At 38.7% G+C, this 144179-nt stretch overlaps 7 protein-coding genes across 9 annotated transcripts in view; 4 read left to right on the top strand and 3 right to left on the bottom strand.

Moving 5' to 3' along the window:
* prdm13 (PR domain containing 13) overlaps positions 1-5872 on the bottom strand; it is a 6488-nt gene extending 616 nt beyond the window's left edge. Inside the window, exons 1-4 of the mRNA XM_041794389.1 lie at positions 5705-5872; positions 3668-3799; positions 3451-3571; positions 1-874 (exon numbers count right to left, since the gene is read on the bottom strand). The exon at positions 1-874 is cut by the window's left edge and continues 616 nt beyond it. Coding sequence (XP_041650323.1) covers positions 1-874; positions 3451-3571; positions 3668-3799; positions 5705-5872 — 1295 coding nt within the window. The remainder of the gene's footprint in view (positions 875-3450; positions 3572-3667; positions 3800-5704) is intronic.
* Positions 5873-13870: 7998 nt separating this feature from the next.
* zgc:172323 (uncharacterized protein LOC564165 homolog) lies at positions 13871-19377 on the bottom strand. Its single transcript, XM_041794236.1, has 13 exons — positions 19154-19377; positions 18810-18969; positions 18002-18151; positions 17421-17540; positions 17232-17327; positions 17024-17158; positions 16826-16936; positions 16634-16744; positions 16145-16269; positions 15667-16058; positions 15511-15597; positions 14865-15315; positions 13871-13964 (listed from the first exon to the last, which is right to left on the bottom strand). Exons 1-13 carry the CDS (start codon positions 19375-19377, stop codon positions 13871-13873), a joined length of 2256 nt encoding a protein of 751 aa, XP_041650170.1.
* Positions 19378-23754: 4377 nt separating this feature from the next.
* Positions 23755-27411, bottom strand: tstd3 (thiosulfate sulfurtransferase like domain containing 3). The gene is made up of 4 exons (XM_041793873.1): positions 27144-27411; positions 26854-27021; positions 24620-24779; positions 23755-24339 (listed from the first exon to the last, which is right to left on the bottom strand). The coding sequence occupies exons 1-4, from the start codon at positions 27280-27282 to the stop codon at positions 24282-24284; spliced, it is 525 nt and encodes a 174-aa protein (XP_041649807.1). The 5' UTR covers positions 27283-27411; the 3' UTR covers positions 23755-24281.
* Positions 27412-27670: 259 nt separating this feature from the next.
* On the top strand, positions 27671-80891 carry usp45 (ubiquitin specific peptidase 45). The gene is made up of 18 exons (XM_041793947.1): positions 27671-27963; positions 30050-30160; positions 30507-30676; positions 32598-32698; positions 32941-33041; positions 46236-46387; positions 50720-50815; positions 51324-51454; positions 68084-68171; positions 70508-70589; positions 70748-70839; positions 73806-73862; positions 74088-74219; positions 74410-75073; positions 77529-77626; positions 77806-77892; positions 78151-78295; positions 78966-80891. The coding sequence occupies exons 2-18, from the start codon at positions 30058-30060 to the stop codon at positions 79094-79096; spliced, it is 2430 nt and encodes an 809-aa protein (XP_041649881.1). The 5' UTR covers positions 27671-27963; positions 30050-30057; the 3' UTR covers positions 79097-80891.
* Positions 80892-83539: 2648 nt separating this feature from the next.
* On the top strand, positions 83540-92337 carry pnisr (PNN-interacting serine/arginine-rich protein). Its single transcript, XM_041793430.1, has 12 exons — positions 83540-83633; positions 84177-84285; positions 85863-86039; positions 86917-87152; positions 87528-87690; positions 87805-87995; positions 88170-88310; positions 88400-88499; positions 89054-89107; positions 89513-89707; positions 90361-91483; positions 91993-92337. Exons 2-12 carry the CDS (start codon positions 84198-84200, stop codon positions 92024-92026), a joined length of 2502 nt encoding a protein of 833 aa, XP_041649364.1. The 5' UTR covers positions 83540-83633; positions 84177-84197; the 3' UTR covers positions 92027-92337.
* Positions 92338-95256: 2919 nt separating this feature from the next.
* Positions 95257-107079, top strand: coq3 (coenzyme Q3 methyltransferase). 2 transcript variants are annotated; one of them, XM_041792687.1, is made up of 6 exons: positions 95257-95528; positions 97642-97779; positions 101439-101538; positions 104441-104707; positions 105854-105943; positions 106539-107079. In XM_041792687.1, exons 1-6 carry the CDS (start codon positions 95332-95334, stop codon positions 106647-106649), a joined length of 903 nt encoding a protein of 300 aa, XP_041648621.1. In that variant the 5' UTR covers positions 95257-95331; the 3' UTR covers positions 106650-107079. The 2 variants fall into 2 exon arrangements, with proteins under 2 accessions (XP_041648621.1, XP_041648620.1); XM_041792686.1 differs by having other exon boundaries at positions 105784-105943.
* Positions 107080-109606: 2527 nt separating this feature from the next.
* faxcb (failed axon connections homolog, metaxin like GST domain containing b) lies at positions 109607-143779 on the top strand. 2 transcript variants are annotated; one of them, XM_041792849.1, is made up of 7 exons: positions 109607-109741; positions 112212-112333; positions 117073-117208; positions 119904-120100; positions 129438-129655; positions 135354-135470; positions 138787-143779. In XM_041792849.1, exons 1-7 carry the CDS (start codon positions 109706-109708, stop codon positions 139104-139106), a joined length of 1146 nt encoding a protein of 381 aa, XP_041648783.1. In that variant the 5' UTR covers positions 109607-109705; the 3' UTR covers positions 139107-143779. The 2 variants fall into 2 exon arrangements, with proteins under 2 accessions (XP_041648783.1, XP_041648782.1); XM_041792848.1 differs by lacking the exon at positions 109607-109741 and having other exon boundaries at positions 111897-112333.
* The last annotated feature ends 400 nt before the right edge of the window (positions 143780-144179 follow it).

Raw genomic sequence — 144179 nt, 5'->3', positions numbered from 1 at the left:
TAGTAGGGAGAGCTGTAGAGCAGCTCCCCGTTATAAACAGTGAAGGGCATGATCGGGATGTTACAGTCTCCTCCGTACGTCTTGACTCCATCGAAGTGAGGCAGAGAGAACCTCTCAAAGTGGAGTCCAGGGGGCATCTGAGGGTAACGGGATGGGGACAGGCCGGAGTGCATCCTGCTCTCCACGTGCTTAAAGGCTGAAGTCTCCTCCATGTGCGGCAACAACGGGAAACTCCGGAGGTTGTTTGCGCATGGCACCATTGGAGATGTGGAGTCCATAAGCGCAGGTGCGCACTTAGAGGGATGGTTCCCTCCTCCATTGAGAGTCTCGCCCACATTGCGGATTGGTTTCATGTTCCCAATGAGTTTGCTGAACCCCAGGCCGCTCAGCTTCCCATTCGTGTCATCCCTGGACACGTCTGCGCCCGGGACTTTGGAGACCCCGGTAGGTTTGAAAGCAGAGCGCACGCCCGGGTGGAAGCCCATGCTGCTCAGCACTGAGGATGTGGCCCCGAGGCCGAGGATGTGTCCTTGGTTTCTGGCCGAGGTGACGCTCATGTCGAGCGCCCTGTCCTGCTCCTCTGAGCTGCTTTTCTTTGACAGTCCGACTTTGTTTAGAAAAGGGGAGGAGGACACAGCCCGCCTGTTAGAGTCTGAGATGGAGGTGTTGGTGTGACCGCTCCTCGGAGATGTGGAGGTGTTGGGGATGTCTCCTGACTTTGGAGACCTGCTGAATGTCTCTGTGCCTCTGACCTGCTCGCTGCTCACAAACCCCCGCCCGTTGCTCAGGGCGCAGTGGAAGTGAATGTGGGCCTTGAGTGTGTTCGGGTATTTAAATATTCTCCAGCAGTACCAGCAGATGTAACGCTCCTCACCTGAAGAAAAAAAAGAAGAACATTAAAATTATGATTCCTTTTATTAGGGTTAATAATCTCACAACACATAATAAAGACAAATATTAGAATATCATGAAGATTTACAGAATATGAGCGTGCGTAAAAGCCCGAGCCTGTGCGTAAAATCTCACTACAGGTACTACAGTGCAACCTGTGGCCTGCATACAAGCCCGCCTTCTCTAATAATCACCCCAGCCACACTCAAGGCTCGTGCATGAAGTAAATTAGAATAAAAATGGATAAAAAAATGCAACATAGAATCGATTTTCCCCTTTTGAAAAATAATTCCTAAAACACATTTTTCATTATCCCTCCAGGATTTACTGCTAAAGTTTAGATGAAGGCCCTAATGGGTTTGATCTGATTTCTAAGATGTGGTGCCAAGTGGTAATGGACACAGGAGGCCTTTTAAATGACCCCCCAGTTGAGCACTCGGGGGTTAATATAGATGTAATGATTTTGTAATCCTTATAGGGGCCATTGTTTATGATCACCATCAAAAGAGCAAACGCCCAGCCCAATCTGGCGCTCAGAAAACGATGCTTTTGAATGAGCTACTTTCTCTCTCCCTGCGCTCTTTCCCGTGGAAGTGACAGCAGCTGTTGCTTGAAATCGCAAGTCTCCAGAAACAATGGCGAAGGCCCATCTGTTGACGCCTAATAATGGGAGCGAGCGTATGTCCAGGAGCGCACACGGTGTGTTGGGCCGGAGAATCAGGGCAATATACACCCCACATAAAAGTTAGCATTCATTAGGCCACAATACCTTGACGCACCCACCTAATTTACCGTGAAGCACTTGTTTTTGAATTTATTTGCTTTTGAATACATGAATATTAATGACGCGATGACATTTGTTAACCTCCGTCTCGCGAGTGAATCACCAGCCTCTTTTTTTTTTTTCTTCCTCCACGGTCGTCGACGCACGTCTATTACTGCTTCTAATTGCTTTTTTATGCCTTTTCTGTCGAGCACCGTTATTAATTTATCACTTTTATTTTTCATGACGCAAGTGTGAGATCATTTCATGTTGCGCCACTTTGCTTCTTCATTTATTCTGAGTGAAGAGGCCCCTCCACATCCAAAAGAGTTTATCATCCAAATTTATCTTTACTTAATGATTTCACTGCTGTTAAAGATTATCTTTCCTCCTTTTAATTAAACGGATTAGTTCCTGGTGAGCTGGTGTTTCACAAAGATTAGAGGATAATCCTCACACGCAGACGCAAATTATCAACGTAGACCCAAACAAGATTAAAAGATTAAAACATAAGGAAAATAATCTGTTATCTGATAAAATGCTGAATTTGATCCAAATGAGCATTTCCATGTTTTTATTTTAACCCTCCTTAGTCCCTAAGGGTGTTTTTTTTTTTTTTTTTTTACCCCTTTGGACTTTATTTTGTGGAGAACTTTGGTTTTGTTGATGCATATGGTATACATTTTCCTGAGGGTGTGTATTTTGGGATGAATTTTGGTATTTCAGGGAAAAATATTTTTAAAGTCTTTAATTCATTGTGTAAAAAAATAGTCCCACCTGAGTCCCTAAGGGTATTTTTGACCCCATCTACTCCCATTATAAACACTTTTTTTAAAAATACACTGCCATTGCAGTTTGATTTATTTTTATTTTTATTTATTTTTCATTCATTGGTGTTGAAATCCCTTCAATTTTATATTTTCATTGTTTTTTTCTAGGTGGTGATGTTTTCTCATATGCTGTAGCCACTATCGAGAGGCCATGTCAGCATTTTTACATTATCATATTATATCAAGCACTGCAGGCTAAAAAATAAATAAATATTTATAACAAAACTTATTTGGGTGTGTTCTAGGGATGTCATAGTGTGGTGTGAAAGTGTGCATTGAGGAATTGATATATGTGTGTGTATGTGTGTGAAGCCAAAACACAGCCACTAAAATCATGGTCAGTGCAATGTGAAATGATGAACCCAAAAAAAAAAAAAAAAAATCTATTTTGCATCTATGTGATGGAAAATAATTCACTTTTTGTGTTTTTTGTTTTAACAAAAAAATCAAGTTCTCGTCACAAAAATTGGCATTTAAGGAGTTAAAGTTTTAAAACACCAATATTTTTCATTATATTAAGTGAGGACTGAAGTTACTTTACCTATTTATGAAAAAAAAAATGGAATGATACATTAATACATAATTTTTTATGGCAGTTTTTATTGGAGGGTATTTTTTACCCTTAGGGACTTGGGTGTCGCACTTTTTTAGGGACCTAGGAGGGTTAAAGGAAAAAAGAGCTTGTTCCCCCAGTCTTCGTTAGAAAATGATTTTTAAAAGTGAAATAGCCTGCCTGAGGTAAGAACATCCAATCAATTTCCATGTGAGCGGTAAAGGAGAAACATCAGGAGTATTGTCATCCATTTAAATGTGCTCTCAACATGTCGATGATGTGTCAGTGTGAGTCTGACACCAGAATAAACTCTCCATGTTAGTGCCAAATTTACAAAAATCCAATAAAGAAATGTAAACTGGAGAAGACCACACATTATTATTATCATTTCTTTTATCATTGTTATTAGTTACCTTTCTCGTCGTGCGTGGGAGTGGCCGTGGTTGGGATGTCGTACCACTGCGCCAGAGCGTTGGAGTACCAAACACTGAGCTCCTCTCCGGCCGGGATTTCCCTCAGGACGCGGTAGAAAATCTTTTAACAAATAAAGAAGATGAGCGGAGATGATGAAGGTTACTGACATGAAAAGAAAAAGAAAATGAGAAGTGGTTTGAAGGGGTGGGGATTCACCTGTCCACCAGGTAGGTCTGACACTGCTTCCAGGTTTTGCTCCTGACTGTTCCTGGCTGCGCGGATGAACCCGATCCAGTCTGGCACGGGACAGCCCGATTCATCCACGAACTCTCCCCTTACTAAGCGAACCTACCAGGGAGGAAAGTACCAGTCAGCACAATCTCAAAACATTCTGATAAACTTTCAGCTCCATTTAAGCGCCTCCTCTTCTTTACACAGGCCAACATCTTCATCAGAATGGCCTGCTCCAAAATACAGTCAAAACCTGCATTATTTATTAATAGTCTTGTTCTGAATTAACTCATTTCAACTCCTTATTCTTGCCGTTTCCCGGCTGCTCTACCTGGAGGTGCAGGGTTACGCATGAGCAAAATGCGCGTAATGCGCCTTTATCCGCTCCGCTGATGATTCCCTAAAGAGAATGACACTCGGGCCTAATTGAGTTGATATGGGAAACGAATTTGAGGAGTGTCAGAGCGTTTCTAAACTGTTCAAGGACATTAAAGATCGAAGCGCGACATTTGACACAGAGAGTGCACCTGATGATCGCGGGCAGCCCGGGGGCCACGCATTTAGACGCATCAATCACGAGCGCTGACAGCTGCAACAATAACAGGCAGAGATCAGAGATGCTCTTATGACTGCGAATTATGGGCGCATAAATGCGTAAAAATACATTTTTAAAAGTTAGATTAAAAATAAAGATTTGTAGTCCTTTTTTTATTTTGTTGTAAATTTTATTTTGAATTCTTTGCTGGTTGTCTTTGAGATTATAATCACTAACTACATTTCCCCCTCTTCTTTCATCATGCAGGCCTAAAAGCATGAATCAGCTTGTTTAGCTTTATCTTTAATGTTACTTTTTAATGTTGTTGTTTTTTCTCTCTGCCCCAGGCTGAGCCCGCGACCTCAGTGGCATCTTTCTGTGGCCGGATTACATTAAAATTAAACGGCTCATCGGGATAACAGGCCCGGCAGGCAGTGAAATGTGAGGCGGCTGAGGGCATGAAATCCCACACAGCGGAGCCGGGCCGCCCATTAGGCCGGTTAAGTAGAAGCACAGACTGACAAGTCGGCCACTAATGGAGCTCAATTATTTCCATCCTGACAGGCCAAAGCAATTAATGAGTGAAAGCTCGATGGAGTTTGACAGTGCAGCTTTAAAATACAAATTCAGCCTGCTTGTTTTTTTTTTTAACCATACGATGGCCAACTTTGGATTCCAAGAGGGCCACAATAATTTAATCCCTGCTGCCAGAAGGCCAGATATAAATTATTGGATAATTTAAATTAACAATGAAAAGTAGAAGTATAAAGCTTTGATCAGGATTTAATAAAACTTTTTTTTTATTTTTAAACCTAAATGCAAACAGTAATTGTGGATTTTATGAGCTACAGAGAGGAGGAAAGCCGGATTAAGCTCTTTTTTCATGGTTTAAAAGTCTCTTATTTGTACTTTTTTCTTATAATCCTTAATTAAAGAGTAAATTATATGTTCCAATCTTTTGCCAAGAACGAAATTTAAAGAAATTAAACAAACATTATAATAGAAATATTTCTATTTCTCACGTTCTGGTGCGTTTGGTTTCGTGCGTAATGGCGTTGCTCTGGAAACGGTGCAATCCACCATGGTAGATCCTGTCAGATTTTTGTTTCCTCGTGTTTACAGTTGAATAATATTTAATTTTTAAAACTGACTGGCCAGATTGACTGAGGATGGGGGGCCTCATGTGGCTCCCGGGCCTCCACTTGCCCACCTTTTTCATACCAGAGAAAATAAAGCATGCGTAAAATGTCAAGGTGTTTATTTTTCTATTTGCAAAAAAGTTTTTAAAAAGTTAGAAAGAATAAAGATTAAATTGGAAATAAGCTGAAATGCCTCAATTGTTTTCACTGATCTCCTGATTAATAAAGATATTTTGGATTATTGGAATATTGATGCGCATTTTTTCAGCTGCACGTGAGAAAAAGGCCATTTAAACCTGTGAAGATAAAAGCAAACTTCCTTCTAAAGTTGTCCTGTGTTCCTCTTACCTTCTTTTTGGGTCCTGCCTCCTTTCTGTCTGACACGTACTTCCCGAGCTTGAAGATGCCCGGTACTGGTCCTATCCGAAGCCCGGCGGGGATGCTGCAGTCCGCGAACACACTGACGGTGGTGGACGCCCGGGTGGGTTGCATGGCGTGGGGTGAGATCAGAACCATGAAGACTGATGGAGACAGATTGGAGGAGTGCGGGGAAGGAAGGAAGAGGATGAGGAAGAGAGGATGAGGACCGGCCGATATCCGCCCTCAAAGTGACGCGGTGGCGTTATGCTCTCCGGCTTTTCTAGTCATGGTGCAGGCAAGGTAGCCCCCCCCCCCCAACTCAGCGCCCCCCACCCTCTCCGACCTCCACAGCTTAGGATGCAAGTGTGTGTGGGAAGAGGAGGGGGGGGGGAGGCAGAGAGGTGATGCTGTGCTGTAAGGTACTTTAAAGGGGGGGGGGGGGGCTGGGCTCCTGAGTTTGCAGCGTGGAGCAGTGTGCGTGTTTGTGTGAGTGAGTGTGAGAGAGTTGGGCTCTCCCAGCAGCTGTGAGGAGAGGGGAAACGGGCCTGCCTGCTCACATGGAGACTTTCCCTCACCCCTCCGCATAATGAATTGCTCCAAAACGGTCAAGAGACACAAAGAGCCAGGCGACCTTCCCATCCCCAAAATCCAATTTGTCAAGGGCAGAGAAAAGAGGGAGCAGAATCAAAGGTCCAGAGCGACCATTAATCCTCAGCATGTGGCTTTGTCCTCCAGACAGTTCCGATATTTTAACTGACAAATCCAATGTATAATTTATCCATAAATCGTCACCCTTTCCTATTCAAAGCTTTCAAGCCAGGTTTTGGAAATCAGTGGCTACTTTAAATCTACTTGGCTGGCATTCTTTGGCTTTTCTACACTTCAAAGCGCTTTATTCTGCCTCCTCCTTTGTGTCCTTAGTGCAACAAAGGGAGCAGGAAAGTTTAGAGGACTTGTTAACTTCTATTGACTCTCGGCGTGTGCCGGGTGGAGATCAGGCAGGTACTGAAAAGGGAGAACCACCAGCAGGAAGAGAGAGAGAGAGAGAGAGAGAGAGACGGAGGGGAAAGAAAACAACCATCAAGATCTCAGAGATGCACATGTGGATTTCTGGTCATTTCTAACTCCTTAAAACACATCTGCACTCTGCTGCACGTGGAGAGTTCACCTGGATAAAGAACCATTTTAATTACATAAGAATAAATAGTTTTACCTTTGCTGAATTCAGCTTTATGTGTCTGAATTTCAAAATAAAAGTAGCTCACCATAAAATGATACATCAGAAAAACTGGAGAGGATCATGTAGATAAATAAATAAATGATGACGTGTTAGTGGAAGATAATACTTTGGAGAATAAATTTGACTTTTTAATTGTTGGAATTTCAAGACTGAAGTCTGACAGAAAGGACTAAATGATTGAAAGACTGACTTATTGGCAGTGCAACTGATTCATTTTTCAAAATAAAATACTCCTAAATTGTTGATGCCCTGCAAAAACATGTCAGAAGCAGCCCTGGACCGCTGCCTTCTGACTCTGCATTTCATGCAACTGATTTTCTTTTTAATATCTTTTATAAAATTTGAAATAATTTATAGATATTCAGTGCTTAACAAATTTATTAGACCACCTGTCATATTTGTCTCAGAGACCATCCAGCATCATGAAGTGCTTTAATGCAGACTCTTACATTTTCAGTCAGCTCTCCATGTTTTACCATTTTAAACAGGAATGAGGAATTTCAAACTGAATTCACTCAAATTTGAGCCGGCTCACTGGGCTTCTCTGAGAAATCAGAAATGAAAGTGAGTAACTATATTTTGACATATTAATCAAGAAATAATAATGTGCTTTACTATTTTTTCAGTTTTTTGTAAATCAGTACATTTGAAAATTCATGGATAACAATAATAATTGTATTCTAGCATTAAAAATATCATTTCGGGTAAAGAGCTTCTACATATTGGTGTATTAACCATTGCAGAAACATAAAAAATGATTTTGGTAATTACCAATGCTGTTAATTTAGGGCAGCTGTGGCATAAACCTTACTTTGGGTGGTGGTCTTATAAATTTGTTAAGCACTGTATATCACCTTAAGAATAATTTCATCCTTCCTAAAGAATTCAAAACCTCGATATGTGGAGTGGCATGCAGTCTGAACCAGTACTACTTGATTGGTCCAACCCCAGGACTCACCACAGACTCCTTACTGAGAAATCTTGACTCAAATATTTGATATTTATACATTTATTTTTTTCCACCAATCAGATTTATTTGATGCAAAACAGTGCAGTTTGGAGAAACGTGACAGAATAAATCAAAGTTGTTTCATGGATCATTTTTGCCAGGCATACATGTGCAACCAGCTGTTAAATCACTGCGACCCACTCTGGGTCCCGACCCACCAGTTTAGAACCATGTGCAAAATAAAAGCAAAATCTTTCAGTGAGCATTTTGATTTAAAATAACACCAATCAGACTGAAGACAGCTGTTTAAACCCCTGATGTCGGTGCATCACTCTGACACCAGCATCCCTAGGTTATGGATCACCCTGATGATGGAGTCTGCAGACTTTTATGGGTAAATCTGCTCTGTGGATGGTCCTCCCGCGCGCGTCTCTGTGCAGCAGCTCATTTAAAGAGGCTGCTGGAGTCTTTTGGTTCCCTGCTGATGCGTCTGAGCAGAAAAGGAGAACAAGAACCTGTGGGCGATCAAGTCAGACCATGACCATGCTGACCTCTGACCTCTGCACTGTGGACTCCATCTCTGAATCACGGTGAGTACAAGTCACATGTAGAAGCTCCTGGACATGTGTTCAGGCCAGAAATAAGAGGATAATAAATGTTAAAAATCAAGAAGTGAAGTTTATCACCTGGATGCAAAATGAGACGATTTAGAAACTGACTGCTTTACGCGTCATTCTCAGCAGCCATCGTTCCAATAATTTTAAAGCTGTGGACACGCGGACCTCTCTCTCTCTCTCTCTCTCTCTCTCTCTCTCCCTGTTGCTCCACCCTGCGCCTCTCCACTAAAAGCCTAAAAGAGCCTGAACGACACGCGAACAATCTCATCAATGGGCGCAATGTTTGCGCCTGGCTGTGCGAAGGGTTATTTATTAACCCCTCACCATTTGCGGCTGGTTCCCATCCACCCCTGCGACGCTTTAAAGCCTCACACATCTCCACAGTGAAATGAATTATTCGTGGTGGAGGGAGAGAGGCGGGGGCTGCAAAAATAAAAAAAGGAGAAGACGTTTCCTTTCTGTTTGCGGAGAAGTCGCGGTGGTGAATTCGCGCTCCGCTGTGCGCTCTGACGCAGTCAAAAGAGTCTGTGTCAGAGGGAGAACAGGCCTGGAGGCAAATGGGATGGAGAATTAAATGAAATTAAATGGCCTGACCGGCGGTTTTTGTTCCTTCCCCCTTTATTAAATAAAAAACACATTAATTACATCTTCTTTTCAGTGATCGGAGGCGATATTGCGGCATTCCGCAAGTGCGCATCTCTTAAATCCTCTCCAAACTTTAAAAAACGACCTGAGAAGAATCAGAGCAGCGAGAGGAGGGAGAAGTTTTTATGGGCGGCCCTGCCTGGCTATTGCCAGCCTTTCTTGGGTTTTAACTGTCTAAACGGTGGGGCTCTGATTTAACTGGTTGGCCATTAATGAGCCATGAATATAGAGGAACAACCTGCCTGCAAAGCAACGCGGTAAATAGTGAGAGCAATGCCCCACCAGGGATCTCCATTCATGCGCCCTGACTATACTTCAGGGGTGCCAAGGGTTCACCACCACCTCTCCTGGGCTGGTTTCAATGGCCTACCATTTAGACCCCTCAGAGCTCAGAAGAAAACACATTTTTTATGTCGACCCATAAACTTTGTTTGCCTCCATTCAGCAGAGCCCAATCATTGTCCCACTTAGCAAAGAGGCCTATTTCTCACAGATTCCCACGTCTCAGAAGTGACTCTGTCCATTTATTTCTCCACATGTAAGCCCACACCTTTGGCACCTCTCACATTTATTTAGTCACACTTGTTTGCGCTAAAAGGGAAAGTTAAATTCTCATAGGTTTGCTTTTTTTTGGACAGGATGGACTCTGTTCAGTTGAAGAATTAAAACTTCTTTATGCTCCTTTCACATCTGAAACAGAAAAGGAGAGCTTTGGACAGGCCTGCCTTTTCTCCATCGTGGTAGATCGTTCTTTATTTCAAAGCTCTGCCATTTTGGGGGACTTTGACTTTCTGAGAAACCTGGGGAAATACGCAAGCTGCACCGAGGGCAGACCAGCTGCCTTGATGCGGGTGGGACATTAGCGACGCGTTTGAATAGTAATGATGCTTGTATGGGACTCCCACCAGATGACATGATTGGGTTTTAACCCAGACTAATATTCAAAATCGCATTAGAGAGGAGCCGAATAAACGGCACCAGATTCAACGCTGTTCATGCGTGATTTCATTCAGAATGCCTCCTCTCTTTTTCTCCAAGAAGTGGGCTGAACCATTTGGGTATTCAAAGTCACCACAAAGTTTCTTCTTTTTTTTTTTTTCAAGGCACATTTCCCTGACTTAAAATCACTTTGTCTCGCATGAGGAGGCGAGGATAAAAGCGCGTGAAGTTGCCTGAATTGATATGTTTCGGTGTACCTTATAAATTCATACCTTTTCTCACTCGAGCGCCTCAGAAAGAACGTGTCAGTCAGGCCGATTCTCTCTGCTGTCCGACGCATTTAGCAGGAGATCTATTTGAGGAGTTCATTCCTAGGCAAATGTATGCGCAACGGGCCCTGCGTGAATAGAGCAGCGTGTCAGCCGGCCCTAATTGGGATTTAGCCACCAAAAGCATATGCACAAAGTGACAGAAAAGCGCAGGTTTCAAAGAAAGTCGCAACTTTGCCCTTCTTGATGAATATGAGGAGCGCTCTCACTGAGCTCGGAGTTTAAGCGCGTTTTTCTCATAAAACGGAGGTTAGTGACCCAGCTGGCTCTGCGGTGTGTTCCTGCAGCTAAAAATGGGAGCAACAAGACTAAAATGGCAAAGAGCATGTTTAAGGACATGTAACCTTGACTGGCCTGTATGTGGGAATTAGGACGGAGGTTTGAGTCGAAGTCATGGTGATTATATGAAAGAAAAAGGATCATGTTAAGGCTTTGCCCCATGTTTCTTGGATTAAAAAACTAAATAAATAAAAAATAATAATAACAGCTTTATCATAAAAGTCTCACTTAAGTTAATTTTATTCATACCTAATGCTGCAATAGTCGTTTTTCCCTCTGCGTCATTTTTCCCAGCACCATGGAGAGCTCCACACGCACACACTCCCCTCTTCCCTTTAATTATGATCATAATAATAAATTCCTTCGCATCATCACATTTGCATTCATTCCCCCTGAACTTGAGTCTGAATATGAAGCCTGATTTCTATTTTTCGGCTCGGGTGCACACTCATGTAATCTAATGGCAGGACGGTCTCGAGGCTCCTCATTAGAGCTCCGACTGACAGTTCGAGGCTCAGACTAATTGTGTCGTGCATGCTCGGGTGGGATGAGCTTGTGGAAATGATGTCCGGGAGAAATATTGATTATTCTAACCTGGGGTCTGAGTGTGTATAACCCCTTTTATAGTGATTAAGATGAAGGAGTGGAATGGCTTGAAATAACTGAGGAGAGATGCAGGGCTTTGAGAAGAGTCATCTTTGTTTTAGTTTGATTTTCATGGCTTTATTTTCTTATTCCTGTATGACCACAGGTCTGTTTAGGAGAGAAAAGATGGATGCATTTTGGATATTTCTGCTTCAGTATACACAGTTCTTTATAGAACTTTTGCTTTATGTTTTGTGTGGTTTCTTTGAAAAAAGGATGTTGTTATTATTTATAATCTGATAGCTTTCCTTCATGAAATTAGTTTCTTTCTTGCAAGTTTATTGGAGGCACACTGTTTGGATTTGGTCTGAGGTCTGTGATGTGCTTTGTTATGGATGAACCAGAAATAATTTATCATGGCTATAAATGTATTAAAAGTTTTGATTGCGATTAATCTCTGAGTTTCTGTCATCATGCTGTTCTTTCAGTTGAATTTTGAAATTTCCCTGCTTTGAATTTTAAATCTTTTTCTTATATATTTGGATTTTTTTAGTCTTAAACTAAAGGTAATAGACTTCCTGTTTGGATAAGAGCTGCTCTAATTTTGAGAGGAAATTAAACCAATGTGGATTAAAGATTATCATATTAACCATGGATCAAACTTATTTTATGTTGCTGCAGGAAAACAAACAAAAAAAAGTAATGAAAAAATAAAATTAATTAATTAATAATAATAAAAAAATTAAAATAGTAAAAAAAAAAAATAATGCATGCATGATGACAGGAACATTAAAACACATGAATAATGAAATTGTAACAAAACTTCGATGCACTACTTATGGATCTTTATATAAATACTGCAATTGGGGCTGCTGAGATTAATCATATTATTCACAGTTCACTACGATCCACAATTATTGCACTAATAATTTTTTATCTTAATCGCATGCTTTATTGTCCCTTTCAGCACCCTTTGGTGAGCCACTGCAGCCTCTACCTGCAGCCACACTGATGTAAAATAAACCCACCACTGCTCCTTAATCTGAACCTTTACCTTTATTTCTGTCCCCATATTTCCTTTTCAGTCCATAACAAGTTCCTTTTTTCTGTGGTTACATTCATAATCTTCAGTCATAATCTTGGATCTACCTGTAAAAGCAGCTCTGTGTCCACACAGGAAGTCAATTATCCATAGTTAAATAAACTGACACAAGAGCCATTCAAAGTGAAAAATAGTGGCATTAAAAATGCCTTTAAAAGGTTGTGATTAATCACAACTAACTACAGAAATACAGAAACTGATCACTATTAATATTTTTAATCTTAGCAACCCTAATTTAAATCAAATCAAGCTCAATTCATTGAATTTTACTGGCATGAAAACATGTGCTGACACTGCAAAAGCAGTGGACAGATACATTTATAAATAATTCAATAAAAAATATGCTTTTAAATTATTGTTTGAATTGAATTAAGATATAAACATATGCTTTTGTAGATAAAATAGATATAACAGGGATTCCCTGTATTTTAAAAATATTCCACATTGTTTAGTGTGTGGTCAGTAAGCATACTGTCAGTTTTTGCTGACCATTAGACCAGGATTTCCTTTGTTTTTCAAATCAACATCAAAATAAACTATGTCTTTATTATTAAAAACAATATGTTTTTCCCCTTATCCTATTTGAATGTATTCAATAGTATTTTTAAAAACTAAATATCTCCCAGCCCTAAAGGCTATGTAACCTTAAAATAAAATATATATAAAGTACCATTTTTGCGTCATCTGTGTCCTATTATAATAATAATGGCATAGTAGTGTTATTGCTGCCATAACAACACTGGTCCTGTTCCCATCCTTTGTTGCCGTTTCTGTCAGAGGATTGGTGCGTTGCATGTTTCTGCTCTCAGGCCCTGAGCAGGACGCTGAGCGTGTTTGGCATCTGCTGGCCAGATCCAATCGCTCCCAATCAGCAGCAGGAGGAAAAGGTGTGGATGTGGATGGAATGAGGACAGAAAACGGCTGTGTGCCGTCACTCTGCTGCAGGACAAAATTTGACTGATGGATTCCTCAGCCCTGCAGAGAGTGTCAGGAAGAACGCCTCGACCCTCAGGTGACTCAATCTTTCTCTCTGCTTCTCTGTTCCCTCACTTCCTCTATTTTTCACTTCTTATTATTCAAGCAAAAGCTATGAAAATACACAACATCCTTGCTATTCATCAGTACTTTAAAACAACCTTTAAAGGGCCACCAAACATTGAAAAGGACATCAAATAATTAAAAAGGACAAGGTAATTGAATGCTGATAGCTTTATTGTGGCATTAGAGGGGAAAAGGTGGAAGAGGTGGTTATAAGGCATACAAAAGTTTGGAAACCATGTTGTTCAGGGTGTGGCATATTTAACCCTTTGGAGTGAGGGTTTCACTTAGTGGCTAAGGGTCAGTCATGGTCTCCTTGTCCAGGGCAAAGGGCGAAGGTCAGTGTCCAGACACAGGGTTTGGTAAGTGCAAAGCTCAGAGGGGCGTGGAAGTTTAAAGGCGAGGGGAGGTCAGTAGGGAATTTGTGCTGCTCACTCCTCATCAGAGTCATCGGCTGCACCAGTAATGGTGTAGGTTTGTTCCTGGTGGTCCATTTCAAGCACGTCGTCCTCATTTTTGACCGTTCTGTAGAGAAGAGAAGAAAATGGAGATTAATGAAGTGGCTGAAAAAGGCTATTTAACATGAAGGAAACAGGCTGCACCTCATTAGGCATCATTAAATATTCTAAGGCTTTCTCTCCAAATTAAGGGCTTATTTATTCAATTTTGGGGGGCCTGTGTACACCTTGCATCAACATTCATGCTGGATAATCAAATAGCAAGGGGTAATAATAGATGTGAATGCACTTTGGTGTGCACAGTTCAATATCCATTAGCTCAGACTGCATACAGAGGGGGGTATGGGATGTCTTGCAGACACTCTCGTGGACTAGCACAATGTAAGGCAACCCTGTAAATGTCTTATTAACATCTTTAACTGATTGAGCATTTTGATATAACTTTTTTTACTACATAGAATCATCTTTTCCCTTTAAAGGGCCATTTATGACAAAATAGGGGAGAAAAGCTGTTAAAGAGGCACAGCTAGCCTCTTAGCCTCTAAACTTTAAGGGCACTGGTTGAATTGAAATCATTTCATTTTAAAGTAAAATGTGACCAGCTTGGGCACCACTAGTCTATTGGCTTTTCACAAATTTGTCTCCGTTCATTTGTATTTCAAAGCCCCTTCACTGAAAAAGCATAGTTGGATACTTAAAGCAAAAAGCTAAGAGCTAAGTGCTAAGAAACAATTTTTGACTGTTATTTGCATAAGAGGCAAACGTGTGAGTTTGAATCAGGGGTTGTCACTGGAGATGTTTTTTCATGCAAAGTGTGAGTGCATGTACTACAGAGCAGTCAAAGTAATGCCTGATTACCCAGCAGGGATGGTAATGCAAAATGTAAATGGGGCCAGAGATTTAGTGCTGTACAATAAATTTAAACAACACTAAGGAGAGATACAAAGATACCCTTTGGTACCTTTACCTAATGAGCACTGTCCTTCTCTCCGTCAGCTCCACAGCCTGCCCCGTGTAGGCCTCATGGTTGCCATCAAATCCATCAGTTCCACATCCCATCCCAGAACCGGTGCTGCCACCCATCCCTCCTGCAGTCTTTCCCATTCCACTAACGCTTGACAGTGCAGTTCCTACATCACCTCCACCTGCACCCCCACTTCCTCCAGTTCTGCCACCCATTCCAGGATCTCTACCTCCTTCCCTGTCCATGCCTCCACTAATTGCATCACCCTTTCCTCCACCAACACCTGTACCAGTGCCGTCCATGCCGACCAAACCTGCAGTGCCACCGCCTGTACCGGCTTCAACACCACTCATATAACTGTCACCTGTGACTCCACCACCAGCAGCAGAGCCGACACCTCCAGCGCCGATGCCTCCTGTGCCTGCACCCAAACCTCCAGCACCAGTGCCAAGACCTCCAACACCACCAACAGCACTACCCTTGCCTCCAACACCAGCAGCAGAGCCTACACCTCCAGCACCGATACCTCCTGCCCCTACACCCAAACCGCCAGCACCCACACCAGAACCAGCGCCAAGGCCTCCAGCACCCACACCTCCGACATCAGCGCCCAAGCCCCTAGCACCCACTCCAGAACCAGTGGCAAGACCTCCAACACCTACACCTCCATCCCCAGTGCCCAAACCCCTAGTGCCCACACCTCCAACACCAGTGCCAAGACCTCCAGCACCAGCCCCTCTACCACCAGCATCCAGCCCAGCTGCAGAGCCGAGACCACCCCTTCCTCCTGCATCTATTCCTCGACTGCCTCCACTAATGCCCACCCCACCTGCTCCAACACCTAGACTCCCACTTCCCAACCCATGGCCAGCACCCACATCAGCCCCACCTACCCGACCAGCAGGACCCATCTTGTCGCCTGGACCTCCAGCACCCACTCTTCCAGCTATTCCTCCTGCACCACTGCCTGAAACTGTACCCATGCCTCCTGCACCCACGCCCCCACCAATTCCTACCCCACTCCCCACGGTTCCAACACTACTACTGCCAATCATCCCGCCACTCATTCCCCCACCACCACCCGTGCCTCCTGCACTAAAGCTCACCCCAGCACTGATGGCGCTCATGCCACAGCTGGTGAGAGACAAGGTTTGCATCATGCCAGAGAGCCGCAGGTCCTCTCCCTCAATAAGTTTCCTGTAAAACAAAAAGAAGGCTTTTAAAGGTCAGTCTTTTGGTAAACATAAATCTTTATCAGGCTACTTTATTCATTTTCCCTTTACCTGTATGTGGTGATCTCAATCTCCAGAGACATCTTGACATTCAGAAGGTCCTGGTACTCACGCAGGTGCAGCGCAATTTTCTCCTTGGTAGATTTCAGCTCAAGCTGCAGGGTTTCAATCCGAGCCTGCATGAACAGAATAGAAAATTACTGTCTGAATGAACTGGTCTGGCTTTGTGTTTCTATGCAAAAAAGATGTTTGACATGTTCTTGATTTGCTCGACTGCAACTAGGGCTGTGCCATGTGCAAGCTAGGGATGGACAATACATGTTGAGTTTATTAGATATCAATTCAAACAATATACCAGGTAAGGCTCATATTTATGTCATTAGAGTGTTAGTTCATAAAAAAAGAATATATGTCACACCTAATGCTTCTTAAAATGTTTTTTTTACAGAAAATAAACCCACAAAACTTTTTTTAGCCATTCACCTATGAAATATTGAGACATGTTTTTGGTCCCTAATTCTAATTCAAGCATAAATTTACCTGCAGTTCTTCCTGTTCCTTCCTGTACTTCTCCTGCATCTCTCGTATTTGAGCCTCAAGGGCTTCATTCCTGGTCCTCAGGGAGTCCAAGTCCCGCTCTTTGCTTTGGATCTGAGGAAATATTTATATGTATGTAGTCCTGATTGCCATCCAAGTCAATTACATGATTTTATCTCACCTTTTGATACTCACATCTTTCTTTGCCCCGGCTATTTCCTCTCTGAAGCCTCGAACCCTATCCACATGCTTTGATGTCTTACTGGTTAGATCATCAAACTTGGTTTTATACCATGAATCCATCTCCTACAAGAGATTAAAAATCAACATGACTTTAACTCAAATTACACAGAGTACTGAAGCTCAGAAAGAGCAAATGTGTGGTGATTTTACCTGGAGGTTTTTGGCTGCGATGTCGTCATACTGGTTTTGGATCTGCTTCATAGCAGCTGCCAGGTCAGGCAGGGCGAATGCACTCTGAGCCGAGGCGTGAGCTGCATAGATCTGTTTCATGAGCTCATCTATTTCCTGGAATAAAATACACTTTCAGTAATAATACAAATAAGGCAGTCTAAATGTTTTGTTTGAATATGTTAATTACCTGTTGGTGGACACGCTTCAGGAATTCAATTTCAACTTCCAGCTGCTCCAGCTTCTTCTCCAAGGCAATGCGTGAGGAGGTGGCTTTGTCAACATCCTGAACAACAAAAAAAAAGTCAGTTATTTATCCATGTTGGATTGCAATGACTATGAAGATGAGGAAGATATTGGCTAATTAAGTGTAACCTACTGGACGGAAGGTTTCAATGTCTAACTCTGCTTTCCTCCGCAGCTCCACTGCCTCCTCATATTTGATTTTGATCGCCTCAAGTTGAGCAGCTGTGGATTCTTTAGCCGCCAAGGAGATGTCCTGAAAACCAAGAAACCAGAAGTAATAATATAGGTCATCCATATACGTTGGTCATCTGTTAGATGTGAAGGTGTGATGTTTGAGCAATATGTAGATCATCCTTTTTTGCATTTGTGAGTTGTTTGTGTGTGTATGTGTGTGTGTGTGTGTGTGGGTGCACAAATGCATAATATATCCGTCTCATCAGTGCATAAAAGATAGCTGAAGACAGCTGTACTCCATGACACCTCAACACGCTCAGGCGCCTCTCCATTTGCCCGCCAGGAGTGAGTCTGTTACCAGGTGAGGAACCTTGAAAACACCAAGTTGACGTCTTGTATCGTGGCTTGGATGAATCCTCTGCAGCTCAGCGAGGTGTAAACCTCGCCAGGAAAAAAATAATTCTCTCTTTCTGCTCTGTTGTGTGTCTGAAATGGAGAAGAAGAAACAGCTGATGTGTGGCTTTAGGAATTCTGACTTACCCGCTGAACTCTCATCTGGTCAGCAATCTTTTTCAGCTCCCTGAGCTGTTCCTCGTACAAAAGCCGGAGACCAGTTGGCTTCTCAAAGCGGTTTTGGTAGGCCTCAATCTCTGCTTCCAGCAGCTTGTTTTGCTGCTCAAGTGATCGAACCTGTAAAGACAAAAAAGAATCCTCAGTGTAGGGATGAGAATCATAATCCAACACCTACCAGACTGAAAAACAACACAGATCTTGATGCTCATTTTGGTACCCCACCACCCTAATGTGACCCCCCCTGCCTCTCTAAATGAAAGTCAAAAAAATGTTTTGGACTGTGTGCAATTTATGTGCACTTGCTTTATTTCCGCAGAGCATGAATGTCTTTTAAACACTCTGGAGCAAAGTCTGTGCTCTGCAGAGGACATAGTCACACTGACAAATTTACTCTAATGCAATGCCAGTATATTTATTTTGCTTGGGTTCCTTAAGAAGCTATGCCAATTTCCTTTCCTTATCTTTTGTTGTTTTGACATTTTTTAAAGATATTCTCTGAATCAATTACATTACTGAGACAGCTTTCATTCACCTACCAGCTTTAACACCCTTTTTTTGACTGAAAGTATCAACTCAGGCACCATTTAGGAACTGGGACTGTTCAAAAAGTACTGATTTTGCACCAGTATCGGAAAAAGGCATATGATATCAAGCCCTACCTCAATGACCCCTAAACTACAATGTTTTTGCAGTCTAAGTGGGATGATCATACTCTTTATATCTTAAAGAAAAGCTTTAAAGCTAATGAACTAATCAGTGGTGCAGTTTGTTTTACCTTGTCAATGTAGACAGCCAGTCTGTCATTGAGGACGATCATCTCCTGTCTTTCACTTGTTCGGGTGCTGAGGAACTCCTGGTTCTCAGCTGCAGCTGCATCCAGATCCATAGCAGGTTCTCCACTTGGCCCAACACACACCATGGCTCCTGCACTAACACTGAAAAGGAAGGGAGGAAGGCATGTCAGAAAAACATGTGCATGTTTCATTAAATTAAGAAAAAAAAATCTTTCAAGATCTTAAAGGACAGCTCAAGAAAAATGTACTGCTTTTCTGACAGGTGAAACCAATGTATGAAAAAACCCTAAATAAAACTGTCCTTCTATGTTGTCACAGAGCTTACCCTGCTCCAACCATGCGAGTCCTGCGTGCAGCCGAGATGTTCCTCCGTCCCACTGACTCCACACGCACTTTGCTGGCCCCAGCTTTGCAGGCATAGCCAGCAGAGACATGACGGGCTTCTCTCCTGGTGGGGGATGGGCTGGACACTCGGACTTGGTAGGATGAGCTACTAGTGTCCTCAAAGTGACGGCGGTAGGACGAGATCCTCTCTGGGCTTAGGCTCATGGTGGCGGCAAACTGTGTTTGCTCTGGTTCTCTGCCGAAGGATGTGAGAAGTACCCACTAGTGGTCTGTGGTCTTCTCAGTTGTTCAGCTGTATCTGCACTCCTTGATGCCCAGTCCAGTTTCAGGTTTTATACTTCCCATAGCTCACCATGCCCCAGGTCTGCCAAAGACAGCCCAGTTCATGAACCAACACCTGTGGAATCTCGAACCTCTGCATCAACTCAAGCCTGACCTGCTGCTCAGATATCTGCCAGTAGCTTGTGAGAAGCAGAGATGAGCTGGGATAGTGAATGATGGCATCAGTGGAGGCTTCACCCATTAGTCTCTCTACAAAATACAGTGATCATGAATCTTTGCCCCTTAAATAGTAACCGTAGAGTGTTTTCCAAGGATAATGGAACATCCACCCCCTAAGTGTTCACCAGAGCACCGAGCAGTAGCTCGGCCAGCTAAGGGGCAAGCAGGCAGGGGCCACTCAGTCATAGCAGCCAGTAGGTGCAGCACTGATGTGATCTGCTCTGATGGGACGAGGGACTTTAATTGAATGCTGAGCAGAAGCTTGAGGGTGACCTGATGAGGCCACGGCTGCAGAGGAACAAAGAGCCCTGGCAAGATTTGACATAAATTAGTACTTATTAGTCTGGTCTGTTTTGAACGTATTAAACCGGGAGTAGGAAAAAAAAAAAGGAATTAACTCTTTCTGAGGGAAAATAAGGAGGCAGAGGAAAGGGAGGGGGTGCAAGTCTGGAGTTTACGGTTGACACAGCACAGTGATATGAGAAGAGAGAGCAGTGGTCAGGTCATTTCAGGGCAGCTCTTCATAGACACCTACAGGGTCAATTGATCAGGGGTTGGTTAATGCTGCTGTCTTTGAAATTTACTATGAACAAACCTGCAAGGTTTAACAGAAAAAAAGGTAACCAAAACATAAAAAATAGCCTGCCTGTAAATGTCTTCTTTTAAGCTGATTTAAAACACAAAATGCAGCTTTTGAAATGTTTTATCCGTGCGCTGTACCTCTGCTGATTTAAGCAAGTGTCTGTTTCTTCTCATTGACCTCACATCTTGCAGTGGTGTGGGACTTTTTGGAAGAGGTGGAATTGCATGTGAGCAATTTATAACAGCTTAGCAGGGTTTCTTTTTTTTTTGCAACCAAATAACATCCCTCATCATTGTGGTATTTTCTATGACAGTGTTCCTAGAGCCTTGCACCAATGCCAGCACAAACTCACCTACCAATGTTAATTACTCACTCCGATAAAAATGGCTGAGGAAATCAAAAGTTGGACAGGGCATGGATATGATTCATTGTATTTTATGTTTTCCTTATACAGTGGGTGCATCTAAAAAAAACTAGAACATTTATTTCCATAATACAACAGTGAAACTTTCATATATTATAGACTGACTCCACTTAAAATGAAATTTTTCAACTCTGTTGGCTTTAATTTTGACAACTTTGGGTTAAAGCTCATGTAGATACAAATATATACAGTGTTTTAAAAACATGATTAATATTCTGGATTTCTGTTGTTAATTCTGATCAATGTATCCATTCTGAAGTTTTGCTGTTTTACATTTAAAGTGGCTTTTGCTAAATTTTGGATTTTTGTACTTTCTGAATGTAAGTGTAAATGACTTCCTGTTTGAATATGGACCTGCTTTTATTCTGAAAGAAAGTAGGAAATTTAGGGTTCATTGAGGATTATGGCTTGAACCTAATTGTGAAAAAGGAGCGTGGAATGGACTGAAAGGGATAAAAAGGACAGTTAAGTAAAATGCTGATAGCTCATGGCGCAGATGACTTTTGACCTGTCCACTGAGCCGTCTGTGAGTTTATTTAAAGTGAAATGAGTCATGAAAGCAAATCCATGTCCTTATTTTATACCACTGTGGCTGCTGGGAGATCTTGCAGTGGCTTAACCAGTGAGTGCCAAAAGGGACAATTAGCTTGCACTTAAAAGCAAATAAAAGATTAATGCTCTAAATATGGACCTTAGTAAACCATGATGAATATGTTTATGCTGATGGTCCTCCTAAAATATCAGAAAATTACAAAAGATTCTAATATTTTTCTGTGGTAAAATGTCTCAGTTTCAACATCTAATATGTTCATTTGCAAATATATGGGTTTATGAGATTTGAAAATAATTGTATTTCTTTTTTATTTGTGTTTTACACAGCACCAAACTTTTCTGGAATTGGGGTTAAGAACATTAAAAACCCTGTAAAGTGAAAACCAAATTTTTGTCTTACACTCTAGATATGTTGGAATATGGTTGCTGTAAAATTGTAAAACACTGAGATCTACAGTGCTTAACAAATTTATTAGACCACCCTAACCCTAACCAAAGTAAGGTTTATGCCACAGCTGCCCTAAATTAACAGCATCGGTAAATACCAAAATCCTTTTTATATGTTTCTGCAATGGTTAATACACCAATATGTTGAAGCTCTTTAACCCAAATGATATTTTTAATGCTAGAATACAATTATTATTGTTATCCATGAATTTTCAAATGTACTGATTTACAAAAAAATGAAAAAATAGTAAAGCACATTATTATTTCTTGATTAATATGTCAAATTATAGTTATTTACTTGCATTCCAGAACAGAAAAATGAGTTTTAGTGGTTGAATGTTATGCTTGATTCATTTCTGACTTCTCAGAGAAGCCCAGTGAACCGGCTCAAATTTGGGTGAATTTAGTTTGAAATCCCTCATTCCTGTTCAAAATGGTAAAACGCTGAAAATGAAAGAGTCCGCATTAAAGCACTTCATGATGCTGGATGGTCTCTGAGACAAATATGACAGGTGGTCTAATAAATTTGTTAAGCACTGTACATGTGACTGAATTCTGGATTTAGGCCATTTCACCTCTTTCCTGGCTTGGCTTCATGTGGGCAGGGCCAAATATGTGGGTTCATGATGTCATGAGCCCACAGTAGGGAAGGCCCCCGCCCCTCTAACACTACAATATTGTGGAAGGAAGCAGTCACCTGGAGCAGGGACTTCTGGGATTATTTTGTGCAAAGGAATTCACTCTTGTACCATTCTATAATTTTCATGTTTTATTGCAAAGTTATAGTTTCGCATGTTTTGTTTATTGGTTCATGTTTTAAGGGGAAGATATTTTCCCAAGTATGACACCATGAGTTAGGGGTTAATGCTGCAGACTTCCCTGCCTGTATGTATCTTTATCTGTAGTTCAACATAAAAGATAGCTACTCATGCTTACTGCATGAGGACTTGTTAAACTCATTCAACTTATCTACGAGCCACTCCTCATCGCAGTTTGCCACAATCCAAAATTGCAGCAGTTCATCTCAGTACAGTCTGTTGGACTGTACTGAGCCACAGTGGTCTATGGATCATTTTAAGCATCATAGCAGAGATTTGAACAGACTTTGTCTCTTCTTCTAAGGTCAACAAAAGGTCAAGAGACAGGCTAATGGCCTGAGTGCTTTCCTCCATTCAGAATGTAACATTTCTAAAACCTGAGAGGATCATATTCCTCCTGAGTGGGCGTGGCTTCAGCTCATTTAACAGACACGCCCACACCATCCTGGAGCAGATTTTACTGCCTCATTTTTCATGATCTGAAGCTTAATTTTACGAACTTGGAGATGCTTTATTTGACTGAAATTTGACCTGGGGGTTCATAACACAGTGATCTATCATACGACAAACCTAAATACAGATTTATTTTTACTTTACAGGGTCTTCAATAAGTTTCACTTTTGAATTAAATTATGGTAATCTAATATTGTAAGATGTGCCTATATATAAGTGTAACCATAGGTTGCAATAAAAATAAAACTCAAGAACCTCTCTTTATACTTAAAGTATTTTTTAAGTAATCTTTTAAGCAGAAATAGCTTTATCATAGGTTAGATTTTTTACTAATGCAACTGGAAAGTCACTCAGGGATCAAACATGATATTGCTACAGTGTTTTTCAAGGCATCTTGTATAATTTCTAAATCTTGATGAAACTATTCAGGAGAAAATGTGCTGTTTGGACTTTAAGCTGAAGCTGTAAAAGGGGGAGTGAATGGTGAACAAGGTCCATGGCCATGATGAACATGATGTAAATGCATTCCTCTGACTTCAAAACAAACATATTCATTATCTTGGATGATGAAGGAACCTGTTAATGTTCCCTGGAGGGTTGGTGGCAAATTCATACTGGAACATGGGGGATATTAGACATGGCCCTCCAGTGCCATAGATCATCCTAGTCCCTGTGACTGTCACTTCAGGAAGCCACTCCATGCCTATTAGTATCACAAATCATGCAAAAAGATGGACCTGTCAGACACTTTAAGTTGTACAAGGAGGAATAAAGATATACAAAGCACAAAGCAAATATCACTGTTAATGAAAACCATATTTTAATGAATTATGTTGGCAGCAACTAACAGTCTCAGATATGTGTAACAAGACATTATTAATAAATATTTACAGTACATCAACTTGAAATGGTGAGTTTATTATGATGTGCAACGGAAGACTTCAATTAACTCACAGTCACACACACGCAAGTCTTCATTTGCATAGACAGTCTAGATGAACATAAGCACTTGATTTCTGTTTTTTTTTTAATTTGTAGTGAGGTTTAAAATAGTCACTGGCTACTTATTAGAAGTTGTAAAGGGTTAATCAGTAGTTCATTTTATCAGAGGACATAAATGTTGTGGAGTGCTGAGCCCTCTGATTTCAGTCTTTGGGATTCACAGTTTAAGAAAAATAACTTTAAATCACTGCTGCAGAAAACTAAATTAACTTTTTGAAAACCATTTACAAGACTCCTTGTTTGTAGCCTCACTTTGCACTCTGATTTCAGGAGAATTTCTTTGATAAAATGCTCTTCATAATCTTTTTTTTATATTCCATTCCCTGCCTCATTTATGTTGTTCATTTTTCACCCAGTCCTGCCATCCACCAGGGTAATGCTGAGCACTGAAATAAAAGAAGAAGAGAGGAAATAAATGAGCTGTTGCATTCACAGAGAAACATTACAATGCATTTGAGCTTGGCTTCACAAGTGCTAACACACAATAATGAGCAGCATTTAATAACTTTAATGTTAGTCTCTCTGGCTTTATTTTCTTTAGTATTCACTGGCAACAAAAATCCTAGTTGGAAATACATGATTACAACAGCTGACTAATTCACAGACTTAACAACAGAATGAAAAGTAATTATTTTGACAGATATATGGCTAGGAAACATGTCTCACGCATTGTATCCGAGGGAAGTGGCTGCGTCGAGTGCTTTCTTGCTTCTGACCCCTGCCAGACACGTGAATACAACGCTATCTGTCTGCTGGGGCATTTCACCGCCGTACTTTTCCTTGAACTCCTCTGGAACCAGCTGGAGTGCAGTATTCACCTGTCCCACTGCAGAGTCAAAGAAATACATAAAAGTCAGTTGCCAGCAGTACTAAAATATTTCAAAGTCCTTCTGGTTGAACTTCTTTTGATTATCAGATGAATGTTTTAACAGTTAGGAGGCATGGACTATTTTACAATTAACCCAGTTGTATGCAGATGTCATCTACAATAATTAATTCAAGATCTTTTTAAATTTTTTTTTAAGATTTATTTTTGGGATTTTCTTGCCTTTATTATGAGCGAGGAGAGCAACGGATAGATTTGTAAACAAGGATGAGAGAATGGGAAAGTAGCCACAAGCTGGGCCTGAACCCGGGCTGCCCATGTAAATAGGACGCAACCTAACCACTAGGCCATCTGCGCACCAAGATTTTTAAGTTTTGGCCGTAGAGCAAGCAATTTTGTAGTTAAAACACACATAGGTTTTAGAGGTTTTTCCCTGTATCAGTGATAATTTGCTCATCATACATAGACAACAGAGACTTAAAAGTTACACAGAAGTGTCGAGCGGGGGGGGGGGGGGGGGGGGGTAGTAAATAATTTCATTTAATCAAAATTTAATTTTCAAAATACTTTTACTTATGGACATTTTGGTGGAAGTATTGTACATCACTACATTTTAACAAAGACCAGATACTGAGTAAGAAACTGAGCACTACAGCCATCATGAGGAGGTCCAAGCTTTCTGCCATCGATATGAAACTGGCCAGGAGTTTGGCTTAGACAACACATGGCGGTAAGTGGCACATTGCTAGAGAAATGGTTCCAAATTTCATCCCTAAACAGCTGTTGCATTTAGGTTAAGCCACACCCAGAGGTGGAAACAGTACACAATTATTGTACTCAAATAAAAGTACAGTTACTTTGACTAAAAGTTACTTGAGTAGAAGTATTTAATTGAAAGTTTACTAAGTACTGAGGAGTACTACTGAGGAGTTGTGCAGTAAAATATGGTCTTTCCTTTGTAGCAAGAACAACAAGAAAAAGAGAATAGATCTCAAACCAAACCACGCCTCTATGATAAAGTAAAATACACAGCAAAATTGATGTTAATGAAACTCATATAGAGTTAAATTTAACACTTTAAAAGTGGTTATGTTGGTCCTCACTGTTAAATGTTTTACATTATGACAGAACTGAAGGTAGTCTTGAAAGTCTGTGGAAAGGTGGGTCTCCTCTGGCACTAACGCTAACCCAGTCGATAACTTCACTCATGGTGCAAAAGTGTCTCATATCAAAAACAACAACCCACCAGAAACATCAGCAAAAGAACCCCAGCAGGGATCACTGAACAACAGGAAACATCTCTGCAACAACTAAACACATCTAAACAGTCTGTCCAAGAGCACTTTTACCCACACAACCCCCTCAGATTTGAAATGGCAGTGGGTGAAGCTTAGATCTATGACTCTACAGAGTTGAACAGACGCTGGTTAATCAACATTATCAAATAACTTCAACACTGAAGACCACAATACTCAGAAAGGAGTTTAAATTACACTATGTGAGTTAAATTCAACTTCAAAATGTTCAACCCTGAGATATCAACACTCCAGTTTTTGCTGTATCCGACAGCTGTTTTGGGATGTGATGTGGAATCATTCCCTCTATGCTCCTTTGTAGTCAACAGGAGTGGAAAAAGTGTAAGAGAATTGTACTCCGGTAAAAGTACAGTTACTCTGGTTTAAACGTACTTAAGTAGAAGTTAAAAAAATATCAACATGTAAAAGTAAATTAAAAGTACAAGTACCCCAAAACAGTACTGAATTGCATTAATCTGAGTAAATGTAATTAGTTAATTTCGAGCCCTGGTCCCACCTTATATCTAATTGGTGATTCATATTCAGATCAGGAGTATCAGGGTATCAGGAGTATCTCACCCAGTACTTTGAGTAAACTTTGTATCAGCTTGTACTTGAGTAGTACTTTTACTTATACTTAAGCAAATTTCAACCAAAGTGTACTTTTACTTGGGTAAGATAGTGTTGTCAAGAGGGCTGTTGTAATAAATGGGTATGCCGTTAAATCCCTGCAAACCAATCAGGGATTTCCAGTCTATATCGGGTAGAGAAACACTCACAGGGCACGTTAATTGACCCGGGGATGAAGCCGTACTCTCTGAGCTCCCAGGGCTCCCTCACATCGATAACTACAGATTTCCGGCCAGCTAGCCGCTGCTTCAGCTCCTCATAGCTGACATCCGTGGTTGGTGTCCCCGAGCTGAACCTGCGGACCAATAACTCTGTAGCTGGAAGCGAAACAAAAACAATACGAACAATTTAAAAAGTGGTAATGACTGATACGCCATGGAGCCAGGCCCTGATAAGCTGTCATGTAATTAACGTTACTACGTTTCATTACGAAACTCACTCTTGCAACCGGGTGGAGTGTTGACAGTGCTGGACACAAAGCTTCGTCCTCTCGGGACGGAAGCCCCAGGAAGGACGGTACTCTTCCATACCAGCCGCGGGACAACCCCTGCAAACCTCCAACACCGTCTCAGAGCCATTTTTGATAAGTTACACCTTGAGTCGGCACTTCGTCGACATAAACCTGTAATTACGCACCAATACAGCGTGACACAACAATTAAAGTCACACTGTTCACGCTCACAGCACCAACAACGACATGCGCTTGCGCAGATGTACGGGTGGCATGAAGGACTAAAATACTATCCTCTGATTTCTTGCCAAACTCTCTTAAATGTTCCAAAAACTATTTACCACCAACATAAAGTCATTTTTAGGAAAAGTTAATTGATCACCCATGATCCCCATATGTATCCTACATCAGAAACTGTCATCTAACGCCTCAGAAATTTGAAGCTCTGTCCGTTTGTTAGATTTTCTATGGTACCCGAATGCAGCACCAGGCCAATTTGTGTTGCCGTAGTGCGTCACATGTTGACGAGTTGTGCTAGCTGATGCTACTGAGACCCTGACAACATTTAGAAAGTCAAGGCGAAACAGAGATACTTTTTTAAAGTACTGTTTTGTTGACATATGAGCGTTTAGGTTTGCGTTGAAATGCCTTAATGTCTACTTGCGTAGTTGAATATCACTGCTGTTATTTTACATGTTTATTCTGACAGGCTAACGTAGCTAGCCTATTTGCTAGCCAGGAAGAGTTATCATCTGACTGTTGGCCTCAGGTTAGCTAACATAGTCGATATAGGAGCTTTAATAAAGAGGTAAGTTATGCTCTTATTTCATATTGAACTGTTAAAAGCGTTGTTTTGTTTTATGGTTATTTCGATTAGTGACGTAGATACCTTTTGGGCTAACATTTATGTGCTGTCGAAGCTAACTGAGGCTTATAAACAGTGTTCGTGGTGAAAACATTTTTTTAAACGTCGTAACAACTTCCCTATCAACATCCGTCAAACCATGAAATTGATTTTCAGTTACATATGTTGTCAGATGTCAGTGTATGATTGAACGTTGGCTAAGGACTCAAACTGCTTATCTAACTAGAGCATGGACTGGACCACAGACAGTAACTTTCAACTGCAGGGATGCCTTTAGTGTAGTTGTGTACTGGTAAACCATGAAGTACAAAATATTTAATGAACAAAACCCAATGCAGTAAAGTATTACCTCAAATCTACGACCAGTATTGTCATGTTTGGCCAGGTATAAGAAGTGATTTACTTGGTATGAATTCATCTGAGCAGGTCCCAATGAGAAAACTGATGGTGTAGTAGTATAACTAAATGTTAATCAGTTCTTGTTAATATCACTTAAAGGCTGTTATTGCAAGCTTTGGTATGTTCAGGTTGTTTTTTCTGTAATCTAAAAAACCACTACAACTGCCTTTAAAAATCCTTCATCATAGGTTCCATTTTGGAACAATATTTTACACAATGTTATTGGTATGATATTGATATCTGCAGATATGGCCATGTCTGACAATATTTACATCCAATGTATCTGCTGTAAACATGGATATGTGTATGAATAAGTTTGTGGATTTTAAGGCCTGACCAGCAGATCTGTGGAGCTATCATTGTTGCAAGAGTATTGGCAAATGCGTACAAAGATCTGTGCACAAATCCACAAATGTGTGTACAGATCTGCACATCCATGTAAAGATTTGTAAATGTGTGCTAAGTTTTGCAAATTTGTACAAAGATCCACAAATGCGTGCACTAATCTGCAAATATGTAGACCAATTTGTAATTGTGGGCTTAGTTCATTCATGTTTAGTCATTTATCCTAATTCCTCAAGCTTTTATGAGCTTTTTTAGGACTTAAGTTTGTTTCTTTGTCCATCATTTTACTTTAACGTGTTTAAGGGGTGGAGTTTTAGACCTAATCTGTTTATTTGTATTGATATTAGTATCGGCTGAAACCAGTGTATAAATATCAGCATAAAATTCAATATTGTGCATCCCCGTAAGAATATGTACAGAGGTCCAGCAAGTTGTAGGAACAAAAATGCAACTTAAATCTGAGACATTAAACAATTCAGAACTAAAAACATATGAAAAATGGAATTAATTAAATATGAAATAGCCATGTGAGAAGATATATAATCCTACATAGCCTCTATAGAGTAGTAGTTATTCACTAACATCGCACTCAAAATGAGTTGTATCAAGTCCATATGTGCTTGAAAGGAAAGATTATTCAAATGTGTAGGGATGAATATTAATTTATATATCATTATGGATGGCTATGTACTGTTTATGTACTGTGTGAATGTGAGGATGAGATTTATTGATTAAATGCCTCTCATGAATTTTATTATTATATATTCTGTGCAGGATAAAGAGGTTATTTAAAGGAAATTAAATAACAGTACATTTAATGGAGATACACCAATTGTAAAAATAAGAGTCAATACCTGTGTTAAAAATAATAATTTAACCGATACCCGTGCCCGTCCTGATAGGTTTTTTTTTTTTCCATATTTCTGTTGTAGCATTCCTAGTATGTCCACATTTCTGTCACATTGACCATGTAATCAGATCAGCAGGTCACTGCTTTTGCTGCTTGTAACAGAAATGTATTTTTAATTCAACAGATAGATATACCAGATGCCAGCAGGTTATAACAGATAACCTCTGATACCTGAAATCTGTTCATTCCACATAATTGGTTGTATGTTTATAAACAGAGCTTATATTGATTGATAATCATGTTCTTCTGATGATTCTGTACATCCTTAACATTTAGTGTGTGCACAATTTGAAATGTATGCCAAAACACTGTTTTGATGAGTGTTGTTAAATTTTGTGTAATAAAACCATTTTTGGCCTCTGTCTTCTCATCAAGAGCTCCAGATGCGGCTAAAGGACCCCTTCTCCTTGAAAGCCGCCGATATGACTAAGCGGACAAATAAACCGAGGAAACCTCGAGATGAGGAGTCATCAGATGAAGTCAGTGGTAAGTTACTGAAGCAAAACTGATTGAAGAAATGCTTTTATTAACAATACATTACATGATTTACAAAAGAAATGCAGACATTGAAAGTGATCGGTTTTAAATCCCATTTTTTTTGTTCTTGATGGGGTATAAAACAAACTGTGTGTAAATGAAGTCTCCTGACATTCATATAATATTCAGCGCATTAATGACTTGTGTGTTGGGATATCCCACCCACCTTGTATGGATTTACAGTTGGTGCTGTGTACCTTGTTCATCCCTTCAAAAAGACAAAGACAAAGATTTTTGCCTACAAGTAATGGGAAGGTGCATTTCTGATATCTCTGTGTTGTATTTTTTTCAATAGGGTTGACTTGCCAGCATGTGAGTAAGGCAGTGGACCTGAATTCGGTGAAGAAATCAGTTTTGTCCAACATGTGGCTCATGTGCTCTGACTGCCTAAAGGAGAGGACCATGATAGATGGAGAGCCAGCAGGATCTAATGACATCCTAGTGTGCTTGAAGTGTGGTTTTCAGGTAATATTCTTCTTTATACGTAAAGATTTAAACAGGGCAAATATAGGATAGAGATACAGATCATGTAGTAAACAAGATGCATTTATTGTTATTATTATGTTAATTATTACATTAGACATTGCAAAGACACTAATGATTGAGTGCCTTCTTGTTTCATTTATTTGATTTTGGAATTAATTCAAGATTTTCTTTCATAGTTAATTCTTTAGGCATATTTTTTAAACAAAATGACCCAGCTGATGTGACTTTAATGTGTTGTTTTGACTGATGTGTTCTGTTTGTGTTTATGTCTATGCATACCTGTGCATCTTTGTGTGTGAGACAAAGACTTAACATTGTGAGGATTAAGTATGATAATGCTATTTTTTAATGTTATCAGTTAGTTCATTTTAAAGTGATACTTTATACTTACTGTATAGATACAAAAAAAGGCATAAAGGCATTTTTTCAGTTGCTCTATAAAGTCCATACATCCCTATTGAAATTCCAAATTTTTGTGATGTAGAATAATACCAAGATACATTCTTTCATGTTTTTTTTTATCTCCCTTTAATGTATCATGTACAATTACATAGAAAAACAACCAAAATCTTTACGGGATGATAAATAAAGAATAGAAAAAAAACCTGGTTACATACATGTGCACACTCTGGCCAAATAATTAATTAAAACATGTTTGATTTTACTACAGCATTCATAACTTTTTGGGTCGAAGTCTGTCAGCATAACCATTCTAGACAAGGTAAAATGTGCCAAATATTCTGTGAAAATTTACTCAAAATCTGGCGTATTTCAGGGCATTTCCTGTGCACAGCCATCTTGAGGTCACCCTACAGATTTTTAGCAGGATTCAGGTCTGGTGTCTGGTTGGGCCATCCCAAAACTTTTATCTTCTTCTGGTTTAGACATTCTTTTGTGGATTTGATGTATGCTTTTGGTTGTTCTCGTGCTGAAATGGGAAATTCCTTGTCATCTTAAGTTTTTTATGATCTACCTGAAGGTTTCATCCAAAAAAATACTGGTATTTGAAACTATCTATAATTCCCTACAACTTAACTAAAACCCCAGTTCCAGCTGAAGAACAAAAGGCCGAAAGCAAAAGCATGACACAGCCTCCACCATGCTTTGCTGTGGGCATGATGTTTTTTTTAATACTCTTCATATAGAAGACATATAACCACTGATAACCTTTTCTGATCATGACTTCGCCCAGAGAAATTTTTCTGGAATATGTGTGAAGTCTCCCAAATATGTGTGTGGAAATATACGTTTTGGTCTGATGAGGCCAGTGTGAAACTTTTTGACCAGCATTCCTAAAGGTATTACTGACATAAGAACAACACTGTTATCATTAAATACCACCATGTCCGCAGTGAAGCAAGGTGGGAGCAGCATTATGCTGTGGGGCTGATTTTCTTCAGCTCTCTATTAAGTTGGAGAGAATTGTGAAAAGTTTTTTTTTCTCATATGCTAATCTCAAAATACTCCAAGAAAGCCTAATTTGCATACTACAATAGGAAATACTACTGACATTTATTTTCTTAGTTGTAACATTTTCATCTTATTAATGGTACAAAACATGCACATAACTACTTTTTTAAAATTAATTTCTCCTAAAAGATTGTGGTTGTTTTCTATCTGAACTAATTTTTTATAGAATGTTTTAAAGGTGGAAAATGTTATAAAATAATGTATCTCAGCATTATTTTTCACAAACGTGCCGAATTTAGCAAAGCTTTGTAGACATTTTCGAGCCACAGTAGCTGTTCCACACAGCTGTTCCATGTGAGTTTTTTGAAGAAGAATGTGCCATGGTCTTTAAACATTGAGTTTTTTGCTGCAGGCCTGAATGTGAGTTTTATATCTTCTTTAAAAAGTCTTAACTTTTCAAATTCATTAAATAAAATAAACCATTTTGCAGGGTTGTAACCAGTCAGGGATTCAGCACGCTGTCAAGCACCACCAAGCTTTTCATCAAGAGTGTCACTGCATCACCATCAGCTTAAGCACATGGAAAGCCTGGTGAGAAACCCAACGACTCTGTGTGCATGTTTGTGTGTCTTTTCTAAGAGATGAGTGCCAAATGTTTTCTTTTAACCCCATTATTGTATTTGATTGTGGTTATAAAATGTTTCCCACTCAAGCTAAGTAATTCTGTTTTCTGAAAAGCGGTTAATTTCAACCTAAGTTTCTTGAGATTTGTGAAATTCTCAGAAATTCGAGCAGTTCTGTGTGTATATAAATGACCCTTTTTATTGTGACAGGTGTTTTGAATGTAATGAGGAGCTTTCCATTCACTGCAACAAGAAGGCTTTGGCTCAGACTCTGGACTTTTTACAAAAGCACGCTGTCAAGGCTATGTCAGGTAAGGGTTTTTTGGAAAGTCTCAGGAGATTTGGCACGGTTCTGATGTTAATGAAAAGCTTAAATGAGACACACACACACACACACACACACACACACACTTTCTTCAGCAATTCAAGCAAGGTTGGAAAAGTTCAGTTAGAGACTTTAACAATCCTGCCGTAAGTAGAAAATGTTAGACATGGACAAAAGCAACTTGTAATGATAGCCAGGCATTCATAGTTAATATTTCTGTTTAAGAAAATCAGCTCTGGTCAGCTTCAGACATGGAAATGTGCTCTGTTTTGCCGTGTCTGCTCTAAGCCTGTAAGAGGCTAACAAGACAATAAAGCATGGCTGTATACCAAAATGAACTGTAACCAGATGCATAATTGCTGTACAAAATGCCTGTAATACAAATGAATTGACTTACCTGTTCAAATAGACCCAAATCTGCCACTGTCCTGCTACCTATCAGGTATTGACTGCAGTACACCTGCTCCCCCTGGTGGAAAAGATCATCTCATTTTAAAGTACTATCCCAAGTGTAGAGAGCCTTTTTGATGGATATTGGAGAGAAAATGTGTGCCTCCATGTATGTATGTCTTAAGCAAAGAATTTTGCTATTATTTTTTTTAAGCTTAGTGAGATTGCTTTACTAACCTAACCTAAGGGTCATGAACATAACAGAAAAACATTATTGATGCCAAAAACAGTGTAGCTGCAATAAAAAATGATATGAATATTGTATCAGATCAAAAATGAATACACGTAATACACAGTTTTTGTTGGAGTAACTCAAAGCCAATATTTTATTGTTGACGCATTCATTCGTCTGTCCTGTCACCTTCACCCAGACCACCTGACCCCCTTAACAAGTCACTGACCCGTACAGATATTAACACCCAGCCCCCTTTTTGTACTTACACGCTTATACACCTTCTGTTCCTGCTTCTGTGCACCTCACCGTTGCGTGATGGCATGCTAAGAGGCCTCTAACCGGACTGTAGCTCATCATGGTGGTGGGTATCATCACTTTCAGTCTCACCGGCTGCCTCAACTTGGCCCAGTTGCCAGTGGCCAAAAGCCGGTTGCCCAGGCCAAATAGGACTGGTCCCCTATCAGTCTCTAAGCCACGGCTTCAGAGTTGCAGGATTGATGCTGCAGCATTCCCCCCACCCTCGCCCCCACCCTGCACATCGCATGACTGCACACATTAGAGGAATTAGGCGCTTGAGCGATGCTTCCCGGCTGGGTTCCCTAAAGAACAAGAGCAGCTGCGTGGGGTTCAGCCATTGCTCTGTCATTCTTTGTCTCTGCATTGCTATCTGTTTCTGTCCCTTGCTTTCCTCTGTCAAGCTGCTCTATGTCTCACCACCTCTGGGCCTGTGTGCTGCACTAGTGGGAGCCAGGGTCCTCAACAAGTCAGAGCGACTGGATCCTAACAGCTGGAGCTCACTAACTCTCAGTGGACAAACATACTCAAAGACACACATGCACACAAAATATGGAAAATGATTGACAAGAGTAAATAGTCTCTGCACTCTATAGTATTTCTTTGTTGGCTGTTACAAATGACGTTAAGTTTCAGTAATAAAATTTGTTGTATTATCATAACACAATGGATTCTCTGCAACAGAGAGCACAAGCTCTCCCTGAAACAGAATCTGAATAACTTTTATTTGCCAAGTACATTACATACCTGAGGATTTTTCAGATTCTTTCTTTAAAATGTGTTTTTAGCGAACATATATACTTTGTTATACTCTGCTTCATCCAGGCACACATTGTATTAGGTACAAACAGCACCTCACAGAGTACAGGGAGTGAACAAACGTGGTTAGAAATTAGATTCACTGTACAGTTGGATGACTCGTGTACGTTTCTCCAAGTAGTCTCAGTCTTTTATATTTTGTCATTGGTATTTATTGTTTGATTTGTCTATTTTAATCATCCAGTTTGCATATTCACAGTTATATCGCAGTCCTATGAGAGTTAAGTAGGCAAAAGAGATTAAGGATAAAAATGAAGTGATTTGTATTGGTTTAAGAGAGGAGCTGCCCTTTGGTGGACATGGTGCCACTAAGGGGTCCATGTTGGCGGGAGATATTCTGCTGAACCAAACAGTTGCTACTTGCAGCTTTCCCCTTTGCCTCTTTAAATTACCTGTCACCTTTCCTGCTACCCAATTGTTCCACACCGGTCAGCCAAATGGGTATAGAAGCAGGCAGCCATTGTTGCTGCTAAATAGGTGGTTGTTGTCTGTTGAGGAGCTTGTGAAATTGCATTTCAGTATGAAGGCCATGTTTTCAGTAAAAGCTGCTGTTGTACTGTTTCTCCTGTATACCCCAAGCACAAAAGGGCCCCAGCAAGGTTTTCTTTTTCAGATTCTATAATAATTTTGTACAACAACAGCTCAGGGTAGAAAGAAAGTCGATTAACTGTGCTCTCTCACCATCAAGGCCTTCAGCTCAAGTACCAGAGTCCCAGTAAAAAGCGAATTGACCTCAGGGAGGAAGACTCCAGCTTGTAACACAGCTGGAGTGTCTTTGTGGGACAAATTAAAATGTTGATTTTGAATAGCTTGTTTCTCATTACAATCTGTCAATTCTGTCTTTTTATGGCAGCGATAGTCATCAATAATTGCCATAAAAAGTACTTTTTTGTACCAAGTAGAGTGCTTTTGTTTTTATTGTTCAATTTAAAAAATAATTTGAGGTTGATATTGGTTTATTTTACATTTTTAACAATTCGTGTTTTTTTGTTCATTAGACATAGTTTGGTAAAACCTCAAATATTACCTATGGATTCATGAGTTTGTGTTGGTTTGGGTTCACACACTGAAACAAAAGGCTTTTTCTGAGCTACATATATACATGCTTGATCAGGGGCAAGCAGGTATATATGATAAGACTGTTCTAAATTTCTTTGCTGAAGTTTTCATTAATGTTCTTCTTGTAGGTTTCAAAGGACAAGAATGGAGCATTTTTTAGTTAAGATCAGACCTGCTTAAAGAATTTTTGATGAAATATTATATAACTCTTTTCATATAGTGTTGCGAAAATCCTTCAAGAGAGATCTTTGAAGTCATGGAGCAAATATTTGATTTCTTGTGCTCTTGAATATGAAACATTTTTTCTTTATGTTTCCTTAATTCCTTAAACACAGTTGAAATACCATAAATTCATACAAATAGTGACAACCTTGTACAACTGGTTACGTGATAAATCTCTCTCACACAGGTAGACACATCTATTTTGGCTGGTCAGGCCAAGCCTACTGATCAGTCAAAAGACTGTTTACTGTAAAAACCAGTAACAATATATGCTTATAAACTACAAGATAATCTATCTGAATTGTTAAGTCTTCATTTATCATTTTATTATTTTTTATTTTATTTTATTTGAGGAGCATATTTTTGTATTTGTTTTTTTTTTCTTTTTCAAATGAGCATCGACAGAGTACAGCTGGTTTTTAAGAAAAGGTCACAGAGGTTCACAGGGCCGAATATGTTTTTATGAATTATTTAAAAAAAAAATCAAAATGAATATGATACATCACTTTCCAGCTAAAAATATCAAGATGTGATTTTTAGTTCATATCTTTTTTCATTTACATCTGTATCCTACAAAAACTTTCCTACACAAAGATTTGCAGCATCTCATGAAAGGTAGATACCCAGCTGATTAAGAAAAAGGTGTATTGATTTATTTATATGCCTATTTGTGTCACTTTACCTGTGGTAGCTTTCTGATCTTTTTCCTGCAGGATTAATTTGATCACAGTTGCAATTGCAATGTCCGCCTGTGCAATTACTTAACTGTAAAAAGGCTGCGATCATTTTTGTATGCAGTACTAGGGAGAACGGTGTTGGTTGTCACACTCTTTGCTCTAGTGTTAATTGCTCACCATCAAAATAATCATCAGCAGTCATTCCTACATTAAACTGAAGCTGAAAGTGTTACTTTGAAGACACATTGTGACAACCAACCCCATCTCGGGGATGGTTGTCACACACTATGGGGTTGTTTGTCACAATGTTGTTTTAATGGGAAAAAAATCTTAAAAGAAGGCAGAACTAAATTTGAAACTCACATCTTAACACAAAATGAGCAAGGAACACAAACAGGAGCATCTTTTGGCCTGCCCATATCAACATTAAGAAAAAAACAAATAGGTCAAACAATAATAACCTACTACACAAGGCTAAACGCATTCACTATCTGAATTACATTGTTGGCAAATGTAGGATCTGTGCACTCCAACTAAGCAGAGCTTGTGTGCCCACTGGTTAAACATACAACCCTTCTCCTGTACCTCCCCTGAACGGCTGTGACAACCAACCCCAAACAGAAAGTGACAACCAACCCCAACTGGAATTTCTTGCTGACAACAAGCCTAACAACCGTCTAACAACGAGTTAGCTCGCTAACAACAATCTAAACTATAATTTTCCCTTCACACTTTCTAAGGGTAGCAGTTGTTTTGTAAACCCATTGTGTAAAGCCTAGAAGGAAAATACTGAGGAGCTGAATATTTACAATTTTGGAGGAAACACAAAAAGTCCTCTTACCTCAAGTTCAGCTGTGCTACTCCAGAGAAGTCTATGTAGGTGAGCTCTGACACCAATTCTTGAAATGTTCATGCCAAATTTTGATGACAGCGCCCTCTGGTGGTGATATGAGTGTGACAACCAACCCTGGTCTCCCCTGCTGGAGAGGTTTAAAAAAAAATACCTGCAAAAAGGCCTTTGAGTGTAATAGAGTGCTACTGTTGTCCTTTTTTTATTTTCAAAAAAGAAAAAAACGTTTGTCTTTTTGAAAACATTACACTATTTTGAAAACAGTACCATAAAAACTTCAGGTTTTTGTATCTTAATGCCACTTGATAGTTGTACGTTTTGTTATGCGTACTGCAAATTGCACTGTTGTATAATCACAATTGCACATTATTATCAAATTGCGCAGCACTACAGAGCAAACCCTGCAGTCAAATTGACATTGTCAGAGTTCATCCTGACACTTTTGTCAGTGTTTATATGAGTCCACACCACAGGGTGTTAGAGAATTACTCTCTCAGTGCATCGTTTTCAGTGAAATGAAAGATTTCCTTTCACCGTGGGTGTAAATTTGGAAGTATTACAATTTTGATTATTTACATATTGTATTTTTATAATTACTAGAGAATCCTATTTTATATTGGACACCTGTGGTAAATGCAGGTATAATCTTGTAAGGATGGAGCAAAGAGACAACTAAAGCGTTAGTAAATATCCCTTGATAAGGCTCCATCATCACTCTTTCCTGCAGTCCATCCCCTGCCACATGTGGGCTAACTCAGTGGAAAACTTCACCCATAGTGCAAGAGTGTCAAACATAAAAAAACAACAACAATCCACCAGACACACGAGCAAAGCCCAGCGACCCCAGTGATCATTATACAGTATGCAACATCTGGACCGTTGGTTCTCAACTGGTGGCTCTGACCCAAGAGTGGGTTGCGAAGCCGCCTTCAGTGGGTCGCGAATGGGTGTAAGGGAGAAAATTTGTATCAAAAAGTCTATGATGCACTTTAAATCAAATCTTTATTCCATCTCAACTCCAATCTTGTGCTTTTTTTCAATAGAAACTATGACAGCACATAAGGGGCACTCAGAAAAATGACAAAAAAACAACAACAAAAAAAAGATCTACTTTAGACTATATAAACTTGAAAATTTCAAATTTAATGAGTTATTTTTGAGATATTCTTAAGCCGTAATTCCATCAAGACATTAGCATGGATGCTGCTAAAGTGGCACTTTTATCAGAACTTGGCGACATTTCTTTGTTAAAAGAAGAACGAGGAACAGCAGTGCGTTGTTTTCTTTTCAAAAACGACAAAAGTTGTGTACTGACATGCCTACAGTTGCCATGATTCACGTTATGCAGTTCTTTATGGTGTTTATTCCTTGGTAGCTGCGATAACGTCATGTGTTTTGTTGCTCAGATTGGCCCGTAAAGATGTGACAGACAGAATGTCCATCCAATCCCCTTAGAGTTTTTTTTCAAAGCCTCTGCCCTTTCCCAAACGCCGTATATCGAAGGTTTTCCAGATGGATGAGTGAAACAAATCCATCTGGTGTGTCAGGTTGTAGGATACAATTTCATTGGCTATTTTCTTCGATATAATCTAAAAGGTTCTACGCTTTGGGTCTTGTACATTTATGATTCTCTAAAATCCAAAATCATTATTTTTTTCTTCAAAATAACAGATCTTTATATATTTTTTTTAGAGTGGCCCTTGTTCACCGTTGTAAGAAACCCTGGTTAGGATTGCATAATGTAAGAAATTTGGGTTGTGATTCACTGATAACTGACCATTTGGGAACCACTGACCTAAACACATCTAAGCACATATACATCTAAAACATATCTAAACACAAGGGGCATGATGGGGAAAAAACTGCCCTTCCACACAGTGTGCAGTGCTTGGATCAACTGACTCTCTACTGAGTTGGACTAACACTGAATGCATTACCACTGTCAGCTACTCCAACACCTAATGCCTTTTTAACTCAGAATGGAGTTAAAAATTACCTTTTGGGGGTTAAGATCAACTCTGAACATTTTTATTGAATGTCTTGGGGACCACGCATGACTTAGCCAGAGTTAATTTCACTTTTAATCACAGCTGGATGGACTTTAAAAGTTTCACACCTTAAACCAGTGAGAGAATATCTTATTTATAGTGTGATGGATTGAGAGTTGTGGTATGAAGGCTACTGCATGCTGTGAAATTTTTTCATTCTATTTTTACTGACAGTATGGCTTTTCTTGGAATCCTTGGCCAAAGGCTGAAGTAAAAGATATAGTGTCATATGGTTACTGCACCTTTTTTCACCTGGTTACCCTTTTCTGGTTGTTGATTTTTGGAAACCGTAATCCTTAGCTAACTGTCAGTTTTGCTCATCAGAGTCAGTGGTGAGTACGATGCTTGTCCCCTGGTGGTGCTCTCATAGAGGTAATCAAGGGTGATTCTGTCTTTACTCCCACCATCGCACATGAAAGTAGGCCAGATAGTGGGTAGCAAATGTGTGTGTGTGTGTTTGTGTCTATAACTAACATGGCACTGGGTTCTCTTGGCCTCAGATGGCAAGGAAACAGGCTTTTCATGCCCTGCAGTCACAACAAATTAGCGAATTAATAAGACATTTGGTGTTAGTAGCCTTCCTCTTGACTGCCTGCTCTGCATGAAGGGAGCTGGCCTTGGCCCTCCACTCTGCTACTCTGTAAGTGAACATGGAGGCATGAAGCCCACTGGCCATAGCATTCAAGCAGGCTTTTCTTAGGAAAGGACATTACAGGTTCTATGTTTTATATAATGAAATTATCTAAATAGTAGCTGCTTTATGTTTGATCCGAAGTACTAAATGTATAAGCACAGCCAATATTTTTGTAAAACTAAACCAGTGTTTGTAATTATTTTTTTTTGCTAATCTAAATTCATACTTGAGGTCTGGTGTTGGTTCTGCTTTAGCCTGGCAAACTGTCAAAACATGCATGCTTTACAGCTCATTGAACTTTTTGGAAAGACTTCATATAGTTGTGTTTTTTCTTCAGCAAGTACTCTTGTACAGCTCTCTAAAAAAAGCAAATAGGTCCCATGGTTCTTTGTGTATCTCTTGTGTGAAAAAGAGCAGGGAGTGCAGGAGGTGTTAGCATACACGCGTGCATGTGGATGATCCTGAGCACCGTGATGATTTCCTCTGCCCTGGGGAAAGGCTCCACAGTGTCACTGCTGCCCAAACTCGGTGGCTGAGCAAGGAGGGCCAGGTGGTGGTGCCGAGTGCAGCACAGTCAAGCGTGGATGCAGCGCATGCTGACATTTGCCTTTACTGACTGCTGGAGGGAGAGGAAAAATCTGCTTTTCCATATGCTTGTGCTCGTTGCAACCCTTCCCTCCACCCACTGCCCTCCCCTCGCCCTCTGCAACCCCCCCCTTCTCCCCAGTCTCAACCAGATGGCTCCCTGAACATTGTTTACCTTGGGTGACGGTCCCAGATGCAGAGTGTGTCCATTGGCATCCCCATTCCACCCAGTTAGTTTCCTCATTCCTCTGCTATCTCTTAGCGGCAGTGCCAGTCATAGCTCTTATACTCAGCTTGCATGATGTCTGTTGAGTTTGTGTCTTTGCAACAAGCAGAAACAATCTAGACACACTTTCTGTCTCTTGATTACTTTCTCTTTCCCTCAGTTTTTCACACTTGCTTAAACACATATCATTACACCATCCTAATCTCACACCAAATCAAAAAATATTCAGTTTATTGACCTGGGCTGCTATCTCATCCCATGTCCACTTGTTTCAGTGCATTGTCTATGGTAACATATGGGAGCCTCCTTATGGCTCATATCTGAGATGGATATAGGCTTCCAGATGTTGCAAGCACAGAAAGCCAGATGCAGATAGCACCACTGGGCAGAGTGCCACAAAATGATGGCATCTTAATAAGCTGAACCTCATCTTTTCTTGGTCCTCAAAATACAAGCATTGAAAAGCTGTTTTCATTCTTCTTTCTACTCAACATTTTCAGGTATAGCAATGTTGAATTAAAAAAAACCCAGTTTGTGAGGAATAGAATTTTTTTTATGCAGCTGCAGACCTAAAATGGACATTGTCCTGTATTTCAGAGTGTGGTCGATTAATTTCAGTTTTTCCTCCAAATTCTGTTCAACAGAAAAGATGTCCTTTCACCCCCGTTCCTTTGATTGAAATTTGATTGAGTATGAAATGCAAATTGCCAGGCCACGAGTAGAAAGCCCACAGTTCACATTCCAGCGACTGTGTCCAGGGCACTTCTGCTAATGTCCTTGGCCTTGAGGAGGAAAACTCGCTGGGTAGCGGCAAGCAGTGGGCTTTCTGCTGCTGTAGGTTGAATACCTTTTCAACAAATGTGTTGTGCACAAGGAGTGGCTCTAAGAATTCAATGTGTGCTAAGGCAAGGCCATTTCTGTGTTAAGGGGAAGAAAGGTGAGAGTAAAGGTGCAGGTTAAAATGGTGATTCTGATGGTTAACGGTTCAATTGAATTTTCTTACTTTGGATACAGGCGGGTTCAGGCCAGTGACCTCGTTGCCATTCTGCTCTCTTGACTGGCTTACAGTATATGGGTGAAGTGCTCATGAACCAAACTCTTTTTGTGCTTACCAGTGTCATTTGATTTCTTTTCTCCCTGTAGGCCTTAAGGTACTGTCATTAGCCCCTAAAAGAAATTTTTCCCTTGTATATCTACATATCAGCTCACAAAAAATACACTGCCATTTGCTAGGAATTAAAAAAAAAATAGCCTTATTGACATTTTTACATATACAGCAACATTTTTTTTATTAAGATATTGCCCTATTTATGCTTTTATTCTATTTCATGTGGTACTGCAGTTTAAATGGAGCAGCCACTCTTATTTATTGTCATGTTGCACATTAACTGATACTTCAGATTTTTTAGTTTGAAAATGGACCCTAAAATACATGAATATAACATTAAGAAAAAAAGTACAGTGTGCAGGTTGTCATGCCGTTATTTAAAACAAAGTTATTTAAGAGGTCAGTCTGTGAATCTGTTCACACAAACACAATAAAAAAATACCAGAAAGTGTATGATTTGTATTGTCATATGACTTTCCTGTGCTTTCTTTGATTGCTTGATAATTAAAAAGATAGCACACATGGACAAAAAGACATCTGGAAATTGTTATCACCAGTATGACCTTCTCTTTTTGTTGATGAAATCTTGGGGAAGGAAAAGGAAAAGGGAAGGAAAAGTATTCTTTCAGGTCTGATACTATGAGGTTTAGAAGAGCTTTATTTCACTGCACAGTAGAGAGATGTCACAGTTAGCTGAAGAAACCCTCTAACTTGTCTACGCTCAAAATCAAAATTATATAATCAAGGTTTACCAGAGCAAATTGGTGAATGAAAGATTTATGCTAAATCTCTGAAGGCAACAACAGGAAATACACAAATACCAATTAAGATGTACGTCTTGTGTCAGTTAGACCAAACTGACTGAAATGTTAACAGAGTTTGAAAGGAAGATCATTAAAAGAGATCCTTGTGAAAGCTCCAAACATTATAGATCAAATAGAACCAGGGAATTTAGTTTGCTTTGCATGTTGTGCTCTTAAATCATGAGGCTGTCAAACTCATAGTATCAAAATTACATGAAGGCAGGAGAAAACCAGTTGTTACCTAGGGGTTGACCAATTATCAGTCTGAATGGGTGTTGAGGCTGATATTTGCCATTTTAGCCAATAATCCATGTTGACATGTAATTTTGCCAATAATCGATAAAGTTTAAAAATCTGCTAAATTGGTTCCACTGCAAAATGTACCTTCTCCTCCTTCCCCTCTAGCTTATTTTTACTCTCCACAGTCTCACCAAATGTCCTGTTCAACACAACCTGATTGGCTAGATGTCACATGAGTACTGGCCAGTTAACACATAATCCTGAGTGCCACTGACACAGGGAGCAAATGGCATCAGTTCCTTCTTTCATGCTTCTGCTGTGTTGCTCTGTGCTGTCTCTCATGCGGATAGAGCTAAGGCTAAGTTGCTTATTTTCCTTCATTTCAGTCAGGAAGAGTCTTGTCATATATTTAACTTTTTTTTTTTTTTTTTTTTTTTTAGAGATGGCTCTGCTCAACAGATGCTCCCTGATGCATGGTGCATGGCTAAAGCCCCCATACCGATAGATACATCTATAACAATGCATTTAATACAATAATATTAGTTCAAAAGAAAGAAATCCATTGTAGCATGAATCTGAATATGAGGGTACAGCAAGCTTTATGCTATAAAGGAGGAGGCTGGGGTGGAGGAAGTTAAGCTTTGAGAGGGGGTCGCCAGATGCCTTCCAAAAAGCAAAGAAAATGTTTAAAGGATTTTAAATTGTATACTTGACCCATTTTTAAAAAAAAATACATGCATAAAATTAGTTAATTGCAAAGTAGAATAATGGTCATTTGGTGAAAGTTATGCTGAAATCAAATTGATGTTTAAAAAATCCTTAGAATATAAGTCTGCACATGACGTTTGAGAACCCTTGCCTTAGGTGACCACCTATACTTGATTTGTATTGGTGACATTTTACAATTGATGTATCAGCTATTAAGTACAGCAGAAATTTACAAATCTGCTGACACTGGTATCGTTCCTATAATGTTGTGCATCCCTTGCAACATCCATTACTTGCACATAAACATATGCTCAGCCACACTGAAACTTGCACTATGATGCAAATGGTTTTCATTTCCATATTTTTCACATGATGATTTCAACCTTTTCTTTTTTGATATCAAGATTTTGTAAATTACAGCAAATCAGTGTTACCAACACATGCCAGTAACTAAGGTTGTCCAAATCTGTAATATTTTGATGTAGTGATATTTTAAATCCTTCTGTACTGTTTGATATGTTTTTAAATTAACTGTAATCTAAATTACTTTAATTATCATAAAATTAAAAACTTTTAATTGCACAAACATATTTGCAGCTCCTCAGTACCAGAATGTTTCAAATGAACCCTTACAATTTAGACAGTATGCAGTAGTTTTCCTTCACTTTTACTTATAAAAACAAAACAGTGCTCGATGTTGGGGGTCTTTGACGTCTATTTTTGTTGTTCTGGCATTTAAACAGGTGCATCAGTTATAAGAATTGTGTCATAGTTCAGATATTTGATATCGTGACAACCTTATCATTAGCACGTTCTGAGTAGTTAATTATCTTGGTCTTCTGTGTTTTTTAGCCGCTGGCATGCCATCAGCTTGCTGGGTTATGCTAACTACACTACTCTGTCCCCAGCAGACTATCTGTATGGCACTGTTAGATTCTGACCATCTGTGCCTGAGTTTCTGTTTAAGGTTAGTTTTCATTGGTGATCAGGAGTAACAGCTGGCTCTGGAGTGCCATCTCTCTAACCCCAGCCCCCAACCCCCCCTCACTAACCAGCGGAAACTTCTACAGCTGTCATCTGCTTTCCCAAATGACCCAGCTTTCCTTCCAGCTGCCATCACAGCACCCTGCTCCCATCCCCAGTCTCGCTTCAAGGCTAAACCATTTTGTTTCCTATTGGGCCACAATCCGTATGAAGGGATGCTGAAATTTTCCAGCATCAAGGCCGACTTTCTTTAAAGTGTCAACCAGCTAAGCCATATTCTTAGCTCTGAATTTAATCTTGACTACCACAGAGGGATACTAAAAATAACCCATAAGTCGGTGCCAGCTCAGGCTTTTGAAGTCTTTTTTCAGCTCTATTGTTGTGTCCAAATACCAGACTTAAACACAAATATGAATTACTCCATAAACTTTCACTTCATGTTTGGTATGTGATTTTGATGACAGATCTAAATTCTACTTTGGTAGACCTACAACAAATCTGACAGATAAGAAGAACACTTAACTTTTGCTAACTCATGCCAAGGTGGTTGGAAATCTGCATGAACTTGGAGAAAACTGGGCAACAGTCCACCAGAATTTTTGAAACGGGTATCAACAATATCACTGCATAATCACATTTTCTCTTAAGATCAATCAGGGATATTTTCTTTCTTGAAGTACTAAAAATGCTCAATGAAAGGGTAAAAATTATTGGCCAAATCTTTGTGGTCATTGGAACAGAGGATAGTCAGTCAAGGCTGACAAGAAGCATCCATGTTATATCCGACCTAATCCGATTGATTCTTAGCCTGGTTTACAAGACAGTCAAACACATGACTTATCATTAAATTATCTGCAGTCTTTTTTTCTCAAAAACTGCAGCATCCTCTCTCAGAAGTGATGTTCCTGGTCTGCAACATTAACTTTTTTAAGAGTGGCATCTAGAAAAACATCTGGACCAGTCAAAGGTAGCAGAAGAGAGCCTTGGAGGTTCAATCAAAACATTTTTATTCCCTATAGTAAAAAAAATCACAATTCAGAACTCTCTGACTGAAGATTGAATTGATTGTCTTTTTTACCTTTCTCAACTATCCAATTATTAGTTTTTAATACTGTCGTCAGCTGCAGACCAAACGCATCAATCTAAGCAAATTGAGAGCAGGAGTTATAGATCTGTATGATTCATAAGCCATGGATCCCAGCTATAGAACTCCTGTAACTGTGCTTTATCACTAAATAATTTCACCTGAATGAACAATTTATACTAATCTGTAAGTGACCTGTTTTTCTGTGTTCTAGGTGCATCACCCAAGATTATCAAGCTGCAAGAGGAGCCATCAGACAACACAGACCAACCAAAAGGCAAAAGTCCAGCCATTAACAGCACCCTGGTCCCTGTCAAAGGCATTAACAACCTTGGTAACACCTGCTTCTTCAATGCTGTAATGCAGGTTGGTATAACAGAGCATGAACTCGGGGTAATAAAAAAAAACACTGTACTGCAATGATATTTATGTGGAATTATGAAATATCACAAATACTGCTTTTTTTCATTATGAATATATTAACCTTACCATATGGATATGATTCAAGACTAAGAAAGTAATTCTGAATATTAGTACATGCCCAGCACAGTTAATTCAGTAATAGTTTTTCCCAGTTGTTTTGGCTCATCTTTCTTAGCAGTCTCAATATTCAACCAAAGCATTTTATTCACATTTTAAAAAACAACATTTATTTGTCAGTTTTTCTGGCCAGTGCAACCAAAATGAAATGTTGGTTTGGTGTCCTTGGAGCTATACTGGTCTAAATGTATGGATGCTTTTATCATTGTGGTAGTGACATTTCTTACTCTGATAATGGTTGTTACAAAATAACATCCTTGTGAAAAATTAAATTAAAACAAAACAAAACAAAAAAAAAGAGGAGTTAAAAAAATCCAAAAAAATACATCTTAAAGAAATTCTTCACTGTGAATATTCTCAGAATTTTCTTGTCGACTGCAGTTCATCATCCTATTTTGAAATTTCTTTATTTTGCTTTTAACACTTTTTATTCTCTTTTTAATTTAAAACATTTTCTGTCTTAAAAAACGGTAATTGACTTCTGTTTGGACCTTCTTTTTTTTTTTTTTATGAAAATAAGGAACCTTGGGTTGCTTTTCTCTTAAGATTATAACATAAACTTAACCACAGATAAAGGAAATTGCCTTAGTTTTCTAAGGAAACAGTGAAAAGGTAAATGTTTAAAGTGTCAGTTAACTCCCGTCTCAAAGCGAACTCCACCCACTTGAATCTCTTACTTGAGGGATTTTTTTCTGTCTTGTAGAAAATTGTTCGTTCTCTTTCGCACACTTTTACCAAAACAAATCAGTTTACTTGAAAAAAGGAAAAAATATTTTTGTTGTGAATGACAAGCACATAGTACAGAAGTTTGAGGCTTAAAAGTTTTGAGAGTAGTTTTCTTTTTCTTTTTTTTTTTTTACACTTTTTATTTTGTCAGCTTTTTTCATTTACAAAGACGTAGGTTGAACACCAATGCACATTAACAAAAATAAAAGAACAGACAGTGGAGCATGCTTGAGATGGAATAATCATACAGTCCTTTACGAGTTCATCAAAGTTCAAAGTCAGAGATAGCACTCCCGTCTTCTGCTGCAAATTGAATCCATTTGAACCACCTATTAGTGAAATCTGCTCCTCTAAGTCTTAGTGAAAAAGTTATTTTCTCCATTTTGTATATTTCAGACACAATTTCCATCCATTCCTTGAGGTTTGGGGGCTCAGGTTTATACCGTCTTCTTGAAATTGATTTTTTTTTACAAGCCACAAGCAGTATCTTACACAAATACCAGTCCTTTTTAGAAACATTTTCTGTAAACAAACCAAAATACAATAGTTTCACATCATGTGGTACTGCATACCCTAAAATCTTTACCAGAGTTGCTACAATCTTTACCCAGAATAACTGAATTTTTGGACATGTCCAAAAGATATCGGAGTGATTGGCTTCGATGTGCCCACACTGTCTCCAACATGGGTTATGTGTTTTAGATTGTTGATTTTTAATGTGTGGTGTTATAAAATAACGTACCAAATTCTTCCATCCAAATTCTCTCCATTTCTTGGAGCTTGTAGATGAGTGTTGTGTGCTCCACATTGACCACCAATCCTCCAGTGGTATTTCCACCTGAACCTCTTTTTCCCATTTTGATTTGATATATTCAGTGTTATTTCCTTTCTGTATCTGAAAAGCCTGGTAAAGTTTTGAAATTAGCTTTGCATCATACTGCTTATATGCTTTTGAAAAAATATCTAACATTGTATTGTCCTTCTTACATATTTCTGGTTTAATCTTTTTATCATAATAATCTCTTATTTGGAGATATCTGAAAAAATCGCTGTGCTGAAGGTTGAATTCTTTCTGCAGCTGGGCAAAGCTTTTGAACTCCTTCTCCTTAATTAATGTACATATCACAGTAATACCTTTATCCCACCATTGTTTAAAACCTGAGTTACTAATTCCTGGTTTAAACTGAGGATGCTTTTAGTTTTTTGGCTCAATTTGCTTGCCTTGTCTCCAAGAGATGACTGAAGTTGGAAAGCCTCAAGTTTAGTCTCAATGTCTTTCCATCTTGCCTGGTAATGAGGACAACATCCACAAACAAGAAATCTTACCTGAGCTGCATAAAAGTATTGCCTCAAGTTGGGAAGGGACATATAAAAGTGTTTTATACCTCACTCTTGGCTTCTTGCCATTCCAAATAAACCTGGATATTAGTTTGTCCCATGATCTAAATTGTGTTTCGGGGATAATAAATGGAATAGATTGAAATAAAAAATAGTAATCTTGGTAACAAATTCAGCTTTATCACCTCAATTCGTGTACCAAAGTCTAGATTGAATGTTGACCAACGTCTAATGTCTTTCTGGATTCTATTATTTATCTTGTTATAATTAATTTCTGAGATTTTGTCTAAATCCTTTGCAATTGTAACCCCTAGGTATTTAATTTTATCTGCCATCCAGTTAATTTTATATTGATCTTTTATTGACTGATTAGGAGAATAGTTTAAGGAGAGGAGTTGAGTCTTGGTTATATTTAACTTATAACCTGAATATTAACCAAAGTTTTCTAAGATTGTCATAAGATTCAGAAAAGTTTTATCTGGGTTCTGGAGAATAACAACCACATCATCCGCAAATAATTCTATGATGTGTTCCTGCTCACTGATGGTAATGCCTTCCAGAGAGCTACTCTGTCTGATCAGTTGTGCTAGCGGTTCAATAAATAAAGCAAATAAAGTGGGACTTAAACAGCATCCCTGACGCGTGCCACGCTGTAAGGTAAATCTATCAGTCAAGTGACCATTGATTTTTATCCGAGCTGTGGGTTCTTGATATAGAGTTTGAATACACTGTATTGATTCTTTTTGAAAACCAAATCTCTCCAAAACCTGATAGAGGAACTTCCAGCTTACGCAGTCAAAGGCCTTTTCTGCGTCCAGGCTAACTAACACAGCACTTTTACCCTGTTTTTGGATCTGATCTATTATATGAAGAGTATGCCGGATATTATCTTGGGTCTGTCTGCCTTTGATAAAACCTGATTGGTCTTTGTCAGTTATGTCTGTCATGAAAGTTGTTTTCTTATTTGAGAAAGGTTTCTTGACTTTACATCACCTGTCAGTCATTGCTGTGTCTTCAAAGATCTTATGATACAGTAGCATCAAAGATCTAAGGGATTACAACCCTAACGTGACATTATCATAAGGTATAGTGTCACAATGCATGGGATGCTTCTTCTCCTAGGTCTTGTTTATCGTATGCAGGATTATATCCTTACAATGGTTGTAAGTGTTTACAGAATAGGCCCAGAGGTCACTCTGAAGTATATTCATTGCAGCAGTGAATGCGCACTGGCTTGGACACATTCACCTGTCCGTACATGAGTGGCACTCAGTTGGTGCAGAACATGCTCACCACACAGCACTGTAATAAAGCCTCCCCTGTCTGTCTCTGGTCGGTCATGGTGACTGCAAACTGACGCGTCTCTCCAACAATGAGGCTTTATTTTCCGCCATTTTGTTAATCACCCTGAGGGCCTTCTTTGTTGATTGAAATTTGAGTTAGAGCAGTATACATGTTTTTCCCTCCCTCTCGCTGTCTGTTTGTATTGTCTCCTTGAAAATTGCAATCTCTCCGTCCAAAACAGGTAATTGTCTGAGGATGAGCTATGTCTGTGTTCACAATGCCGGCTCCATTGTGAGCTTTCCATAGCAACTGTCTTCATTGCCAGGATGTGACAAAACAAATATCCCTTGAAATGGAAGGAAAAGATGTTTCTCTAAAATGAATGGACGACAGCTTCAGGCTACCTCTTCACCAAGGATCTTCTCTGTATTTGAAACTCACAGTTCATGGATAAATTTGAAATCCTCTTACGGAATAATGAACTCACAAGTTTCCTTAATCCAGATAAAACGGAGATAACTTGTGGCAAATACTGCGGTCAATTAAGATACCCTTGTGCAATGTTAAGTGTGAATACAGTTTTCTATGTTTTTAGGATCCAAACCTTATTTCATGTCACATAAAATAGTTTGGTCTTTACTTTTGATGAACAGTAGAATTGTTGATTATTGCTTGTTTAGTTATTAGTAGATTTGTAAAATAACTTTTTATTGGAAAACCTTTTGTTATATCTAAAGAAATTATTTCAATGCTTAATGCTATTCACTAAACATATGAAATTAAATTTTTGAAACTCTGTTGTCCCAACAGAACCTGTCTCAGACACACATGCTCATCGACCTCATCCAGGAAGCGAAGGAGAAAGGGTATAAACTGAGGATCTGCCCGCCTTTGGAGACCAATCTGGTACAGTTTGCCATCCATCTTATAGTTTAAGTCCTCAAACTTTACTAGAGATTGAAAAAATCCAAAAGATCTTGATTTATAGTAATATTTTCCTAATGCAGCTTCAATCTGTCACATCATTTCTTCTTTAATACAATAAATCAGTGGCAAATTATTCAGAAAATTCTACTTTGAATGGCACTAGAAGTTTTTTCTTTTGTTTCTTTGTTACATTATGTGAAAGCAATAATATAGTTTGCAAAGAACATATTCTTGGATGACGACACACAGATTTTAAAATTGGGCAAAATGAAGTACTAATTGATGCCTGACTCATTGCACTTTAGATCTTAACATGTAAACAGCGAACTTATTTTCTGGAGCAAATAAACAAAATCAGCTCTAATTAGTCCATAACTGCAATATTTAGCTGGAAATAGCTGAGAAACGTCTATGTGGATCATGTTTTTATACACTTTTAAAGCACATAAATTAAAGGTGTTATAAATGTGCTGTTTTATTTTTACAGAAACCACTGATGGTTACGCTGTCCAGTCCTGAGCCGCTGACTGCGGCCATGTTTCTTTTCCTACAGAGCATGAAAGAGCCAGGAAAAGGCCCACTCAGTCCCAAGATTCTCTTCAATCAGCTCTGCCAGAAGTAAGGCACTCTCAAATCTATTCGCATAAAATCACACCAGTTTCCAATTCTGCAAATATATATTCATCTCAGGATCAGTTAATTGAAACATCATTATAGCAGCAGTTTACAACCTACAAACCATAGCTTTACGTATCTGTAATCCATGAAACACTGGTTTCCACCTTCAGTATTTTGACCTAGATAAAATCTTTGGCTTGTATTTTTTTCCTTTGTTTCGTTTCAGGGCTTTAATAACCTTAACAAACAAAATTTTGCAAAGTAGCCACACAAAGCAGGGCAGACTGTGCTAGAAGAAAAATATGAAGAGGTTTGCTTCTGTTTTTACTCTTATCAGTTCTGCTCTCATCCACTCTCAAAACAGACCTCATTGATAAAGAGAACTGATGGGTCAGTTGGCAGTTTTTGGTACAAATAGAACTCATATCAGTGTTTCCCACAGGATTTTAAGAGACTATGATGGGGGACCCCGAACCTTCTAGGGGGTTCTGGGGGCAAGTGACATTTTGAAGTTAAATGGCACCAATCTTTTGCATTTTTAGAGCAAAAATCTATGGAAATGTTGTTCTCTTTAAACTGTTTTTTCTTTTAGTAATTAAATTAGGGGTGTACTGGTTATGATTTGATTGGCAAATTCCAGTTTTCAGTTTTTTCCTCTGACTTGAAGATTTTTTTTTCTGATTTTAACTAAAACTAACTCTACCAGAAAATTTTGTCACAGTCCTTATTTCCTGTGTTCTTGTTTACGTTTATCCCTTAATTTATGCTGGAGTTGATATTTTATATTTGTCAGCCTTAGTAAATCTATCTAAATGATACATTAGTAAAATTTCTGTGTCAAGTTTACATTCTAGAGAGAAGTAATTTATCATTATTAACACTGTTCCTCCCACCTTATCCATGTAACTCAAAAATTGATCAAATCACAGAAACAGAGAAGTTTACAGCTGCTGTATTCTAACTCCTAGAGTAAATATGAATTATCCAACAAATAACTAAATCAGAGACTGTTTCACTCAGCTAGAACTGAAAATTTTTTACCTGACTGCCTCTTTCCCTTTCTCTGCCTTGTTAGTGGGTGCAAGAGCTTCTAACATGTTTTATACAACTGCTATACATATTTACAGAATATAATCTCCTGTTAAGTGTCAGCCTGACTGAAAAAGATTCTTCTTAATGACACGTTCGCACTTTGGGGTTTTGTCACTTAAGACATGAATAAGCCCGTAATATTTGATTAATTAGACATCAAGGTAGCCAGCACGCTCGAGAGAGACATGGTGGGAGCACACAGATCCATACAGATATGTAGATCCTTTATGGATATAACAGAGAGAGGAGCAAATGTTTCACCTGAAATGTTTCAAGGCTTTGTCTCCTGTTAAGTTGGTGATCTAAAATAGACTGTGGCAATACAAATTAGACTGTGGAGGAGGGCCATAAATGTGGAGAAACCCTACTGTGGCAGGTTAACTTCAGAATAAGTCACCATGGTGATTCACTACTCTGAGGCTGGCCACACACTAGATAGTTTTAAGCCTGATTTAAGGCCAGATTTGCCTCCTCTGATGATCCTGAGGGCATGTGCTTAGGAGAGGCTCGATACAAAGGATCATTTGTCTATGTAATATTTAAGTGTGTGGTATTGATGAGACTTTTTTTCTAAAATTTGTAGGCACATCTAAGCCTCCTTGACCTTCAATTGTTAAGCAAATCAGGTAGGGTCACCAACCCGATGCTACGTACTTTCACAGCTCATAAACATGAACTAAACTGGACCTCCATCCAGCCAGGATTTCATCCATATTCTTATCTATGTTTTGGGATTTTTGCTGCAATTGCAACATATGCCAGGGCAGCCACCCAAGGATTACAATAGTCCTCCTTATTTGTTTTTCTTCAGAAGTCAAGTTTGATCAAGACTCAGTAAAATCGTGTGTGGCCAGCCTAAGTCGTACTCGTCGTAAAGTCGTAAATCACAGCAATAGTATTGGATAGTTATATCACTAATCATAAACACTGCTTCATCATCCAGACCTCCAGGTTTTTCTTGAACTTGCCACACTGCAGTGCCACCTGTGTCATATTTGATCCAGAGCTTGGTCTGACAGGCTTTGTGGCAGGCGGAAACAGCCCTATAGATGTGAGCAGGGCTGTTGTTTTGTTCTCTTTCATGTACAGTGTGAATGTTTGGTTGGCTGGGTTCTTGTTTGCGCATGGTACACTGCTGGTTGGATCCTCGCTGTGTGTGTGAGAGAGAGTGGGGGGGGGTTTGTACTGTTTAGTAGTGCAGGTGGGTGACCAGGGCATTTGACATTGGATGACTGGGTACATCTCTGGTGCTGCTTTGACAGCTATTCTGGTACCTAGCTTTCATTGGAAAGGCCTGCATGTGTGGTTGTGTGTGTTGGACTGTGTGTTTATTGGCAGCCACCTCACCTGGTACCATCGCAGTCTGCAGCACAAATGAAAGCAATTGTGGGTTCAGACAGCAAGCATTGAACACACCTTTGTGCATCCATACATGACTAATTTTGAGTACGGGTAATCTATTCCACTGACATGAATTTGATTAGAGAGACATGATTGCAAGCCTCAGTACCCACTGCCCATGTGGTACACTGACAACACAAGTGAACTTTATAAAGGTCACTATAGTTTATGATAAGAATAATGCATTTTATTGATGAGTGCTTTGCAAAATACTCAGACACTACATTAATTCTTCCTACCTGGTCCCTAGAATATATTTGGGTGGAAAAAAATGGGAATTTTAATGGATCTTTTTGTTCTTTAAATTCCTATAGCTTTAAAACCAACCTTACATCATGACTAAAACAGTTTTATCTGGAATTACTTTGATTTTTTTTATGGGTTTACAGAAATCCCAGATCCACCGCCAGTATTCAACCAGAAGCTTTCCATGAGGAGTGCCAATAACCCTAGTGGTTTTGTACATGCTGGACCTGGGTTCAAATCCAGCCTGTGGCTCCCTTCCCTCAAATCATCCCCCATCTTTCACCAAATTCTGATTCTATCTTATCAGTCCATTGCTGATAGAAATTGTGGGATTTTTTTTTTTGCAACTTTCTGCTTCACAGTCCTTAAGAGTGCAAGTTTTTTTTCTACAAGGCTGGCAAGAAAATGTTGGCCCTCATGCAGATGTAGTTGCTGACCCCTGCTGTAAAGGATGCTATTGCAGTTGTCAAGTCTGGAAGTGAAAAGCAAGGAATAGAGTTTAAACAAACAAAAAAGAGAATAGTAGCTAGTAGGAGTGTGACAAAACACCTCACAAGATGAGACGAGATGAGATTTTACCATTTTCTTTTTTTAATTTTGGAAAAAATTACAGTACATAGGTAAATAATATATCCTTTATACAACTGAAAGTCATAATTGCAAAGCATTCAGGTCTATTAAAAATGTTTAAACTAACTCCTGTTGTACTGAGTAGGCTATCAATGCTTCCAAACAGTTTGTCTGGTCTAATTCTGACTCAAACTATACATTTTAATGCTCTTTAAATCAAACCTTTCATTTTAACAGTCCACAATATCTTTAATTTACTACACCATGCACCCATTGCTACAATTACAGTACTTGTTTTTAATATTAAATTTAAGTATATATAAGATTATTTTGAAAGTACTTTAAGCACTGTTTACAACAGACCTAAATATAAAGAGCTGCATCAGTAGAATCAAACTATTTCTCATCCTGTTTAAGGACATCCATATTTAAACACTCAAAAGAAATATTTCTGTCAATAACATGTTTGCTGTGATTTAGAGAAATAGATCATTTTATCGTTTTGTGGTCTTTTTGTCTCGTATGAGCAGTGTTGGACACGACACACAGATGAGTGTGTGTGTGTTGGAATGGTCATCATAATGGATCATGGATCAGCTCTGTTTCTTCATTAGCTTTCTCACCAACAGTTTTAAAGTGTCCAGGGCATCTTTGTGATTTTTTTATAACTTCCAGTTTGGCATTGTTTTCTGTAAGGAGAGCTGCTTCTCCAAGTGTCTGCGCGATATTGATCTTGCGAAATTGATTTTTCTGCATTGAGAAATCTTGTTTCACACCCCTAGTAGCTAGATACAGGCTTTTTTTAAGGGGGAAGAAGGCAGTTTTAGTGAGCTTGGTGATATGTTGTTCGAATGAGAGGTTACTGTCAAAAATGATGCTGAAAATGTGGATGTGAAAGGAGGATAGAGTGGAATTGCTGAGGCTGACCTTTTTAGTGAGTTTAAGGATGGATTTGGGGCTGATGATTAAGGTCAGATATATTGTAGTTTGGTTTCATGTTTTTATTTCAGCTAGGCAATTTGTCAGAGTGGAGTTGGTTTTTGTTCTGATAGAACTGGTCGTAATGAAAAGCTGGATGTCATCAGCATAGCAATGGAAGTAGAGACCATGGTGTTAGGTGAAGTTCCCCAGGGGAAGTTGGTAAATAATGTGCAAATACACAGCCATTATATCCTCTTAAAATGATTTCTCTGCTACCTTTAAGAGTTGTTCGGATTCTGATACCAACATTGGAAATGCGTCCCATACTGCATACTGTATAATGCGGATATTTGTAATGGCAATAACACATGTTTATGTATGATCTGATACCCTTTTGTTTAACTTTAAATTTTGCTACATTTAACCATTCTAAATGTTAGCATTATAAGCCAGAAACCAACTCTTCGCTGCTCCAAAACACTGCATGCAGACCAGCAAAGAAGAACCAAAGGACGGCAAAGTTGCAACAGCAAAGTTTGGAGGCAGCATTACATTCATTATTCTCTGTATTTGTTTGTTAAAAAACCTCACCGACTGATGTCATATATATATATATATATATATGCTGTCTTTTAACATTCTAAATGCTAGAAATATTCTTTTTTTCTTTACTCTGTAAAGCACTGTGATTGTTTTGGCTTTGCATGGTGCTCAATAAATATACATGCCCTCCCCTTTCCTAGTTTCAGTGGTAGACTTTAGTGCGTCCAACCTCAAACTTCTCATTTGAGCCTTGTTGAAGCAGCCTAAAGATGCCTTATTTTAGCTGAAAAGAAACAAAGATTTGTAACCTAAGCTTACTTTTGGTACCTTATTGTAAACTCCAGCTTGTTTGAGAAAGATCTGAATTGTCAAATGTCAGGCGGACAGCATAATGTCAGAGGCCACTTTAACCAGGTTGAACTTAAATACTCAGATTTTGATTGTTGTGGCAGAGCGTAATGGTTGAACTCACTTTCAAGGTCTTTTTTATTAATTTTCTATTTCATTCAGGATCTACAAAGTGTACATAACTGCACGAGCATTCTGAACTAGCTTGAGCTCTACTCTAATACACTCCTCCACACAGCAACTAAAGCTTATGGCTGAAAGTACAGGGTCAAGAACTGATCCTGTTTACTGGGATATTTTTCCATTTTATTGACCTTTAACACTGTGAATATAGCTCATCATTCTTACCTGTCACGGCTAGCTCTTGTCACCCAACAAGCCTTCGGCCTGCCCTTGGCCTCTTGGGACGCAGAGTGATTTTCCATTTTCCCTTGGTGTCTCTCTTAGTATGTTTGTGTTGACAGTAGGGCTACAGTCATTGATTTTTTTTGTAATCGAGTACTCTGTCGATTCTTCTGGTGATTAATTGAATACTCTAATAAGAAATATTGTATTTGTTTAATCAATCACTTTTGCTTTTTCAAGAGAAATAGTACTAGACAAATGAGGAAAAAAAACCTGGGCCCCTAAAATGAACTATTTCTATATTAAAAATTGGTATTAACAGGTTCTCTAAAGAAAATATTTTTTACAAAGTGCAATGAAGTTCTGATGGCAATTTACATTTCTTAAAGTTACAAGGAAAGGAAGTAAAATAATGACATTAGATCATGGCATATTTAGGGTTTTAGTGATCCTCTCCCAGGAAATTTTGGGTGCTGACACTTTATTTCTTCTATTGTAGTTTATTTTTATTTTCCAATTTGTTATTAAAGCAGAGGGACATTTAATCATTTTAAAATCCTCTACTTTATGCATAAATCTAATATTTTACATTATAGCAAGAATGAAGTTCCGTCATTCACACAGCGGTCTGATGATGTCTGAATGGTGAACCTTTAGATTACAGGAATATGGTCTATTTTACAAAGGGTGTTCACTTTTAATTTTTGCACATTTTTGTTTGTGAGTTCATCCACCATAAAATAAAAATATCACCTTTTAAGACCACCAACTGACCTCAAGAACACATTTTAAGGGATAAAGCTGCTTCTATGAGCTGTTGAATCATGGTTGGTTTTCTGTGAAACTGTCGGGCCAATCAGAGGAGTTTATTAAATTCCCTGAAGTCTGCAGACACACACTGAGCGCTGTCTCACACAAGCGAGTTATGCAGGCAGCGCGTAAACTCGGAGATCTGCATAGGTTCAGCGTTTGCAGGCATAGTGCCATATCTGCCATGGAGCCAGTGGATGCGTACAAACGCAGGACGAGTGCCTGTAAACATCACTGCATTATCTTCTCTTCCCTTGGGATTTTCACACCTTGAATCATGCATGTTACGTCATAGTAACAGCGAGAACAAGTGCATTGTGCTACACAAATAGCCGTCCGTGTGAAACATAGCATGCCGTGCAACACATGGCGCAATGTCCAGGTTTACAGCATGAGCATATATGGATACAGGACTGATTTAAGCAAAGCCTCAAGGCATTTTTTGAAACGAATCCCCCTAATAATTCGAGGAATTGTTTCAGCCCTACTTGACAGGAAGGTTAATAAGGCTTTCTGAATAAGATTGAAGGCCAGTATGAGTGTTCAAGTGCAACTCTGGAACACTACTGAGCCAGATTCGATGTTTATGTGTGTGTTTCTATGCATGTGTGCACATGAATTTTACTCTACCAGCTGAGTACCCCACAGTCTGCCTGTTCCTCCTCCTCCTGCCAGTGGAGTGGGTCTGGTCTGGGTTAGGACCTGTGCCAAACTAAGCTTGGTTGGGTGGTCAGCACCACACTCTCTATCTGGTGCCAGTGAGTGTCCCATCTTGTTCCCAGGCTAGTGAGGGGCCACAAACACACTATCTAATTGAATAACCAAGTATTCATCTTCTTCTTCACAAACAGAAAAAACTCAAAGAGTTAACAGTTTTATTTGATATTGCCATGACTCATTACAGTCATTATTATGTGTCACACCTTGTGCTAATATTTCACTTTTTTCTTATTTTTATTCCATTAATGTGTGAAATTTGGGTTATTACTCCTGTTGTTTTTTTCTCTGTCTTTATCCATGGACTGTTTACCACTGATGAGTAAGTGGCAGAGTTGTTGTCTCTTAAATAGAAGGTTAGAGGTGCGATCCCCGGCACCTACAGTCATGTGTTGAAGAGTCCTTGAGCTAGACACTGAACCCTAAATTGCTGGTGTGAGTAGGTGCATGGTGTTTGGAGGGTCTTAAAAACTATTTAAGGTTGATAAATCAATTTAGCAAAATTTAGGCTTTGAAAAAATATTAAGTCTTGGACGGGAAGACCTTGAGGTCTTAAATTCTGTAGCTGTTTTCAATTTCTATATTTGTCAAAAGAGGTTGTAGGTTAGTTTTTCTGCTTTTGCTTTTATTTAGTTTTAAGCACCAGTGAGGTTCTGACTGAACACCACCAGATCTAACATCAGTCTGCACACTTGTTTATGTTCTTGCCTGTTGAGCCATCATTGTGTCCTTGAAGCTCCTCTGTGTCCCCAGCTAACAGCTTACAGCTAACAGCAATGTGATCTAGGGGTAGACCGATTATCAGCCTAGCTGATTATTGATGCTGGCATTTGGCCAGTTATAAGTTTCAGCATTTTATTTTACTGATTATTGGTAAAAATCAATTAATTCAAAGGTGTGCTACATTGGCTCCACTACAAGGTGTGTCTTCCCCTTTGGTTTTATTGTTACTCCACAGTCTCACCTAATGTCCTGCCCTTGGCCTCTTGGGATGGAGAGTGATTTTCCATTTGCCCTTGGTGTCTCTCTTAGTATGTTTGTGTTGACAGTAGGGCTGCATTAATTGATTTTTTTGTAATTGAGTACTCTGTCGATTTTTTCTGATGATTAATCGAGCACTCTAATAAGAAATATTGTATTTTTTTAATCAGTCACTTTCGCTTTTTCATGGCAGGTGGCTAATGCCACCTGCCATATTGTCTGTCTGTTTCCCACAAGTCACAGACTGTGACAAATAATGGCAGGCTGTTTGTTGTAACGTCATGCTTTGCCGAACAGAGCATGTGCAAACACTTCAAAACTGGAGTCTTGAGTATTGAAGTCTTAAAAAGTCATATTTTCTGTTAATATCCTGAAGTGTAACCTGCTTTCAGTAGTCAGAACAAGACAAAGTGCTATAAAAGCTGAAGGCCACTTACAAGTTTGCCTAAAGTTGATTGATTTATTGTGAGAGGAGCTGTTTTATTTTTTAACACCTTAACAGGGTGTCCTCAGAGTCTTAAAAAGTAGGAAAAAACGATGAATCGATTTAGCCAAATTAAGGCTTTAAAAAAAAAAAAAAAGTCTTAAATGCAAGACTATAAGGTCTTAAATTTGGTTATTTTTTAAATTTTTGTAGTAATCTAAAGCGGTTGTTGGCTTTAAAATACATAAAAAAGAGAACTGCAAGTATTCTAAAATGGGAAATTATACCTTGTTTTGTTCCTTTAAACCCTTCAGATATGCTGTTCAGCTTTAGCTTTAACTTCAGTCCTACACTTGTAAATAGGTGCTTTTAGACTGTGGTGTAACTACTTTTAGGTTGCTTAAGTAAAAAATAATACATTCCTTTCAGCTACCTTACAGTATCAGCAGGTTAATTTTGGTGACTAAAAGTACGACTTAAAATGTTCCTTGACTACCTTTTTAGAATGAGAAAGACTAAGACTAGCTAAAAATGTATGTTTGGTTTCAAAAACTCTTATGAAAAGTGATTAATAGTTTGTGTCACTGAGACTAGAACTTGACTTAAATGTTGGTCCTGATATTTTGGACATTCAAAAGTAATTATATTCTTCCACTGTTCATATAAGGTGTATCTTTTTTTTTTTTTTTTTTTTTTTTTTTTAATCAGTGCATTTTAAATCAATTCATATATCGATAGTGCATAGATGTGTGTGTTCCACTTTTATTAATTATACAATTTGCCTGATTAAATTAGTTCAAAGTAAATAAATGCATTGACTAAAAGTAAAGTCTAAAGTGTTAAGATTTTTTCTTGACTAAAATGTTTTGAATTTTGGTCAACTAAAACTAAAACATAGGGCAGGCATGACTAAAATTTGACTAAAAATTAAATACTGTGATTCCAAGAGTTTTAAAAACTTTCAGAAAGGCTGCCAAAATTAACACTAGTGTCTTATTATCTTAACACTGGTGTCTTATTATTGTCTTATTATCAGCACAAAACCTATCCTAACTTTGTTGTTAATGTAGTGGGATGGTTAATGTAATAGAAATTGAAAATGTGATAGTCTTGAAATGTAGAAGCAGCATCTTGAAAAAGGTCTTAAAATGTATTAGATTTAATGTACGATTTATTATATACACCTTGCTAAAACATCCACATTTTCCCTCTTTTCCCCCTCTTTCTGATAAAGGAAAACTTACAGTGTCCACTAAACTGATACAAACTAGTCAGAGAGTAGTTGTGACTTAACTTGGGTTTCATTTTAATAAGCCAAACGTCTTCATGGATTAATCACAAAAAAACAAAATGTATTTTCTTATTTATTACTTTTAAGGCAGTGTTTCTCATAGATCATGCCTGTTTATATTGTGATGATGTTATCTAAAATATGATTAATCACACTGCCAGTGCTCTCAGTCTGCAGCATTATTTGCTCATTTTTGAAAAAGCTTTGTTAATAATGCCATAGCAACACATTATGATCAGTCTGTTTGGGTTGATAATGTTGCATATTTTATGCATAAACATGACAAAAAAGCCAAAGATGGGGATAGAGCTGCACCTGTTTCTCTCAAGGACTGATTCCGTTCTCAGGATGGCTGGGCATTTTCTTGTATCAGAAAAAATGAAAAGCTTCTCCATGTATTTCTGATGTATAAATGTCTACATACCCACATCTTTCAAATACTGCCCCTATGCCTTTATGAGAAGCCTGACATCATTATGGAAACAGCAAAGGACAACAATGGACTCCATCTAGTACTCTGGCATCCAAAGCAAAAACACACATCTGCAGTGACACACAGAGACAGGACTGGCTTACAGGTCTTCACAGGAGGGAGACCTCTTTCTGAATGAATCAAGAAGCACATAGATGTTAAGAATAAATACAGTGTGTGAACACATGCTGAGCTAGAACATTCTGATGACATTTACTCTGGTTTACTTGAGTGTGATAGAAAATATGCAAACAAGGATGTTACTGGTGTCTTTATGCCTGAGGTTGAAAAATGATATACGCACAAATCAATACAAAATAATTACAAACTAATTTGATCATGGCTTACCATCACAAAAGAAAGATATTTCTGTTTTATTAGGGAATTTGTAGATTGTAGCAAATGTCCACTGTGGTTCACACCAGCAAAACAAAGAGACTTTTATATGGTCTTCCTAAAAAAGTAAACATAACAGCATACTTGGGAAGTAGAGCCCGATAAAACAGACATGGTTCATGATAGATCATACAGTATACTGTGACGATCTTAAAAGAAATCTTGATATAGATTATGTTTTTTTTCTCTTTTTCTTGTTTTTCATTTTCTGATTAAAAACAACATAAATTTCTCAAAGCAAGAAAGACAACACACACACGGGATGGGAATTGACACGATTTTTTTTTATATTAATACCATTGTTAATTCTTGTCAATTCAGTTCAGTGTCCATTCCCTTATAGTTTCCATCTTAGGAATTTTCTTTTTCAAAAAAGTAGAGTTTGTAGGTTTTCTCTGTTAACTCAACTTTTATTCAGTCTTTTTCTCTCTGAACACTGAAAAAGATGTTTTCCATCTTCAGTGAGAGATGATGACAAGCACACTTCAATTACTGGCTATAATACACAGTTTTGCTAACAAAAAATCTTAAACATCAAGTTTTTGGGAGGAGAACATGAAAAAATATACAAAAAAATGTTTTTTATGTTGGAAATATTTCAGTTAAATCGAACTACTATCTGGATCTTCAATCCCTGAACTTGAACTAGAATACAATACTACTGCTCATTTTCTGAAAAAAGATTAAACCTTAAAATGAATAAAACTACTCACGGGATCCTAGATCTCTTGACTATAAAAATAAATTGAAATCTGTTCAAAATTAACAGTTCATGTGCACAAAGATGCATGTCTTGCAGATGTTGTACATCATGCTGTTCGCTTAATTTTTTGAGAAATGAAGCCAAACTTTGGACAGCTTTAGCCTGTTTTTGTCACTGTCCGCCATGCTCACTTCCTTGACTTCTCTGTTCTTGTTCACTTTGCTAACTGCCTCTCGTGAGACTGTTTTTCATGGCATGAACGTAAGGCATTTATAAGGGAATTGTTAAGATTAAATGTAAATGATGTCGATGGATTGAACCAATTGGAATCGGTTGTTGATTCTCATCCCTACACTGTATCGAGCACGCCACATTTTCATTAGCCTAACAGTTCCTCATCAGCACATTTAGTTCATGCTTAATCTGTTGTACTAAAATGACAGTTACTTATAATCCGTTCTACTGACTGAAACACATGAAATCCATGAGATACCAAAAGACACAAAGCTAATTGACTCAGATTGTTTTATGTTACTTTCCCACGTATGTTTTCAAATAGAGAAATGATGTTCCTCTCAATCACTGTTGTCTTTTCCTTAATGAAATAAGACAACACTTTTCCAGTTATGGAAGGAGGATATGAAGATGTCCAGTGTTTTAAATGAAGTTTCTTAAGTACCAGTGAGCAGAACAGTCTTCTGCTGTAGTAGTTTAATTTTGATCAGTATTGGCAATTTGCCCCAAACAAAAATACTGAGAAATTTTACTTTTATTCCAACTAAAATAAAATAAAATTATTAGATAATTTCTAACTCTCTCATCTTATGTGTTTCTTATCAAACAAGCAGTAAATCATTCTCTATAATAATAAAAAACACAATTAATTAAATTATTATTATTAAACTCAGGCGATCATTTTGAAAAACAAAATCTAATTGCAATTATTTTGACTCATTTCAAATTCTATGTGATTTTTTTGTATTTAAAGGAATAATTATTTCATGTCTTTCTCATTTTTGATTAGACAAACATACAAAAACAAGGAAAAACAGATTTTTAGTCCAAATTACTCTAAATAATGTATTAAACCGGTATTTTGAACCACATTTCAGGTCAAGGAAATATTGCACCTTCAATTTAAAAATTGCAAGACATATTGTGATATTATCTAAATTTTCATTAACTGCATTGAGCTTACAAAACAGTGTGATCTCTAGCTCATGCTTATTACACCTACTCTTTTTTTCAAAGCAAAATCAGCGTGGATACTCTAAAACGATGCTTTTCAAACTAACTCAGGTGGATGCTCTCTTCCTCACTTAAACTGAGCAGTCGCTGTACGGTAAGAAAAGAGGGAGGGTACAATCCATTTATCACACATGAACAAATTATAGGCAATGTAAGCACAACATGGGATGCAGCACAGTAATATTTTAATATTGATAACCTTGTTTTAATGAGCATGGCAAGCCAAAATCCTATTTAATAATGAAACTCATCAATCACCCAGCACTCATATAAACTGTAAGTAACATTAATTTGGAGGCTGGGGGATGAGGAAAGATTTTTTTCTGAATGTTTAAAGTAAGAGAGAAATATAGAAGGTAATACTACATGTTTTTCTGCTCAGGCATTTAGACTTAGCTAAGTCTTTTGTTGTAAACAACCTTTAAATTTGAATTAAGTACACATTTCTTCATGATTGAAGTTTTGGATGATTTATTTTATCGCTGGTTTTATGCCATTGTCTGCCAGACAGATTTAACATGCAGGTACATTGTATAGTGTTTCTCTTACATTTTGTTTTATTTTATTTTTTCATTTATGGGGGTGGGGTGGGGGGGGGGCTTGTGTGGCCTTGTGTCTGGTACTAACTCATCCGGCTATTAATTGTGTTAGCTCCGCAGCTGTTTGCATTGGCCAGATTGAGAGCAGCGCTACAGGGCCCTTCTGCTTCTCTCCACTGGGATGAGCTTACAGACCTCCTCATTCCCACTGATCCTTACCAAGCTTCTCATTTATTTTCACTCTATACTGCTCTGCGTATGTCTCTCTTTTTTGCTGCACTCATTTCTATCTCTCGTATGGTTTGTATTTCTCTCTGTGTCTCTCTCTTGGGAGACAGACAGACTAGTTAACAGAACAAGAGCAGGGCATTACTTCACATGCTGTTAGTTGCTAAGGCTGGCCAGTAAATGACATATGTGCTCTCTGCCATCCTCAACCCTTCACCCACCCTTCACCATTTGTCTGCACGAAAAGGGCAAAGACACAGAGCGTGTCTTTTTAAGAAGGGGTGGGGAGGGGGAGACACTAGGCTTCTCCAGACCTCCTGGTTCTGACCTGTGTTGAAGGCAGGTGGTCAGATATCTCTCTCCTTAACATTGCCATCCATTTTTGAGCCTGGGGTACATTTGCCTCAGATTGATGTGTTGTCAGTTAATTTGTTCGATAAATAGGACTATAAACACCATCATCAGTTGTCCCCAAAACATAGTGGCCACATTTTGTTTATGCTGGGATTTTAATAAATGGGGGGGGGGGGGGGGGTGTCAAATGAATATATCACCAGCTCTTAGACTGTTTCCTGTAATTACAGGAAACCTGTTAAAACTAAAACTATTAGCCTGAACCTTAAGCACCATTGATAGAGCCATACAGACAAGATAGACTGAAACATCCTCCGCCTTTAAATGATGACATATTATAGAATAAATTGGCCTCTTGTTGTGTGCTATGCCTGTCAGACCAACCTGTCCTGTGGTCATGTGGCTGGCTTGGCCCAACAGGTTGTAGTGACTCCAGCCTTGGCTGCCCATCTGCCCCTGGCATCTGTCCTCACATCTGCCTCATCATGGACAGCCAGGGGACGGACCCAAGGAGAGGCTCTCCTCTAACTGTTCTGGGATCAATGTCCAGAACTGATACCTGCAAGTGGTGCAAATAAATGCTGGCATGGATTATAAAGTGTTATCGTGTTTACTGCATGGAGGAAGATTACCCTGCAGTGTACTCTATATTATCCAGCAATACTTGTAAGAAGGAACATTGTGTTGAATGCAGTGTTTCTGGCTGTTATTTTGAATCCAGTCTTTGTCTTAATCTTTAGAATAAATTGCCTTGAAGGGAAGTTTATTTTGAACGTGTTAAAAAAAGGGCATTTACCTTCAGAAGACACAGAATAAATAGTGCTGAATGAGAGAGAAAAGAAACAACAAAAACAGTTAATGAACAAGATTCTATGTTCAAGAAGCTGGAAGAAGAACAAACTTATTTTTCCCACCCCTTTTCCATACAGTAGCTCATTATTACACTTATTATTACACATGCTATATTAGTATCATTCCTTGTGATAATTTTTAACATTATTCTGACATATTTTACAAAATACAGATAAGTTGAGTATCACAACAACTGATATGTTATATCACTAATCTTTCTAATAAATGAACACTTACTGAAATTACTGTAATTAAGTAGCTTTTTTAATAAATTATGAAATCAGTAATTTTACTTCTACTTAAGTAAGTTTTAATCAGAGTAACTGTGCTTTTACTTGAGTACTGTACTCTTCTATTGTTTCCATTTCTGTTGACTACACAGTAGCACATATAGACAATGATTCCACATCACAATCTAAAGCTCCCCACTTTTGTATTATGAGTGAAGTTATCCACTGAGTCAGAGGTCACTTTAGGTGACTTTAGGTGCTTCTGAAGGCCACATGATGGCTATGCCTCATCATGCATTGCCTTGCTATGAGGCTGATTCTCTGCTTTGTTCTTGCCAGAGGAGACCAACCTTGCCAGATTTTCAAGAGTTACTGTCAGACTGTAAAATAATTAACTCTTTCAAAAGTATAATTTATCAGTATGTAATTTGGACAAATATAGAAACTTTTCCAGTGTTGAATTTAAATCTGTATGATTTTGATTTACACAGTCAGTTTTGCTGTGTTTTACTTTATTATAGAGATGTGACTTTACCTGAACAACCTGGTTGGAGAGCTATTCTCTTGTTATTTACAATAAGGAATGATCATATTTTAGGGTACAACTACTCAGTAGCTGCTCAGTACTTCGGGTAAACTTTAAATTAAATACTTTTGACTTTTACTTGAGTAGCTTTATAGACCTAATCACCGTAGTTGTTTTTACTTTAACTTAAGTACATTTTAAGCTTTATAACTGCACTTTTACTTGAGCACAGAAGTCGTGTACTTTTTCCACCTCTGGCATTTTTATATAAACACCAGAGTAGAAAAATAGAATTGTTACATTAATCTGTCTCAAAACATTTTTTCTTTTTCTCTTTCATACGTGGAAATTAAAGCTGTATTTACAGAAAAAACAACAGAAACTACAGCTAAACCTCAAGGTCAACAAAGAAAGAACAAGTATCAAAACAGATAAATGAGCTAGAAGCACCTTGTGAGAAACACTTTCCTCATCCCTGTACCAGGTGAAAATCAATGTATACCACTTTTTGATCTGGATTATGTTTGGATGTTCTTTTAGCACCACATTTAAGTTGTTCTATGGTCTTACACACAAACAGCAATGCAAAAACTTTCCCTTGTTGTGCACACATACCTAGTTTGGAAATTAAATTTTCTCCTTAAATAGTTTTAGTTTTAGTAACATTTTAGTCAAACAGTCTAGTTTAAGTCAGCAAAAACATTTTAGTCTAGTTTTAGTCGATAAAAGTCCTTACATTTTAATCCTTACTTTTAGTCAAAGCAATTATTTTCTTTGATCTAATTTTATTAGCCATATTTCAAAACTGATATAAATTAGAAATACTCATATTAAAACACCATCAGTACTTTTACTTTAAAATATACTGAAGAAATTATTGACTTACCTTGAACCCTCTCTATCCAATCTGTCCTTGTGTTTTTACCAATTATACACACAGTGGAGAAATATTATGGGTTTTGAATGTTACTTTTTGTGAGCATTCAATCACCAAAGCTATATTTTTAGCTTGTCTTAATCATGTCTTTCCTATGGAAAAACGTAGACAACTACCATTTAAGTCGACAAAATGAGCTCTGGTTAAATGGCTTTTCATTTATTGTATTGTCTTTCAGATGATTATTGGACTTCAATAATTGCAAAAGAATATCTGAGTCTTTAAAGGGATTTCAAGATGTGCTTTGATTTGCCATGTCTTATTTCATGTCTTTATTCAGATAAATTGAAACTGCAATGCAGGTTTTTTGGAGGTGGGGTGATAATTTAAGGGTTTAACAACCACGAATAGGACCAAAAAAAAGACGTGAGATAAAACGAAAATCTTTTTGTAACAATTTTTTGGTGTGCATGTTTTGTATTTCACAGCCCATATTTTTTTCTCCCCCCCCCCAGGGCTCCCCGCTTCAAGGGCTACCAACAACAAGACAGCCAGGAGCTTCTGCACTACTTACTGGACTCCATACGTGTAGAGGAAACCAAAGTGAGCTTACATTTATATACATAGACCTGTATTTGACATCTTAAAATGGCTTTATGAAACTTCTGCTAGTATGCTTTTTCCAAATGATAATTATGCTTGTTTGAGAGCTTTATTCGTGTTCTTTTAAAGTTTTCCAAAGTTTTACTGTTTGTTAAAAAAGTCCTTCAAATCAGCACAAAGTACCCCATGTACTCACTGTTATATGACATTTCTTTACAAATAAATTTGGAGGATCTGGCAAAAGAAAATGTGTAAAACTTAAGGACACCATGAGTGCTAGCTTAGTTGGATAATGCCAACAATGAATTAATTCATTTGTAAGTATAACTGTGCTTAAACATTATCCTCTAATTGGTGTTAAAAATGTTTCAGGCAGCGACACTCTGGATAGAGAAGACAAAAAACTCATGACTTCCTGTGGCGCACACGACAGCAGTCTCTTTGTTTTCACTTTTTAACACCAATGACAGAATTCAAAACAATCCACCATGTTTCAAATTGAAATTTTCATTTGGAGGTTGTACTCTATTGGTGAAAGTAACATCTGTTACAAACATTTCTTGCTGGCCTTATCAAATCTCCATGTCCTTAGAATATTTATAATCTGGTAGTGGAGTTCACTCACTGTCTGTTAACATCCATCAGTGATGAGTCCCCTCACAAATGCATGACACTGATATTTTCATTTCTCCTTGCCTGGCCAGCTTTGTCTTTTAATCTCATGGTGCCATGTTTTTGGCAGAGAAACCCCTGAGCCCTTTGCAGGGGCAATTAGGGGACCCCACAGCAGTCCTTTGCAGCATTAAGCTGCCCCCTGCGGCCCCACCAGTGGCTGTAAGGACCGAGGAGGAGAAGTTAGCGGGTGTGTTTAGTGGTCAGCCACAAACCTGGGACCGGCCGCAGGCTGGGCTCTCCTGCTCCCATTCAAACTTGTGAACGCTGACAGTTGTGCCACTTAGGGGACTTGCAAGTGGCACGACCGGCATCATTGTGTGATCTTGGGAAACCCACAGCTGCTGAATGAGCTCCAGGGCCGTCCTATTGTGATTGAGGGTCACCCACAGCCCCCTCCTACATCCACTCACTCATCAGCCTAGCTACCCATCCAATCAGCGAGGTAAAGGGAGGGAGGGGGTATTTATTCACTCAGAAACTCATTTAAACAGCCAAGAACATTCAGGCGTACAGTGGCATTTTCGTCTGCATTGTTAAGTGATTTTAAAATAAATCAAAGTATCAAAGCAGAGCTAAAATAAATTTTACAAATATAAAGGTTGTGTAAGGGGTTTGATTAATATGCCCCCATCAAAAAACATAAAACATTTTTCTTTTTTGTACACATAGTTAACCTAAATGAACTTATTCAGTTTGAAAGGGCGAAACTTTGCTACTTATAAACACTACAATAATACAAGTGCATTAGTCTGTGCAAGAGTATGTTGATTGAGTTGTGCATCTATTAGAGAGGGAAACTGGTGTCTTTGAATTGGCTGTCACCAACCTTTAAGAGGCCCTAAATGTTTGTGTTTATCGGCCATTAGTATCAGGGATCTAAATATGCTAATTTGGCCCCAGCCAATTATCACCAATTAGCTGAGACGGTAGGTCTTACTCTCTCAGGGCATGGACTGTCCTTCTTTGCCCATCTTCATTTTAGTTTCCACCCCTGCACCCTTGTACCAGCAACCCTCCGCACCCCCTATCCACCCCCTCCCACCGCCCGTCCTGTGTGGGACAATGCACGCTGTTACATTTGGGAGGGAGTGAGGGTGGGGGTTACTGGTAATTAATTAGTAGGAGAGCCCCATTCTGGTTCGAATGTGCTGACTGAGTGGGGCGCAGACTGGCCAGGCAAGGATTAACGGGACTTTTTGACCTAAATAGCCAGTCCACTGCGTGGGTCCCGGGACAATGGGGGCTGACTGGTCTCAGCCACAGACATAGACCATGGCCAATTATCTATTGATTGGTGCTTCACTGTGGCTGTGCCTCTTCACAGCTCTCTCACCAACACACTCACTGACCATGTCACCTTCAATGACAGGGCCCCACCAAGAACTTTGACACCCACACAAACAAGCACAGTTCATTAAGACATTTGACTGTTAACCTTTTTAGACAAGCACAATAATTATTTTACACTAATGATGCTTGTAATAGGTAAACCTGTCAAACTGAGCTGTAGGCCAAATTCTGATATTTCACTAATGGATATAATAGAGAAATCAAGTCAAAACCTAAGGTCAATTTAATTCAAATGTATTACATTCAATTTTCATCTTGGACCCTCACTTCATGTCTGGATTATTGTATAATTTTGTGTTTGTTGTTTACAGAGAGTAAAGGCAGGAATTCTGAAGGCTTTTAATAATCCCACAGAGAAGACAGCCGATGAGGACACCAAACGCCAAGTCAAAGGTTCATATGCACATTGCACGATATACATGCTAAGATCAATAGTCCCATCTTGTGGTGGTTAATGGAAATACAACTCAGTTATTCATCTGGCAAGTTAAATTGACTTAATTAACAGACTTTTGTGCCATTTTTGTGAAAACTATTTCCCTTTTTTCCAGCATACGGAAAGGAAGGTGTGAGGATGAACTTTGTGGATCGCATCTTTGTAGGCGAGCTGACCAACACAATCATGTGTGAGGAATGTGAGCATGTAAGTGTATGTAGGTGATCACTACAGGGTCCACACATTCAAGAGTTCTTCTTTTAAACTGGCATTTAGACCTTTGAATAAATGTATTTTCTTGTTAAAACTCAATGAAGGAAACACAACAGATAGCTAGACCATTTTCTAACTAAAGCAGCACTGCCTATCTCTTTTAATTTGGCACACTTTTGCCAGCGACCTCTTGAAAAGCTGGCCTGTTTCCCATTGCTAGTTCTCTTCTGGCAATTACACCCAGGGAACCTGTTTGTCTTCACTGCTCAGGACCAAATAGAATTCTGTTGAATAAAACTTGATAAATCAAGATGGAAAAAAATCAAAATAAGCTTTTCAAGGACCAGCACATAATTATTTTCCAGCAAGTTTTTGCAATAAAATGTGGGAGTTCAAAGTTGTTAGTAAAGCAGCTGCCAATATGAAAACTAAAGAGTATCCTTGAAGATGGAGAGCATCAGGTGTGAAGTAATTAGATGAATATAATGTCATGGGAGAAAAAAACCTTTGTGAGAAAGGTTTGGAGTTAGATTGTCAGTGTTGAGTAATCTGAAATTTAGCAAGATTTTTCAGTAGTTCCACAAAAAGACTTTATACTAGATTTTCCTTTTTAAATATATTGGAAGAGTTCGAGTTATGAATCGAGAGATTACACCTGTTTATACTCATTTTTTCAGTTTCTTAACCTGACAGAGGAGAGACTTGTTTTATTACTTTCAGACTGGTCCGTGGGATTCCATAATGTGGTACCACCAATCAAACGAGAACCTACAAAACCAAACTACAGCACAGACTTCAGTCTTTCGTTTGGGTATTCAGCCACCCAACTTGACCCCACATCACTTCAAATGAAAGGCACGTGTAACAGAATTTGCGTTTTATCAGCAGAGCATAAGCATCTTAGCTGTTTCGCTGTTTTGAGCAACCTCTCTTCTTACGCTTTCCTTTTTTCCCTTTTCACCTGCCACCTTTTAATATAGCATATTGCTGTTACTGATTCAATATATGCAATCTGGATGAATTGTATCTGGCCCATATTTATAGGGAAGGGAAGGATGAACCGATACCTAGTGGGTGCTATAATGTGATAAGGGAGCAAGTGGTTCTGCAAGGTTCTTTGGAGAACTCATCTCTACAAACAAGATAATTTAGAAATGATAAAACCAGGCAAGAACTTCTAGCACCACCTTCTGTTGTTTCTATGTAGGTTTCTCTGATTTATTTTAAAGCTATGAAAAAGGGAAGTGGTGAAGTAACACTCAGGAGGAGTAGCATCGCAGCATCTCTGTGGATCAGATCAATGAAGGAGAGAAAAAAAACGTTTTTTGACTCGTACCAGGGTAAAAGTTTAGTCCTTTTCCTTACCATGTTGCCCCCTCTGTCTCATCAACTTCACAGCAGGGCGAATCCAAACTTTTTTGGTAGGGGTGGCTTGGATCCTTGCTTAGGCAGGGGTTTTATTTTTTATTTCTTTACTTTTTAAGATTTATTTTGGGCTTTTTATGCCTTTATTTTAGAGATGAAGAGAGTGGACACAGTCAGAAGTAGGGATGAGAAGGTAGGGTAAAGACATGCAGGAAAGGAGCCACAGGCCAGATTTGAACCTGGCCCACCTCCGCACATGGGGCGCAACCTAACCACTCAGCTATCTGGGCCCTGTCTTATAATTATTTGTAAATTTATGGTTTAAATGTGATTTCTAACACTAAAAACATAAACGTATAGACAAATGACTAAACAGTAAAGTAAATATTTAGTGAAATTTGCAAGTGTAAGTAGGACTAAAACAACAATGAGTCTGAGAAATAAGTAATACGATTTATATTGTAGTTAGATTTAAGGTTGAATTTATTATGTGAATTCATTCGAAATGTGCTAAGCAAGGCTATTATAGTAAACTAAACCTAACTAAATAACTCAAACTAAAACTCAAAAGTCCTTTCAGTTAACTGAAACTAAATAAAAACTAAGCTTAACCCAAAAAAATGAAAACTAACTAGTGCGCTCACAAAACTAACTAAAAAAAAAAAAAATAGAGACAAAATATCCTTGGTTTTTGTCTTTGACTCAATCAAAGTGGCTGGCACCCACACCCAAGTCCGGGGAGTGTTAAATGGCCTGATTTGATTGGTTTAGACTTCACACAGTGGTAGTTCTATGTCTGGATTTGTAATCAAACATTATCTTTAAAAAATAAAATGATAAGTGAAGAGTAGCTTGTTAGACAATGTATTTAAAATTGTATGATGTTGACTCAGCCCTGATATGTATCTGAAAAACTAAAACTAACAATAACACTAACTAGAATAGCCGTCTGAGGTGGCAGACCCACGCCTAAGCAGCGCCACCGAGGAACTTACACTCCCATTTATTACTGTGGTGTTCAAAATTTCGAAGTCCGAGAAAAACTGAACGGGTGTGCGGATCATCACCAAAATCTAATCGATTCTTCCCTGTCACTATCCCAACATTCCCTGAAAGTTTGATGAAGATCTGACTTTCCGTTCTTGAGTTATCTTGTACACATACAAAGAAAGAAAGATACGGAGCCCATTACCTAACCCCCTGCTGATTTCATCGGCATGGGTAATTTAAACTAAACTGAAACAAAGTGTTTTTGCAAGACTAAAAACTAAACTAAACTAACAAACCAGCTGTAAAAACTGAACTGAAATTTGCAATTAAAAAAAGTGCTTTTTAGTGTCATCAACCTCTTTTTTCCTTGTTTTTTCCTCTTTAAAGTACTTCAGTAACTCAGCCCAAACTAATTTATATCCACCCCTACATGCTATTTGCCATATTTAAACATGTTTATAAAAGAATAAGCTGAGAAACAATGAGACCTCTTTTTAAACTGCATGAAAACAATAACTAGCAGCTCACTGTGGATAACCAGCGCGGATGTTGAATGTATTTGAATGCCTGTGCTGATAAAGACTTGCATGCAATCTCTCTTTCAGATCTCCACCGTAAAGGAGGCTTTCATAGACATCTCCTTACCCATCATAGAGGAAAGGGTGAGCTGTTACTGTTGTTCAGTCCATGATGATTACAGCTCACATACTAAACATAATGAAGAACCAAGCTAAAAAAAAAACAAAACAAAAGCACACGTCTGAGCAATGGCAACACTGGCTTTGTGTATTCTACAGCTCTCAATAAAAAAGACTGTGATCATATGAACATCATAAAGTTTTTTTTATTTATTTATGCTGATGAGGCTCATGTTTTTTTCTGTTTAGATATCAAAACCATCCAATCCTGGTAGGCTTGGGAAAAGTAGCCGGGAGCAGGACATCCACATGACTCACGGCGACCAGGTTCTGTCTGGAGCTCACCCCGTCAATAGAAACACAAGGAAGCTGAGCGGACAGGTACAGGTACCACACATGTAAATTCATGTATTTCTGCCTCTTATTAAGTAATTATCTGCCACATTTGTGGCATTTGAGCTGTGAATTTTTCAGTGAGAGCCCTGTGGTGGCTCTAAAACACAAGACTAACAAAAGGAATCAGAAACCTGCCTCTGCTAAGCAGCTTATGTATTTGTAATTTTTCTCTCAGAAACAGCAGAGCAGGAGGTCCTCAAGCTCTGTGGAGGAAAAGGGAGCAGGTTGCAGTGCTGAACGTCCAGAGGAAGAGGTGGTAGCTGGTGGATCAGCTCGTGGTGTTTCAGTTTGCAAGATGGCTGTGGCTGGCAGCCTATCAGATGGCAGTGAAAGAGACTCTGGAGCTCAGGACAGCAGTAATGATGCTGACAGCGAGGCCTCAGAGAGCGAGTGGGCCCCACGCATCTCCTCCAGCCACAGCCACGGGCACACGTCCACCCCATCCTCCTCTTCTACCCTCACTCCATCCCCTACGCCTGTCTCTGCCTCCACCCCATCTTTATCATTGTCCACAAGGCAGGGTGGTGCTGTAGAGCAGCTAGTTACCGCAGTGTCCAAAGTCAACCTCGGTTTCACACCTGGGGATTGCTCTCCCTCCACTCACTGTTCTCAGGATGAGCCAGGAGAAACACAGACACGAGATAACCTCCACCATCAACACCACCAGGGAGCCTTCCAGGTTCTTTCTCACAGTTACACGCCCAGCTCTAAGGAGTGCTCCATCCAGTCTTGTCTTCATCAGTTCACCTCTGTGGAACTGCTGATGGGCAACAACAAACTGCTGTGCGAGAGCTGCACTGAACGCAGACACAAACAGCTACGCAAGAGCAGCACAGCCGGTAAGACAAACAGTTGGAAGCCCACAGAGCTTTGAAATCAGATAACCCTCCTTACCTGCAGATAATTGATGCTGGGCACTATTATAAGAAAATCATTATTACTGTGGGTGTGGTACTTTTATCACAAGTTGTTAGAGCCAGATTGAAAATAATTCTCTTCTTCTAAATATCATACTGTTGTGCCTGAAGACAGCACTCCAGCCTGACCTCAGTCTTGTGACTTTTTCATTTAGGAATAACAGAATGTAATTTAAATTATTTCAAACACATTTTTTTTTCTTTGACTCGTCTCTGACATCGTACAGTTCATAAAAGATTATCTTTACATTTAAGTCTTTAATTTTTGAGAAAGAATATCTTAGGTAAAAGTATCTGTCTAGTGGTAACAGGTTAAACAAACAGGGAGACTGTTTTCTTGTTGTCATTTTCATTTCCCATCCAAATACAAAGTGAAGGATAGCAATGCTCTGCGGGTAGTCAGTATTAAATAGTATTTAGTATTTGGATTTAAAATATGAAAAGAAAGAAATGATTTCAGTCTACATTTAAAACTGACCAGGGAAATTATATCACAGTGGTTGTCATTAATACTGAGATGCCAATGATTATATACGATTTTTATTGGTTTTATAACATCTGTATTCCATGCATTTGTTGAGCTTAAACACTCTAAACCCTTTAAAGGTCTTTACACTTTGAAAAACAAGCAATCAATAAAAATATGAATAAAAATCATAGTATATAAAAAAATGGTATATAAATGGGGGAAATATGTGTTTTTGAGGTAGTGTTTGTACCTTTATGGCAAGAATATGACAACAATTATTTTGAAACAGGAATCCATTGACAAAAACAAATCACCTGAGTTACGGGCTAAACCCAGGTAAATAAACAAATGTACAAACTGAAGCCCTAACACCCAGTGTACGTATTAAAGGGAAGAGAAGGTACGAAGAAAATACTGGACTGGTTTTCAGTATAGGAAACACAAGCTTGGTTAGCTCACCTGCATGCCTGTGTTTTCTGGGCCTCTGGAACTTCATTGACGTTCAATTTTAGTTTGGTTGGGTTTTAACTCATAAACAATGACCAGTTTCAGTCAAGTCTGTGGGAGTGGGTTTGCAGTAGAGTGTGACAAGTTGGTGTCTTCTCATTTTCTCAGTGGCTGCTCCCTGTTACCTGTGTCATGTGATGTCATTTAAAGGTGATATAGTCACAGCTTTGCGCGCACTGCTGACAAGGTGTATTCAAGACTGTCGGAAATTCCAATATAGCTTAACCTAATGTTTATTTCCCATATGAAAACCAGTCCAAGCAATTTACTAAAAGAAACAGAAGGAAAAGAAGAGGAACTCCATCTAGCATGCTTATCATTCCTAACACCTACCAAAATGTAAAATTTGCCTTGAAAGTCATCCACAATCATGTACCAAACTCTGCAAGTTATAGTGCATTGTTCCAAGTGCAACTCCTTGTTAAACACTTTGCTTATGAGGAGATTGTTTTTTTATACCCAGCAACTGCAGTGTAGAGAACACACTGTGCTATAAAGGAAAGGAAGGAGCACTCCATTTACAACAAGTATCTAAAACCTAAGGGCACAGAAGACCAACACAGTATGTGGTTCTGCAATTCATGCATCCCAATTGTCTGATCACTGGAAGACAAAATGGTCATAAAATTGAAACTCATTTAATCGCCCGGCACTATGAACTCAATCAAATATCAATAAGGTGGGAGACAACAAAATTCACTGCTAATGAAAGGTGTATGCAATTGGCCATACAACTGGCATCATAAGATTTAATACATGTTGAAACTAAACAAATTAGTAATGCTAAATGTTAGCTGTGCCAGTGCAGCAAATGAGATCAGCTGCTCAATCTTCATCCAGGTGTCAGAGCAAAATACTGAATTAAAAGTTGTATTAGATGGGCATAGCCATTTGCAAGCTGTGTTTTGGTTTAGATCCTGATCCTGATCAGTAAGCACTTTGCACGGCAGCATCTTTAACATGTGTGACATTTGTTTTGTGAAATGTTGAATGTTAAACTAAAAAGTGATTTTAATCGTCTGAAAACCAGGGAATTATTATTTAGGTGAAATGCATTTTTCAATAAATTCCCCAAAATGTTCTTTTTTGGTTTGCACTCATAATGTTACCATCACAAGGACTGAAACATTACTGTCATTTGAAATCCTGCCTGCCCCTGATTCTGATTCCTTGGGCTAATCCTCATTTTTGTCACATCAGAGATAATTTGAATTTTAAGATTAAATATGACTAATTTTATCAATGCTCAGATTCTCCATAGAGCCGTAACTTTCACTTCGCTATTTTATCCACTAAAAATGTTTTTCAGCAAATTTGTGATATTTTTAATTAAATAAAACAGGATAAATGTTTTACTGTTTTAACCTGATGTTTCTTTTTTCTTTTTTTCTATTTGCACAGATAAGAAAATGGAGAAGATTTACACAAGCGCAAGAAAACAAATGCTGATATCATCGCTGCCTCCCGTCCTCACGTTACATCTGAAACGCTTTCACCAGGTGAGCTGACGCACTTTGCCTTTACTTCTACTGCTTTGCAGACAAGTCAGGTGTTACATTTGATGCAGTAGTTTATATGTTTTTTCAACATTTGTCATAACCAGTGACTGTGTTGGCCTTGTGTTGTGGTCTGTGAATCCAAATGTAAAAGTGCCCTGGTTCTCTTTTCCATTTTTAAGGCAGGGATGAACTTAAGAAAAGTTAACCGCCATGTTGACTTTCCACTCATCTTGGATCTTGCTCCATTTTGCTCAGCATCCTGCAAGGTATCATGATACTACATTATACTCCAAATATATTCTTTGTGCTTGAGATAAATGAGTTAAAATACCAAACTGACTCATGAATATGAAGTTTCAGAGTCTCACTTTTATTACTATTTCTTTTACAAAAAAATATTTGGCTGTGATTCCCTGCTTCAGTTTGTGATGACTGTCCTTTGTGGGTAGTTGTCCAGGGCCACTTGCTTTGTATGTTTTTTCGGCTGATCCATTTTTGCCTGTCTTCTTTTTTGTCTTTGAAAGAACCTGGCTGCAGGTGAGCGTGTCCTCTACAGCCTTTATGGGATTGTTGAACACAGCGGCTCAATGCGGGGGGGCCACTACACTGCATATGTGAAAGTGCGTTCTCCTCAGAGGAAATCAGAACAACACCACAGGAACTTGTCAGGTCTGGGTTTAACTCTCCCTTTAAGACCTTTTATCTTCTCTGTTTGTTTGCTGATAATAATAGAGGTCAGTATTTTGCAGAAAAGTCGTGGCATCTGAAACCTTGAAAATGCATTTGATAAAAGGCAGCATAACAAGGTTGTTTTCGTTCGATAGAGCCATGTTTTTCTGCTTTTCTGTTCTTCTTAAGAATTTCTCTTGCTGAGATCTACATAGCAGGGCGAGAACAAAGTTAAAACTCGTGTAAAAACAACTGTCTCTGTCTCAGATGCTCTTGCAGTCTCAGAATCCATAAAGAGGCTCCTGATAAAAACACTCTAAATCCAACTTGATTAAAGTACAACTGAGGGTTTTCTGTCTCACTGAAAAGCATGGATATTTCAACGAATATTTCAACTGTTTCTTTCCAGTTTGGCTTTTTTTTTGCTTCTTTTTTGGAAAGCAGTTTGTCAGTATATAAATATGACACTACAGGCTATGGCTTGTCCCCATAATTTTACACCAAGGAACATGGTTTACCCAACCTGAGCTATGGTCAGGCCATATAATTAGAAACAAGCACCAACAAAGGGAAAAGTGTCTTCAAAGATTTGATTTTTGGAGCATAAGACAGCTTTGAGTGCGTTTATACCACTATCACACTGATTTTGTGAATTTGTTTTATATTTCAGGTGCACGGGATGTTGGGAGCAGCCCCCAGGGCCAGTGGGTGTACATCAGTGATACCACAGTTCAGACGGTACCAGAGTCAAGGGTACTCAACTCTCAGGCATACCTGCTCTTCTACGAGGAACTCTTGTAAAGCAACCAGAACAGAATAACTCTGTTTGTCTCTGTATTATTTTAGTACATGCCTGTACTGCTCCTCTTAATGTATCTGTGAGTGGGTGGAAAAGGGAAAGACTATACTTAATTTTCTTACAAGAGAGGATATAATAAATTCTATTGCATAGAATTAGAATTGCCTCTTCTAAATATCTAAGATATGTAAAAGATAAATAACAATGTTAAAGCAATTATTTTCTGATTGGATATAGCCTAGGTCTTCATTCATGTTTTATGTTTGAAAAATCATTCCCTTTAAAAAAAACAAGAGGGCTGGAGAGAAGAGAGCTATCTCCTGCTGGAACTGTCACAATCATGTGCCTGAGATGTAAACTGCATGAGGGAGTTTGCTACAGTAATTTACAGGAAATAAGTGGAATTATGGCATGCTAAAATTGTGCTCAGCACTTACTAGTTGATGTCAATTTTTGTGTGTATGCGCACACATGTTTGAGTGAGAGACAGGAGAATGTAGATTTAAGGTGCTCTGTGTAACACTTGCGCATCAGTGAAACAGAACCACTCTGAAATTTAGTGTGTGGTTGTAAGACTAGCATAAGTCCTATCACAAGGCAGGTCTGCTTCTCTATGAATGCCACACAGGAGCTTTTTTTATGTGGCTCTGTGTCAGGTTTTTTGAAAGTGTGCTCGTTTGTTGGCAGACACTGTAGATTGTAAGGAATGCAAAGAGAATAGATGATTTATATGTTTGGACTTTTTAGTTTACAGTAAGATGTGATGAATTTGAACCTAGCCTTTGCCTGATTAATTTAAAATGTAATATACATTTACATACTGGTTTGAACTGCTACACAAAGCACCTTGAAGGAATAGCACAACCGTTATTTTACAGCCTACTTTGAGAGGATTATTTTCTACAGCAGAATGTATAAATGTCCGACTATCAGTGAATCACATTTGCCAAAGACACGATTTGAAACAGCAGAAGCCAGAGCAGAAGTTCCAAACCGGCATCCATTTACTTCATACTTATTTTCATTCACGTTTGGTCTTTCAAGGTCATCTGTATGGTTTTCAAGTGTTGCACAAACCAGTGTACTCAATGCTTTTCAAACCAAGAAAGCACCCTGTCTGCCTTCATAGTACTTAAGTGCTACTGTAACTGTGCAGACGCGCATACAGATCTATTAAGATGTCCAACGGAGTCATACAGACTCTAAATTCCTTATCATTGTAAAGCAAAAACTAAGTAGGAAAAAACTCAAGGGCTTTAAGCCCATCTACAAAAATATTTTTTTTTCTCTAATGTGCATGGATTGAATCTTCTGATGAATGTATTGCCTGTTCTTGAAATATCTATGTAAAATGAGCTGTTCATCTTTTTCTATGAAAATATTTTAATTGAAAACATTTCTCTTTCTCATTGGACATTCACCAAACGCAGCAGAAGGGAAAGTGTTGAACATCAGAACCTAGAGGTTTATTATTTTATTTGCAGACAAAGACAAATACGGTGCCTGTGCTTCAGGTTTAAGAAACCTATGCATGGTGAACAGAAAAACATGAATAGAAAATGCAAAGAGGGATGTATGTGGAATATTTATTTACAGTATGACGTACTGTAAGCAAAAGTAGAGTATATTTAACTGTATATACTAGAAACAATACGCAACTATGGTGCTTCAGGTGTGCAGGGTTTTTCCTGAAGGCTTTGTTTCTAAAAAGAAAAATAATCTCATTTAGGACGTGATAAACATTTGGAATGACTTTAACTAAATACTGTATCAAAATAAATCTAATTTATGAGCTAATTAATTTATTGAGACTTCTTTCTTCCTGTTGTTTAAGCCTCTGTGCTGCAAATCTTTATCTAGAAGATAAAGATGAGGCTCACAAGGGTGGGTTTTGTTGTTTCTGTTTTGGACTTGATGTCATCCTGTTTTTACTACGACTGAGATGCTGTCCAGCGTTGCTCTCGGCTGTCACTTTTGCTACCATGGTGCCATATTCAAGTCATCGTCACCGGTGATCGGCCCTGACGGGTGCAAAGCAGCACTGCTTCAGAACATGTCGCGAGCTGGTGAAGAGGAGGTGGGTGTGGAATCAAGAAAAGGGCACCGTCCAAAAACATCCCCTTCCACGTCCTCTTGTTCCCACATGCTGTGACACCCGAGTCATGCTGCTGGAACATTAAAACAGGTTGTCAAGCCACCACCAACAAAAAGAGCAAATCTTTTCTGAAATGTATTTGTCTATTTTTAAAGCAGGAGGGGGGTGGCTTTTAGCTTGGGGACATGCAGCCGAATCATTTGATGTGATTTAATCTCACTTAATGAAAGGCTCTCCACCCTCCGTGTAAGACTGTGGTGTAAAAATAGTGCTGGAATGCGCATTAAAGTCTTTATAGAGATTCTGCCTGCAGTGGAGGTTACATTTGACTGTTCTTACTAGGAAAGCCATTTCACCTTTTTTGACACCACACCATACTAAAGCTTGTATGAATACACAACGCAGTCACTACAGTAGAGTGTTGAACAACATCTGCAAATACGCCTTTCCAGAAAAACTGAATAATTTCATGGTTTAGGAAAGTTTTGACACCTTACCCTGCAGATGCAGAGTTTTATTCTGAAATTTGGAATATATTTTTATGGCTTTAAATTATTTAATTATATGTTATATTTCCGAAAGAACATATTTAAGCCTCCAGATTTCTGATTATTTGACCCTCCTTAAAAGAAATTACACTTTCCCTCCCAAAGCCCTTTCAGGACTTTGGATATCTATGAAAATATTAAACATGAAAGTGAACACTTTATTTTTTGGTCCTTAACTCCAGTCCTCATCATGTTTATCAAATGTGATTCAATTTCATAATTTCACCCTACTGTGCTACTTTTAAACCCCTTTTCAACACATTTTCCAACCATTTTTGCAACTTCTGTTTTCACTTTTTTCTCTTTTAGCCACATGAACACATTTTTTGCTGATTTAATCTCATTTATGCTGTTTTTCTCTGTTTCTGACCACTTTTGTGTGTCAAGTTGAAATAATTTTTTGCCAATTTTTAAACCCCTTGAAACCACTTTTTACGCCTATGTTTTTGGCACTGTTATTTGTCAATTTTCATCCATTTAGAGTAGTTTTTGCCTCTTGCAACTCATTTTTGCCACTTTTTAATCCCATTTCACCACCTTTGCCCCCATTTCTGCTGCTCTTCAGACATTTTGCCACTTTTAAATCCTTTCCACCACTTTTCTGCCCATTTTTGCCACTTGTGACCCATTCCTTACTGCAAATGAAATGCAAAATTTACTTTCATCTGAAAATACTAGTATAACTTAAAGTCACTGAGCAACAGTCTGGTTCTTTTTCTCTTTAGCCCAGGTGAGATGCTTCTGACGTCTCTGGTTTAGGAGTGGCTCCAGGAACACCACACTTGTAGCCCATTTCCTGGACCCATCTGTGTGTGGTGCTGCTTGATCCACAGAGTCCAGCCTCAGTCTGCTCCTTGTGTATTTCCCCTATGTCCTTAAATCTGCTTTGTTTGAAGGCTGCACTTGTCTCCATAGCTTTTGCATCTTTTCTTACCACACTTTTCCCTTCCAGTCAGCTTCCCATGAATATGTTTAGATACAACTTTCTAATATTTTGTGGATTCAGTGGATTCCTGATTTTAGGGTGGTGTAAGCTGTAATCATCAACATTAAAACAAAAAAAGTCTTGAAGTATTTCCCTTTGTATGAGATGAATCTAGAATATATGGAAGTTTCACTTTCTTGAATTAAATCAGAGCAAAAATGAACTTTTTCATTATTTTAATTTTTTAGATGCACCTGTATACTGTATACACCTTTTTTCCAAACATAATTTTGTTACAGCATATTATTTCTTGCTTCTTTTTTATGTTCCCATATTCCTAATGGCACTTGCAGAGAGCAGTGCTGTTTCTCGTGATTATGTAGATTTTAATAACATTAATCGCTTGACTGACTTCAACACTATTTTACTCTGTTCGGCTAAATTCATTAAACAACCTCACTGCAGACTGAATCGCTGATGCCTTTACGTGCTGCATGTAAACGTTTTCTGTCGTGAAAGTAAAATAAGGTTATTGAGTACATTTACTACCCACTTACGGCCAAACTAATAACATTCACCAAGAAGCCGACAGGCCAATCAGCTGAACCTACTTACATTTATATAAATTACTCATATTAGTATTTTAAAAGAGGCAACAACAAAGTCACATGTAACCTGCCTTTAAATTTTACTTACTCAAAAGTTAATGTCGCTAACTAAAGTCAGATAGCCTCTTCACCTCAACACTTGTTTGATTTGCGATTAGCCACATTTTAAGAAATACAAACTAATATCTCAAGACCTACACCAGGAGTCAGACGAAATCCCAAAATAACAACATTTTTCGGCAGCCTGTGAAAGCATCAGAGCCTCGGCTCACACTTCCTTCGCTCAGGGGGGGAGCAGGCTTCTTCGTGGTTCAGCCATTTTGATTAGGAACTGCAGCCCTGGAGAGTAACTGTCTGGAAAAGGTGGGGATCATGTTTCTCAAAACACTACGCTGAACACAGTTCTCCCCGTATTTTCCCCTTTTTTTGCGGAGTTGAAGGTAAACGTGAAGGCACGTTTGTCGCCCGGTAAGACATTGGTACAGCGGCACAGTAGCTTCCATTTTTAGCTTAGCTAAAGTTAGCTAACGTTAGCTTTGGGGAGCCTCGTTAGCTCACAAATGCATGACCAGCGGCAGTTTAATTTGACGAAGTTTTACCGGGCCAAAATTTATTTCAACATCGCGTGTCAGTATTGCCATTAGACGTTAAACTACACTAAATCATTTCCAACGATTCAGGGGTTGTAGTTCTAAGCTTACTAGGCTCGTTAGCATACGGCTAACTGTTCAATTGAAGTAACGCTAGCATATTTATCAAAGCTAACGCTTTCCCTTCTGTGGCAATTTGACGACACGCAAGTGTAATGCTATAGCACATAAACTGCAGCCGCTCCCGCTTGTCAGTCAAAGAGATGCCAATGATGTTAAGTCAAAATCTAAATCTAGCTGGGGCTGCATATTTCAGGTGTGAATTCGGAGGAGAGAGATGTGGGACCAGGGAGGACAGCCCTGGCCGCAGTGGCCCCTGAGCCAGCAGCAGTGGATGCAGTCTTTCCAGCACCAGCAAGATCCAGGTTAGTGCAAGATGTGCATGCACCATCAAGTATTTTGAAAACGTTTGCACAGCTCCTCTAACAGGGTTTTTACTCGTCCTGGAAAACCCTAACCCAATTTTCCCGTCATGAAAAACGAGGGTATAAGCATGATGTCCTTGAAAGCCTTGTGCTGTCCTGGAAAATTATTTCAGCATTATTTTGGTTCCATATCAAGGTGCCCAAAAGACTAGGTAATGTTAAGGATCACATCAAACAGCGATAGCACTTCTTTGACATTGGTATTAAGAATCTCTCCACACTAGTAGCAGCTTTAGACTCAAATATTTTAACCTTGAAAAACGTCTGGATTTTGGAGCATGAGATAGGTTGTGTGAGAACATGTGTTGTTATAATTATCACTATTATTAATTTGAATAGGGTAGATATAAGACACCTTTGTTGTCTGTTCACCGTTTTACATATCCCAGTCTTTATTTTTTAAGAAAATGTGTGGAGAAGTGGGTTAAAAATGCCAAAACCATCATTGTACCACCTTTGAAAATAAATCTAGAAGTGTGCTTGGGTTATTCTCTGATCAATTAGTCGACATTTTGGAGAGAATGGGTAAGTTGACCCACCCTCTGTAACTAGGCAACTGTGCATACTTTTTGCTATGTGCGATGAATTCAGTAAGTATCCATCATTTCTAGTTTGATGTAGTAACTACTTATTCACACAAAGAACTGCTTTTTGCTTTTAAAGTACATTTTCTACATGTCTGGAATAATGACTTTTATATCAAATCAAATTCACCCATATCTAAAAATGTATGTTACACATGCTGGTGATTTACTAAAGTATAAAGCTATGTAAATCACCTTTCTTAAGTTTAGGCTGAATCACTAGGCATTGTTTTGCAAAATGGTATGTATGGGGTAAGTTGAGCCAACACCATACAGCATTTTACTTTGGTAAAGACTCTGAAATGTGAAAAGGTATCAACTGAATTTGAAATTATTAACCTAAGAACATCACAAATTTCAATACTGAATTTGAAACTATTTCTTTATTTATTATGAGTAAATCTGGCTTTATTGCCTCATCACCTCATACCTGGGGCAAGTTGAGCCTCAAGACCTCTTTCTTGGGAGGTCATATTTTCTTTTTTCTAGATTCATGTTGATGATTTCATTCGATAGCAGAGATCCTTCTTGCTTTCAGTCCACTTCTCTCTCATTTTTCCTGACCTTTAGGATGGCATAAGTAAAAATTAGCTAATCCTACCCAACTCTCAACCTATAAGCATCTAAGAGTTCAGCTTTATTCATATTTATAATATAGGACTGCACATCTTTGGAATCACACATTCACAGAAAGGAGCATGTAAGTGTAAGGGCACAATGTGGTCTTGTCATACCAGCTAAATTGTCATTAAAATTTTCTTGGACCAATCCTGACAAATAATCCCCATAAAAGAGTTGGATCCGTGCTTCAGTCTTCTTCTCATTGTTCAAGCATCTTTAATTTTTAAGAATGTTTAGATAGAATTGTACTTTCTTCTGTATGAGTACGTACATTTCTGTGAATATGACGGTATCTTTTCTTGCCCTTTGAAGGTCAAGTGGATTGGGCTGCCCTGGCACAGGCATGGATTGCTCAAAAGGAGTCAACAGGAGGGGAACAGCCAAACATTCAGCCTAATGGCCAAGAAATCCCAGGCCTTGATAATGTTGGACAGAGCAACCATGGCACCTTCCAGGGTGACCCAGCATTTGGCAGGATGTGGCAGCCAGGTACAGCTTGACCCCCGTTGGGTCCCACATTAGTTTTTATGGGTGGAGAAATAAGTGATTATGTTCAGAACGGATTCAGTGGCTTTTGTTGGACTGTAGAGAGTTAATTTTTTTTATTAAATCTGGTTTGTGTTTACATACAAAAATGAATATAATTATGTAGATGCATAGGCTTATGTATAACCGAAAACTAGGTGCCATTATTTCTACACAAAGCTCAGCATTTATCCGGGTGGACATGAGTGGACACTTAAATCCAATCAAATCCTACACCAGGTCTCAGTTTATATATAGTCTAAAGTCCGCTTAACTGAATGTAAAGAAATTTTATAATATTTTTGCCGAAGCTATACGAGTTACATATCATGGATGCATAGATTAAAAATTCCAACACCAGCTGGAGGTTGGTTGTCCACACCAACATGGTCGACTGCAGCTGTGATGTTCTTCCAGACATGGTGTTTCTGACTTGCTTTAATCCACTTTTTAGGCCCCTAGGGAGCACAGTTGTATTTTTTTTTCTACCACTGTGAAGTTTTTAATCTCCAGGTTGGAAAAGTTTCTCGTAATCACACATAAGGAAAGGCCAGCTGAAGCATGAAAATATAGGGGCATACATTAAAAAATGAGTTGTTTTCAGCCGCCACATTTACCTATGCTCAGGCATTCATATGCTGTGATTGGCCTGTTAGGTATATTTCATGAATCACATGCTGACCCTGTCATAAGATGATTTCTCCTCCCAGATCTGCACTGGTTTCTACACCAGACTGATGAGTGTTGTACTCTCTTTGAAACATTGTTGAATATAAGTAATAATAGAAGAAGTTGCTGTATTGCGTTCACCTTTGATTAATAATTCTGATGTCATTACCAGAATGGGGGATGCATGGCCAGCCCCCTCCTCCTCCACCCCCTGACCAGGCCTGGATCCCTCCAGGGTCAGGACCAATGGATGTTGTGAACCCCAGTGAGGACAGCAACAGCCAGGACAGTGTGGAGTTCAACTCTGAAGCCCACCATGGGGTTTACCCCCAGAACAGCCATGGGTATGGGGCACAGCCCGACAGCTACGCCATGGCCCCCATGGCCATGAACCAGTTTGATTATCAGGTATGCAGATGCTACAGTAAAAACTGTTGAAGAGTTTGGGTTTTAGTGTGACAGCCAAGTAACACAAGAAGGAGCAATCCATAAAAACATTTCCGGGTTCCAGCACCTAGGTGTATCTGTCGTTGCTATCTTGATGCAATGCAGAAGAAGGTGTTGCGGATCCACTGTGGTTTGGTATTTTTTACTTTTATTTTGTTTCCCTTTTCTTCGTAGGATAACCTTTTTGCTTGGTCAGGGTTAATGGAGGAATGTTGGCTAATTTTGATGTGGGACAGACAACACAGAACAGTGAATGCCACCTGTTGGCATTAACAGAGGGATCTTATGTACCTTGAGCTATGTTTAATTTTTAGGTTTTGCTCTCTCTCTCTACAGCATGGAGCTGCCTCGTCCTTCCCTCCTGCACCCACGGGCTTCCACCCCCCTTACTGGCAGGGTCCACCTCAGAACAGACGAGATGCAAGACCACCTGGCTTCAGAGATCGACCCAGATCCCCCATCCAGCTCCCTGTCAAACAGGAAGCCCCAGCACCATTAGGTGAGTATATTCACTGATCTGAAATCCATCATAAAATCACTGTAAAGATGGGTTTAGGTGTGTTCATGTGGACTTGAGTAGTTGATTCATGTTGACTTTTGACTCCAATTTCAGATGCTGTAAAAAGGCGCACACTACCTGCGTGGATCCGAGAGGGCCTGGAAAAGATGGACAGAGAGAAGCAGAAGAAGCTGGAGAGAGAGCGAATGGAGAAGGAGCGTGCACAAATAGCAAAAGATGATGGCAAAGATCAGGAAGCAGACCAGGAGGGTGATGGACCACGTATTCCTCGCAAGAGTAAATTTGTAAGTCACCCATTTCTCTTTTTCCTTTGAAGGGCAGTTTACACCTGGTGTAAATGTTAGAAAAGAAATCCGAGGTCATGACAACTTCTCTGGCACATTTATTAGGACTGTAGCAATTTTTGCACACTGCTGCTTTGTGGTTTTAATATCAGTCTTTGCTTCACTCTGCATTAGGACAGTGATGATGAGGGGAATGATGACAATGAGGATGAAGAAAAGATGCCCATAAAGAAAGAGTTTTCTGGTCGTAGCCCATCGCCTCCTGTAGAAGACAGTGAACCTGAAATGACCGATGAGGAGAAGGAATTCCAGCTGGTCAGTTTTAGCATTCATGGGATCTTTATTCTATAAACTGCTGAAGTCAGGAACATTAGAAATCATCTGATTTTGTCTGTTGTCTTTAGATGATAATCACTAAAACTCTTCTGACTGAGATCCTTCTTGAAGTCACTAATGAAGAGATCCAGCATGTAGCCAAAGAGACTCATCGGAAAGCTACTCGAGGTCTGCTCTTTTTTTTCCGGTTAATGCATCCCACGCTTTTCACCAACACATATTTATGAAAGCTGAATTATTATGTGCATTAAGAATTAAAATACAATAATACCCTGTTAACTAGGGTTATGATCATGCAAAAATAGGAATATGCCTGATATGCGTTTTGAAGGATTCTCTGCTAAGCGTAAGAAGGAGAGAGCAGAGCGAGATTTTTTAACGACTGTATTTGGGAAACTGGTCTCCCTGTTCAAAGTATCAAAGATCCTGCTATAAGACTGAATAATTTGACGCATTCACCAGTAGATACAAGTGTGCATTAGTAGAGTGGATCTTTCCCTCCTGACCGACTGTTTGACTTGGATTGTGTAACAGAATTTTGTTGTTAATCTTCTCTCTTTTCTCCATTTTTTTTACTTTTTTGTTTTCTCTTGTTACCAATGGCAGCTCTTGTGAATATTGCTTTATCTGTGACCCCCCTCTCTAGCAACTCTCTTCTTGCCTTTGAGAAAATGGCAGTATGTGTTTTAACATGTTGTTCCTGTTGTTGATGTGAATCAAAGCTCCTGCAAAACAGCTGGCACAGTCAAGTGCACTGGCTTCTCTGACCGGTCTCAGTAAGTATTCCTTTTTTCTGTCACTGGGGGGTGGGGGGGCAGCGGGAGGGAGTGGGAGAATATTTCGCAGTGAGTTAGTAGGAACATCAAAAAAAACTTTCAGCATAAGATGCAGAGACAAAATACACAATTCAATTTGAAGTGGGCCTCGATTTGGGTTTATCTTTGCACTTTGACAATAAAAGCATGCTCTTGAAAGTGTTTTCATCAGTTTACTTTTAAGGGTTTGTGTAATTTATTTGTTTTTAAGAGCATCATTATTGTGAAATACAGCATTCTACAGAAATAAGTACCTTGCAGTAGTCCATGGGCTGGGATTGAGGGGTTTTTAAAAAGTTAAACTATTTGTGAGAACAAATCATCATTTTTCCCAACACTCAACAACCTGGGGCTTTGTTGTGGCAGGTGGGCTTGGTGACTATGGTTCAGATGAGAGTGAGGATGAGGATGAGCGCAGCGTGCGAGGGTCTGAATCCTCTGACACTGACGAGGAGGAGTTGCGCCACCGCATCCGGGAGAAGCAGGATGCTTTCCGCCGCAAAGAGCGGGAGATGCTGCAGCTGCAAGAAAAACTTGCACAAGATGCTGTGCTTGCACGTGGTGAGACATGTTAATAGTCTTTTTAAATTAAGATGGTTATATGTAGGGATATTTCATCATCTGTGAATACTACAAATCACTAATGAGATCCAAAAACGGACATGAAAGGAAATAATGTTGTATTAGTCCACATACTGTAGCTTCTCTGGTCACATCAGCTTAGAAAATTTGGGGCTCACAACACTTGTTTCCTGCATTTTACTGAATATTTTTACAAGAATTTTGTGTGTGAAAATCCAAACGTGTTACAGGAAAACCCTTAAAGATTGATTCATAATTTGGGGGGAAAAATGAATGCCTACACTGTGTGGCACTCTGGTTCCGCATTGGTATATCCTTTTTCTAACATATTGGATTTTTTTTCTGCTTTTGCATGATTGTAATTAATTGTCTCCATATGACTGAGCTAGTATTTATACAGAAAATGAAAATTGTCTTAAATTAATCTGGAATTAAATTTTAAATATATTTGAATTTGTTCAAAGTGTGATCTGAAGAAAACAAAATGTATATCAGTGCTGATTTCATTCCATCCTGGTACCGTCTTAAAATGACGCAGTAAAAAGTGTGTTAAGACTGAGTTGTGGTTCTAGTCTCTTCAACTCTTCATTTCTATAGTTTGTTTATGACACGTCTTTGTTTTTCTTTCACAGAAGAGATGGTGAAGGAGAGATTGATGAGAGAAAAGGGTGAATATGATGAGGGCCAGCCAGAGAATCCGCACAAACAGGAAGTAAAAGACAGGGAGGCGGAGCCCTCAATAGAGAGGCGTAGGTCCCGTAGTGAGAAGGAGGGTAGTGAGACTAAGCATTCAGGCAGAGGCAGAGAGCGATCAGGACGAGGCAACAGCGAGTCTCCAGCCAATGGTCACAGTAGCAGCTCACGCTCCACCTCCAGCCGCAGCAGCCATCGTTCTTCGTCCTCCTCCTCCTCTTCCTCAGCATCTTCTCGCAGTTCATCTCGATCCTCCTCCCCGAGAAGGAAAAGGAGGCGTAGCCGTTCCTCATCCCGTAAAGCTCGCCGGCGCAGTCGTAGCCGCAGCCACAGCTCCCACAGGCATCGTAGTGAGCGTAGTGAGAAGGGCAGGGACAGGAGACGAAGCAGTGCTGAGAGATCAGGCCACCGAAAGAAAGACCGTAGTGATTCCAGGGAGCGTAGGAGTCGCAGAAGTAGATCTAGATCAAGAGAGAGAGACAGGGGCAGAGCCAGGGCTAGAGACAGCCGTAGTCGCAGCAGAGACAGGGAGAAGGAAAAAGAAAGAGATAAAGAGAGGAAAAGGAGCAGAGATCGCAGAGACAGCAGTCACAGCCGCAGCAAACACAAGCAGAAGGCCTCCAGCAAAGATACAGAGAAAAGGGAAGGGAGGAGGGAAAGGAGTCATAGCCATGAAAAAGACAAGAAGAAAAAAGACAAAGACAAGGATAGAGAAAAGGATTCAGAGAAGAAGAAAGACAAACCAAAGTCTAAAGAGAAAGAAAAAGGAAGCACAGTTCCTGCAGAGGAAAATGGCAAATCTAAGAAAAGGAAAGAGAGTGACTCCTGGACAGATTCCCAGAATGACAAGCACTCACGGCAAGAAAGCAAAGCTAGGAAAAAGGGCTCCGCCAAAGCTAGCAAGAGACGCTCAGACTCTGACTCTAGTAGATCCCCAACCCCTGAAGTTAGTAAGGAAAAGAAGTCTAAAAAATCCAAACGTAGTCGCTCCCGGTCTACGGAAAAATCTCACAAGTCTGGTAAGAAGGCAAGCCGCAAACACAAGTCTAAGTCGCGATCAAGGTAGTATTCGTTTTTTGTCTCTTATTCTTACTGTATATTTTCTGTGCATATATGTGATTTCTCTGTTGTCTTTTAATGAGTGTATTTACTGTGACTTTAAAGAAAGGAACATTTTGAAAATGAATGTCTGACTTTTATGAACATGTGCTGACAATGCAGTCTAGTTGGTTTAACTGCATTAAGCAAAGTCTGATACAGTAAAGGGTTTAGGTACCCTGATGTTATTGTCTGTTAATGCAAATTAGCCCCACAAAGTTTCATTATTCAGCAGTTGAGTAGGAAGTGCCTTGTTAAAATGGGCGGCCAGCTTTCTGCCAAAAATAAGTAAGATTGGATAAAGCTCAAGTGAACCAAAGTGAACAAAAGACATTTATTTGCCTTAAACTGACTTGGAGGGATCACTGTTAGAGTTCACTGTCTGGGATGTTTGTGCATGTTTGTGTTTTGTAGTGTGTGAGGGAGTGTGTGGTTGGTGCAGTATTAATGTGATGTCAACCCCTTTCTTTCAGGTCAGCCTCCCCCTCCCGTCGTAGCAGGCGCTGAGGAGCACAGTTGACCTCCTGATCTGTGCACTTTATCATTTTAAATTCCATGAGTTGATCAGGCTTGTCTCATTATAGAGGCAGTTGTGTAGGTGAACCCCCTCTCATACATTTATTTTCTTTGTAAATATGTTCTTTTTAAAGTGTGACTGAAAAATAAGACTTTTGAGTGGTAGGAATTTTCACTAGTATTAATATGCAAAATAAGACTATGGACACTAAGAACTCAAGATGTAACATTTTAAATCGTAACAGGATTAACTTTTTTCCAAACATTATTGTAAGATGTCCAATAAAAGTGTTTGTCCCTTCTCTCGCCTTACTGTCTCTTCAGTCTCACATTCAAAGACAATAAAAGTTAAAGTGTTTCAAGTATTTGTTCATGAAACAGTTTCTCTTTGTGGATTTTAAAAGTTCCTTTTCAAGTAGGCAAAAGGATTGACATCAAAGACAACGGGCTACATGCCAGAAAGTTGTGGATATAAAGGATTTATTTACTGCAGGCTGATTTGACTATTATTTATAAGAGTAATGTAAGTAGCACCAATCTCAAACGTTCAATATAAAAGGCAATTGATGCCTTAACTTGATGGACAAATAGGAAATGAGCTTGGGCAGAAAAGACGTTATACAGGGGTGGAAAGTTTACTATAGACCAGTACTAAGTGGTACTCAAATTGTAGTAATTTACCTTTTGGAGTATATTTTGAAACTAGCGTATTTTGGGAGAAGTGCTGTACTTTATTACATTATAAAAAGCATCAAGTGCTGAGGAGGAAACAACACTAAAAGTTAAAAGGAGATTCCAGTTTTCTGTCAATACTTGAACCTGGCCCGCAGTTTGACTTCAGTTACATGGTGGTCAGAAGCACACAGTGATACAATGATTGCACAGGACATCTAAAAACAGCTGGGATATTTCATTTTATATATGGTTTTCGGTTGGAGATTAATATTCTCATGTTGGTGCTAACAAGGCAAGATCATACACTGTAAAAAAACAAATATGAAGGCCCGATGTAAAATGTTTAAGTTTCACAGCTTTTCTGAGTTCAGGGCCCTGACTTAATACTTCAAATTCACAATGAATTGAAATTACATGCACACAGCTAAAAATATGAAGTTGGTAGATTTTTTTTCACCGATATAAAATCCTCTCCAGAAGTGTTCAAAGAGTAAGGACAGTTCCTTTTTTTGCTGTAGACTGAAAACATTTGGGTCAAAAGAAGAATATGAGACAAGCGACCAATATTTCAGCTATTATTCCCAGGTGTTTACATCTAGATCTGATACACAACTCAGAAGATGGCACCTTTGTTGAACCCACTCATTTTACATGTGAGCAAAAGTATTTGAACGTGCAACTGGCATGAGTGTTTTGTTGCCCAAGTATGTCCTATTATTATATTATTATTATATTATATTATTATTATTATTAAACTATTATTTTAAACAATAGCTCTGAGTGTCTGCACTCAGTTTCAGATTTAGGTTCTGCCTGTGCAGACTGCATTTATAGATAGAGGTGTAACCAACATGAAAAACACAGAGCTGTCTATTGGTGAAAACAAGCAATTGTGACGCAGAGAGAAGTGGAAAAATGAATCAGAGCCATTGTACAAACATTGCTCATAGCCAGTACAAACATTTGGAATATCCTCAAGAAGAAAGAAACCACTGGTATTCTTAAAAACACATGTTGAATGGGTAGACCAAGGAAAACAGCAGCAATTGACGACAGAATCATTGTTAGAGCTGTAAAGAAAGACCCTAAAACAACTGTTAGTGACATCAGCAACAACCTCCAGAGGGCAGGAGTGAAGGTATCACCATCTACTGTGCACAGAGGACTTCATGAACAATAGTACAGAGGCTACACTAGAAGATGCAAACCATTCATTAGCAAGAAGAGCAGGAAGGCAAAGCTAGAATTTGCCATAAATTACAGAAATTAGCCTCGAAAATTCTGGGACGGCGTTTTATGGACTGTTAAGACGAAGATGAACCTTTACCAAAATGATGGAAAGGCTAAAAATTGGAAAAAGAAAGGATCTGCTCATGATCCTAAGCATACAAGCTCATCTGTGAAACACAGTGGAGGTAATGTCATGGCTTGGGCTTGCACTTGCATGGCTCCTTCTGGGACAGGCTCATAATGATGTAACACATGTTGGCAGACGTCAACAGAAACATTTTGTCTGCCAATTTAAAGAAAGATGCAACCAAACTGAGTGGGAGATCCTTCTTCATGCAGCACGATATTGACCAAAAATAACACTTAAAACAACACAGGAGTTCATCAGGGGCAAGAAGTGGAAGGTTTAAGACTGGCCAAGTCAATATCTAAACTTGAACCCTATAGAGCATGCATTTTACCTGCTGAAGAGGAGACTGAAGGGAATAACCCCCCAAAACAAACAACTGAAAGAGGCTGTGGTGAAAGCCTGGAAACGCATCACAAAAGAAGAAGGCAAAAGTTTGGTCATGTCACTGAGTCACAGGCTTCATGCTGTTATTGCAAGTAAAGGATATGAAACGAAATATTTTGTACATAACCATTTTGATGTCAAACCTAAATTTTTTCAGTCAACGGCAAAAATAAATGAATTGGCCTCACTTTCCCACTACTTTGGAGTGTATCAGTTGGCTCAACTTAAGTATTTTTGCCATTTATTTGAGTTGAGGCCCTAGAAAATGTTGGCTCAACTTAGAACTTTGTGAGCATCTGGTATACAACTTACATAATTTTTAAAAACCCATAATGTGTTGTATTATCTAGTTATGAAAAGTGCACTCAATACTTTATCATTTGTTCACTCAACATTAATCAAGTTTGATATTTTACAGTGTATTGTACTGTACAACTCAGTAGCTACTCAATACTTTAAGTAAACTTATTTTCAAATAATTTTACCTGAATGGATTTGGTCCTTAATTTTACTTCTGCTTGTGTAAATTCTAATCAAAGTTGCTGAAATTTACTTGAATGCAATAGTCTCTTACTTTTTTGGGTACTTTATAAACCTGCAACTTGCTAGCAAACAGAGGAATTTAAATACCAAATGGACTTGAGTGGAAATAGCCGTTTAATCATTTAATTAGTAACAAGAATAGTTAAATGATTCACGAACCTGCTAATTGTAGTAAAGCATATTTTCTCGTCTTAGTATCAAAATCACCCTCAGTAGGAACTGACGTGTGTTGTTTCTACCCGAGCTACAAAGACACGAGCACTGACGGTCAAACTGTCAGCTGCAGCGTAGTGCACAAGTCAACGTTAGCTAGCTGTTGAAATGTCATGAGAACATGTACTCCAATAAGTTTTGCCGCCTCATGTTAGGGCTGTACAGCCGGAAACACAGCGCTGTCTGCGGGGTCGTTCACGGTTCTTCTCCCGGACGGAGCGGGTTCAGCTGGACCGCGGTGTGTAAACAGAGAGCACTGTGGCTGCAGAGGAGTGACCGTCTGAGGAGCCAGCCACAACCAGTGACATGTCAAATAAGGTAATGTTAAGACCAAGGAGAGGGTAAACAGCCGGTGAGGGTCAAATAATGACACTTCTGAAAACTGAATGAGTGTTGCAAATTGTATTAAAGGTTTTTTGAATATGCCATTTCAAATAAAGACCATATCTAACAAATGGTTGTTAGAAGATGTTTTACCTTGCAAGACTGTTGTGTGCACTTTCTAAACATTATCAGTGGTTAAGCTTGGGTTCAAAGATAATTAGGACAGTTTTTAATTTACCACCATGTTAATTTAGTTTTTAAATGGACATATATATTAAAAATTCCATTAAAAATACTCTTCATGGTTTATTAAGACCAAGGTGACTGTCATCCATCCAGGCAACAGACCACTACCATAAATGTACAGACGCCCATGTGTTCATATGCACTTCATAACAAAAGTATCGGAAAAGTGAGGTCAATAACTTTATTTTTCATTCAACATTTCAGCTTTTATTTCCAGGTATTTATATCTGGATCTGATACACAACTTAGATGATAGCACACTTGGTTTAAACCCACCCATTTTTCATGTGAGCAAAAGTACTGGAACATGCAACTGGCAGGAGTGTTTTGTCGCCCAAGTGTGTCCTATTACATAAATAACTCACAAATAAATAGCGTTGAGTCTCTGCACACAGTTTCATATTTAGGTTTTGCCTGTATTCGTAGAGGTGTAACCAACATGGAAAACCAGAGAGCTGTCTGTGGGTGAAAAACAAGCAATTGGGGCGCAGAGAGAAGTGGAAAAATGAATCAGAGCCATTGCACAAACATTGCCCATAGCCAGTACAATCATTTGAAATGTCCTCAAGAAGAAAGAACCACTGGTGTTCTTAAAAACACATGTTGAATGGGTAGACCAAGGAAAACAGTAGCAATTGACAACAGAATCATTGTGAGAGCTGTAAAGAAAGACCCTAAAACAACTGTTAGTGACATCAGCAACAACCTCCAGAGGGCAGGAGTGAAGGTATTACCATCTACTGTGCACAGAAGATGAATTCTGGCTGGAATTTGCCTAAAGTACAAAGATGAGCCTCAAACCTTCGGGGACAAAGTTTAATAGACTGATGAGACAAAGCTGAACCTTTACCAAAGTGATGGAAAGACTAAAGTTTGTAGAAAGAAAGGATCTGTTCATGATCCCAAACATACAAGCTCATCTATGAAACACAGTGGAGGTAAAGTCATTGTTTGGGCTTGCATGGCTTCTTCTAGGACGGGCTCATTGACCTTCATGATGTACCACATGATGGCAGCAGCAAAATGAACCCAGAAGTATAAAGAAACATTTCGTCTGCCAATTTAAAGAAAGATGCAACCAGACTTATTGTGAGATCCTACATCATGCAGTAAGATAATGACCCAAAACATACTGCTCAAACAACACAGGAGTTCATCAGGGGCAAGAGGTGGAAGGTCAAGGACTTGCCAAGTCAATCTGCAGACTTGGACCCTATAGAGCATGCATTTTACCTGCTAAAGAGGAGACTGAAGGGAATAATCCCCCAAAACAAACAACTGAAAGAGGCTGTGGTGAAAGCCTGGAAACGCATCACAAAAGAAGAAGGCAAAAGTTTGGTCATGTCAGTGAGTCACAGGCTTCATGCATTTATCCCAAACAAAGGATTTGCAGCTAAATATTTTGTCATTAATTTTAATCTATTTTAAGTCTAGCTGTTCTAATAATAAGGTAATGGTGTTCTCTTACAATTAATGCTATCTTCTAAGCTGTGAATCTCATCCAGATTTAAATACAAATAGATAAAATGGCATTGACATTGGTAACCATGTTGGTTTTGAGGAGTTAGAGCCAGAACAGTGCAAAAAAAAAACAAAAAAACCCCAAACCTTGCAGGATTTACCCCATGATTTTAACTGTGCTTCAAGGCATTATGACAAATGTATTTAGGAATTTGATATGCATGCAAAGATGCAGATGTTGTGAGTGTCAATGAGTCAAAATAACAGTAATTGTGATTTTGCCACAGTTGGCTGCCCTAGCCTTAGCTCCAAGATATTTCTTATAATTGTTAAGTAGCTTGCATAGAATGTGGTGTTTATACATGCACAGTGTCAATGTGGTCTTTTCTCTTTTGCACAGTGCTCGGTCAGCCTCCTACACCACAGTGGACCCCGATGAGCTGAGGAGGTTCAAGGCACTGGCCAACAAGTGGTGGGATGAGCAGGGAGAATTTGCAGCTCTTCATGCCATGAATGACCTGAGGGTGCCTTTTATACGGTGTGTGTACCAAATATTTATTTAAATATTCATTCTGTTTGTGAAATGCCAACATGTCATACCCCAGTCACATTCATCACAGGGGATTGAGTGGCAGAGGCGTCAAGCAACTGTGTCAAAACATGACCTGAGGAGATCCAGCCTTGTGGTATTTTAGAGAAAAACACATGAGCGAAACACTGAAGTAACACACATCGAAAGAGACAGGATTCCTCCACATATTTCAGCCAGTAGCAGTTACAACGCCCCGAACGCTTCATACTTGCATGTTTTGGCGGCCGGCTCGGCTGTTTTGATTGATAAGATCTGCTGTAGGGGCCCCACAAGATGATCATTACATTACCCATCCAGCCAAAAGTCCACTGCAGCCCTCCCCTTCCCCCTCTGCAGTCCTGTTGGTGGTGGTTTTGATGATGATGTGTGTTTGTGGTGACAGTATGACAGATCCAGTCCCAGTGCACGTCTGAGTGTGGTGAATTTGTCGGATATAAGTCTGCCCTCAGGGCGTGTCTAAATGAGAAGCAGCAGCATCACAGCTTCTGTTGCTGCTCTACCTTTTTAGATAATCTTATACTGATATTAACTCTCTTGACTTTAAAAAAAAACATTCCTTTATTTACTAGGTTTATCCCTGTAATTATAGATTTTGTTTTTAAATAGCACAACAGAATGAAAATCAATTTAAAGTTCACTGGTACTTACTAGCACAGTCATTATAAACCTCATGCTTACACTCTTCTTTTTCTTGTTTTCCCCTCCACCTCAAATAATTATAACTGTAAGGAAGACAGTTTAGTTTTTCTGCTCTAATAATTTTGTACATTTACACCAGTGTTTATGTGCAGTTTCTTTAACTATTCATACAGTTTTTATTTTTTGTCAATGATTTTGGAAAATTATGTGTTTGCCTGAGATTGTCCCTGTTTTCTCTCAAACATTACCAACTATGAAATTCTAAGCATGTTTTTAAATGTTAAATCTTTGGATTATTCCAATTTTCAGAGAAATACGTGAATTTTCTCATGGCTGTGTTCTTTGTCATTTTTATGGACAGGCCAAACAAAGGCTGTAAAACTTAAATAGCTATACTTTTGTTACTGCAGAATTTATGTTATCCAATCATGATATCAGGCTCTGCAATTACATCACTACATAAAAGGTTGCATTAATTTTTTTTATGAAGTAGTACTTGAAAGGTTTTCAAAAATGCCTGCAGAAAGGCCTTCAAGTTTATGACACCACTATAGCACTTTGTAGGAGTACCATTATTTTCAATAAAAGGAACTATTTATTTTTGGAAAATATCAAGTTATTGTGAAAGCAGAACTGTAAAAACTCAGGTTTTGAATATTTTGAATATTTCTAAAAATTTTGTAATAATATTATGTTATATATTATTTGTATTTTTGAGTTGAGAAAAACACACTTCAAAACTACCATTATTCTCTGCGTTTTCCTTGATAACCACGCAGGTAGACTCATGATTGCGTTTATGCATTATCAGTATAATTGTTCCTTACCACATCATGCAGCACTAGTTGCTATGGCAAAATGCAAATTTAACCAGGGCTGGTGTGGTCATTCAAGATATTGGTTCCCAACCTTTTTTCGTCAAAATATCATAATAGGCCCACATACCCTTGTTCTTGACAAAAGGTCTATTTGTACCACGGTGTATGAGGGCCACTCTAGGAAAATAAATGATAAAGAGGATCTGTTAATTTTGAAGAAAACACCTGAAATACTCAAGTTTAAAATGTTGATATCTTTACAATTTTAAAAGGCTATGTTTTACTTTAAAAATTGTAAAGATATGTGGACCAAGACTAAGAATTTTTGAGACTATAGAGTCAAAACGTCAAGAATCCAACCGGTGTTTTCAGTTTGGTTTCTTCACACTGTTGTCGTTCACCATTATTGTTGTATAGGTAGAATTTGTTAACCGAGTCCTCAGACATAGATGAACATCACTGTTAACTGAGTCCACAGGAATTTTTGAGTCTCTAACGTCAAAATGTATGACTTTTTAAACTGAAGAAATTTCAAGTTTTTTTCTCATAGATTAAATCATAGATTCTGAGTTTTTCTTTTAAATATATACAACTTTAAAAAATTGTCCTTTCTTTTTCTCAGATGAACAGATCCTCTTAATTTTTAAAAACCTATTGAGAGGCCCTTATACACCATCATACATTATGTTTCTAATCATGTTTTAAAAAGAATATATTGATGGCGGCGGGCCAAAACCTTGTATTTCCATTTTTCAGGATTTCAATTTTTTTTTCATAAATCGGTGCTCTTAGCCACCCTTATGTCAGTGGGTTTAAACCATTTCTAAATAAATAAAAAGTGTCAAAAAGATTCTGACCATGAATATTCAGTGTTAAAATGAATTTAAAGATACAGCTTTATTTCATTGAAAAGTGGTGTTTTAGGAGATACAAGGTTTTGACCCAAAGCATGTATATGCAAGTTTGACAACGTAAACGCAGACAGGCGCCCCCTCGAGATACGGACCCCAGGTTTGGAAACACTGATTTAAATGTAAAGCTTTGCAACTTATCAGCTTATATGACAGGGCTGAACAAACTGGACATTAAGTAACACTGTGATTCTTTTTTCCTTCTTTAACTATATTTATGTAAATAAAAAGGGGAAAAAAATACTGGAAGTTATTCAAAATAAGTGCAGCGAGATTCTAAACGCCTAAATATGGAACAATAACATTTTATTTCTAGTTATAAATTAATTATTATTGTTTAAGTCTAACATTTATAATGTCCCCTTACCATGTAAGGAAAAATGTGAAGTCCAAAAGTATTTTTCAACATCATGATAATAATATAAAATGTGATAAATAAACTAATATTAAAGCATGAAATTTGAATTGGGAAAAGTATGGAAGTATGAACTGGATTATTTGAAAATAAGATATATATACATAACTTTTTTTTTTTTTTTTTTTTTAGCTCTGTGCTATTGTTTTTCTATTCTTTAAAATCCTAGTATGATTTCAAATGAATACTCCAGTTGAATAGTCTTTTAATAGAAATATTTTGATCAGATTTACCCTGTTGTTCTTTTGAATTATAATACATTGATTAGAGATAGCGCCATACCTCTCACGATCTGGTTAAGTAGCTTTTGTTTGTGTCTCCCTGCTTCAGGCATGAACTGGGAGCTAGTTAGGTGGATGTCTGCCAACACCTAATCTTCTTTTCTTCACAGTTTGCACGAACGCTCCTGAGACCCAGCAGAGCTTTAATGAGGATGATGCATACCCAGATCCTGGCCTGTTCTGCATGTTTAATGCCCGGGGCAGACTGTCATCAGATGTGTGTGAGAGAAGCAAAAGACTAGAATTCAGGAACAGTGGAGCGACACGAGGATGAATTAGAGCCAGAGGATATTTATGGTTGTTAGCTGGCACAGTGAAATGGGGGTGGTGGTGACAGTCTAGTGTTCACAGCAATGAAGAGATTTTATGGTCTCCATCTGGCCCTACGCCTCCTTATTTTAAAGCAGTGTTATGTAGGCTGATGTTGGCGTTTTCTTTTCAGATGCTACTGTGACCATAACATAAATGATCCATGATTGGTCAGATACATTAGATCAGACTTTTATTTGAAATATAACCCACTGTTGATCTACCTTTTCAGTGACAACCTGCTGAGCATGCACAGAGCGCGGCATCCTGGGAAGCCTCTTGCGGGACTCAAAATCCTAGATGTCGGCTGTGGAGGAGGCCTGCTAACAGAAGTAAGTGTATTTAAATGTGAGAAAGAAAGATAAGACAATGTGAAAAAGCACATTGATGGAAAAATACATCCCCCTGTGTACATCTTCTGTTGACTCCCAATAGTTTCAATTGCTACCTTTCACTTCACATGGAGTCTTTTCCTCCCAGACAGCAGTCTGCCTCACTGTAGGATTCTGCTTTCTGTGCACCAAAGTGTCAGTCTTTCCACATCCATAAAAGCCCCAGAAAACATTTATGTGTCAGCCTAATTCTTCTTTTCTGTGATTTGACTGGTCTCAGCTTGGTGGATCAGACAGTCGGTCGTTTACAGTTGTTTATCTGTTTGTTAGTGTTGATAGCTGGGCAGCCAGGACAGGGCTTCTATCTCTTGATTCATCTGATCTGAGGACGTACCAGCTGTGTTGTGTGATTTAAGAAGACAAAATCAGGTCCTGAATTTTGTATGGCTCTGTCACAAAGGCTGTCATATTCAGACAGAGGCACAAAAAACACAAGAAGTGTCTGTTAAGGTTGCAACTGTGGCTGTGTCTCTGGGTGTCTTGTCACTGCAACCCTTGCCATCAGAAGAGATCAGTTGTAGGAGGAGGGAGGATCAGCCCCTGGGCGAGCACATGCAGCTCCGCACACAGGCCTGTATGTGCAGCTCTTGTCCAGAAGAGGGCGATGTTACTCAGAAACAACACCCTCTCAATTTGATCCAGGTCTACAAAGTGCATTTTTCTGTGCTCTGTTGACTTTTTTCAAAACTTTTTCAAAATTAGAAAATCAAAATGGATTTAACTATAGTTTAATTTGAATTCTTTTCTACAAAAGAATGCATTGCTCAGATGTTTTAAACATCATGAACAAATTTAGTAAAACACTTAAGGCCTTTTTTACAGTCCTCTTTTTTTTACATATAATTTAAACAACAATGTTTTTAAAAATTCAAACAGAAAAATAATAAATGGACTCCACATTTGTACCACCAGGGCCGCTTAGTGGTACAACGGTTAGCACTATTGCCTCACAAAGAAGAATCCTGGTTTGAATCCCTGTCAGACAGGGCCTCTGTGTGTGGAGTTTTTCATGTTAATCCTGGCATGTGTGGGTTTTCTCTGGGTACTTTGGTGTGCTTCTGCAGTCTGAAGTCATGCACTTTAGGCCAATTGGTGATTGTTAGTTTTTTTTAGGTGTGTGTCAGTGAATATGATGATGATCGATGGTTTGATTTTCTCATTCATAAACAATATTGCCAGCCGAAAAGAGGCTTACTGGACACCGTTATAAATATAAAAATACCAGAAAACACAACTAGAGGCTGATGAAATAATACATCTACAGTGTGAGCCTTGGAGCTACTGTAGATGGGCCACAGACGCCTCTTTCCTCATATTAAAACCATACACATGATTTTGAACCTCAAAATCAAGTTTTAAATGATTGCAAAATACTCTTCTACATGTTAAAATGCTTTTTTTATATTTCAAGAAGTATCAAAAAATAGCCAGAAGATTTGACTGACATGTCACCTTGCAAGATTTATTTTATGTGATGAACAGAACAGGTGTAATGGTTTGACTGGTGCTGAATTAACTTGTCACCCTCCATTAAACATTCTACTGTGCTGCATAAAGATTACTAAAAAGGGGTTTGCAATTCACGTTCTAAGAAATCAAAATTAGAAAAGAAAATATAGGTGAATTTGCAGATGCCTGATGAAACCAAGTAAATGTGGATACTCATTTTTTTGTACTTAATGACTATGCAAACACTTCTGGTGGCTTTAATGTCTTTTAAAACTAGGAATTTGGTGGACCCCTGGAGGTTTTCAGGTCTCAATTTGGGCTGCAAAAGGCCGCTAAAGAGGTGAACTTATAAATCTTGAAAGCAAACAACCACTCCATTCTATTAATATCACTGCTCCAAAATACTTTAGGATTTTAGAGAACATTTCATTCATCAGAGGTGATCTTAATTTCATCATAGAAAGGACAAAATGGAATAAAATGAGGTTTATTTTCGAGTTCTCCTAAATCACAAAGATTGCACGTGTTCATTTAAGTGTTCGAATCATCTATTTCTCCTCAAATATAGATAGTAACTTTTATTTCTATAAGTGTTCACACTGCATTGTAAATTATTCCTATTTAGCTACATATTGTATCTCATCTTCAACAAAAACAGCATGAAGCTCTGCAGCCCATGGAGAATTCTGCACTCTACTTCAAAGCAAACCTTTTCTATTAATCCTATTAACGTACTTATTAATAAAAAGATCCCACAGTCTAATCATGTCACATTTCCTCCTTGTTGAACCATGATACTCATGTCAGCATCAGCAGCCATAACTGGAGCAAATTTATGAATACCCAGAAAACAACAAACATCTTTGTTCACAACATCTCTGCTTGGTTTAAATCCCCATATACCAGCTGTATAATTCAAAATAGGATGAACACAGGCATCAAACAGTTGAGAGTAAGTGGAGTATTCTTAGTCTTTACTAACTTTTAACTTGTTAACAACAGACCCCAAAGCTCTGCTAGCTGAACCAGATAACAGTTTAATTCCAGCTCCATAAATGATAAGCTCATCAAGAGGAAATCCCAACATGAAAACAAATATAATGACTATTCTTCTGTCCCAGTCAACATTGTACTCTGTCTGTCTGCTCAGTTAGAGCTGAGATAGGTTCTCACCCCCTGCCATCACAAACGAGATATGTAGGATACTAGACAGTTGATGAATGGGCATTAACACCACTCTTCTAGTCTGTAGTCAGTTTAGTTATTTGTGCCAATTTTTTATTCTTGTATAATTTTGATTTCTGTTCTTCTTTTATTTTCATGACTTTCGTATTCCTAGTATAATTTGCAAATCCAGTTCTGACTTTCCAACCTCCACACTATTCCTCATAAGCCCCTAGGTCGTCTGGGAGCTAAAGTTTTGGGCATTGATCCAGTGGAAGACAGCATCAGCACAGCCCAGCTGCATTCATCCTTTGACCCAGACCTGCAAGATCGAGTGAGCTACAGGGCCTGCAGTCTGGAGGAGCTCTCAGCAGAAGAGGAGGGAGGACTGGAGGAGCAAGTAACAGCCCAGTTTGATGCTGTTGTTGCATCTGAGGTGGTGGAACATCTGGCTGACCTGGAAACATTTGCCTTCTGCTGCAGTCAAGTGCTAAAGGTTTGTCCTGGGACAGTGCGTGTGTGTGTACCTTCAGCTGTTTACTCATGGCAGACGTTTCAGCAACAATACACTGTGTTTGTGTTTTTATCAGAGCCTATGCTGATGGGCATATGTGATATGTTTATATTTGTCTTGTGTCATTGGGAAAAGGTTGGCAGATGTTTTAATGTGTCACACTGAGACTTGATGAGATTCAGTAAAAGCTGTGCATCAATACTGAGAGCAGATGATCATAATCTCGTAGGTCACTGGGCCAGAGGAGCTGAGAGGAAAAAAAGTTGGCCTAATCTTCACTTAATGCCTCAGCTTTTGGTTAAGTCATGACTGGACTGTCTCTCTCTATCTTGCCCCAATCTCTCAATTCTGCTCTTTTACCAAAAATAGCATTTAAAATGTATTTAGCTTCAGGGTATCTGTGCGTGGTCGAATTATTGCTTTGTTTGGATTCATTTCCAAGATGTATTTCACTCTAGCACTTTTATTTTCCTTCACTTATGGTCTTTTATTCTCACCAGTCTCTTTCTACTTCCCCTTTTGTTGAGTTTGTCTGCACTGACCGAGTTTGAACCTTTAAATGTGGCCGTAGAATGTTTAAAAGACGTAGAAAGGTTAGAAAGCCTTAAGCTGGTTGTTCTCTTGTTTTCTGGTGCCAACAGTAACCATGTTCCCCAGATACAGTGGATTTCATTTCTTCTCTTCTATCAACAATTATCTGCTAACCTGAAATAGTGTCACCCCAGAGTATACCTGCTTTATGATATATTTTATTCTGAAAGAGACCATTTTACAAAATGATTATAATGCTGTACAAAAAAAGACTTTGGAGCAAAGACCAATTCTGCACAGGCCTCATTTTTTAAACCAACTGCCTACTTCTTTACACGTTCTATGGATTTGGCACTCTGGCTTGTTTATCTATTGCACTGAAAGCTTTAAATCCACGCTATAAATATCCTAACACACATGGAGTGTGCAGTCCATGCCAAATAAGTTTGCTGAAGCTCTATTAAAAGCGCAAACAGAACATCTCCTGCTCTTTTTTTAAACTAAAAGTGTCTTCTCTCTGTTTGCAGCCAGGTGGCTCACTCTTCATCACTACTATTAATAAAACCAACCTGTCATACGTGTTTGGCATTGTTGTAGCTGAGCAGATTCTGCGCATCGTACCCAGCGGGACCCACGACTGGGAGAAGTTCATCAGCCCAGTGGAGCTGGAGCGTATCCTGGAGTCAAGTAAGTCCTTCCTCACACAGGGGAGAAGTAAGCATCTCATCCTTGGATATTCAAAATAATTCCGGCCTTGTCAGTGGCTTTTAAATGCATACAAGGATTTAATTTTTACAAAAAGTTGGAACAAATTTGTTAAGATTTGAGATTTTTGCATTTTGTGCTTTGAAAGAGTTGCAGACACCTTGTTTTTAATCTGTAAAATTTATTAAAAAGAAAACTAAAATTAAAGAGAGAATGCTCTTTAACTGTTCAACCTTGTCATGTTTTTTTTCAAATTGATTTTTATGGTCTTGGCCTTGTCTTTGTATCGGTCTTGACTCGGTCTCGACCTCCAAAAGTCTTGGTCTTGTCTTGGTCTCTTTGCACACTGGTCTCGGATAGTGTGGCCTTGAGTACAGCACTACCTTTAAGTTGAAATTTTTGTAACCTGACATGCTACCAATTGTTTCATGGGATACATTTCACATCTATCTGGACCAATCGCCCATAGTCTGTGTTTTGGAAGGGCAGGACTCCAAAAAACATGTTGTTGCAGGTATAATAATGAGAGGTTTTTTGTTGCATTGCTGTAATTCTCTTTCTTATATGACTTTTTCAGATGGTTTCTCAGTGCAGTCTGTGGAGGGAATGCTGTACAACCCAGTATCAGGAGCCTGGAGCTGGACTAACAGCACCGCCATTAACTACGCCCTCCATGCTGTCAAAGTGAGAGATGATCTGCAGGCTGACTACGCTGAGGAAAACAACTCTCAAAAAGACCACTCTGCAGCCACACACAGCTGAGCCATTTGAATTAAGAAGTCAAGGATAAAAAAAAAAAGCAGCTACTTCCTTCGGACAAACAGTCTGGGAATAGGATTATGATCATACTGTAGTTGGTAATTTTTCAAAATGAAGACCATTGCATTGTTTTGTTTTCTGCTGAGCTGTACCAAACAACTGTTTGCCCTTAAACAATCTTTTCAGTAGCTTTACTTTCTCACAGCTTCAGAGTTTGCATATCTGTTTCAATGCCATTAGGTAACTTCCCATATCCTCCAATGATCTTGAGCCTTTATCAATAATGAAGTGTGAGAGAACAACATTAATACATTGCATTTATTTTTCTCTGGCTGCTTGGAATAAATGTATTGCTGGTTTTTGTGGGATATCTTTATTTGTAAGCCTCTGGAGGAGGAGAATATAGTCACGTCTTTGGGATTAAAATGTGTCTGATGTGGAAGTATTATATAATATAAATCAAGCCTGGAGGAGAAGTCATTCTTGGATGTGTAGTCTTAAAGAGGCTGATATCTAGGCAGGGGCGGTTTTAGTAATTTGGTGGCTTCAGGCTAGACCAGTATGACCCTTCCCTATTTAGCTAAAAGCAATCAAAGTGAGTGAAGCATCACTTTTCAGTTAACAAAGCCACCAGAGGTGTAGAGTAGGGTATATGTGGGAACAGGGAGGATGCCTACTCCTCTTATTTTTTTTTAGTCTCCATAGAGTGTGCCCACCTCTAAATCCCTCTGATTCGTATCATTTGCTAGTATGCTGCATTTTTCCCCCTGGGATGGAGGAGAACTTTCCCTTAATCTTTTTCTAATTGGCTAATCCTTGTAATTACCTTTGTTGGCACACTGATGCAAACGGAGCTGGTGATACTTCTTTCTATCAGCATGCTTCCCTCATCACAACTTCATAATTATATATCCAATAATATAAGAGCAGTCTGTCACAGAACATCTACCCTTTGCTGGATGGGTCACTAAGTAAATGAGGGTTATAAATCAATAGTTTACCCACTTCTGCACGCACCGCTACACTACTGGACAGGACATACCCAAATCTCTGTTATTAATATGTACCGAACAGCACTTGTTTCTCGCCTCTTTAAAGAGCATTTGAGGGGCTTGGACCTCTCTCTTGGGGCACACGATCTTCCCTAAGGACTTGTTGGCTACGCATTCTATTTTGATTCTATTTTATTCACTCTTTGCACTTTATGTTTAAAATACACACCTAATCATTTCAAAATAAACTTAGACATGTGCCTCATACAGCCCCTATAAAAAGTATTCAACCACTTGGATGTTTTACCCTTTCAATGATTTTATACATAAATCGTGGTCAATATGATTTGACTCTTTGACAAAAAAAAAAAAAAAAAAAGTAAATGTCTAAGTGAAAACATTTCTTCAAAGTTATGTTAATTAAACAAAAACATGTACGGTAAAAAAGTGGTTGCATGAATATTCATCCCCTTTAAAGTGCCTGATCTAATTCAACAGAGGCTCAACCATTTGATGTTAGTAGTCTCACAATTAGTGAAATGGGAATCACCCAAGTGCAGTGAATGTCTCAAGTGATTGGAGTGTAAAGACACCTGTGTCTGGAAGGTCCAGTCACGGGTTAATAAGTATTCTTGGCTACTGTTACACTATGAAGACAAAAGAACACTCCAAGCAACTCAAAGAAAATGTTTTGAAAAGTATAAGTCAGGATGGAAACAAAAAAATTTCCAAGGCACCAAACATCCCCCAGAGTTTAGTTAAATCCATCATCGAGAAATGGAGGGAATATGGCACATATGTATAGATCAGGCTGTCCTCATAGAGTGTCGGTTCAAGAAGCAGACTAGTGAGAGAGGCCACCAAAACACCTATGACTACTCTGAAGGAGTTACAAGCTTCAGCAGCTAAGAATGGAGAGACTGCATACAACAACTGTTGAAGAAAACTCATCAAATCTGGACTAGAGTTCACCAAAAGGCATGTTGGAGACTCCATGGTCAAGTGGAAGAAAGCTCTTTGCTCTATGAGACCAAAATGGTGCTTTCTGGCCATCAACCAAGATGCTATTTTTTGCAGGCACTAAATACTGAACATCTCCACAATCACACCATCCCCATTGTAAAGCAGTGTGGTGGCAGCATCATGGTGTGGGGATGCTTCATGGCAGTCGACCCTGGAAGTCTTGTAAAGGTTGAGGGTAAAATGAACTTGGGAGAAGGTTTATTTTCCAGCAAAAAAATGACTTGAAGCATACAGAAAAAGCTCTACAGAAATGGTTTAAAGACCTCAAGGGGAATGTTCTGGAGTGACCTGAATCAAATAGAGAATTTGTGTCTGGACTTGAAAAAGGACTGTTCACACCTGCCAGCATGAGCAGTTTTGCAAAGAAGAATGAGTATTTCCAAAGATTATATTTGTATGGAGGAAGCAGCAAACAAGGAGAGTGCAGTGGTTCTTCTCCTGCACATCCAAGGAATTATACCTCAGGTGTCAGATTAGAATGACTGTATGGTTTTGATGACAGTGAGTGATGTCCGGGTAAAGTGGGAACAGAGGAAAACCTCATGAACTCTCATGAATTCATAATATCCTCAGCTGCAGTAGCACATCCAGGACAGTATTTTCTCCCCACTCTAGCTCAGCTGTATCAAAAAACAAACACTGCTGCTCTAATGCGCGCTCCTCGAAGCCTCGAGAGCGCGCGCCTAACTTCCAGTAGCCATGGCTGCAGAGAGGACTTTACAGCACATCACTGCCCGATGGCTTAAATAGACATCGTCAAACACAGCAGCTCTTATCGACGGGGACAGCTCCTACCTGCTGACCGACAGGAGGACCGGATTTCAGCAGCATTACGGCGGCAAGGTTGGTGATGTAAGCTGTAACATTGGGAGCTTTACGAAACCTGCATTTCTCGAAGTTGTCCTGCGTCCTATTCTCGGCATGCTCGGCAAACTGGATCAGAAAACAGCCGCTGGATTAAGCCATCAAGATGAACGTCTTCCTACACTTCCGAAGTTGTTCCAGAGTGAGTATGAATACCTCTGTTTATGTGCATCCTTGCATCAACTACTAATTCATTCATTCTGTATTCAGTCTAGACCTACAACAGGTTATCTGTTATTGTCTGCTGTGAACCATCAGGTTTTTCTTCCTCGTTAGTTTTCATTAGTCCAAGACAGTGCATTACAATTTGTCCCCTTAAAAAATGTCAGACCACTTGTGTTTTAACCTCATGTCTGCCAGAGAAAACAAAAGCCATGAACTTCACTTGGTATCCAGTGGAGATGCCTTTTGTAACTGAGGGTAGTGCAGAGTGAGCTGTCTGATCCACACCAACATCTTAAAAGAAAATAACACGAGCATGTCGTCATTAGTTCCTGCTGGCCAATGGTCAGTGCATGCATCACAGAGAGCCTCTGGTTTCACTGGGATGCAGGGGCTCGTCAGGGCGGGGTGTCTCTTCCACTGGAGCAGACAATGGGCCTGCTTCGTCAAGTTGCTGTAGTTTACCACGTTACCACCGGATGTTGTTGCATCGCGCTTTAAAAAATAAAAGTGCCAGGTTCTTGATATTTTTGCCAGCACATTTGCTTTAAACAGTCTAAGAGAAAGATATCAAATAGAAGACTATTTATAGATATTCATGGCTTAAGGTCAACCACTTTACCTGCCTTTACAGAAATGATCAGATCTTCACTTCCCACTATTGTATTTCTGATGCTTTATGGCCTATTTGAGCTCAAATATTCAAATACAACAGTTGTTGTGAACTGAAAACAAGTAACAAGGCTGCATCAAAGACCAGCAGAAGAAGTGAAACACTGAAAGAAGTTATAGGGTGTAAGCAGAAGACCAAAATCATGAAGGATATTTTTTAAAAGAAAAAATATGTCCTGGGTTTAAGTCTGACCTGTGGCTACTTTCATGAATGTCAGTGATTTTTCTTTTATATGAAGTGCAAAAAAATATGAAATACCAGCAAGGTAGTATTAATTGCAAGCATGCCTTTAAAATAAAATGCAATATACTGTGTTAGTTTTGGCAGCTATTTCAGATTTAGTCTCAGTATTTAGACTAAAAGGGATTTTAATTTTAGTCACATTTGAGTCATTTTTAACCATGATAGTTTGGGTCTATTCATTGTTGAAGGAATCTCAAAAACATTTTTGTTGACTTAAAGCTTCTTATATTTAGTCTTTACTTTTAGAATGAATTCATTTCTTTGAACTACTTTATTAGTCATATTGTACATTTGATATGAATGAAAACATTAATGTAGTATCAACACTTTAATTACTTTGACACACAATGCAAGAACTGATACCTTGTTTGCACAGTGGAGAGGTATCATGGGTTTTAAATATCCATCAGACCAGTGCTAATTTTAGTCTTGTTTTAGTCTGTGTCAAAAACCAAACTTACCTATCATCACAATTTTGTTTTTATCCACAAAGATGTTTTTAACCAGTCTTTCTCATTGGAAAAAAATAATTTAAAATGAGTTTTACTAGTTAAAAGTTTTATTCGACAAAATTAACAGCAGAAACAGATGCTATAAGGTAGTGAAGTACACTATTAGTCTCTTAGTTTAGAACAGGGATGGGAAACTTTAGTTGCCAAGAGGGCTGGATTAATTCAGTTTGCAATGCCAGAGGGCCACATTGTAAAAAGTTGTTGGATATGCTCAACTTAACTACTTGGATTAGTCATAACTTTCAGGAAATAGAAATTAATTAAATAAGATTAACACAAAATTAAATAAACGGTAAGCTTCTTTATCAATGCAGTAAACATGATAGTTTCTTGTTATTTTGACATAGTTTACTTGCATTTATAAAAAGCTCAGTTTAAATATTACAGATATAAAGTCACAGTTTAGAGTTCATATTCTGCCATTGAAATGTGAGGAAAGCTATATAAAATTAAGCTAACATGAGGCCTGCTCTTTTCAGTTGTTCAGAAATGAGATGCTTAGTGAAAACTGTATTTTTAATTAAGAAAATGGTAGAATTAATCAGTCTAATGTGTGATTATAGCTTTTCTGTTCACGTAACTTCAAAACTGAAAGGTTATGCGCCCGCCAGTTTGATTTTATTTTGAAATCCGTAACCGGAAGTGAAGCTGCTGTTTTGTGGCTAGCTCGGCGTATGTTTAAAAACCTGCAAAGGGAAAGGGAACAGGGTGCCGTGAGCATCATCCCAGAGAGAGGACATCGATATGTTTACTCCTTCTGGGTTTCTGGAGGTAAATCAGCCACACCGCCGCCATGCCGTAGATAACCCGCCGGGCGTGTAGATGAAGCCTAACGGGGAGTACAGCAGGGAGGACGCCGGGTGGTTGTAACCGAGGGAGGGAGGATGTACTGGGCTGCTGGCTTCGCCTCCTCCCGACCGTGTGTGGTTGAGCTCGGGCGGAATCACAGCCTGCCCCTCGGGCTGTGCGGCGCCGAGCAGCAGCAGTCTTTGTATGGCTATATCATCGCCTTTCCTCTGCAGGACTACGGAGGCATCATGTCGGCTCTGGGCTCGGACTCCTGGTGGAAGAAGACCCTGTACATCACTGGGGGGGCTCTGCTGGCTGCTGCAGCTTACCTACTGCATGAACTGCTTGCCATCAGGTAGGAGCACACACTGTGCTTGGTCTGTATCACCACTCATATAGGTTTAAAGCAGAGGATTTAATTTGTAATCGTCCCTGCTGACAGTGACAGGTGGGTGTCATTGGACTGGGCTCTGATAGATCCACGAATGGACATGGGTGAGTCCCTCCATAGGATGTGATTTCTGTGAAGATCTCGCGGTGATTCCTGAGGTTTCAAACGCTGTTTCCTCCTCCAAGGACACGACACTAGATGGGGGGAGAAAAAAAAATGAAATAAATAAAAAGCAGTCACGAGTCAGCTCATGTGCCAGCTCCCGTGCCAGTTCCGTCGGCACCTGAGCGTAAATAAACCGAGCGCTCCTCGGGCGCTGCAGAGTCAGAGCGACCTTTAATGAACTCTACCGTGAGATGCACAGCTGCTGCCCAGAGATGTTCAAAGAAAACACCAACATGTACATCTGTAACTCACTTAGACAGCGGGTGTATGGGGTGTGATGAGTCCCTGAGATGTAAACATAATTATTAGGTCTGTCGTTAGAGCTGGAAGTGCGTGCCTATCAATGGGAGGATTATTTTGGGCCAGGCCAGTACCGGGTAGTAAGTACATCCTGTCACAGTGGCCTGGTAGTTTCTGCTTTCACTCCCCCTCCCCCCTGATAATCTGTGTAACCTTGCATCTCGTGCAGAGACGTTGCTGCCGAATCACGTGCGGGCTACTGAAGCTGGACCCGCAGCCTGCCAGCATCATCTGTTCGTGCCATGTGATGTGGTCGCTGGCACTGGCAGCAGCTCTGCCACTGTAGTCCGCTCCTATTCTCCATATCCTCTCCATATAAAGAGATCTCTGATGTTTGGAGAGCTCACTAAGTGGCTTTCAGGGAGATTTGTGCACCACGTTGAAGCAGACAGGAGCACATAAGAAGGGCAGGATGCAGAGGGCACATCAGGCAGAGTAGTACAGTAAACAGAGATGTTACAGGATACAGACTGCTCAGAGATTTGGAATAAACTCAGCACCATATGACCATGGACAGCGACTCACAAGACTTGGAACTGTTTCAGCACCACAAGAAGCTGGACGGAGTCACAACACATGCAGACTTTACATTTTATTTACACCTGGTTACCTGTTTATTTGGCATACTAACTGAAAATAACGTGATCTAAAAATAGTCCTGGGAAAGATCTGTGCAGGACTAAAGAAGTCAGGATGTTGTACTCAAATGGCTCATACAGGAAAATTTTAGTCTTGGGGGCCTGTTTGGCTTAGTATGTGGAGAAGGTGCCCATATATAGAGACTTGAGTCCTCAGTGCACTGATTGTGAGATTGATTACCCCGTCCTCGGCCCTGTTTGGTGCAGGTCCTATTCAATAAAGGCAAAAAGCCTGGAAAATAAACTTGGAATATATATTATACATTATATATGGATATTCTGCCAACATCTAGCAGCCAATATATTGTCTGTAAATATAAGCAAAAATTTTAATATCTGCTAATATCTGTTAGTGTGTTTTTAAAATGTTGTCAGCTGGTAGTGATTTAATACAGGGCCAATTACTAGCAACACATGAGACTGATAAGCAATATTTGGAGTCGATATGCATTTGTCATGGCAAAAGAATGTGAAACAAGGTTAAACTGTGTGTCAAAAAAAGAAAGCGCAGAGCAACACAGTAGCAGCAGGAAACATGGGATGCCATACAGGCCTTTTGTCAGTGCCACTCAGGCCTCAGAGTTGATTGGCTGGCAGTTTGTGACATCAAGCCAGTCAGACAGTGTTGTGGAGAGGACATCAGGTGTGGCTGTGGAGTGAAAACAAAACCAGAGGGGAAGACAAACCTTGCCTTTGAGTAAAATATCTAGTAATTATTGATTAACAGTAAAATAAAAGGCCGATACGGATAATCGCCTAAATGCCAAATATCGGCATCAATAGACACTCGCGCTGTTCATTTTTCTTTCTTTATTTTAACTTTGTTTAACCAGAAAAACCTCACTGAGATTACGTATCCCATTTACAAGAGTGTCCTAGCCAAGATGTGCAGCATCACAATTAACAACGGCACAGACATAAAGAAAAAAGAGAGAGGTTACAATCACAGAAAAAACAAATCCAGAGCCACAAATTTGGTCTGTCTCTGTTCAGAATAATAGAAACATCTGTATATCAGTATTTTTTAGACATGATTCAGCCCCAGCATTCAATAGATAAGACTTTCCACAAGTGCTAGCTGTCAGACAAACCGCCAGCTACTTTTTTTCTATTATTTGATTATCGATTAGCTGACTGTCATGTTGCAACTTGCTTTTATTGTACATTTTAGATTCATTTCAACTTTCTATCAACTTAACATAAAGTTATTATAAACTAGATAGTTATTTTTGCTACATAAACATAAAACATCTCCTTTTTGTGGTAAAATCACTTATATTTTTTGTGTTCAGCTGGTATATTTGTGACTTAAGGTTTGAACTCTGAAGTCTTCTTTTAATTTAAGTGTTCAAAGCAGTAAATTCTCTCATGAGATTGTGATATTTATGAAATGACTGAAAAATAACATATCAAAGTGAGCTACATGCATGAAGTGGATGAATTTTTCTTAGTAATTTGTTAATAAATCTGTTTTTCATTGTACATAAATTTGATTCCTATTACAAGTTGTTGTTGGGAATTAAGTGTTGGATGCTCAAAATTCCCAAATGCCCTCCTAAGAATACGTACGTCTAAAACAAGCTATTGGATCCCCTGAACTGGCTCTTTTTTCCTATAGACTTCCTACTTCACATGTCTATGGTAAGCCCTGAATAAATCCTCCAAAGTGATTGTGAACTCAACTGATATACCAGTTAGATCTGTCCCAGTAGCCAATAAGCCCAAGAGGTAGTTTTGAAATGACTCAATTTAAATGTCAAGAAATGTTGTAAGCTTAAATAACATAAAGAAACACAGAACCTTTTTGAATAAAATATCTTGTAGTTCTGGAGTTTTAGACTGTTTCTTACTAAGCTATAGCTGTTCATAATAAACTGGCCACTGATTGTATTATTCATTATATAATGTCCGAAAAAAGTGGAGCACAAACTGTCTGTTCACTATAAAGTCATATTAAATAATTCAGACTTAAGGAGGAGACAAACATATCAGACAGGCTAGGTCTGTCTGCAAAATGAAGCAGATGCTAGTTAGGAGCATTTCCTCTGACTACCTCCAATAGATAAAAAATCTACTCTGATTTTGTATTTTACCCATTTTTTTGTATCTGCTATCTTATGCATCATTTGAGGTCACCTCTAACAAACAAATAAATCTGCAGTTAAAATCAAAACTAAGTTTAGATCAGTGTAGTTTCAGCCTAATCCCATTAAAATAGTGTGATGTCTTTTTCTATTTGTCCATATCTAATGAGACAAAAACTATCATTACTATTTGTAAATTTGAAATCATGAGAATGTACCTTGTGATATTGCCTGAATTGTTTTCATCCTATAAATGATCTTTTGGTGCAATAAAAAAATGATAAAAGTGCCACACTGCCGCAGCAGTCCAGAGAAAACAGAGCAATAACACCAGTAGAGTGTTTCATCATATTATGTGATGAGACTGCAGGGATACAGTAAAACTGACTGTAACTGTGGGATGTGAACTCGCCACCAGTGTGTTTGTTTAAAACTAGGGCAGTGTGCTGACTCATTTAGTCAATAATTTCAGTTCCAACAGACGCTTTAAATACCACACAGCTCAATGGTGATAGTGATACTGAAGGTCAATATCAGCTGTTATTTCCACAGAAGAATAAACAAAGCAGCTTAATTTTTTTTCAGAGAATCGCCATCCTAAGACTGATAAAACCCAGGATATCCCTAGAATGTGATTTCTGGGATTTTTGTGTCAGCACAAGTTGACTAAAAAAGTAAAACAAGTAAAATAGATAATAAGAGATTAAGTTACAAATAGACTGACTTCATATTAAAACTCAGATTTGTTAACATTGCAGATTACTAGAGGAGATTGTCTTTCCTCACGAGGCTCAACTCTGCACAGAGCTATTTTTTTAGAGTTGATCAAGAAAAGCCTCCGCAGTCTCTGAAAATAAAAGTGAGCATGTTAGTGGGTGGCTGAGCTCAGGGACACAGGGATTTACTGCTGTGTCACTACACTATAATAAACTGCAGGTGTGACCTTTATCATCCTGAGAGGCTTGGAGGGTCTGAAACTGAACAGCAAATCCGGCTTTCTATTTGGATGCTGAATTCTGTGGGGTATTAATCTCACAGATGGACTGACCTAGAAATCAGGAAGTCGGACCAAATGCTTTCCGGCAGAATAGTGACAAATGAACATTTTATTCAAACAATAAAAATTGTTGTCTTTGGAGTAGCATCGAAGTTGTCTTTAAAGTTTATGTGGTGGAAGTGTTATCAAAGATTCTTGTCTTAAAAAAGAATCAACAGCTTATCTCTGTTTATTTTTATAACCATTTACAGAGTGGGGAAATCCACAATGTTTTGAAGGCTTTTGCTTTTTGCATATGGTTAGCCAAGGTGTCTGTAAACTAAATAGTGTTATCATATTTGTGTCTTAATGTTTAAGGTGCTTATGTTAGTTTAGTTAGCCATATGTGATCATTTACTGATCAGTTTCTATTGAATTATGCCACACACGAAGCAAACTAATCAGGCTCCTCAAGCATTACCAGACTATTCATATCAAGAGTTGATTAACTTTTTCTCTTCATCTGTGTTTTTTGAGTAGGAAGGAGCAGGAGCTGGACTCTAAAGACGCCATCATCCTTCATCAGTTCTCCAGGCCAAAGAACGGCGTGCCCAGCCTCTCACCCTTCTGCCTCAAAATAGAGACATACCTGCGCATGGTGGACCTTCCCTACCAGGTGATACTCAGCAGGCTGAGTAGCAGAGTTTATTGATCGAACAGCATTGTGTTTTTCTGCACCACATTTCCCAGAGATTATCAGCAGCTCTCGTGGTTTTTTATAGCAATGATGTTTCTACAGCCATAGCCACTCATGCCAACCAGTGAAAAATTACTGTGTTCATTCATATATCATGCTCTGAGGATAATCTGCTTTAATGTAGTTTATGTCTGTTTGTAATCTCTGCTGTATTTCTCTAAAGACATTTCCTTTTTCCCTTCCTTTTAATGGACATGTACTAAAACAATGGATCATTCTTTAGTACTTGAAAAGTAGTTTGTTAGTAAAGGCTAAATAATAGAAACAAACTTGAAACAGCGCAGATGACTAGATAGTGTTATCTTGCTTTCCTATCATGTTTTTGGAAATTTCAATGACTTTCAAGAGATTATTGATAAAAATGATGGTTAAAATCTTGGAGAAGCAGAGCCCACACTGTAAGACCAAACATTAGTAGTAACAAATCTAAAATAGCTATTTCAGCTCGTTTTTATGAGCTGACTGAACATTTTTTTAGTTTTAAGTATACAGTACTCAATCTTTTCAAGTATTTTTTTTTGTCACTGTACTTAAATTATTTGAAAACCAACCCCTCAATCTGCATTATTTTCCTAGAATGTCTTTGGGCATTAGACACTTCTGCACCATGATTGAAGTTATCCACTCAGTCAGAGTCCAACATGAGGGGGAGCAACCACAATATTGTGTGGAAAGCATACTGAACATGATGGAAGAAGGGTCCCTGGTTCAGTGAGCACCTTTCAGTTATTGTCACTTGTAGTCACTTAAGTTTGCCCACCATTAGTGGCATAAATGTTCAAGATTAAAGTGTGATAGAAATAATAATAACAATAATAATAACTTGTATAGAACTTTTAAAAACAAGAATTTACAAAGTGCTTTGACATGTGTAGCAGCAAGAACAAAGCAATTAATCCCAAGCAAAAGACAGAAACAACAGAACAGTGACACCCAGAAACATCAACAGAACCCAAACAAAACCTGAACAAAAGAACATGGTCAGAATAATAAACTAACAGCATTACACACCAGAACCTAAATGTCACAGATACTATGCAAACCATGACATCATAGACATCAGTAAAGCACAGACATCATAAGACACCATGCAAACTCAGACGTCAAAAACATCAGTAAAGCACAGACATCAAAGGTACCATAAAACACTAAAAACAGTAGGAACACAGGCAACACAGAAACCCAGCTACACAGGTTGAGACTAAGAGGACCAACAGAACAAGAGTCAGTAAAAACAGTAAAATAGCAATGAAGGGGGAAACATATGTAAGGTCAAGCCTATAAATATAAGGTGTTACAACTGATAAATTTAACAGCAAAAGTAAAAAGAAAGAAACCAATAAAAGAGACAGACACATTAAAGGGATGAGGTTAAAAAATTGAAATAAGAATAAAAATGGAAATAAATCTGTTAAAAGATTAGAACCAAATTAAAACATTAAACTAATTAAGAAGATGACATCACATAAAAGCAAGTCTGAAAAAATGAGTTTTAAGAAGTGATTTAAAAGAAGTGACTGATTCTACAAGCCTCATCTCCTAAGGTAGGTCGTTCCAAAGTCGAGGAGCCCTGATGAAAAATGCTCAATCACCTTTGGTTTTAAGTCTCGACTTTGGAACGACCAAAGGTTCCCACCTGAGGATCTAAGACTGCGGGCTGGCACATACGGGGTTAAAAGTTCTATTATATAGTTTGGAGCCAGACCCTTTAGTGCTGTAAAAGTAATGAGTAAAATCTTAAAATCAGTAAATTATGATGAAAGATAAAGAATATATAGTTTTATGAAAAATACATTAACATGTTTTTTTAGTTGGATTTAAACAGAATTTTTAAGTGGAGGTAGGTTTCCAACCTGCAGTTAAACTTAAAAAAGTTAAACAGCATAAATGTATGAGTAAAACTAAGCCGATATAACAAAAATTGGCTGAGTACCTGCTACTAAACACATACTGTTTATATGTAATCAATTATCTCTAATGTTTTAGTTGTATAAACTCATTGGGAATTTGATTGTAAATTGAACTCCTTAAGTAGGGTCTACTCAAAAATTAATTCCCACTACTTAAAAACTTTGACATAACCAGTTTCAACAAATATTTTCAGTATGTTTAACTTGTTTGGTTTTAAAGTGCAGGTAGTCTTACTTTAAGTCTCTGGTAATGAGTAGCTATATTAGTTTCAGAATCCCATTTGCATTTATGCAGCATTTTTCAGACCTGCCCGCCTGCTTATAACAAGATATTTCAAACTTAACTGAAGGCTCCCTGTCATAAATAAACAGTCTGTTTTAAAACCTCATTGGTTCTTTCCTTTTTGTAAACCTTTTAATTCCTCTGAAGAGCCACAAAAGGTAATAAACGACAGAAGTAGCATGATCAATAGTAACCCCAATGACATGCAAGCCAAATCCATGATTAAAATGTGTGGGATGACCTTGGAGGTTTCCAAACCCACTGACTGAAAGCCTCATCAATAAACCACACAGTTTTCAACAACAAGAAAATGAATTAGCAAATAAATACAAGCAATATGAGCAATATGATTTCAGTGTTTTTGACCTTAAAGTGTACATAAATTGTCTATGTTTTAACATGAAGCTGTTTCTGTCTGCAGAACTACTTTGATGGGAAGCTGTCCCCTCAGGGTAAAATGCCCTGGTTAGAGTACAACCACCAACAGGCATCAGGGTCAGAGTTCATCGTAGACTTCCTGGAGGAGAAGCTGGGTGTGAACCTCAACCGAAACCTCACCCCCCAGGAGAAAGCTGTGTCCCGGGCTGTTACCAAGATGGTGGAGGAACACCTCTACTGGTAGGGGTCTCATATACCCATTTTCCATCATGCTGGTTCGAGGGCTGGTTTGAGCTAGTGCTTAGCCAAGCACCAGTTCTTTGATTTTCCATGGCCAAAGAACTGGCTCTGGGCCACAAAAACTGGTTCCATCATGAAACCAACTCTTAGCTGGACCAGGGGAAAGAATCAGTTTACTTTGGGGCCTGGGTGCTTATGTTGGGGTCACAAAAACTGGTTTTTGGCAAATTCAGCTAGATTAAAAGGAAGTACAGTGCCATGAAAAAGTATTTGCCCCCTTTCTGATTCCTGATTTTTTTTTTGCATATTTATCACACTTAAATGTTTCAGACCATCAAACCAATTTTAATATCTCATAAAGACAACTCGAGTGAATACAAAATGCAGTTTCTAAATGATGATTTTATTAATTAAGGGAGAAAAAATCCAAACCTATCTGGCCCTATGTGAAAAAGTAATTGCCCCCTGAACCTAATAACTGGTTGTGCCACTCTTGGCGGCAATAACTGAAATCAAGCATTTGCAATAACTGGTGATGAGTCTTTTGTATCGCTGTGGAGGAATTTTGGCCCACTCTTCTTCACAGAATTGTTTTAACTCAGCCATATTGGTGGGTTTTTGAGCATGAACTGGGCGTTTAAGGTCACACCACAGCGTCTCAATTGGATTTAAATCCACACTTTGACTTGGCCACTCCAAAACCTTAATTTTGTTTTTAACCATTCAGAGTTGGGCTTGCTGGTATGTTTTATGTCATCCTGCTGCATAACCCAAGAGCGCTTGAGCTTGAGGGCATGAACTGATGGCCGGACGTTGGCGTTCAGGATTTTCTGGTAGACAGCAGAATTCATTGTTCCATCAATCACGGCAAGTGGTCCAGGTCCTGAAGCAGCAAACAGCCCCAGACCATCACACTGCCACCACCATGTTTGACTGTTGGCATGATGTTCTTTTTATCAAATTCTGTGTTATTTTTATGCCAGATGAAACGGGCGGCACACCTTCCAAAAGTTCAACTTTTGTCTCATCAGTCCACAAAATATTTCTCCAAAGGTCTTGGGGATCATCAAGATGTTTCTTGGCAAATGTGAGACAAGCCTTTGTGTTCTTTTTTGTCAGCAGTGGTTTTGGCCTTGGAACTCTCCCATGGATGCCATTTATGGCCAGTGTCTTTCTTATGGTTGAGTAATGAACTCTGACCTTAACTGAGACCAGTGAGTTCTTTGGATGTGGTTCTGGGTTTTTTGTGACCTCCTGGATGAGTCGTCGTTGCACTCTTGGAGTCATTTTGGTTGGCCAACCACTCCTGGGAAGGTTCACCACTGTTCCCAGGTTTCTCCATTTGTGGATAATGGCTCTGAATATGGAAAGCCTTGGAAATGGCTTTGTAACCTTTTTCAGACTGATAGATTACAATCACTTTGTTTCTCATCTGTTCTTAAATTTCTTTGGATCGTGAAATTGAACTCAGCTTTCTGGGAACTGTGGTTAATCACAGTAAACTCATGATTTAACAAGAGGGTGGAAATTACTTTTTCACAAATGGTCAGATAGGGTTGGATTTTTTTCTCCCCCTTTAATAATTAAATAATCATTCAAACACTGCATTTTGTATTTACTTGGGTTGTCTTTGTGAAATATAAAAATTGGTTTGAATATCCAAAACACTGAAGTTTGATATATATGCAAAAAAATCAGGAATCAGAAAGGGGGCAAATACTTTCTCATGGCACTGTATATACATTCATATATTCATTTTTGAATGCATTTTTGATCGTATAAGCTGTATCAGGAACCACCTACACACACCTCATAGATAAAAACACAGTCATGTTGGATTTTACAGTTAAAAAGACTTTACTTTAGATTTTTTTTTCTTAATTTAAGCCTTTTAATGTAGTCCTCCAGCCTTGGCTGACTCTATCTTCACCATCAGTACAGCGTTATCAGGCAGCCCTCGCTGTGGTGAGTCACTCAAGTACCTCTGGGTGAGAAACACACTGCTGCTAGGAAATCGTTTACCACTCGTCCCACGCCCAGAGATGCTCAGAGTGTTTTCCATTACCTAAAAGCTCCATCAATCTTACTCTCTCCACCTCTCCACGAAAAACACAGTATGATGCGGCCTGTTTTCCTTGGTTTAATAATGTAGAGAGTTCTGAGCTAAACTTGTGTGTCTTAGTCATCACATTTAGCATATCTCAGGCTTTTTTTTTTTACTTTTGAAGGTTATAAGTGGTTAAGTAAAGGTGTGAGGTTCTGTAATAATCCTTCAAAGCTTTAGAGGTCATTGATGTAATCCACATCCTCCCTCCCTCCCTCTCTCCTTGTGTCTCTTCCTTGTTCTCTTTCCTCTGCTCCTCATCCACCCTGTGCCATCTCCAGACCCACATATAGACCTATTGATTGAATTATTTATGTCAGGGAAGGGCAGTGTGGCGGCGTGTTGCTCTTGGGGCTACAGAGGTACAACAGGAGAACTGACTGTGAGGTCGTTTCCTTTCTGCTCCTCTGATTGATGCCTCTATAAAAATAAGAAAGCAGAACCATAGACAAGAAACTGGGCTTTCTTATTGATCCATACTTGTTTGAAAAATTATTTTACTCTGCAAAAGCTTTTATTAACAGTGTAGATCACTCTTTCTATATTTGTGTAGCACCATTTCATATTAATTCTTAACTCAGACACTTCACAAAAAGAGCAGGACTTTGGCATGGAAAAATACCTTTGAACAGGAAGAGACCACAAGCAGAGCCAGACTCACATTGAACAGCATTTTACTGCTTAGTGGTTGGTGTTGTGAGGGAATAGAGAGATGCAGACAGAGACCGATAGAGCCAAACAAACAGTGCAACAGTAACATCAAAATCAATAAGATAGACTGATCCTGCCAGTAATAATGGTAAAAGAATGATGTTTCAGACTAAAAGACATCACTTGTCTTGTACCAGACGGCAGATAGACAACTAAAAGCATCCAGCAGGTAAACACACTGAAGCTTCTGGCAGCTTAAAGATCAAATAAAATGTAAAAGGAGAGTAAACAAAGGGTTTCCGATCACCAGGTGGACCCAAACCCAGCTCAAGTAAATGCTAATATTGTTCTGTTTATGACCCTGTGATGTGGAAACAGGCTATACTGGCTGAATCTCGGTCAAACTTTTAGAACTACCAGAATGACTTCATAAATATTCAGACTGTTTGAAGAAAAGTATTAATGAATTCCATTTAAAATCTGAAACATCCTACTCTTATTATATAACATATTTGTTATTTGCTCAAAACACTGGATTGTATAAGAAGTTAGTCTTAATAGTCTTTAATGACCAAAAAGAGCTGAACTGCTGTCCTATAAAATTGTAATTTTATTCCTTGTTGCTGTTAGAACAGCAGGTTAATCCTTTAAGATTCGAATTGAAAGAGGGGTGTTTAAATGCATAAATTCGATAAGTTGCATTGGATCCCTTGAATTTTCTGGTTGCTTCCCAGCTAAACTTGGCATAAAAGAGTAAGGAAATTTGTGTTTGGTAGATTATTTCTTTGTCACAACAATGTTTCCTGGCAATAAATCCTATACTGTTGGAAAGTGTGTTTATTTCCATTTCAAACTGTAAGGGACATGTATTTGTGGGATGAGCAGTAGAGCTGAGTATATGGGTTGGACCCAGGAAAAAATTGCCAAAACTTCTCTGTCAGTGTCAAACAGCTTATTCTGCCAATAACTTCTGTTTGGTATTGTTTGGTGGTGGTGGATTGGATGATTGAAGTCTGAAGAAAAAAGACATACTGACAAATTCCAGCTTACACTTCTGTTGCTATTGACTCTTATTTTGAGCTTCTGGTGCCTCCAGATGCTGACAATCAGGTGCCTGATTGGTACCTGTTATGTTCAGCAATGAGTCCAGATGCTGCCTACTTCAGTTGGATCATAGGGTCAAAGTATGGAAAAGACGCAGACAACGCTTTGCCGATTGCTGCACCTTTACAGTGGAGGCAGTGTGATGGTGTGGGGCTGGAAAAACGAGGCTTGTCATCACTGGAGGCAGTCACAGTGCAGAGAGATATCGAGGTGAGATTCTGCAACCAGTTGCCATCCAATATCTCCACAGTCTAGGATTGAACTCTATCCTCCAAGATGACAACACTCACCCCCACAGAGTGGGATTTATCAGAGACTACCTCCAGAATTTGGGAGTGGAGAGGATGGAATGGTCTACCAGCAGTCCTGACCTCAACCCTATTGAACACTTGTGGGATCAGCTTGGGTGTGCTGTTCGTGCCAGTGTGACCAACACAACCACGTTGGCTGGCCTGTGACAAATGCTGGTTGAAGAATGGGATGCCATCCCACAGCAGTGTGTGACCAGGTTGGTGACCAGCATGAGGAGGAGGTGCCAGGTTCTTCTACATGCTCTTACACTGAGACTCCTGGTTGTTGGAATGAATGAATTGTTAAATTGGCAATATGTCTTATTTCTTCAGACTTCATTCATCCAATCCACCAAACAACACCAAACAAGAGTCACTGGAAGAATAACCTGTTTGGCAAATTTTCATCAGTCCAACCCACATGCTCAGCTCTGCTACTCATCCCACAAAAGCATGATCTTTACTAATGTGGCACCATTTAAATGGGAAATAAACAGGCTTTCCAACGGTACAAAAGATTTATTGCCAAGAATCATTGTTAAAACAAAGAAATAATGTACCAAACACAAATTTCCTTACTTTTTGTGCTAGGTTTAGATGTAGATTGTAGAGTCCATGAAATATGATGTTTTTCATAATGGAGATCTTCAAATATTTGCTTAAAAACTGAAGTCTTATAACCGCTGCATTATCCACTATAGTTGCATCTTGATCCCATACATGAGCATTTCTTTTAACAATGCTGTGTCCAGATCTTTGAAGATAAAGGGCCATTATTTCTAACTGGCTCTGCCTTCAGGCTCATAAGCCATGGCAACAAGGAAAAAGACCTTCTGATTGCATTTGAAAGATTTGGGGAAGACACAAGTCTTTAAACAGAGGACAGTAAATCATCTTGACTCATCAGATAATGCAATAAGAAGAAGTATGGGGTCACTGGATAGCCACCACTCCCACATGTAAAGCAGAGCAGATTCTTTAATTCAGTTTCTATTGAGCCCCTAGTCATATAGAGAGTTTTAGAAGACTGGTGCCACTGTCACAGTCACGTCACAGCTCAGAGGTTAGTCACTTTACCTGCAGAAACCTGACATGAGGCTCTAAGGCTTCCAGACAAGCTGAGGTAGAAGCTCAGTCTGTATTTTTAACAAGGTGGAGTGAGAAAGTGTAAGAATATAGCAGCTTAATCTCATTAGTGTCTGCACGCACAAACGACTTGGCTGGGAGAAACATTGTACACATGTACCAAAAAGTGCACACAGTTACTCTCTTTTAATGTGTACTTTAATGGGATAAAGGTAAAACAATTGTCTCTTATTGGTTTCCCTGACTAAATCTCCAGTGGTCACAGAGGATTAGGTGCAGATAAAGAGGAGAAGAATTAGAGAGGGATTGTGAGCTTTCGTGTTTGGCTTATTTGCACAAAGACAATCAGGATCTGTCTGTCGGCTGCCGTGACACTGATTTCTTGCATGAATGGCTTGTTTAGCTGCCCAGATTTCTTCTTTTATTTCAATTCAAGCAAGATTAAACCTAAACAACTTTACAAAGACACTTCAGTAAAACTTGGTGTTACAGTTTCAAATCCAAATCTTGTTATTTCTGTAAAGTATGCGTCCTCTCTACTAGAAGCTCTTCACTTCATGAGATTTTCAACAATTCCTCTACGTGAGAACAGCTTGACAGACTGAAAATCTGGTATAGTGTCTGAGCAGCCGGTTGAGAGCTGAGCAGCTGATAAATGGGGCAGTGGAGCGTATGTGGTGGTGCCCTTTCATTGATCAGGATGAGGTTAATTACCCTACAAATAATGGGCTAATGGTAACAGGACACTGAGGCTGATGCTCTGGTTGGACTATCTATGTGCTGATATTTTGCAGCATTTGTGTTTTATTTCTACAGGAAAGGCTAATAAGGAAGTACTAGTGTTGTCTGTAGAGCATAGGTTCTCTTCTCATGATGCTTATTGATTCTTTTCATAAAATTTTATTAAGAGGCTACAGTATGAGCTATTTCTGAGGACATTTAAAAATTCAGATACCATTAAATTATTGTGGAAATTTCGGACACGCTGATGCTTCTGATGTGGGAGTATAGTCCCTCTGGGGTATTTGATTTGCGGAAAGGTAAAACCATACTGGATCACTTTTAATGTGGTTATATGATGGCTTGAGTTGCTCATCCTGTTGGGTTTGCTCTTTGGTAATCTGAATCTCCTGCTGGAGGTTAAGAGCTTAAATTCAGTGTAAAGAGGATGTCCAGGACACTTTGATATCTTGAGCTTTAGATGTTACTTAAAGGTTTAAGACAAATACGGTAACTTAATGCGAAGGATTTTACTGACAACCTACACAATGTATTCTATCCTTTTTCATCTCCTAAAGAAAGGGTGGATAATGCTATGGAAATGCAATAGTCATTGACTTTTACTTTATGTCTTGTTGCCAGTGAAAATACTGAGGTTCATATTCGTAACACTTTGAACTTGCTTAGCTTTAGCTGCAATCAAAAAAGGTGGACATGACATTTTTTATACACATAACCTTGGTTTTGGTAAAGTTCAGTTTTTAAAAATGAGTTATCTCACCCCTTGAATAATTTGTGTTACAGGAGGATGTAGAATCTCTTCTCAATGGCTGTGATTTTAACTGTGTTTATTATTCTGGTTTCCATTTTTAGTACATTTAACCAATGTCACACTTTAGCACTATTTGCACAGGACTAGTATTTCCTGTGCACCTGTGCAATGTCATGCACATCCTCTTCTGCAGGTGATGTTACCTGCATGTCTGCAGGTCTGTGGCAAAATGACCATGACCAATAAACTAGTGAAATATTTCTAACTCTCCCATTAGGCCTAGAGGTTGCATAAGTCACTTGTGCATATCTGCAGCTGATCTGACAGAGAAAGAGAAAGTCAAGCATCCTTCCTCTTAATGTGTGAGAAAGGCAAACATCCGACGCACCCATTACTTTTAACAGTTTTTGTGAAGATAATGCTGTTGATGTTATTTTGCGCTCCATAAATTTCGGATCATTACACATCCACAACAACTCTCCTCATGCAGATCAGCTGTTTAAGCCTAACCAGTGAATCTTGAATGACACATTTCAAATAGTAAATTGTGTTGTGCATTAAAGTTAAGTTAGATGATACTGAAACATGATCAGGCACTTCCAGAGAGAAACTGTAGAGCAGAAGTGCTGCACGCATAATGAGAGAAGTACATAAAGGGAGTTCATATTAAAGAGTAAAATAAAGCCCTTTTTAGACATAAGAGGAAATTACTGAAAGAGAGGCACTATTTATAACCTATATGTGTCAAATCTTTCTTAACAATCTTCTACGAACTGTACAAACACACCACCCTTAATTACAGCAATGCCAATTTGCACAGGATTAGGATTACCCGTGGACCTCTGTGTGTACTGAAATATGGTCCATAATTTGCCTTGGAATTTTTCATGAGCAAATTACGAATGGGATTAGACAGATGTCTGGCACAATTATAACAAATTACCAGAGGTCCCTAGATACTAATCCCATGCGAATAGGTCATTTGATGCATAAAAGCAAAGCATTATGTCCTGACAGCAACAAACTGAGCTTTGTCTGACTAATTAGCTCCCACTGATGGTATTTTAATGATTGATGTGCCTCTGTAAACAAATATCTGCATCAAAGTAGAGCTAATGGTCCATTATAGACAGTGGTTTAGTGCAAGGTATACACAGTAATACAGAGTACTCTCTTCTTTTTCAGTCTCTACAGATTCATTTCTAAATCCCCTCCCCTAGAATGGCTAAGGCAACAAAAAGTTCTGAATACACTTTATATTGCTTTGTAATGCTTTCCTGGTAGCATTGTAGATGAATATGAAATAGTTAATTTAAAATGATGAATCATGTAGTTGTTTATAGTTGGGCACATCGGGGCAATGCTGATGGTGAAATCTGTTCTTCTTTGGTTGTTTGTTTCAAAACGACACTTTCTCCACAAACCAGCAGCAGTGATTTGGAACTGTGCAAAAATACTAAGCAATTTTTTAATAAATGTACACACTTTTTATGTTTATGACACAGGACAGTTATTTCTTGTTGGACGGACCAGTTAAAAGATAGATTTCTTCTGCAGGCACCACTATACCACTGATTATAGATCCAATAACGATATTGGAATCTCACAAATTTCTGGTATGTGGAAATTTACAAAATAAATTAAATACCGCTATCATTATTGATATTTAAATATCGATATTTGGTTCAGTCCTAAAACTTCAGTCCCTAAAACACACGTTTTAAAGTTGCAGGATTAACATATTAACAAATTACAGATTCGTTACAGAGTCCTCTAATGAAAGCAGGATTCATGTTTTGTAACGTAGCTACAATAAGGCCCGGTGTGAAGTACTCTGGAATTGAGGTCCTGAGCACTGCCAGGGCAAAGAAAGGCAAGCAATGGACATGCAGACTAAGCTGCATCTAACATTCAGATTCTAGATTGAGATGCTCACTTCTCCGGTGGTTACTATGGTTCAGTCAGGAAGACTTTCATCATACATTTAACCATTTTATTGCAAAATGGTTATCTAGTTTGACTTGGTGTTGGAGGTTCTGTTCAAAAGATGCTGCCTGGGTTAGTCAAGCAGCATGCTTTGACTTACCAGCGAACACATAAAACCCCCATACAGACATTTTTGACAGTATGTATTGAATACAATAAAATTAATTCAAAAGAAATTGATTCATAGTAGCATGAATGCAACAAGCTTTGTGCTATAAACGAGGAGGCTGGGGTGGAGGAGGTTAAGCTTTGCCAGCAGCATAATATGAACGCAAGCAGGAATTAGTGCGAAAGACATCATATCACATCATAGTTGTGCTACTGTAAATCCTCCAAAGCTGATATAGGCCGATACAACCAAAATATTGGTTGTAAATATCCCTATACCTATTTACTTTTTAAGCAAATATCTGCCAATAGTAATATCATACCGATTTTTTTTTTAGATTACACATGGGAATTCTCTATTTTTAATCCTTTAAAAGAGAAAGATGTAGATACAGAACCTCTTACTTATCAAACATCCACTCCTGATAAACTTAAAGAGTTGAAAAACCTGTGATATAAGTGGTTTTCTGCCTGACCTACTCCTACTCTGACCCAAAGAGGTGTTGTGTTTTTCAGGACGATAGCTTACTGTCAGTGGGTGGACAACCTGGAGGAAACTCAGAAGCTTCTAGCGATGAGCGGCCCACTGAGCGACACCCTGAAGTGGCTGCTGAGTCACCTGAACGGCAGCATGGTGCGCAGGGAGATGTACGGCCACGGCATCGGACGGTTCTCTAAAGAGGAGGTGTACACACTGATGGAGAAAGACATGAGGACGCTGGCCACACTGCTGGGTAAACAACACAGTGTTTGCATGTTTGAGTATGTATAAGCATTTTTAATGCCTCCTCTAAAAACCACAGCCAATGAAACATGTCCCATTAGGACAACCACTTATCTCATCACGTTCATGAGTAGAAATCTACGAGTTTAAGAGATTATCATAACTCTGTTACATAACATGATAATATAGTGAGTAGAGTTATTATTTAGACAGATAATAGCATGTATTTCTTAAAATGAATCCCTCTGCATTAGTGGAGAGGTCTGCTCTTTTATTTTTAAAAGCTGTGGATGGTCATTTGTTTATCCTGAAACTCAGTTTGGTGCAAAAAGGAGGATAAAGGAGATATTAAGCAAGGTTTCTTTTTCCAGGATATCAAAAGTTAATACCAGGAGAAGCGAAGTGCCACTTCATCCACATGTTTATTTTAGATTTACAACAATTTAGAGGGAGGGAAAAAAGCAGATTGAAATATTTGAGCTGATATACTATATTTATCTACAATGAATATAGGTGTTTTTTTATGAAGACTGTATATCTGGTATGAACTGTATCTGGCTATGGTACAAAGATAAACAGAAAGCTGCTCCCCTCTAAGAATAACCTCATTAAAGATTATGTAACATAACTTTTCATTGTCAGCCAGTTCCCTGAGGACCAACATCTGCTCAGCTGTAATGATTTGCATCATGTGAGGCTGACTGTTGAAAGTAATGTAAACATTTGGGTTGCATATTGAAGATCACCAGAAAACTCACTTATTGTAATATATGCATATATTTTATGTGCACATTGCAGTCTGATTAAATAGTGTGACAGATAACTGTCATGTTCTAGACAGCCTAAAGAAAGTCAGTTTGTCATGTCAGGTGCAGGAAGTATCCATATATTCAGTGAATAATGTTGAAATTATGTCTTTATTAAGGGAATTTGTCACAGCATCACCAGGTTATAACAACCCATGTGTTCAATGGCATTAAACCTTCATATAATCCAATAAGATGAAATGTAACTTAAGAATGTGCACATATTCAAAGTGAATCTGGACACTCCTAGATCAAAGACTTAAATAATATATGATGCATATACACAGCTTTCCACAGACGTATGGACTAGTCAGCCTGAGGGGAAATGTAGCAAGCTATGGGAGTTACTAAAGTCCATAAGTTATAACAGGGCTTCTAGGGCAGTGGCTCCCAACCTTTTTTCCGTAACCCTTAAAGTTATTAGGCTTGGTGTCTACTGTCTTATTAAATCAAAATTATGATTTAATTATTTATTAATTAAATGTCTTAAATTTCCTTACAGAAAACACCACTATGATAATACAAAAAATGCATAAAATCTATTATTCTGCTGCATTTGTACGTAGAGGTGAGTTTAAGAGATGACTGAAACAGCAAAGTTGTGAGGTCTGCCACACAGATACAGTATCAGGAACACTGATATTGTACAGATGCTGGACAGAAAAGTGGTTTTCATCGATCTGTTTGTGATCTTTTAATGGGGATCAGTTGTTGTTAAACGGAAAGTTCTGCAGAGTGAAAGCATCATTACACCGAACAAGCATACAGCCTCTCTTTGAATGTACGGCTCTTCTAGACTAAAGATGTGTGAACAAAAAATAGTCAGAAATGCAGATGTTCTGGTTTTAGGTTAACATGAGTTTGCTTACAGTGTCCTCTCTGAAGAGACAAATCACTGACTCAAGGTAATTCACGTCTAAATAATTAAATATTAACTTATTTCTAGTTTTCTTTTGAAGAACTAAAGATACAGTAGGCATTACATCATACTAGCTGAGGACGGAGTAGACTATGGAGGATATGAATCCTTTCTCCTGGCCTGCATCGCTGCAGACACGGATTTTAAACTTGATGCTAATGCTAACAAACATAATTTCCTACAAAGACATTATTATAATTGACAAGGACAGATGCATTGATTAACTTGTCAGAATACAGTTGGATTGTTGCCAGTATGTCTTAAAGACTTCACAAAAGATCCAATCAATGGCCCAATGTGTCATTCCCAGTTACCCAGTTAGAGAAAAAAAATCACATTCTCTGTAGGTATGCTGAACTAAACTAAACATAATATCAATAACTCCTACATTAATGACATCTTTGACTCAATCTAACACTAACTGATTATGGTGAACTTACATTGAAGCTACATATGATGAAGAGCTGACTATAAACATGCATACGTTTGGATTGTGGACCCCAGGGTCTGACAGAGCTCCTCCTTCTGTCACATGACCTGCATTCAGTGTTCTCAGCTCTGTGCTTCAGCTGGGAAAATATAAAACTAAAGTCTAAAGGATTAAGACTTCAAAGTTTATTTATAGTGCAGAGAGATAAACAGCAGCTCTTCAGCAGTGAAGTGAACGGACTGCTTTCGTTCTCAGCGTAAAGCAGATGTGACGTTTTGTGGGCGTTCCCCTTGTTGCCAACTGTATTTTTTAATAGATTTTGGTAAATGAATTAGCACAGAAAGGTGATTCCCAAACATGTGTCTCTGAGGCAGTATTTCAGCTACCCAGGGTTGACAAAGTGTACCATATCCTCATGGACAGAGAGAGGAAATATGATTTAATTTAAAGAAACACAGTACCTTATAGTAAAACAGCTTTTAGTGGTGAAAACTGAACTGGTGTGAAAGTGACATGTTACCAAACTTAAAAATGCAGACTCTACAGCAACATTTTATACTCATATGTGAATGCCACCAACTAAAATATTCATGCCAAGACTGAGTTTACGAAAACAGACTAGTAACCATCAGAATTATTATGGATAAAGACATTTCTATGAAAATCGATGGAGTTTGGTCATTTGCAGCTCAAAGTGTGTCCCACATACACTATAATAATATGAATGGCTTAGAGACGAAAGACTATTGGAGTTAGAATGAATAGAAAAGGAATTAAACAAGATGATTGAAAATATGGTAAACAAGACTAGGTATATGGCTGAAATATGGCATCTGGGATGCCTGTTGAAATGCCTGGCTGAATTGTGTGTTCTGGCAGATTGATTTGTTTTTTGGGGTGTGTTATATTTGTGTCTCTCATGCCAGTAGGTTGAGAATTGAAAGACTCTTAAAGTTTAAAAAAATAAAGCCCTGGTGGCAGGAAACAGCTAACCCGCCATGCCAGACTGACTGAGTATTTTTCACAATCATCTGGGATTGCTCCCATAGAAAGTGTCTGGTAAGGGCAGGATGTTTCAGAAAATCTTCAGAAGGCGATTGGAGGAATGTTCTGTCTGTCACATTCATGGGCAATCAGATCGACAAATGACGTAGATTGGGAATGGCAGAGCTTCATATAAAATTGATGCCAAGGCTACTCGAGTGACATGCAGAAACAACTTCAGTGCCACGACAAGTCTTTGGTGTTACTCTTTGCGCTTGTTTTAAAAAGAAATGTAGTGCATTTCTGATTAAACTGTCGCTTTCTGACAGCTACATTTGAGCGAATGTCTACCGTGGCAGCAGGCTCTGGACATCGGAAAATTATAACCATAACAATAGCATACCCATGCCGAAAAAGAGCGGGAGAAGAGTGAAAACATCTTTTCTGTCACGGAAAGCTTTCAGTGTTGCTCTCTGCCCTTGTTTTAATGAAGACACCTTGTTCAGTTCTGACAAACTGCCGCTGTGGCTAATTCTGAGCTAATCACTGCATAGCAGCCATTGGATACAACACTCACACAACAACTAACCCTTTCTCCCTGTAACTCTCAAACACTCATGCTGAAGCAGGTTGGAAAAGAGCAAAAACATTTTTCACAAAATGAAAAGCTTTTAGGGTTTTTATTCTTTATTGCATACAGAAACATGGTCCAGTTCTAGTAAACAGATGCAATGCTATTGATCTGATGTAATCCCACAGTGGAGGCAGCCATTACTGATGGCTTTCTGTACAATAAAATCCAGCCCACAGCGTATATCTGTATGGTATGGCTCTGAAAGAAGCGTCACTCAGTCAGTCAGTCCAACTCATACAGAGCCTTGTGTAGGGCTGACCTCAGCTGTTAGCCAAAAAGTGAGTTAAAATCAGTCCTGACATCAAACTTAACATCAAATAAGTTCTAATGAATCAACAGGTCTTTGAAATCTTCCAGCTGCTGTCAGATCTTCAGAACGTCAGAGGTTCCTCCAGATGGATCAGTCTGGTTCATAACATCTGTTTTTTGTTTTTCATTTGCTACCTCAAACAACAGAGCGCACCCCTGACTGATGCGCTCTCTGTAGTCCATCCTGAGTAGACTGTAGTCTTTAACACTGTAGACACGTGACATCTGACTATAAGTGCAGTTGGAGTCCCTTATCATTGCTGATGCCTGCTCCTGTGCTCATATTCACATCTCTCCTTGACCCTGTGAGCATTTTTCAGTGAGGACAAAGAAAAAGACTCAGGGAGTATAATTTTGTGACTTTTCAAATAGACCCTAAGCCCTCCTCATCACTGCGGTCTCTTCCTTTTCTTTCTCAAACATCTTCCTGTCATCAGGTGTAGTCTCTTTTCAGCACCAAAGGCTTCCTTTGTTCTCTGAGTTCTTTAAAGGAGTCTTTTCTATCTTTTTCATGTCGTCTGTCTCCAGCTGGAAAGCCTTCGTCATCCTCTGCATCTCTGAATCTTCCTGTTTGAAGGCCTCTCTGGTTTCAGCTCTCTCTTTTTTTTCAATCCCAAAGGCCTTCCTTCCTCCACACGTGGCCTTTTCTCATGCCTAGAAGGCATTGCTCTTCCTTTGTTTTGCCCTAAGTTCTTTCTTGAAGTTTCTTCTTTAAGTTTGTATGTTCGTCTTTCCCAACTGGAAGGTTTTCCTCCTCTCACTCATCTCAGCTCACTCCCTTTGAAAGGCGTCTCTCTCCGGTCATCTATTGCCTTTTCCATCTCCAGCTCCTCTTTCATCTTGTTTCTGCTTGTTCGTTCGCAAAAAAGTTTCTCACATCTTTCGTCTAAAGAATTTATTTTTTTGGCTTCTGCCTCCATTTGCCCTTCCAGCCTTTATTTTCTCATCCTGCTGTTTAATGCAACAGAATCATCTCATCTCTGCAGCTCTGGATGGGAATGAATGAAGGGATTATTTCTGGCACCACACAGGACACGTGAACTGGACTGGACTCTGACCAAAAATGCAACAGCTGATTTTCTATAAGGCTTCCTGACCAACTAAGCCAATCTCCAAAACTGAAAGCTTGGGGTGTAAGAAACTTAACAAACTTATCTGTACAGTAAAGTATTTAATACTTTTCATCAGTGAGGATCAGAATCTATTACAGAATTGAAAAAGTTTCTTAGTATTTAACTTTATTTAATCTGTTTTATTTGAACATTATGTCATTGGTTATAATTTGACAGCTCTTAACGTCACCACTGGCTGTGGATCAGTGTTAGGGTCAGACAATCAGACTTTGGGCTTTACTTTGAAGGGCATGCAAAAAAACTGCAACACACCAACAAACTGGTGGATTAAAATGAAGACTGAAGAGCAGACACATTTAGAAACTGCTGTCTGGCTGTCAGCTTTACACACTTCCCTCAACTGCTTGTTTGTGTTTGTTTAACATCACATTTTTTCATGTTTTACACCTAACATAAAGTCATAGAAAAATGTCTGAAAGATTCCACTTTCAGCAAAAAAGACTTTTTCCTGCATCACAACTTTAAATATCTGTTTTTTCTCTCTGTCCCTCAGGAGATAAAAAGTACTTTATGGGCTCCAAGATGTCAACATTAGACGCCACAGTGTTTGGACATCTGGCCCAGGCTATGTGGACTCTACCTGGGACAAGACCAGAACAACTCATTAAAGGTCAGTGGATGTGTGATCTTCTTTGTTGCATTTAAGTGTAAAATACACTCTTCATACCCACTCAGCTTCTTATCAATGCAAATATCTAATCAGTCCATTACATGGCATTTAGGCATGTAGACTTGGATAGGATGATCTGCAGGAGCCAAGTGTGATGAAGTCAGTCAGCTAAGACCAACTTACACGTGCACCAATTGTAACAGGATGGTTGTAACCACAGGGTGGTGTTTCAGAGTAACAAACTTTCCTCTTATCAAACTATCAACAGAAGATTTCAATAACACAAACCAAAAGAAAAGAAATCATTATTTATCTATAAAACCAACAAAAATATTCTGACAGCCTGGTGTGGTGTTTTTGATGAATTTTACATGTCTCTTACGGTGTTTAGAAAAGCTTTTGCACCTGCCCAGCTCTGCTGTTTTAAATGTAGGTGTCTTTTAAATTAGCTTAGCACCCCACAAGGGTCATTTACTAAAAACACACCAGTTTTCTTCAAATGGGTGATAATAATATACTGCAAAGGGATGCGTTTTTAAAATGTCTGCAACAAAATCTGTCTGCTCACTGCCAGAGTAAACTTCCAGATTTGTGGTCCAACCACGGATAACTCTTTTCGTCTTCTTGTTTTTTATTTGTAAATCTGTAAACAAGATGTGCTTCCATTGTGTGTAATTTATACACATTTTTGTGACCATTTTTGTGCATTTTCTATTTATATTACATTGGATAAGTCAAACATTTTAAACTTCTAACTGCTCCATCCTAGTGTAATAGTTAAACCCAGGTCTAACTTAAAAAGCACTAAAGTCCAGCTGGTGCACAAGGTATAACTTTAAGTTATACCTACCTTCTAGCTTTAATGTGGACGTATCTCTTAACCCAGATGTTTGACCACCAGGTGCACTTTGCACCTGAAGCTCAAACCAAGCATCAGAATTTGGGAAGAGGATGATTTAAGTGACTTTGATAAGGCTTGGCTTTTGGTGCAAGACAGGCTGGTCTTAGTATTAGTAAACTTCTGATCTACTGGGATTCAGAACCACACTCATGGAACAATGTGTTGTAAAAGAAATCAGCTTATGGAACAATCTTGACAGAGCAACCAAGTCATGTCTATTTTATGTTTAAAAGAATAATCTTGGCTTGTATGATATTAAAAAATGCTGAAAAAAGTTAATTTTGGTTTGGTTTTGGGTCATGATAGCATGAGCTTGATTTGGTGTAACATGAATTGTAACTTATGAACTGATATCAGATATGAGTAGCTTTTTTGGCCTGCAGCCCTTTTATTTTTTATTTAAAATATTTCATCATGTACTTTGTTTATTAATGTTTTGTTAAGACAGAGCAGATATTCTAACATTATTCATCTTTCTGCTCTTTTTCATTCAAAGTTTAAGATTTTGAAATGGATAAAGATTGTTTTCTTTGGTTTATTGAATGAAATAAACATAGATATAAAATATAATTTTCACACACAAACATCTCGAGGGCAAGATTATTATCGAAATTTAAACTAGAGAAATGACTAAAACTAGAATGTAAATCATTTTCTGGTTAACTGTAGCTAAAATGAAAAGGAGGCTTTACAAAAAAGGATAACTAACTACACCTGTATTTTGTACATACAAAACTAAGACAAAATCAAACTAAGGACAGAATATCCTTAGTTTTAGTGTTTGATGTGAGCATACTTACGGGCATATACACCCATGCCTGGGGAGTCTGAGTGGTCTGATTTTACTGAAGAAGACTTCAGACAATGGTAATTTTAGGTGTTGTTGTATCTAGATGTCAAATTTGAATAAATAAAATGTGAAGCTTAACCTATTTGCATTTTTTTTCTCAAAAATTGCATGATGTTTATGCTTTTCAGGCCCTTTAGGGTCTCACCCCTGACAAGTATTAATATTACTGGATAAACTAAAGCTAATACTAATGAAAACTTAACTTAAATAAAATCTAAACTAAAAAACAGCAGTAAAAATGAATTAAAACTGAAAACAGAAAGTGAAGATGAAATTATTACAGAAACTATCGAAAATGGGTGACATTATCTATTATAACTATTATAACCTTGCTTGAGGGTTTAAAGAAAATGGTCCAAAAAAACAGAAAATACCCAGTGAGCAGCAGTTCTCTGGGCCAAAATGCCTTGTTGATGGTAGAGGTAAGCAGACTGGTCTGAGCTGATAGAAAGGCAACACTAACTCAGATAATGAGTCATTATAACCAGGTATGCAGAAAAGCATCTCTGAACGCTCAAGTTGAACCTTGAAACAGATGTGCTATGGCGCCATGACTGTCAACTAAGAACAGGAAACTGAGGCTACAGTTTGCACAGGCTCACCAAAATTGGACAAAAGACGATGGTAAAAAATGTTGTGTGGTCTGATGGGTCCTGATTTCTGCTGCAACATTCGAATAGTAGGGTCAGAATTTGGTATAAACAACATGAAAGCCTGCAAGACCACCGACAATCATGGCATGTTTATAATCTCTTAAATCACCAAAAAGGACTTGAGCTTGATTTTCTAGTTATCTGACCACTGTTTTCACACACGGATGGCAAAGGTTGCTATAAAGAGAGGCCATCAGCTTTGACTAATTCATACACCACTAATGCAGCAGTGGGAAAAATTTGAGGTGAAGTGTCTTGCCAAGGAAAAATTAACATGTGGCTGCAGGAGCTGGGTGGAGAACTCATGACCTTCGGGTTGCGAGACAAAAGACTATACATACTGATCCACAGTCACCCTTTGTCTCTCATTCTGATGCTGGGTTTGAGCTTCAGCAGATCATTTTTACCATGTCTGCATGCCTAAATGCCCTGGTTACTGTCATGTGATTGGCTTATTTGATATTTGCATAAATGTGAGTTGGACATGTTTACCTAATGAAGTGGTTTGTGAGTGCACAAATGTTTTTCTTGCTGTTACCATAGATGAATTTGTCCATTTCGGCCACTAGATGGCAGTAATATTCTGCTGCGGTGTATGCTGCTGACAGGTTTTGATTTGTTTTCAGATCTTGTGCAGAGAGGGGAACATTTCAGACTCTTATCTTTCTACAGAGTAGAATCAGAGCCTGTAATGTCACAAATGAAGATTACCTGATGTTACTTTGATACATAATTTCCAAGGAAAAGGCTCCTACTGACGAGATAACAGGAAATAAGTCTCACAGAGTTTCCCAGATGCATTGTCTTCTTTGTATCAGACTGAGAATGTCATTGAGCACTAGTAATACCTCCTGCTGGTTTTCAGTAAAAAAAATAAATCTTGTGTTTCTGCTGTGTCTGATGTCTTTGCAGGAGAGCTCATCAACTTGGCCATGTTCTGTGAGCGGATGCGGAGGAAGTTCTGGCCTGAGTGGTTTGTGGAGGTGGAGGATCTTTATTATGAAGGAGACAGTGAGAGCAGTGGCGGCGTCTCTCCTACAGGTCTGCTGGACTTCGGACTTTTCTCAAGGACTGACACTCTGGACGACAGCGACGCCAGCAGCCACTCAGCTGGACACACGCACACACACTCCCCCGACTCGGACCACTCGCTCTTTGACTCGGACGTGGGCACGGGATCTGACAATGACATGCAGCTTAAGGAGGAGTTGATGCCCGACCTGGAGGTTTGACCTGAAAATGGCCATGATTGGCTGACTGATAAAGACTGACAGGAGGTGGGAAAAGTCTCACAGCCTGGAGGACAACAGCTCCCACAGCTGAGGAAAATACTCCTCCACCTCTAAAATCTCAACTGATAAACCTTCCCGATGGACAGACTGGGTATTCATATGCAGAGCATACAAACTGAACCTCATAATAAACATGCTACTGTATGGTTTGTCCCCTCCTGTTATGTCAGAACTGTCCACGTGGCAGTTTCTCTTTGCCTTATTTGTCCCGTCCCAAGATACAAAAGCAGACGTGAAAAGGTTAACTCATAGGAAACATCTCATCTCACGAAAAGTGTCGAGATTACAGAGGAGTGTGTAGAGAAGACAGGTGGCACATCACTTGCTATGAAACGATGCAACTAATCACCACTCCGCCATGTGTCTTAACGCACAAACCCATTCGAACAGGTGGAGACTGATCATGTGGCTAAAAGAACAGCTGCCGTGTTTCAGCTGTTAAGCATCCATGTGCTGCAAAGGAAGCACAGATGACATTGAGTGCCAGTCCACGCTCCATATCGATCCTCATGTCATTTCCTGTATGCTGCTGTGTGAGAGGAATGTTCATGAAAACACGTTGTTTGTCTCCATCTGACCACAACTCTTGGTGATCTTGTAGTTTCATGGAAGGGAAAGAGAGAAGGAGCAGATTTGTGCCTGTCTTGTTAAAACACATTGTTTCTAGTCATCTTTATTTCGTAGTATTTGCTTTGTTTTTGGTGAAGTCGGAGATATTCATTCATTTCTCTTTGGCATGAGTAAGGAACTGTAGTTTAACTTTTTGACCACTAGATGGAGTCAGCAGTCAATCTGATGCCTCCATTATTTTGCACCATCAAGGTCATTCTATCCTGATGCTGCTGTCCATTAAACATGTTAGATTTTGTCTTTTTAAACTGTAAACTTTGATATCATGGTTCCCCTTCTTAAACACCCTGCCAGGGTGTTTGAAGACTAGTGATAAATGCATGCTTTCATATATATGCAGACATATCAGCCTTAGTTCTCTCAGACTACAGAAATAGATGTTTTTTTAAAGTCTGCAACACTTTTTTAGTTGTTACCAGTGCCACTTTATTATTCTTTACAGGATCTTATGTGTCAAATATTTATTTTTGTGTTCTAGTACTCTTAAAGAGAGGCATTATTTTGCACTAGTGGAAATTTATTTTCACTTTATTTCAATGGGAGCAGTCTGCTATAGAGGTAGAGAACATTAAGGCCAAATGAATGGGAAACATAAATGTAGAGGATGTTGAGTGTTCTGATAATGATTGTGTTGGGAGGGGACAGTGCTGCTTATGTTGGATGTGTCTGAATTTTCCTGGGTGTGAATGTCACAAGTGGATAAAGGATTTGTTGCAGAGACAGTCAGAATAACCAAATCAGATTAACAAAACACTATTTGTAAAAACTCCTTGGATAAAATGGACCAAAACATCTCGGGGAAGTGTTTGCCTTTGTCTGTCATTTTTTGGCTTTGTGGGAATGTTCATGCAATAAGATTGCTGTAAAAGAAAATGGTAATGGTGCACATAGAGTAGATGTCCAGGTAAGAGTCAGCTCATCAAGACACAAGCATGTCTTAAATGATCTAGTGGTGTTCAGCCATGACAGGTCTTAGGTTCTGATACTGTCTCAGGACAATCAAGGGGTATTTACGCTGCTCACGGCTCTGACAACACACAATAATATTCAGTTAGGCTTTCCCACTTCCTTTTCTTTTTGTTTATCCACACAAGTGCTGCAAATAAGGGTTGTTTCTTTGGAAAAAAGATAGTCTCCACGGAAGATGCAATATCACTTTTTCTTAAAGGCCAGTTTGGACAAATCATCACGGATGCTCATATCATATCAAATAATCTGAATGCTGGAAACAGCATAATCCTAAACTTATTATAATTTATGTCCTGTTTCACTTACATGACAAGTTTAAGAGATAATCCATGATTTGTTTCAGTTATGTTGAATTAAGTTTATACCAGGGGTCACCAACCTGTACATCGAGATCTACTGCTAGATCTTTGAGGCATTTCAAGTAGATCTTAAACACCAAATGTGTTCTAGGCATAACTTTGAATTTCCTTAACCATTTTAGTTTTCAGTAAGGGAAAGCTAATCAAACTACGAAAGAGTGTTTTATACATGCATGCATTGTTTCAGCCTTATATTGTTTTCTAATATAAATAGATATAACCATATTTGCCTGGGACCCCATTTATCATAGTCTCTGGTGGAATTGCACCTTGCAAAATTTCTTAAAATTTCATGTACATTACAGTAAAAGTATTTTTTTTAAATACTAAGGCTGTTAAAAGATAAAAATCTTTAATCATGATGAATTGTGATGTTTCTGTAGTTAATCACGATTAATTGCACACTTTATCGCATTTTAAAATTCCACTTTTTTTGCATTTGAAACAGTTTTGGTGTCATTTTGGATTTTTGCAGTCTTAAGCTAAAGGTGAATGACTTCCTGTTTGGATACAGACCTGCTTTTAGAAGTAGATCCAGGATTATAACATGAACTACCCACAGATAAAGGAACTTGTAATGGAGTGAAAAGGAAATAAGAGAATATTAGAAAGGTTCAGATGACTTTTGGCCTGTCCACTGAGCTGTCTGTGAGGTTGTTTTAGGTGAAATGAGACATTAAGGTGCTCTGATGGACTTACTTTAGATCAGTGGTCCTTAACTGGTCCAGCCTCAGGACCCACCAGTCTGTCTTACGACAGACCACGACCCAAGTTTCCAAAAAGTTTTCAACAACACATGTTTTGTTAATTAAATATGTACCAAAATAAATATGGAACAAAACACCTGATATAAAAAAGAAAAGGGGCAAAACTAAAAAAATTTGTACCATCTTTCCCCACCATTATGTGTCCATTTTTGCCAGTTTCCCAGAGAACATTTGAAATAACTTATTCCCACTATCATGGGAAAAGTAGCCATTTATTGCAAGAAGAGGAGATGAATTAGTTGAAACATTGATCAAACATTTAAATTTACCCAATTTCACAGTTAAACAGGGTAAAATAAAAGGTATTGATGCATGCAGTAAGGACTTCAGGACTTTTGCCACCATTTTTTTTTTCAGACACCTAGTTAAGACCCACTGAAAACTGTTCCGCGACCCACTTTTGGGTCCAGACCCACTAGTTGCGAACCACCACTTTAGATCGCTGTGGCTGCACGGAGACGCTGGTATGCCTTAACCAAAGTGTGTTGAAAGGGATGATAAACGTGATTAATTGCAATTAAAAAAAAGCTTTGTGCACTAATTGTGGGTCTTAATTAATTACAATTAATTCGATTAATCTTGACAGACCTGTTTCTTCCAAAACTCTCCTAATTTCAATCAATGATTAAAATTTGTGCCATTTCATTGAGATTTTTATGTAAAAAGCCTTATATTTAATGATCTGAATATAAACAAATAGCAGTAGTAAGCATGCTTTTAAACCTTTTTCTGTCTAATTCTCATTTCATGAAATTCCTCCTTTTAAATGTTAAGACTGGCATAAAAAAGTAAAAATTTATTTTAATATTAAGTTATTAAATGTGTTAAAAGGACAAATAAATGTAGTGTTTCACTGACAAAAAGTAGTTTTATCAGTCAATTTTATTCCTTTTTTCTCCTCCATCTTTGACTTCCTTTGACTTCTTTGTCTTGGCGTCTTGCACATTAAGGAGACCCTAAGGATCCTCTCGTGAAAAACACAACATGAGGCTGCATAAATTGTTGAACACAAACTTACCATATACAAAAAAGCATTCATCACTTGTGGAAATTCTTACACTGGTGAGTGCATGGTTTGGTTTTGATTTTCTAACTGATCGCCTCTGTTTTGATTTACTGATGCTCAGACAGCAGAGTGCTACATATTACAGGAAACAAGTGAAGAAGAGAAAAAAATAACAGAGGATTAAGTTGAAATAATGGGTAATGAGCAGCATATTGAGCACATCACTAAATTAATATTATAACTACTTAGTGCCTACTATCGATGTATGTTCTGGTTATTTCCAAACAGTATTGCCAAGTAAACTTCAACGGTAAATGTCAGAATCAATCATTTATTTTCTGAGCCCCTAAAGATAAAAAAATGACAAAGCTTTAAGTGTGGTTTTTAAAATTCTGTGATCATCTCAAATAAAATTCTCTGTTTCATTTGTGGAAACCAGAAATCTCAGAGAGCGAGTGATTTTAAATAACTGGAGACAAAATATTCTAACTTCCTGCATGGCTACACACCACTAGAGGAAGATATGTGAAGACTTTTGGTGAATTAAGCATTTAAATGAAAGTCTGAACAGAATGATGAGTTATTGATGGAGGGCCATAGTTTGATCCAGATACCAGGACTCAAGAGACCACCTTCTTCCACCATGTCATCCTGTGGTTCACTCTGACCCGCCCTGGCCTGGGTGCTGTTTCATCACCCAGGCTGGACATCATATACAGAGGACTGCTTTAATCAAGCCATATTAAAACTAAATGTCTTGTTACTGGATCCATGTCATAGCATTACTTCTTGGGTAATGTAAATATTGTATGTGTGATAATGTGTACCATACTGTATGTAGAACCGACTGACTGAGCAAACTACCTATGGATGTGCAGTCAAACTGGAGCGACTGGATGATTTCAATAAAAACAATTAGCTGTGACAATTTTAAAGAGGCTTCTGTTGTGTTGTTCATTCCTCTTCGGTGTGTCTCGGATAATAAGAGTGTTTCAATGCTGCTTTTTAGCTCTAAAATGTAGTTAAAAAATACAAACAATGTCAATGCTCTCATAAAAACAGTAAAAGGTTAAGTCAGCTTCTCAAAAAAAAAATGAACCTGAATGGACTATATTCATGACAAACAAAGAGAGCTTCAACAATAATCACAAGTAAGCATGATTAAACATGAATGAGATGCAGCAACAGATTGGAAGATTTCAGTAGCAGTTCTTGAAAGCATTCTTTGATGCGACATCTGGTGTTTTAACTTTGCAGAGCCAATGGATCAGACAGATTCCAT

Source organism: Cheilinus undulatus, linkage group 8 (assembly GCF_018320785.1).
Source record: "Cheilinus undulatus linkage group 8, ASM1832078v1, whole genome shotgun sequence".
Taxonomy (NCBI): Eukaryota; Metazoa; Chordata; class Actinopteri; order Labriformes; family Labridae; genus Cheilinus; species Cheilinus undulatus.
The sequence above is the reverse complement of the archived record's forward strand: the minus strand, read 5'-3'. Positions and strand labels throughout refer to the sequence as shown.

What these genes read in the sequence shown, in the direction of transcription:
- zgc:172323 (XM_041794236.1), bottom strand. Translation starts at nt 19,377, where the DNA reads ATGAGCCTAAGCCCAGAGAGGATCTCGTCCTACCGCCGTCACTTTGAG. An exon ending in TGGCTGTCTACATTGACAAG is followed by an intron (nt 18,152 to 18,809) that starts GTAAAACAAACT and finishes TTGTCTTTACAG; the next exon opens with GTTCGATCACTTGAGCAGCA. An exon ending in GGTGGGCATTAGTGGAGGCA is followed by an intron (nt 15,598 to 15,666) that starts GTCGAGGAATAG and finishes CTGGTGGTAGAG; the next exon opens with GGGCTGGTGCTGGAGGTCTT.
- tstd3 (XM_041793873.1), bottom strand. Translation starts at nt 27,282, where the DNA reads ATGGCTCTGAGACGGTGTTGGAGGTTTGCAGGGGTTGTCCCGCGGCTG. An exon ending in CACTCCACCCGGTTGCAAGA is followed by an intron (nt 27,022 to 27,143) that starts GTGAGTTTCGTA and finishes TTTCGCTTCCAG; the next exon opens with CTACAGAGTTATTGGTCCGC. An exon ending in CGGGTCAATTAACGTGCCCT is followed by an intron (nt 24,780 to 26,853) that starts GTGAGTGTTTCT and finishes TTGACTCTGCAG; the next exon opens with TGGGACAGGTGAATACTGCA.
- usp45 (XM_041793947.1), top strand. Translation starts at nt 30,058, where the DNA reads ATGCGGCTAAAGGACCCCTTCTCCTTGAAAGCCGCCGATATGACTAAG. An exon ending in TGTGTGAGGAATGTGAGCAT is followed by an intron (nt 70,840 to 73,805) that starts GTAAGTGTATGT and finishes TCTCTCTTTCAG; the next exon opens with ATCTCCACCGTAAAGGAGGC. An exon ending in TTTGCTCAGCATCCTGCAAG is followed by an intron (nt 77,893 to 78,150) that starts GTATCATGATAC and finishes TGTCTTTGAAAG; the next exon opens with AACCTGGCTGCAGGTGAGCG.
- pnisr (XM_041793430.1), top strand. Translation starts at nt 84,198, where the DNA reads ATGTGGGACCAGGGAGGACAGCCCTGGCCGCAGTGGCCCCTGAGCCAG. An exon ending in TGAACCAGTTTGATTATCAG is followed by an intron (nt 87,153 to 87,527) that starts GTATGCAGATGC and finishes CTCTCTCTACAG; the next exon opens with CATGGAGCTGCCTCGTCCTT. An exon ending in GGAAGCCCCAGCACCATTAG is followed by an intron (nt 87,691 to 87,804) that starts GTGAGTATATTC and finishes CTCCAATTTCAG; the next exon opens with ATGCTGTAAAAAGGCGCACA.
- coq3 (XM_041792686.1), top strand. Translation starts at nt 95,332, where the DNA reads ATGTACTCCAATAAGTTTTGCCGCCTCATGTTAGGGCTGTACAGCCGG. An exon ending in GCTGCAGTCAAGTGCTAAAG is followed by an intron (nt 104,708 to 105,783) that starts GTTTGTCCTGGG and finishes CTCTGTTTGCAG; the next exon opens with CCAGGTGGCTCACTCTTCAT. An exon ending in GGAGCGTATCCTGGAGTCAA is followed by an intron (nt 105,944 to 106,538) that starts GTAAGTCCTTCC and finishes TGACTTTTTCAG; the next exon opens with ATGGTTTCTCAGTGCAGTCT.
- faxcb (XM_041792848.1), top strand. Translation starts at nt 112,074, where the DNA reads ATGTACTGGGCTGCTGGCTTCGCCTCCTCCCGACCGTGTGTGGTTGAG. An exon ending in TGGTGGACCTTCCCTACCAG is followed by an intron (nt 117,209 to 119,903) that starts GTGATACTCAGC and finishes TTCTGTCTGCAG; the next exon opens with AACTACTTTGATGGGAAGCT. An exon ending in ACCAGAACAACTCATTAAAG is followed by an intron (nt 135,471 to 138,786) that starts GTCAGTGGATGT and finishes ATGTCTTTGCAG; the next exon opens with GAGAGCTCATCAACTTGGCC.